Genomic DNA, 144,179 nt, shown 5'->3' on the forward strand with positions numbered 1-144,179 from the left:
CACTAGAAGGAAGGCTTCCAACCCCACCTGGTTAGAGGCATTCCCAATTTGCTTCCAAGCTGGCCGGACCACACCAGCATCTGTGATCCGGTACCCTGGACTGTGGCTGCCTTGAACCAAGTAAAGCGATAAAGAGACTGCAACCCTGTGTCCTCCGTTTCTTACTACACTACCTATCACCATCTTCATCTATTACACCGGGAGCCCTGGGGACCCAGTTTCCCCCGGGGGAAATCATACCATCCCTGCTGCCATAACATCACCCCAGAGGACCTCATTAAGTAGCGTCAGTCACCTCTGACCGAGTACCACAGGTGGCATCATGAACTTGTATTATTTCACAAACCCCTTTAAAAACCGTCCCTTTAACATGGGCACCCAGGGCCACGGACCGGGTTGCCGCCACCGTGATACATCCCTTTAAGTACCTGACCCAGTACCGAGTATCCCAGGGCCCTGGCGGTTGTTTCACATGCGCATCGAATGCATGCGTACGCATGACCTTGCGTACCAATGGGTTCTCATAGACAGTAATGTGTTGTTTACACGCACTCATCCACATGCGTATGTCTGCACATATTTGATGCCTCAAAAAATGCAACTTGTTGCGTTCGCCGGACACTGCGAAATGGCGCACGGGGACACATCCGCATATATCTGCATACAAACTGATGCTAACGCATGTCACTGCATACACAAGGTAAAAGATAGGAATGCAAGGCGCATGTGGACAGTACACAGGCCTATGCTGCGTAAAAAAACGCTAACGTGAAACCAGCCTTAGCTGCTCACAAGGTAGACACAGAAATCAGTTCTGGTAGTAGTTCACTTGCTGGTTTATTATGGACAGCATAAAACCTTAACAGGGTTCAGCAAAATAAATGGAGCCTTTCTGTCCGAATGGTAAAACAAAAGCAAAGATAAAGTCCAAAAGAGTATGCAGGGATCATCCACAGGTAACACATGAAGCGATGGCCAGGTGACCACCACGGTGCAAGAAGACTACTGTACACAAGATGTGGTGCAAACAACAAAGGGTTGATTTATTAGAAGGCAAGGAATGAAGGGAATGAGGAAGATGCAAACAAGGGTTTACAATGGCAAAAGACAATGTACATGTGTTATCTTTCCTGTAAAATAGCACGGTGCTAGAACTATTACAGACTCAGAATATGTCTCACAAGCAAGTTTAAACAATTAACAAATAACGATGCTACTCTATGTATAACCTCCCTGGCCTTTACTAAGCAGGCCACACGGCTCCCGTGCACTGACTACTGAAGCCTACACTAGGCTCTAACAGGTGCACCGAACAGGAACAGACTCACGGTGATGTTGGGGACTCAGGTCCAGTCCCAGGGGGCCCCCAGAAGTCCAAAATGGTGGTGCGCACGGCTTTCTGTCAGCTCTGGGAAACGTGGTCTTCTCCTTGCTTCTGGATCCTAGGGATGCTCCTGGGAACCGTAAGTCCCTTTCTCAGTATCTTCGTGGCTTCACAAACTAGCACAGGACAGCCACCTTTGCTGTACCCGGAAAAGTCTTGCAAATTTCACAAGTAAACTTCGCCCAAGCTGTGGGACCTTTCTTGTAGCAAACAGCACACAGTTCTCTCTCTAGACGCTTCAGCTCACACACACACAGTTCAGGCTCAACTCCTCCCCTCATCCTAGGGCAGTTTATCTTCACCGTCCATCGCAGGGGGAAACAGGATATTCCATTTCACCAGACAAGGGGGTGCTGTCTCTTAAATTGGCAGCATGTTACTGTTCATAACAGCACTACCCTCTTACACACACACAATGTCCTCAGCTCCTCGGGAGCCACGTGTGAGATCCTCCTCTCCCAAGGCACAACACAGCCTAACTTTCATGTCCAGGTATTTAACAATCCATGTGATGATTACATGGCCTTGACATCACACAGGTCAGGTCTCTGCAGGTGGAGATATGGTGGTCCTCCTCCCTCCCACTCTATGAAGGTCCACTAAAACCAGCCCATAACATAGATGTCCATTAACCAGCACTTAGTGTGTTGGAGGCAAAAATATTCTTGTTCTAAATCACTGACCACAGTATGCGCAGTGACACATATCTCCCTTCAAACACTGCTCTGTCACAATATATATGTATGCACACACAAACGAACGAACATAAGTAATTGATTCACTGCCGATTATGCAAGTTTCTTTACCTACAAAGAATGAAGTGGTCTAATTTTAATCATAAGAACACTTCAACTGTGAGAGACAGTAACTAAAAACTCCAGAAAATCACATTGCATGATTTTTACATAATTAGTTTGCTTTTTATTGCATGAAACAAATATTTGATACAATAGAAAAACAGAACTTAATATTTGGTACAGACTAGTGATGAGTGAGTATACTCGTTGCTCGGGGGGTTCCGAGTATTTGTGAGCGCTCGGAGATTTAGTTTTTGTTGACTGCAGCTGCATGATTTGCGGCTGCTAGACAGCTTGAATACATGTGGGGATTCCCTAACAACTAGGCAACCCCCACATGTCCACAGGCTGGCTATCAGCCGTAAATTATGCAGCTGCATCGACAAAAACTAAATCTCCGAGCATTCACAAATACTCGGAGACCACCCTTGCTCGGGAAAACCCGAGCAACGAGTATACTCACTCATCACTAGTACAAACCCTTTTGTTTGCAATTACAGAGGCGGGACATTTCCTGTAGTTCTTGATCAAGTCTGCATATACTGCAGCAGGGATTTTGGCCCACTCCTCCATACAGACCTTCTCCAGATATTTCAGGTTTCAGGGCTGTCGCTGGGCAACATTTAGTTTCAGCAAGCTTCAAAGGTTTTACATTGGGTTCAGGTCTGGAGACTGGCTAGGCCACTAAAGGACCTTGGAATGCTTCTTATGGAACCACTCCTTAGTTGCCCCGGCTTTGTGTTTTAGGTAACTATCATGCTGGAAGACCCAGTCACGACCCATCTTCAATGCTCTTACTTAGGGAATGAGGTTGTTGGCCAAAATCTTGCGATGCATTACCCCATCTATCCTCACTTCAATGCGGTGCAGTCATCTTATCCCCTTTGGGGAAAGCACCCCCACAGTATGATGTTTCTCACACCATGCTTCATGGTTGGGATGGTGGTCGTAGGGTTGTACTCATTCTACATCTTCCTCAAACATGGCGAGTGTAGTTAATATCAAAAAGTCCTATTTTGGTCTCATGTTACCACATGGCCTTTTCCCATGCCTACTCTGGATCATCCAGATGGTCTTTGGCGAACTTCAATGGGTCTGGACATATTCTGGCTACTTGATTTTAGTTTCAAAAGTTTTATTGCAGATATCATCAAAATAGCATGAATGACATGGAATATGAAGTACAAGGAACCCCTCGCAGGGGGAAGTATAACAATGTAAATAGTATTAATACAGTATCCTTGACTTATTGATTTTAGCTGGACAAAACAAATACACATCAGTATAAAATTAACTGCATTGTAATAGTTAAAGAAAAAAGAGAAGAAGAAAGGGGAGGAACAAAAGTAAGGAGGGGATGTAAAACCTTGGATGATAACTTTTGGGGATTATGTTGACGTAGTCTGTAATTCGTGTCTGGCTACGTGATTTTAATCCATGACAACATAGTGTGTTGCTAATGGTAATGCTTGAGACTGTAGTCCCAGCTCTCTTCAGGTCATTGACCAGGTCCTCCCATGTAGTTCTGGGGTGATTCCTGACAAGGCAAGATCTTGCATGGAGCCCCAGATTGAAGAAGATTGACTGTCATCTTGTGTTTCTTCCATTTGTGACCCTGAGTCACTTCTCACTGCCAAGCCATGAGACAGGATAGTCAAGGAGTTTGAGGTCAAATGCCATGAAGGTACGTCATAAACAGATAGAAGAGGCAAAGTCAGGTAACGCTCTAAGGTCAGAATGCCAGGAGGATAGTGGATCAGAGCAGAAGGGGTTCAACAGACGGATATCAGAACAAGGTCCAAGGTCAGGCAGCGAAAAAGCTACAAACAGAGCACACTTAGCTGAATGTACTGTATATCTGGCATAGGTATGAGAGTAACAGCCAAGTTAAGTAGCCTGGCAATCAATTGGGACAATGAACACCTGAACACACTGCCTCCCAGTCTTGTATTGGACTGCCGAGCTGTCAATCTACACACTGACAGCTCAGCACACCCCTGCACCAGACTTTATGACTGAGCTGTCAAGCATAGTACTGACAGCTTCAGCACACCCCTGTACTAGATTGAATGGCTGAGCTGTCACTAACTGCATCACAGACACACTCATGGATGGAACCGTAGCATTATCTCCTCTTCTAGGGTGGAGCCAACGGACCCCAGGTTTCCCAGGAAATTATAGATCGAAGGTTCTGACTAATGCCTTCACATCTCAAGCTGGTACCCAGGATCTGTCCAATGGTCTGTATCCCCTCCAATGGACAAGGTATTGGAGAGAATTTTGGACCCTATGAGAATCCAAATCTGAACTCTCTGAAATCTCATACTCCAAGCTACCGTTGACCGAATACGGAGGAGATGAGGATGAGGGAGAAAATGCTGAATGGACAAACTTCTTTAATAGAGATTTATGGAACACGTTAGGTATGCGAAGGGATGGAGGAAGCTTTTGTCTGAATGCCACCGGATTGGCCACCTCCAGGATCTCAAACTTTGAACCCAACTTCGCCGACGACACTTTAAGTTTAATGTTCCTAGTAGTGATGAGCGAACCTGCTCGCTACTGCTCGTTACTCGCCCGAGTATCACTATGCTCGGTGTACTTGGCGAGCACCGAGCATTTCCGGGATTATTCGGTGGTAACTGGTGTCTCTACCCAGCATTTTTGGGGGACTTTAGAGACACAATCACACTACAGGGATTGTCTGCCAGGCCATGAACGCTGCAGCTATCTTTGTTGTGGTTGTGCAGTGATTGACTTGGCCACACAGCATCATCTCAAGTATAAGAGACCGGGCCCCGCCCTGCTTGCCGCATTCTGCTCCGGATTCAGGGTGAGCTGATGCTGAGATAGGGTCAGAATCATGGTTTGTAGAGTTAGCGTAGGTCTGCAACTCCTAAATCCACAACTCCTGAGAAACCAACAGTCCTTTTTAGGGCTAATTCGTGGTTCCCAATATTGCAGCACTAGGTAGGCAGGGCACAGCATATCCACATCAGTGCAAGGTCTGCAGGCACTGTATGTGCGTCCATTGCTCCCACTGCATCCCTCCCAAAGCTCCATAACTGTCTGCTGCTGATGCTGTAGCTTCTTTACTATATACCAAGTAGCATTTTTTCCCCAAAAAATTCACCCCCCCAAAAAAAAATATACAGTGTGTTCTGTCAGACTGAGGCCTGTTTAAAAATCATAGTTTGTCAGGCATACATATTATAGTTCAATTCATTTCAAAAACCTGACTGGCACATCCAAACATAGACTCAGTGTGAACAGGTGCTGAACCTAGAGTCGCCAACTCGTATATAGTTAAGTAAATAAGGCAACACACTGCAGCGCTAAAACATACAAACTTGAAAAACGAAATTTGAACTGCATTGTTGCACTAGAAATATAAAAAATGAGAGCTTTTAGCGCATAAAAATGGCCAATTTTATGTGTACCTGGTAGCCCCGTTACGGCATCTCTCTTATACCAGGTCCTAAACTTGCCTTACCTCGCTGAGAATAAACGTCTCCATCTGAATGGGTACATGTGAAAACCTCTTACTAGACTAAAATTCTCTCTCTCTGTGGAGGGGTATTGGACCTGCTGTAATTAAAACACCTGAAGCTAGAAGGCGGAGTGCACGATCAGAAGGCTAAAGAATGCACTTCAAAAACCTGACCGGCACATCCAAACATAGACTCAGTGTGAACAGGTGCTGAACCTAGAGTCGCCAACTCGTATATAGTTAAGTAAATAAGGCAGCACACTGCAGCGCTAAAACATACAAACTTGAAAAACGAAATTTGAACTGCATTGTTGCACTAGAAGTATGAAAAATGAGAGCTTTTAGCGCATAAAAATGGCCAATTTTATGTGTACCTGGTAGCCCCGTTACGGCATCTCTCTTATACCAGGTCCTACGCTTGCCTTACCTCGCTGAGAATAAACGTCTCCATCTGAATGGGTACATGTGAAAACCTCTTACTAGACTAAAATTCTCTCTCTCTGTGGAGGGGTATTGGACCTGCTGTAATTAAAACACCTGAAGCTAGGAGGCGGAGTGCACGATCAGAAGGCTAAAGAATACATTTCAAAAACCTGACCGGCACATCCAAACATAGACTCAGTGTGAACAGGTGCTGAACCTAGAGTCGCCAACTCGTATATAGTTAAGTAAATAAGGTAGCACACTGCAGCGCTAAAACATACAAACTTGAAAAACGAAATTTGAACTGCATTGTTGCACTAGAAGTATGAAAAATGAGAGCTTGTAGCGCATTAAAATGGCCAATTTTATGTGTACCTGGTTGTTGTGAGTTCTGTTGTCGGGCTCCCTCCTGTGGTCATGAATGGTACTTCGGCTGGTTCTGTCCATGGACTTTCTCTGGTGGCTGTGGGTGTTTCTGAGTTTCCTTCCTCAGGTGACGAGGTTAATTCGTTAGCTGGCTGCTCTATTTAACTCCACTTAGATCTTTGCTCCAGGCCACCTGTCAATGTTCCAGTATTGGTCTAGTTCTCTCCTGGATCGTTCTTGTGACCAGTCTTCCCAGCAGAAGCTAAGTGACTGCTTGTTTTTCTCTGGTTTGCTATTTTTCTATCCAGCTTGCTATTTCGATTGTTCTTGCTTGCTGGAAGCTCTGGGACGCAGAGGGAGCGCCTCCGCACCGTGAGTCGGTGCGGAGGGTCTTTTTGTGCCCTCTGCATGGTCTTTTTGTAGGTTTTTGTGCTGACCGCAAAGTAACCTTTCCTATCCTCGTTCTGTTCAGTAAGTCGGGCCTCACTTTGCTAAATCTATTGCATCTCTGTGTTTGTATTTTCATCTTTACTCACAGTCATTATATGTGGGGGGCTGCTTTTTCCTTTGGGGAATTTCTCTGAGGCAAGGTAGGCTTTATTTTTCTATCTTCAGGGCTAGCTAGTTTCTTAGGCTGTGCCGAGTTGCATAGGGAGCGTTAGGCGCAATCCACGGCTATTTCTAGTGTGGTTGATAGGGTTTGGGATTGCGGTCAGCAGAGTTCCCACGTCCCAGAGCTCGTCCTATATTATCAGTAACTATCAGGTCATTCCGTGTGCTCTTATCCACCAGGTCCATTATTGTCCTGACCACCAGGTCATAACACCTGGTAGCCCCGTTACGGCATCTCTCTTATACCAGGTCCTAAACTTGCCTTACCTCACTGAGAATAAACGTCTCCATCCGAATGGGTACATGTGAAAACCTCTTACTAGACTAAAATTCTCTCTCTCTGTGGAGGGGTATTGGACCTGCTGTAATTAAAACATCTGAAGCTAGGAGGCGGAGTGCACGATCAGAAGGCTAAAGAATACATTTCAAAAACCTGACCGGCACATCCAAACATAGACTCAGTGTGAACAGGTGCTGAACCTAGAGTCGCCAACTCGTATATAGTTAAGTAAATAAGGCAACACACTGCAGCGCTAAAACATACAAACTTGAAAAATGAAATTTGAACTGCATTGTTGCACTAGAAATATGAAAAATGAGAGCTTTTAGCGCATAAAAATGGCCAATTTTATGTGTACCTGGTAGCCCCGTTACGGCATCTCTCTTATACCAGGTCCTAAACTTGCCTTACCTCGCTGAGAATAAACGTGTCCATCTGAATGGGTACATGTGAAAACCTCTTACTAGACTAAAATTCTCTCTCTCTGTGGAGGGGTATTGGACCTGCTGTAATTAAAACACCTGAAGCTAGGAGGCGGAGTGCACGATCAGATGGCTAAAGAATACATTTCAAAAACCTGACCAGCACATCCAAACATAGACTCAGTGTGAACAGGTGCTGAACCTAGAGTCGCCAACTCGTATATAGTTAAGTAAATAAGGCAGCACACTGCAGCACTAAAACATACAAACAGGAAAAACGAAATTTGAACTGCATTGTTGCACTAGAAATATGAAAATGAGAGCTTTTAGCGCATAAACATGGCCAATTTTATGTGTACCTGGTAGCCCCGTTACGGCATCTCTCTTATACCAGGTCCTAAACTTGCCTTACCTCACTGAGAATAAACGTCTCCATCTGAATGGGTACATGTGAAAACCTCTTACTAGACTAAAATTCTCTCTCTCTCTGTGGAGGGGTATTGGACCTGCTGTAATTAAAACACCTGAAGCTAGGAGGCGGAGTGCACGATCAGAAGGCTAAAGAATACATTTCAAAAACCTGACCGGCACATCCAAACATAGACTCAGTGTGAACAGGTGCTGAACCTAGAGTCGCCAACTCGTATATAGTTAAGTAAATAAGGCAGCACACTGCAGCGCTAAAACATACAAACTTGAAAAACGAAATTTGAACTGCATTGTTGCACTAGAAATATAAAAAATGAGAGCTTTTAGCGCATAAAAATGGCCAATTTTATGTGTACCTGGTAGCCCCGTTACGGCATCTCTCTTATACCAGGTCCTAAACTTGCCTTACCTCGCTGAGAATAAACGTCTCCATCTGAATGGGTACATGTGAAAACCTCTTACTAGACTAAAATTCTCTCTCTGTGGAGGGGTATTGGACCTGCTGTAATTAAAACACCTGAAGCTAGGAGGCGGAGTGCACGATCAGAAAGCTAAAGAATACATTTCAAAAACCTGACCGGCACATCCAAACATAGACTCAGTGTGAACAGGTGCTGAACCTAGAGTCGCCAACTCGTATATAGTTAAGTAAATAAGGCAGCACACTGCAGCGCTAAAACATACAAACTTGAAAAACGAAATTTGAACTGCATTGTTGCACTAGAAATATGAAAAATGAGAGCTTTTAGCGCATAAAAATGGCCAATTTTATGTGTACCTGGTAGCCCCGTTACGGCATCTCTCTTATACCAGGTCCTAAACTTGCCTTACCTCGCTGAGAATAAACGTGTCCATCTGAATGGGTACATGTGAAAACCTCTTACTAGACTAAAATTCTCTCTCTCTGTGGAGGGGTATTGGACCTGCTGTAATTAAAACACCTGAAGCTAGGAGGCGGAGTGCACGATCAGAAGGCTAAAGAATACATTTCAAAAACCTGACTGGCACATCCAAACATAGACTCAGTGTGAACAGGTGCTGAACCTAGAGTCGCCAACTCGTATATAGTTAAGTAAATAAGGCAGCACACTGCAGCGCTAAAACATACAAACTTGAAAAACGAAATTTGAACTGCATTGTTGCACTAGAAATATGAAAAATGAGAGCTTTTAGCGCATAAAAATGGCCAATTTTATGTGTACCTGGTAGCCCCGTTACGGCATCTCTCTTATACCAGGTCCTAAACTTGTCTTACCTCGCTGAGAATAAACGTCTCCATCTGAATGGGTACATGTGAAAACCTCTTACTAGACTAAAATTCTCTCTCTGTGGAGGGGTATTGGACCTGCTGTAATTAAAACACCTGAAGCTAGGAGGCGGAGTGCACGATCAGAAGGCTAAAGAATACATTTCAAAAACCTGACCGGCACATCCAAACATAGACTCAGTGTGAACAGGTGCTGAACCTAGAGTCGCCAACTCGTATATAGTTAAGTAAATAAGGCAGCACACTGCAGCGCTAAAACATACAAACTTGAAAAACGAAATTTGAACTGCATTGTTGCACTAGAAATATGAAAAATGAGAGCTTTTAGCGCATAAAAATGGCCAATTTTATGTGTACCTGGTAGCCCCGTTACGGCATCTCTCTTATACCAGGTCCTAAACTTGCCTTACCTCGCTGAGAATAAACGTCTCCATCTGAATGGGTACATGTGAAAACCTCTTACTAGACTAAAATTCTCTCTCTCTGTGGAGGGGTATTGGACCTGCTGTAATTAAAACACCTGAAGCTAGGAGGCGGAGTGCACGATCAGAAGGCTAAAGAATACATTTCAAAACACACAATACGTATTATAGTTGTGTGTGCTAGCCTTTTTTTTTTTGGTGCTTTAAATTCACTAGGGATAGATGCGGTATCCACCGCTATTAGCGATACCGCATCTATCCCTAGTGTCCCGGCGCACTGACGGCTCTTTTAAGCCTCATCGCCACCTATTATTCTGACTCACCGTCAGTTGACCAGCCTGGTTCTGTTTCCTCCCGGCTTGTTCCTTTTTTTCCAGCATGTCTGATTGATGCAAATCCGAGTATTCTATTGATTTGGGGCCATACAAGTATACAATTATACCTAGCACACTGATGAAGGTCCTGTATCGACTGAAACGTTTGTGATTTACTGTATGTAATAAATCCCCACTTTTTTGCATCACAACACCTTGGAGTGTGCTAGTCACTTTATATCTATAATATAATGCTGGGAGCGTCACTCTGTCCGAAGCCTTTATAGACTGCGCAAGCGCAAGCGCCGGCGCAGTCTGGGCCTCACAGAGTGACGCTCCCGGGAGATCGCGGTATGCGTTCACACTGAACGCACACCGCGATCTCCAACAGAGAAGCAGGGACCGCCAGGAGGGTGAGTATCGCCTATATTCACCTGTTCTCCATTCCACCGCTGAGCGCCGCCATCTTCCCGGTCCTTGGCCTGTGACCTTCAGTTCAGAGGGCGCGATGACGCGCTTAATGCACGCCGGCGCCGCCCTCTGACTGACCAGTCACAGCCAGAGAACCGGGAAGATGGCGGCGCCCAGCGGTGGAACGGAGGACAGGTGAATATAGTAAGTGCTGGGGGGCCTGAGCTGGCGGCGATACCGGCACCTGACCCCCACAGCGCGCCGGTGTCCCCGCCTGCTCAAGCACCCCAGCACTCGGCGCCGAGCGGGTCAGAGGCAGCGGGGCCGAGCGGGTCAGAGGCAGTATGGGGACGCAGGATGGAGCAGCACATAACAGGATGGGGACGCAGGATGGAGCAGCACATGACAGGATGGGGACGCAGGATGGGTGCAGCACATGACAGGATGGGGATGCAGGATGGAGCAGCACATGACAGGATGGGGACGCAGGATGGAGCAGGACATGACAGGATGGGGATGCAGGATGGAGCAGCACATGACAGGGCGGGGGCGCAGGATGGGAGCAGAACATCACAGGATGGGGACGCAGGATGGAGCAGCACATGACAGGATGGGGACGCAGGATGGGAGCAGCACATGACAGGATGGGAACGCAGGATGGGAGCAGCGCATGACAGGATGGGGACGCAGGATGGGAGCAGCACACGAGAGGATGGAGACGCAGGATGGGAACAGCGCATGACAGGATGGGGACGCAGGATGGAGCAGCACATGACAGGATGGGGACGCAGGATGGAGCAGCACATGACAGGATGGGGACGCAGGATGGGAGCAGCGCATGACAGGATGGGGGACGCAGGATGGGAGCAGCGCATGACAGGATGGGGACGCAGGATGGGAGCAGCACAAGACAGGATGGAGACGCAGGATGGGAGCAGCGCATGACAGGATGGGGACGCAGGATGGGTGCAGCGCATGACAGGATGGGGACGCAGGATGGGAGCAGCACATGACAGGATGAGGACGCAGGATGGAGCAGCACATGACAGGATGGGGACGCAGGATGGGAGCAGCACATGACAGGATGGGGACGCAGGATGGGAGCAGCACATGACAGGATGGGGACGCAGGATGGAGCAGCACATGTCAGGATGGGGACGCAGGATGGGAGCAGCACAAGACAGGATGGAGACGCAGGATAGGAGCAGCGCATGACAGGATGGGGACGCAGGATGGGTGCAGCGCATGACAGGATGGGGACGCAGGATGGGAGCAGCACATGACAGGATGAGGACGCAGGATGGAGCAGCACATGACAGGATGGCGACGCAGGATGGAGCAGCACATGTCAGGATGGGGGCGCAGGATGGGAGCAGCGCATGACAGGATGGGGACGCAGGATGGGAGCAGCGCATGACAGGATGGGGACGCAGGATGGGAGCAGCGCATGACAGGATGGGGACGCAGGATGGGTGCAGCGCATGACAGGATGGGGACACAGGATGGGAGCAGCGCATGACAGGATGGGGATGCAGGATGGGAGCAGCGCATAACAGGATGGGGACGCAGGATGGGTGCAGCGCATGACAGGATGGGGACGCAGGATGGGAGCAGCGTATGACAGGATGGGGACCAAGGATGGGTGCAGCGCATGACAGTATGGGGACGCAGGATGGGAGCAGCACAAGACAGTATGGAGACGCAGGATGGGAGCAGCGCATGACAGGATGGGGAAGCAGGATGGGTGCAGCGCATGACAGGATGGGGACGCAGGATGGGAGCAGCGCATGACAGGAGGGGGACGCAGGATGGGAGCAGCGCATGACAGGATGGGGACGCAGGATGGGAGCAGCACATGACAGGATGGGGACGCAGGATGGGAGCAGCACAAGACAGGATGGAGACGCAGGATAGGAGCAGCGCATGACAGGATGGGGACGCAGGATGGGTGCAGCGCATGACAGGATGGGGACGCAGGATGGAGCAGCACATGTCAGGATGGGGGCGCAGGATGGGAGCAGCGCATGACAGGATGGGGACGCAGGATGGGAGCAGCGCATGACAGGATGGGGACGCAGGATGGGAGCAGCGCATGACAGGATGGGGACGCAGGATGGGTGCAGCGCATGACAGGATGGGGACACAGGATGGGAGCAGCGCATGACAGGATGGGGACGCAGGATGGGAGCAGCGCATAACAGGATGGGGACGCAGGATGGGTGCAGCGCATGACAGGATGGGGACGCAGGATGGGAGCAGCGTATGACAGGATGGGGACCAAGGATGGGTGCAGCGCATGACAGTATGGGGACGCAGGATGGGAGCAGCACAAGACAGTATGGAGACGCAGGATGGGAGCAGCGCATGACAGGATGGGGATGCAGGATGGGTGCAGCGCATGACAGGATGGGGACGCAGGATGGGAGCAGCGCATGACAGGATGGGGACGCAGGATGGGAGCAGCGCATGACAGGATGGGGACGCAGGATGGGAGCAGCACATGACAAGATGGGGACGCAGGATGGGAGCAGCACATGACAGGATGGGGACGCAGGATGGAGCAGCACATGTCAGGATGGGGACGCAGGATGGGAGCAGCGCATGACAGGATGGGGACGCAGGATGGGAGCAGCGCATGACAGGATGGGGACGCAGGATAAGAGCAGCGCATGACAGGATGGGGACGCAGGATGGGTGCAGCGCATGACAGGATGGGGACGCAGGATGGGTGCAGCGCATGACAGGATGGGGACACAGGATGGGAGCAGCGCATGACAGGATGGGGACGCAGGATGGGTGCAGCGCATGACAGGATGGGGGACGCAGGATGGGAGCAGCACATGACAGGATGGGGACGCAGGATGAGAGCAGCGCATGACAGGATGGGGACGCAGGATGGGAGCAGCACACGAGAGGATGGAGACGCAGGATGGGAACAGCGCATGACAGGATGGGGACGCAGGATGGAGCAGCACATGACAGGATGGGGACACAGGATGGAAGCAGCGCATAACAGGATGGGGACGCAGGATGGGTGCAGCGCATGACAGGATGGGGACGCAGGATGGGAGCAGCGTATGACAGGATGGGGACGCAGGATGGGTGCAGCGCATGACAGTATGGGGACGCAGGATGGGAGCAGCACATGACAGTATGGGGACGCAGGATGGGAGCAGCACATGACAGGATGGGGACGCAGGATGGAGCAGCGCATGACAGGATGGGGATGCAGGATGGAGCAGCGCATGACAGGATGGGGACGCAGGATGGGAGCAGCGCATGACAGGATGGGGACGCAGGATGGAGCAGCGCATGACAGGATGGGGACGCAGGATGGGAGCAGCGCATGACAGGATGGGGACGCAGGATGGAGCAGCGCATGACAGGATGGGGACGCAGGATGGGAGCAGCGCATGACAGGATAGGGACGCAGGATGGGAGCAGCGCATGACAGGATGGGGACGCAGGATGGGAGCAGCGCATGACACGATGGGGATGCAGGATGGGAGCAGCGCATGACAGGATGGGGACCCAGGATGGGAGCAGCGCATGACAGGATGGGGACGCAGGATGGGAGCAGCGCATGACAGGATGGGGACCAGGATGGGAGCAGCGCAAGACAGGATGGGGATGCAGGATGGGAGCAGCGCATGACAGGATGGGGATGCAGGATGGGAGCAGCACATGACAAGATGGGGACGCAGGATGGGAGCAGCGCATCACAGGATGGGATGCAGGATAGGAGCAGCGCATCACAGGATGGGGACGCAGGATGGGAGCAGCGCATGACAGGATGGGGACGCAGGATGGGAGCAGCACATGACAGGATGGGGACACAGGATGGGAGCAGCACATGACAGGATGGGGACGCAGGATGGAGCAGTACATACCAGGATGGAGACCATATACCAATATAAATGCTCGCCACCCGGGCATAGAACGGGTTCAATAGCTAGTTGTATATGTTCAGGTTTGGGCTCCTATGACTGTGTACCTCCCCTATTTAGGCTGTGCTTAGCATCTTCTATATTACTCCTTCATTCTATCTCCTGTAATGTGTCCGTTAATTGCCACTAGATCACCAGGGTGAACGTGCTCTGTACGGTGCATTTTGGGCAAGGGGGCTGTGATGGCACTATTGTAATTTGTAAAAAAAAGGACCCCACATTGGGGAATTAGGCATGACATTACATTGGGCCTACTTCTTCATTCTGTCTCCTGCAATGTGTCCTTTAACTGCCACTAGATCACCAGGGTGAACGTTCTCTGTACGGTGCATTTTGGGCAAGGGGGCTGTGATGGCACTATTTTAATTTGTTAAAAAAGGACCTCACATTGGGGAATTGGGCATGACATTACATTGGGCCTACTTCTTCATTCTGTCTCCTGCAATGTGTCCTTTAACTGCCACTAGATCACCAGGGTGAACGTGCTCTGTACGGTGCATTTTGGGCAAAGGGGCTGTGATGGCACTATTTTAATTTGTAAAAAAAAAGGACCCCACATTGGGGAATTGGGCATGACATTACATTGGGCCTACTTCTTCATTCTGTCTCCTGCAATGATTCCTTTAACTGCCACTAGATCACCAGGGTGAACGTTCTCTGTGCGGTGCATTTTGGGCAAGGGGGCTGTGATGGCACTATTTCAATTTGTAAAAAAAGGACCCCACAATGGGGAATTGGGCATGACATTACATTGGGCCTACTTCTTCATTCTATAAACATAAGGATGAATGACCTCAGGGAGATCAAAACATCCAACACCGCAGAGACACCATCATGTGTTTCTCAATGCAGTGATCCAGAACACTGCTCCCATCCCTTATGGGAAATATGCAAATGCATGTAGAAAAGCCGCGGAGACACCATCACGTGTTTCTCAACGCAAGCAATAAATAGCCAGGTCTTTCACCAGGAAGGAACAACTACGGGAATGGCAGCATCCAAAAAGGAAAACCACCTATGCCAAAACCTAGTATCCATCCACGAAACAGGTGTCTGTGGATGGATACCATGTTTTGGCATAGGTGGTTTTCCTTTTTGGATGCTGCCCTTCCCGTGGTTGTTCCTTCCCGGTGAAAGACCTGGCTATTTATTGCTTGTGTTGAGAAACACGTGATGGGGTCTCCGCGGCTTTTCTACATGCATTTACTTCTTCATTCTGTCTCCTGCAATGTGTCCTTTAACTGCCACTAGATAACCAGGGTGAACGTGCTCTGTATGATGCATTTTGGGCAAGAGGCCTGTGATGGCACTATTTTAATTTGTAAAAAAAGGACCCCACATTGGGGAATTGGACATGAATTGGGAATTGGGCACACACCACATGGCCAGCTAGGGTTGTTAAATGTTACAATGACATTTCCCAGTGAACGCATTTGTAGTGCTTGAAAGCAAGGATAAAGTTGAAAAACGCTTCAAAAACGCTGCATCTGAACTAAGCCTAAGTGGGGGAGGACATTTTCTTTCTAGGGTTAATAATTTGGCCTTACAGGCAAGTCATTAACCTGCAAAGGATGTACCTTAACATATTTCCCAGCAAAATCCGTTTTGGTTTCGTTTTAGCATGTTTTTGGTGGCATCGGGAAAAATGGCATAAATTTTGCAAAAAATTGTTGAAAGCTATGAATTAGGAGTCAGGAACGCTTCCAGGGGTGATCCCCATGATGTTCCTGTGTCATTTGAGCAGTGTTTCCATCATTTTCAGACATTTTTAGACCTTTAAAGGACACTCGAGGGGGGGAGATCGTGGTAAAAATACTCGGGTCTCCCATAGACTTACATTGGGCTCGTTGCTCGAGTCGAGTACCCGAGTATTCCAATCTGCTAGACCCGAGCAACGAGCACCTGAGCATTTCAGTGCTTGCTCAAAGACTAAGCAGGCAGCTGTGTGCTGATATTAATAGGCTGAAAATATGTAGCAACTGGCCGATCCTCTCCAATGCCTATCCTAATGTTGCGGAATTCCAACACCCATTCCTTCCGTGTTTTTAAAAGAGCTCCAAGTCTACGAGATAATCTTGTTAAGGCTGACATTGGCACCAACACCATCATGAGACAAAGCTTTCTAGGTAAACCAAGGGAAGGTACATTCCCTTGCTTGCATTGTGTCCAATGTAATAATGTTCTTAAAGGAAACGTAGTCACACATCCATATTCTGGCAAAGAATTCAGAATCAGAGGGTACTTCACGTGCAGTTCCACATGTTATTTACGTCATCAAATGCCCATGTGGCCTTTTATATGTGGGGGAAACATCACAACCTATCAGGGATCGGGTGTCTAAACACAAATCTACCATCCGCTGCAATAACCTCTTGTTACCGCTACCTCACCATTTCCACACATCAGGACACAATATCGCACAGTTGAAATTTCAAGTCCTCGAACAAGTTCCCGTACAGCGTAGAGGGGGTAATAGAATCCTTATGCTTAAGAAACGTGAGGCATATTGGATACATACTTTGGACACATCATCACCAAAAGGACTAAATAGGGAATACGAGTTATCTGCATTTATTTAAGGTCACTGAGTGCTCTTTTTAGCTGTTGATGTACTCTTGCTTTGACTGTCTTATGTGACATAGGTTTTTTAAAAAAATGTGTACTAACGTATATCTTTGTCTTCTAGAGTAATCTGTATTAATGATTGGTTGGCACATCACGAACTACTGTCACCACCGGATCGATCACCTCTCTCCGTATATGGTTATTTGTATGATGCCACTATTCACTACAGACACGTCACTCCTTTTGATATATTAGTCATCTACGGCACTCTTACGACATGTGTCACATTTTGGATCCATCTGAACACATCACAGTAGCATGCACTCCACTTACACCTTTCATGCGCAGTGGAAATATAGGACCCCTATAGGATATCTCTTCTTACCATCTCCTCATACACTTAGTCCGCAGATTATATGCTCTTCATCCCATATCCCTCATCCTAGTCCGCATATCACACAGTCTCCATCCCTTGTCCCTATTCCCCTCCCACGTACTATTATACCCAGTCCCATAGATAGTACTTCTCCTCCAACCCCGCCTCCTTGTTCTTCCCATCCTCGGCTCCTGCACGGAGTTTCTACATTTCATTATAAAATTCGTTTATTCCCTTCCTCTCTACCCTGTAACCGCACAATATAGTCGGCCAGATGCACCGCATTAAGCTTCGTGCTTCTTTTACATCAGCGCTACCACCATGGAACGCATATCACCACCGTGACCCGCACGGCCATGCACTTCCGGTACGGCTGTATGCTATTGCGTCATATCCGGTCGCGGCAATTCACCACAGCACAGACCCTGGGGATATAAGCACGCCGCATGTACACTCTCTTCAGACTAGCGGTGGACTCCGTGTCTGAGAGGACATCACACACAGCACAGCGGCTTCCCTCCAGGTAACATACTAAACGTCTGCGAACCGGATAGATGAGCACTATGTTCTGTGCACTGACACACACTTTTACTTTCAATTTTCTGCAGCCCCTGTCCCATATCTGGCAGTCTGAGGTCACTACCTCGAGCCTAATATACATTTCTCTGAGGTATTTACAAATAAATAAGGTTTTTTTATTGATATAGGGGTTTATTGATATAGGAATCTACTGGCATATAAAAAAAAGGTTTTTTTTTATTGATATAGGGGTTTATTGATATAGGAATCTACTGGCATATGTCAATCTGTATTTAAATTTACCCCCACCCCCTTCTTCCCCTTCCCCCCCCCCTTTCTTACCATTACTCCACAGTTTACGTATACTCCTCTCACCTACTACCCCACTCCTATATCAGGTGGTTACTACCTGTAAGTACTACCTCTATCATACCAGACATATCATCAAATCCTTACGTGGTTAAAAATCCTTACTTCCTCCTTATGCCACCCTAGGCACCACGCGTTGTTTGCATCCGAATATAGGAACTGTCGCCACACACTAGTTGGCACAGCACGGTACGTGTGTTAACTTTACGCCTAGAATAACTATATTCCACATAACACACTAAGCGAGGTTATTATGTATGATTTCACTGCGGTATCACCATTAAGATGTAAAATCTACAACTTTGGCTCTATTTAGATTTTGTGATATTTTGTATATACTTTTGTTCTATTTATGTTTTGTTCTTTATATACCACATTGTTTTTTTTGTTTCTTTAATGATGTAGTGACTGATGAAAGTCCGGTTGGGCTGAAACATTTCCAGTGCTACCTCTAGTACCAATAAATCTACAAATATAAATACTTAAGTGAGTGCGAGACTTTTTCATATTTTACTATACGGTTTGGGTACCTAGTCTCTGCACCAGAATATAGCATTCCACACGGTGTTTGTTCTCATGTGTACTTACCCGTACGTGTTTGCATGCTATTGAGCCATGTTCACCCTTCCTACCTTTTCATATAACGCAGAGGAAACCGCAAATATCCTCGCCCAGTCAAAATTGTCCAGTGAGTTCCTATCAATCCCACCATATGATATCCGTGGGAGGGACCTAGAACGTGAACATAGATCCCAGACCAACCTCGAGCTCCATTGCGCTACTCTATCCGAGTATATACGGGTACAGCGCATCCCGAGAGGCTTACGGGTTCCTCTGCGCCCTACACTCTTTAAAGATTCACCTGACTTCTGCACTAAATTTGAGCATATCCTCAACAAGTGTTCTCTGGATTTAATTACCCTGACAGTAAAATATCTCCAACGTGCCATTGCTGACAACTCTGAGAAAATTAAGACTATTGAAGTGCAGTTATCTACAACAGGTACACCGGAGGAGTTATCTGCCCTCAAGACTGAGATCCAGGACCGTATTACCCGACACAAAAAGGACATCGAAGTCAGAAAATGAAACAAATTTGTAAGGGACGCAGAGGACTACAAGAATAATAGAGTCTATAGATGGCAGGGCAACTCTCGGCGTACCAACACACGTCCGAATCAACCTATGTCCTCAGATCTCTCAACCTCGGGATCAGATCACGAATCTGGACCATCTACTTCGGTGTCAACTATTCCTTTTTTAGGACAACGCAGATATCCCATAAGAAGACCAGACGGGGACAGAAACATAAGAAGGAACCAGGATACCAACAGGATCACCCGATCAAAGGTATGGACAACCTAGTGTTTAATATTTCATCTCGAACCCTGAACGTTGCCGAACATTCGCTCCTACAAAAAGAACTCTCATTTTGTCCGTCCTATCGCTGCCGTACATTTGATTTAGATATGGACCTTCAGAGATTTTTTCGCCTCATTAGATTAAAAGCGCATTTTTCTACTAATCCTTCAGCTATAGATACTGTTCCCATCAGTAACAACCCCAAGCTACTGTCTTCCTCCAGCTTAGGTCTACGGAACAAAAGCCACTTTAGACCCCCACACTGTTCTCATGCGGTCGAAACTTTTGTTAGTTTTATACAGGATTCATTTGCATCCCTCAGAGACAACATAGAAAGGGGTAACCTTTTCTATCCTCCCAATCTTACTGCTGAGGAGAGACACTCCCTAAAAAACCTTCAGGGGGACAAATCTATTATAATGAAACCGGCTGACAAGGGTGGGGCTCTGGTGATCATGGATAAAACAAAATATCTGGCTGAAATAACACGACAACTGAGTGATCACTCCATCTACCAGGCACTGGAAGGGATCCCTCACATGCTATTCGCCACAGTATTGAGACCATACTTCACAAATATACTGAGTTGGGCGTTTTAGATCAGAAAACATGTAGTTTCCTTTTGAACCCCAATCCCATCATACCGGTCTTCTACACATTGCCAAAGATCCACAAAAATCTAGAGAATCCACCAGGGAGGCCCATAGTGGCCTCCACTGATTCAATATTATCCCCTATAGCGAGATATATTGGGAGAATCCTTACTCCTCACATACAGAAGTCTAGATCATTTCTGTTAGACACAGGTTCTTTTCTAAAACTTATTAGTGAGATTAACATCATCCCGACAGATGCCCTTTTAGTGACCCTTGACGTGAGGGATCTTTATACCTCTATACCCCACGAGAAGGGTATTAACTCAGTACGACATCTACTTGAGAATACTGATATGGATGTAGACCAGATATCACTGTGTATTGACCTCTTAAGGGTCATACTCATGTCCAATTTCTTCCTATTTCAAGACACGTTCTACCTACAAACAAGGGGGACCGCAATGGGGTCACACGCAGCACCTCCATATGCAAATGCGTATATGGTTCATTTTGAGGAGAGTATCATATACACGAGCACTTTGTTCAAGGACAACATCATCATATGGAGAAGATACATTGATGATGTGTTCTGCATATGGCGGGGTTCGGTAGAAACCCTTCACGCCTTCCTGTCATTCCTGAACACCTCCTGGCCTGGCATTACCTTTACTATGAACTATGACCTCTGGAGCATGAATTTTCTCGATACGTTGGTAATTAAGGACCCTGGTGGTCTGTTGAGCACAGATCTTTACTCTAAAAGCACAGACCGCAACAGTCTCCTACATTTTCAGAGTCTCCACCCCCCATTAACCAAAAGGTCCATACCCAAGGCACAGTATCAGAGGGTATAACGCATAGTCTCCAACCTTGACACCAGGGAACAACGGACACATGAGATGACACAGAAGTTCCAAGCCAGAGGGTATCCTTTACCTCTATTGGAAGAATCTAGGGTCATGACCAACAGACCCAGGGCAGACACTACATCACGTATCCCGTTTGTACACTCGTTCCACCCCTTTATGTATAAACTCCATAGGGCTATACGTAGCAACTGGCCGATCCTCTCCAATGCCTATCCTAATGTTGCGGAATTCCAACACCCATTCCTTCCGTGTTTTTAAAAGAGCTCCAAGTCTACGAGATAATCTTGTTAAGGCTGACATTGGCACCAACACCATCATGAGACAAAGCTTTCTAGGTAAACCAAGGGAAGGTACATTCCCTTGCTTGCATTGTGTCCAATGTAATAATGTTCTTAAAGGAAACGTAGTCACACATCCATATTCTGGCAAAGAATTCAGAATCAGAGAGAACTTCACGTGCAGTTCCACATATGTTATTTACGTCATCAAATGCCCATGTGGCCTTTTATATGTGGGGGAAACATCACAACCTATCAGGGATCGGGTGTCTAAACACAAATCTACCATCCGCTGCAATAACCTCTTGTTACCGCTACCTCACCATTTCCACACATCAGGACACAATATCGCACAGTTGAAATTTCAAGTCCTCGAACAAGTTCCCGTACAGCGTAGAGGGGGTAATAGAATCCTTATGCTTAAGAAACGTGAGGCATATTGGATACATACTTTGGACACATTATCACCAAAAGGACTAAATAGGTAATACGAGTTATCTGCATTTATTTAAGGTCACTGAGTGCTCTTTTTAGCTGTTGATGTACTCTTGCTTTGGCTGTATTATGTGACATAGGTTTTTTAAAAAAATGTGTACTAACGTATATCTTTGACTTCTAGAGTAATCTGTATTAATGATTGGTTGGCACATCACGAACTACTGTCACCACCGGATCGATCACCTCTCTCCGTATATGGTTATTTGTATGATGCCACTATTCACTACAGACACGTCACTCCTTTTGATATATTAGTCATCTACGGCACTCTTACGACATGTGTCACATTTTGGATCCATCTGAACACATCACAGTAGCATGCACTCCACTTACACCTTTCATGCGCAGTGGATGTATAGGACCCCTATAGGATATCTCTTCTTACCATCTCCTCATACACTTAGTCCGCAGATTATATGCTCTTCATCCCATATCCCTCATCCTAGTCCGCATATCACACAGTCTCCATCCCTTGTCCCTATTCCCCTCCCACGTACTATTACACCCAGTCCCATAGATAGTACTTCTCTTCCAACCCCGCCTCCTTGTTCTTCCCATCCTCGGCTCCTGCACGAAGTTTCTACATTTCATTATAAAATTCGTTTATTCCCTTCCTCTCTACCCTGTAACCGCACAATATAGTCGGCCAGATGCACCGCATTAAGCTTCGTGCTTCTTTTACATCAGCGCTACCACCATGGAACGCATATCACCACCATGACCCGCACGGCCATGCACTTCCGGTACGGCTGTATGCTATTGCGTCATATCCGGTCGCGGCAATTCACCACAGCACAGACCCCGGGATATAAGCACGCCGCATGTACACTCTCTTCAGACTAGCGGTGGACTCCGTGTCTGAGAGGACATCACACACAGCACAGCGGCTTCCCTCCAGGTAACATACTAAACGTCTGCGAACCGGATAGATGAGCACTATGTTCTGTGCACTGACACACACTTTTACTTTCAATTTTCTGCAGCCCCTGTCCCATATCTGGCAGTCTGAGGTCACTACCTCGAGCCTAATATACATTTCTCTGAGGTATTTACAAATAAATAAGGTTTTTTTTTATTGATATAGGGGTTTATTGATATAGGAATCTACTGGCATATGTCAATCTGTATTTAAATTTACCCCCACCCCCTTCTTCCCCTCCCCCCCCCCTTTCTTACCATTACTCCACAGTTTACGTATACTCCTCTCATCTACTACCCCACTCCTATATCAGGTGGTTACTACCTGTAAGTACTACCTCTATCATACCAGACCTATCATCAAATCCTTACGTGGTTAAAAATCCTTACTTCCTCCTTATGCCACCCTAGGCACCATGCGTTGTTTGCATCCGAATATAGGAACTGTCGCCACACACTAGTTGGCACAGCACGGTACGTGTGTTAACTTGACGCCTAGAATAACTATATTCCACATAACACACTAAGCGAGGTTATTATGTATGATTTCACTGCGGTACCACCATTAAAATGTAAAATCTACAACTTTGGCTCTAATTAGATTTTGTGATATTTTGTATATACTTTTGTTCTATTTATGTTTTGTTCTTTATATACCACATTGTTTTTTTTTGTTTCTTTAATGATGTAGTGACTGATGAAAGTCCGGTTGGGCTGAAACGTTTCCAGTGCTACCTCTAGTACCAATAAAGCTACAAATATAAATACTTAAGTTGAGTGCGAGACTTTTTCATATTTTACTATACGGTTTGGGTACCTAGTCTCTGCACCAGAATATAGCAGTGCACACGGTGTTTGTTCTCATGTTGTAAGGAGAGGACATGGTCATTCTATGCCTGTGATATGCCCAAGTGAAACACCTTCTTCAGGTCAACGCAGGCGACAGGACATTTTGCATCTTTTCATAGGCCCGAGTAATGCTGGCAAAATGGTTAGGCCACAAGATGTTGAAAAGATGTTAGATTGGACAGTTGACAGTGGCTCCAGTACCTTGACATTGTCTTCCACATGTTCCCCTGCAGAAAGCGCAGAGTTGGCACCTGAGGACCATGGTTATCTTTCTTCCACCCAACCCCTTTGCAAAACATCCAAGCTCTCTGAGCTCTAAGTCATGCACCAGTTTTTTCTGCTTTTTGATGAGTCCACTTGCTGGGTGCCATGGCCTATTCACCTGGCCCCACCTCACATGTGGAAGAGCAGTCCCATAAACAATCAAAAATGTTCAAACCAGAGACATAATGTGCCCCAATATACAGTGACTTATGAATAGCATTCCCAAATACAGTTTCCTCAGCTTGGCAAAGCAGTTATAAGAAGTGAGCTGACTGTTCTTCTGATGTTTTCCGCTCTCTGAAGATGCTCTATACTTTATAATGAATGTTAATGGGATGGCTTAAAGAGCCCAGATGACCAAGGGTATCTTTTTGAGCAATTTGGCAGTGTTTTTGTTTGAAAAAACACTAGCGGTTTCTTTTACTGTTGAATGGAGTTTTAGAAAATGCCTGGAAAAAAGATGCCTGAAACATGCTGGAAAAACACTAAAAAAACAGTTACAGATCAGCCATGTCAAATAAGCGCTCAATAGGCAACAGCAAAAAAAGAAAAAAGGCAAAAAAAGACAATGGCGTTTCCTGAAACATCTTCCTATTGAAAAACTCAGTGGGTAAACCTGTCTGAAAAAGATGTTGTGTAAAAATTCCATTCCATTAGGTTTCCACTGTTGTTATGATGGCAGGAATAATCTAGTCTTCGTTATATTTGAAATGGATCATAATTGATAAATCCTATCTAACTTGAATCATAAAATCAGAAACCAAAACAGAAGTGTGAGCTTTGTACTTTTCATCAAATTGTAAAGACAATTCATAAAGCAGTATATACAAGAAGACTTTTAAGAATGTCAAGGTAGTAAATAGATATTCCTAGCTTTACATATCTATGGTATATCCACAGAATAAGGTACATTTACTCTGCATGATAATTGGGAACAAGTGTTCCTTGCAATGCTTGTTGTGCAGTCTAAACAGGCTGACAATCTCCCAAGAGATAAGCAAAATATTTCTTCATTTGGGGAAATGATCCTTTGGTTTGACGAAAAGATCATCGTTCTTGGCAGCTCATCGTCATTTGTAAACAGAGCCTGTGCTGCAGAGAACAATGGCAGCCTATGCTCACTGATTGGTCTATTACTGATTGTTCTGTACGCATCTGAAACATGGTGTGCCTGTGTAAACAGGGTACAAAATGACCAACGACTGGAAAACGTGTTACAATCAATGGTTGTTAAAAGGGATCCTGTCATGACAAAATGTTGATATGGAGTTGATCTGCAGGTTCATAGCATTTTAAAGCCATGCGGCCAACACATTCAAGTCATGGCTGCCGAGAGCAAATAAAGTTTATTCCTCTAAGCAGCCTCTAGCTTTCAGTCCTATAGGCATGCCTGGCACAGCTTCAGTCACTGCTCAACTCACAGTGAGCAGCAGCTGTAAGCCCACCCAAGCACTGACTGACAGCCAGTTCAGCACTGACGCACTGTTGAGCCTGCTGTCAGTCAGTGCCGGGTTGTGGTTACAGCCACTGCTCCCTATGTACTGAGCGGTAACTGAAGCCGTGCCGGCTGTGCCTCTGACTGAAAGCTGAAGGCTGCTGGGAGGAATAAAGTTAATTTCCTCTGGGTACTTGGGCTTTCAGTGCAATGGACACATGGCTTTAGAACGTTATAAAACTGCAGATCAACCCTATATCAGGAGATTAATAGCGGTTTTTAACATGACAGGATCCCTTTTATTGCCGAGCATTGTTTGGTGTAAATGCACATTAACCACTGTTCATTTCCTATGCAGGCAGCAGTCCAACAATAGAGTGGTGACTACTTCTGCACAAAGTCCTTCCCATTAAAGTATACTAGAAGAAGGGCTGAGCACTGCTTAATTGTTGAAAAAATGGTTCCAATATGGAAAATAAACATAATATTTTATTAATAATATTGTTAAATATACACAAAATAGACCATGTCACTGACAATGACAGCCATCAACCAATGGCAAGAGCTTAATTAAGATTTAACACAGACCAACACTGTGCCTAGATGATTCACAATTCAGAGTTCCCCACTTGGCATAAATGAATATGTTGTGTGCTAGTGTGTGATCTGATCTGTGTGGAGAGGGATGAAGATCATCTCTAACGAGGACTGGGATTCATCAGGATGCATGGACAAATTATTGTTGTTGTGAATGTTCTCCAAGGATCGTCCCTGCAGATTCTGCACCTTGTATTGCTTCAGTAGAGTCACCAGGATCACTTTCATCATCACCATTGCTATGTATTTTCCTGCACATGCCCGGGGACCAAATCCAAAGGGTTGAAAGTAGCGATGTGGGACCTGGAATCATCAGGATAGGCAGTTTAGAAGAGTTTACTGTAGGAGTATGCAGCACTCCCAGTATTTAATAACTAGTATACAAATTAATTTATTACTAAAAGAGACACCTCTTTAAGGCTGGTTTCACATTTGCGTTTTTTTTTGCGTTTTTGCGGTAAAAAACGCAAAAAACGCATGCGTTTTTTCCCTATGTTTAACATTAAAAACGCATGCGTTTTTTGCATGCGTTTTGACGCGTTTTTGCAACGCATGCGGTTGTAGTAATTTTTGCGGCGTTTTTTTTGCCGCAAAAAAAATGCATGCGTTTTTTCGCGGCAAAAAAACCTATTGATGTCTATGTAAATGCATGCATTTTTAAGCACATGCGTTTGTTTGCGTTAAAAATGCATGCGTTTTTATAAAAAAGAAAAACAGAAAACACACTGATATGCCACCCCCCACCATAAAGGTGATAAAGGGATCCTAACCCTACCCCTAACCCTAACCCTAAAGGGATCCTAACCCTAACCCTACCCCTAACCCTAACCCTAAACCTAAAGGGATCCTAACCCTAACCCTACCCCTAACCCTAACCCCTTTAGGGTTAGGGTTAGGGTTAGGATCCCTTTAGGCTTAGGGTTAGGGTTAGGGTTAGGATCCCTTTAGGGTTAGGGTTATGATCCCTACCCCTAACCCTACCCCTAACCCTAGCCCTAACCCTAACTATTTCTGTTTATAGTGGGTTTTTTACTTTATTTTGATGATTGGCAGCTGTCACACATTTCTCAGCATGCGTTTAAAAACGCAAACGCATGAAAAAACGCATGTAAACGCGTCAAAACGCCGCGTTTTTTTCACCACATGCAAAAACGCATGCGTCAAAAAAATGCAGCGTTTGCACGCGTTTACATGCGTTTTTTCACCAGGCATTTTTTTTCTTTAAAACGCAAGTGTGAAACCAGCCTAATCCAGTATCGTATAATCCTTAATAACCCAGACAAATGCCATATGTTACTAACATCTGTACATTATTTGTATATTTCCTTAGTTATACACCATATATTTTCTTACAGTATTTGTTACATGTAGTTTATGAGCTTCATATGCTTTCCTATAAATCACGGGGCTTCAGGGTCTAATAGTTTTCTGCTTCAAAAACAGCTATCCATTAAATCAATGTTTGGTGGGTTGAGGTGGCAAGAGGGGCTTATACAAAACCTGTAGGTTTCTGGTGTCTATTCATTTCAGTGACAGTTGACTTCTCTAGGAACATAAATTGTCCACATAGCATCTTATGGGGCTTGGAACAATTGTATTGCATCTGGCAGCATTCAGAGTCCACTAGCTGGACTCAGTTCTTCTCAGCTCTTATCCACATGCACGTCACTTGACAAATGGTAAAGTTTTTAATATTAGAGTTAGGACTGTCCCGATTAGGGTCACCGTGAAGTGGCGGGATGGTTTTTGCATTTTTTGGATCAAAAAACATGCTAAGTAAATATGTCATTTTCATGCACTATTGTTTGTTTATTTACTGCAGGGTATTCAATCATGTTTCTGTCTTTATTTTTTTAGCATTCAGAGTATGTGGTGTCTAAACGTGCTGAAATCCGTGCAGAATTGGTATTGAGACATAGTATAGTCATGTGCGAGAGATGGTTGTGTGCCATAGTTTAATTTAGCACTTGTTTTGTGGTTCAGGTCTATAAACTATCATCATATCTGACTAGTGAAAAATTGAGAATCTGAAATCTGATAGAAACCATCTGATTAAATGGAACCTACTCTTTGTACTTTGGCTTTAAATCTGCTTTTTTGACTAAATAAGATAATTCAACACTATATTTAACATAGTACTAAATCTTTTAATAAATCATCAGAATTTTGGTGAAATAATAAAATAACATTTTATTTTACACCTCTTTATGCCATGCTTCATTTACTAACCACTTTAATTTAAACTTTTGCAACTAGAAATGCTATTTTTGTTTTCTTTTTGAACGTGCCAGAAGAGAATTTGTATGGATATGTATATGTAAACGTATACACAGCGGGGTAACTATAACGGGAGCACAGAGTTCCAGTTCCACTTGGGCACTGGAACCTGGGTGGGTCCCAAAAGTGTCCTTTGGCCCAAATAAGAAGTTCAATACCAGTAAAGCCCGTTGATATTTGGGATAAATGGGAGACTTGGAGATTTTGGATTGGTGCCACTACATATACAGATATGGCAATAAATAGACCACCACATCAAAACCCTGTCATGGGCAGCCCAATCTCCAGACCTGAACCCCATTGAAAACCTCTGGAATGTAATCAAGAGGATGATGGATAGTCACAAGCCATCAAGCAAAGAAGAACTGCTTACATTTTTGCACCAGAAGCAGTGTGAAAGACTGGTGGAAAGCATGCCAAGACACATGAAAGCTGTGATTAAAAATCATGGTTATTCCACAAAATATTGATTTCTGAACTCTTCCTGAGTTAAAACAGTAGTATTGTTGTTTCTAAATGATTATGAACTTGTTTTCTTTGCATTATTTGAGGTATGAAAGCACTGGGTTTTTTTTTTTAATTTTTATCATTTCTCCTTTTCAGAAAAAAAATTCAAAATTTATCACTTGGAAATTCAGAGACATGTTGTCAGAGGTTTATACAGGGTGTGCAATGTATATGGATACACCTAAATAAAATGGAAATGGTTGGTAATTTAAACTTCCTGTCTGTGGCACATTAGTATATGGGAGGAGGAAAACTCTTCAAGATGGGTGGTGACCATGGTGGCCATTTTGAAGTTGGCCATTTTGGATCCAACTTTATTTTATCAATGGGAAGAGGGTCATGTGACACATCAAACTTATTGAGAATTTCACAAGAAAAACAATGGTATGCTTGGTTTTAGCATAACTTTATCCTTTCCTGAAAAGTGGGTTGGTCGTCGTGGGCCAGTTGAATGGCCACCGAGGTCTCCCGATCTGACCCCATTAGACTTTAAAGGGACACTGTCACCTGAATTTGGAGGGAACAATCTTCAGCCATGGAGGCGGGGTTTTGGGGTTTTTGATTCACCCTTTCCTTACCCGCTGGCTGCATGCTGGCCGCAATATTGGATTGAAGTTCATTCTCTGTCCTCCGTAGTACACGCCTGCACAAGGCAATCTTGCCTTGCGCAGGTGTGTACTATGGAGGACAGAGAATGAACTTCAATCCAATATTGCAGCCAGCATGCAGCCAGCGGGTAAGGAAAGGGTGAATCAAAAAACCCCAAACCCCGCCTCCATGGCTGAAGATTGTTCCCTCCAAATTCAGGTGACAGTGTCCCTTTAATCTTTGGGGTCATCTGAAGGCAATTGTCTATGCTGTGAAGATACGAGATGTGCAGCATCTGAAACAATGGATGCTGGAAGCCTGTGCTAGTATTTCTTCTGCGGTGTTGCTGTCAGTGTTGTCAAGAGTGGGAGAAGAGGGTTGTATTGACAATCCAACACAATGGGGAGCACTTTGAACACATTTTATAAGTGGTCATAAACTTGTAATTAACTCATGAAAGAATAAAGTTACGTTAAAACCAAGGACACCATTGTTTGTTTTGTGAAATTCTCAATAAGTTTGATGTGCTCAGAACAGCATGCAATTATCACTGGGGTTACAGTATTTAATAAGATATTGTAACAATGGAAACTAGCCACAGCATATGCGTCCCTTTTGAGTATTTCCAACTAAAAATGTCACTGTTATGACACACATGCACTTTAAAAAAAAGGCATCTATGAGATTGTCCTACAGGATTTATTTCCACTATATTGCTCCCAAAACTAAAATGTGCTTGTCCTTAATTTTACTGCATGACAGTAATCACTATACCTAAAATTAAATCAGAAAATGGAATCAGGTTAAAACAGTGTTCAGAGCTCTTTTTAAGATGAATTGTTAGGTTTTGGAGTTTGCATTATACTTTAAAAGGAAACTACTGACATTTTTTCACTTAAAGGGAACCTGTCAAATCAAATTACCGTAGGCTATTTACCTGCAGATATGGGATAATCTGTGCAGGTTATTAACGTTCTGAAGCGATGGGCCCTCCAGACTGAAAGCTCGGCTGCTGGGAGGAAACTAACTTTATTCTTGCTGGCAGTCTCCAGCTTTCAGTCATAGAGGTGAACTTCTGTCACCACTGCGTACATAGTAGGTGGTGGATGTAACCACACCCCAGTGCCGGGGTGTTGTTATAGTTACTGTTCTCTATGTAGTAGGCAGTGACTGAAGCCGTTGGCTGTGCCTCTATGACTGAAAGCCAAAGGCTTCTGGGAAGAATAAAGTTCATTTCCCCATAGCAGTGGGTCTCTCAGTGCAGCAGTCGCACGACTTCGGTGCGCTATTAACCTGCAGATAAACTCTGTATCTGTAGGTTAATGTCCGTTTTTGACATGACAGCTTCCATTCATAAGTCAGGTTGAGTTACAGGGAAACATTTCAAATTGTGGTGATGAATATCACATGATGATGCATTAAGTACATTCAGATGAAATTTGTGGGTAGATCACTTTTAAAGGGAGCCTATCATGTCAAAAAATATTAATTACCTTCAGATATGAGGTCAATCTGAAAATAAATAGCCATCTATATGGGCATGAAGGTCATAATATGCATAATAAAATGATACCTTGTAGGAAAATGAGCTATTCCAGGCTATGGGACACAGATCTGTATGAGACTCCAGAGTTATGGTAATTTTAAATGAAAGGGGGAGATACCAGTGTGAGACATGTAATGACCAACAGTCTACTCTCATGCTCTTCTGTTGTATTAACACATTTGCAGCTGCAGTGGTGTGTGTTTGTATGAAGGGTGGACTACAGGAGAGCTGACATGACTGCTAATGTGTTTGCAAAAGGACAAAGTTCAACTCTGCTGTATTGAGTTGATTATAATAAGGCACAGCTATGCATAGCAGAGCTACCAGCACTATGAGATAGCAAGTGCTGCTGCTGTTTGCAATGAAGCAAACTGCACTTCTGATGTACAGTGTAAGCCCTGATCTTACTGTACAGCTGTGTATAATTCTGAAAGCAAAATGTTAGTCAATGCATATCTCACACTGGCAACGCCCCATGGAGACAGATTCTCATTTAGATCGGTGTCTGAACCATAGTTTTTAACAGCTCATTTACATATTAAAAAAAAACAGGAACGAGACATTAAGATGGCAGATATCAATATATCATTTTATTCAGCTTCCTATGGCCTACATGTCCATGTAGATGGTATTAGGAGGGTTGATCCTACTGACAGATCCCCTTTAAAATCCTGCCTGGCTACTTTCCTGGAGCTGACGCTATAGGAAAAAAAATGAACTTACAGTACAGACCAAAAGTTTGGACACAATGTATTTTCATGACTATGAAAATTGTAAATTCACACTGAAGGCATCAAAACTATGAATTAACACATGTGGAATTCTATACTTAACAAAAAAGTGTGAAACAACTGAAATTCTGTTTTATATTCTAGGTTCTTCAAAGTAGCCACCTTTTGCTTTGATGACTGCTTTGCACACTCTTGGCATTCTCTTGATGTATATATGTAAACGCTTGCTTCCAGTCATAGGGGCAGAGCAGGACGTGATCACAGTCAATGCTCACTATATAAAGATGAATTACTCACGCTTCGCACTTTCATTGACAACCGGCTGTGCACTCTCACACTGATGAGCAGGCTGTCAGTCAAAGTGTCAGGGATAGATCACATTTTAATAGAAATGTGACATTAGAATAAAATGCTCATACCTCATCTCATCTATGCTACTATTATAATTATTCATAAATTGTGCATGCATTATGCATAAATTCATATATGTATAAATACATTTTTATTGGTGTGTCTCATAGATGTAACCCAACTCTATCGTTGTAATCTGATATATAATAGCACCCAAAAAAAGTAAAAAAAATCCACCAGCATCCATGTGACTTCTTATATTGGTATCACTTAGACACCGTGACTCCGATTCACCATTTGCGATTTTCTTGAAGTCACTTTTCTTTTATTTGTATTGTTTTTTTTTCACATTTTTTCGAAATGGCACATATACGTCATGAATTTGGTGCAAAATAATAAACACTCTAATTTGGTAAAAATTGCATTTCATGAATCTGTCTAAAACATCGGCATGAGCAAAGTTATCGGGGATAAATTAAAGACTCAAAAAAGAAAGACTTAAAGCCTGACGCAAAATTTATAGAGGATAAAGGCACAAATACAAAAGTCACTAAAGAGGAGCAAATTACTCCAGAAAAGTGAAGAAACCGCAATGATGAATTGGGGCCTGTATATGTATCCATGCAGGGGACTTTATAAAGTATATCTTTATTATTTCACTAGGATGCGGGTAGATTGTTTTATTTTTTGTAATTATTCACTTCTATTGGAGTGAGAGAATGGCTATCTTTATAACTCCTACATGAATGAACAGTGTGGTAGTCACAGATGCCCACTATTGCACAATTTACACGGAGGACTTTAAGACCACCTTTCCTGTGAATGGTGGAGGTCCCAGTGGTAAGACCCATAACAATGGTACATAGATCACCTATCCTGAGAGTAGGTGTAAAATGTATTTAGTGGAAAAATTCATTTAATGGCATTTTCTTACATAGAAAAGCTACTGTTTTCTAGAGTAGCAATATATACTGTATGAATTTAACATTAAATATGTCCAAGGTGATGAGCAGAAACACTTCACGTGAATATATCAGTTAATTTAGATGTGTTTTTTCAATTTATCATCATCATGAGGACATACCGTTTTCTCAAAATTGTCCAGGCAGAACTCATTAGGCTTTGGAAAAAATTCAACTTTGTGCATACGTCCAAGATTCAAGATGATATTGGTGCCTTTCTTAACATAATACCCATCTATGATATCATCCTCCAGAGCTTTGCGCATGACCAGGTCTACCACAGGCTGGTATCTCATGCTCTCATAGATGAAATTCTCTGTAACTTTCAGTTTTTGCAAATCACTACTCAGTACTTCCCGATCACCTGCAATAATAAGGAAGATATTTAGTAAAGTAATGTACCATGTTCTGTCCAGTGGTCTCTGTGAGTCCGTTTATAATCTGATCTGTATCCTAGCTCCATAAAAATCCAAAAAGTCCAAGCCAATGAGCTTTGTTACTATTAAGCCATCCTTTGTACCTAAATACAGGTGCTTCTCACAAAATTAGAATATCATCAAACAGTGAATTTATTTCAGTTCTTCAATGCAAAAAGTGGAACTCATATATTATGTAGAGTCATTACAAACAGACTGATCTATTTCAAGTGTTTATTTCTGTTAATGTTGATGAATATGGCTTACAGCCAATGAAAACCCAAAAAGTCATTATCTCAGTAAATTAGAATAATTAACAAAAAACACCTGCAAAGGCTTCATACGTGTGTTGACAGATGTCCAGAAGGCAGTCATTGACACACTCCACAAGGAGGGTAAACCACAAAAGGTCATTGCTAAAGAATCTCGCTGTTCACAGAGTGCTGTATCCAAGTATATTAATGGAAAGTTGTGTTGAAGAAAAAAGTGTAGTAGAAAAAGGTGCACAAGCAACCAGGATTACAGCAGCCTTGAAAGAATTGTTAAGAATAGGCCATTCAAAAATTTGGAGGAGATTCACAAGGAGTGGACTGCTGCTGGAGTCATTGCTTCAAGAGCCACCACACACAGACGTATCCAGGACATGGGCTACAAGTGTCACATTCCTTATGTCAAGTCACTCATGAGTCATGACCAATAGACAACTCCAGAAGTGTCTTACCTGGGCCAAAGAGAAAAAGAACAGGACTGTTGCTCAGTGGTTCAAGGTGTTGTTTTCAGATTAAAGTAAATTTTGCATTTCATTTGGAAATCAAGCTCCCAGAGTCTGAAGGAAGAGTGGAGAAGCACACAATCCAAGCTGCTTGAGGACTAGTGTGAAGTTTCCACAATCAGTGTTGGTGCCATGTCATCTGCTAGTGTAGGTCCACTGTGTTTTATCAAGACCAAAGTTAGTAAAGCCATCTACCAGGAAATTTTAGAGAACTTTATGCTTCCCTCTGCCGACAAGCTTTTTGGAGATGGAAATTTCATTCTCCAGCAGGACTTGGCACCTGTCCACATTGCCAAAAGTACCAATACCTGGTTTAAATACAACAGTATCACTGTGCTCGATTGGTCAGCAAACATGCCTGATCTTAACCCCATAGAGAATCTTTGGGGTATTGTCAAGAGGAAGATAAGAGACACCAGATCCAAAAACGCAGACAAGCTGAAGGCTGTCAGCAAAGCTACTTGAGCTTCCATTACACCTCAGCAGTGCCACAGGCTGATCCCCTCCATGCCATGCAGCATTAATGCAGTAATTGATGCAAAAGGAGCCCCCCTATCAAGTATTGAGTGCCTTTACTAAACATACATTTCGGATTTTAAAATGATTTTGCAAGTTGGTGTTATAAAGTATTCTAACTTACCGAGATAATGATTTGGGGGTTTTCATTGGCTGTAAGCCATAATCATCAACATTAACAGAAATAAACACTTGAAATAGATCACTATAATGACTCTATATAATATATGAGTTTCACATTTTGTATTGAGGAACTGAAATAAATTAACTTTTTGATGATATTCTAATTTTGTGACCAAAAGTCTTCATGTTTGCAAATACAATATACTTTTTAGCTCTCCAAGGCATATATTCTAAGATTTATATTTCATATATGGTATATATTATAAGTGCTCCTTTATAATTGCAGTTTTCCACATATATATATATATATATATATATATATATATACTATATAATTGTCTAAGGGTCACTTCCGTCTTTCTGTCCTTCTGTCTGTCTTTCTGTCTGTCACGGATATTCATTGGTCGTGGCCTCTGTCTGTCATGGAATCCAAGTCGCTGATTGGTCTCGCCAGCTACCTGTCATGGCTGCCGCGACCAATTAGCGATGGCCACAGTCCGATTAGTCCCTCCCTACTCCCCTGCAGTCGGCGCCCGCTCCATACTCCCCGCAGTCACCGCTCACACAGAGATAATGCCAGCGGTAACGGACCACGTTATGCCGTGGTTAACTCACTCCGTTACCACTGCGATTAACCCTGTGTGACCAAGTTTTTACTAATGATGCTGCCTATGCAGTGTCAATAGCAAAAACATCTAATGTTAAAAATAATAAAAAAAAAAACCAAATCATTATATACTCAACTTTCGCGACGTTCCGGTGACCTCCGGCAGGTTCCGGTGCCAAGGATGGTATGGGAGAAGGACCTGCCATGACGTCATGGTCATGTGACCGTGACATCACCACGGCCTGCGCGCCTGCGCGAGAATGACCTGCCATGACGTCACGGTCATGTGACCGAACTATAAGGGGCCCTCGGAAGGTGAGTATATGTTTATTTTTTATTTTTTAACCTGTGACATACATGGCTGGGCAATATGCTACGTAGCTGGGCAATATACTACATGACTGGCCAATATACTACGTGGCTGGGCAATATACTACGTGGCTCTGTGCTATATACTACGTCACTGTGCAATATACTACGTAACTGGGCAATATACTACGTGGCTGGGCAGTATACTACGTCACTGGGCAATATACTACGTAACTGGGCAATATACTACATGGCTGGGCAATATACTACGTGACTGGGCAATATACTATGTGGCTGGCCAATATGCTACGTGGCTGGCCAATATACTACGTGGCTGGGCAATATACTATGTGGCTGGGCAATATACTACGTCACTGGGCAATATACTACGTAGCTGGGCAATATACTACGTGGCTGGGCAATATACTACGTGGCTGGGCAATATACTACATGGCTGGGCAATATACTACGTGGCTGGGCAATATACTACGTGGCTAGGCAATATACTACCTGACTGGGTAATATACTACATGACTGGGCAATATACGACGTGGCTGGGCAATATACTACGTGGACATGCATATTCTAGAATACCCGATGCATTAGAATCAGGCCACCGTCTAGTATATATATATTTATACAGCATATAGATGGCAATGATTACATTCCACTGTGAGACTGAAGGTGGCTTTAGCTTTACAATGTCATTTAAAGACCTTTATTTCACAAACTAATCATTATTATTTATGTAACATGTTGCCAGAAGCACAGGGAGAATCAGGACAGCCTTTTGACATTGACGAGTTGTGGAACTAGAATCATCCATTGTCTATTGGGTAAAACATTAGACAGATGTAATGTGACATATTTACCATCTCCGGGCTCTTTAGTCATCAGAGTGGACAAAGTCACAGACATATATATTTATGTATCAGGGGTGCATAATCTGTAGCCAAGAGTCCCCATACGTCATTATGTGATATTTTTTGGGAACTCCAACCTTCTGTATGCAGTAGTTGAAGAGGAGTAGCACACTTCCCAAGAATGAAAAGTGCACTGTGTACCTATTTCTGAGTCCTCCATACATTCAAGAGATTGATGTTCCTTGACTTCTGTTTAACATTCGAGTTAAGGTACCTTCACATTGAACAACTTAACAACGATATCGCTAGCGATCCGTGACGTTGCAGCGTCCTGGATAGCGATATCGTTGTGTTTGACACGCAGCAGCGATCTGCATCCTGCTGTGACATCGTTGGTTGGAGCTGAAAGTCCAGAACTTTATTTCGTTGCTGGATCTCCCGCAGACATCGCTGAATCGCCCGATATTTACCCTGGTTACCAGTGTAAATGTAAAAAAAAAACCAAACACTACATACTTACATTCCGGTGTCTGTCGCGTCCCCCGGCGTTCTGCTTCCCTGCACTGTCATCACCGGCCGGCCGTAAAGCAGAGCACAGCGGTGACGTCACCGCTCTGCTTTACGGCTGGCGCTTAGACAGTGCAGGGAAGGTGACGGCGGGTGACGCGAAAGACACCGGAATGTAAGTATGTAGTGTTTGTTTTTTTTTTACATTTACACTGGTAACCAGGGTAAACATCGGGTTACTAAGCGCGCCCCTGCACTTAGTAACCCGATGTTTACCCTGGTTACCAGGGGACTTCGGCATCGTTGGTCGCTGGAGAGCTGTCTGTGTGACAGCTCTCCAGCGACCACACAACGATGAAACAGCGACGCTGCAGCGATCGGCATCGTTGCCTATATCGCTGCAGCGTCGCTTAATGTGACGGTACCTTAAGGCATATGTGTCACAATACAACCATTAGGTGTATACACCCCTATAGGGATGACAAATACAAGTTCCAAATTACCAAGAGGATAAATAGACGCTAAATAAGGGATGCAATGAAAACATGACTTTTATTTCTATCTATTAAAAGTGTTAAGTAAATGTAAAAACACAATAGTGTGCCAGTGTTATCTCTCTACTATTGATAATCTCTAGGATCTCCTTACTTCACAGAGCAACCTTTCATTTTCAATATTGTAATGACTGCAGTTTAGGGATTAAAGATAGCTCAATTCTCTCACTGTTTAGGATATACACTGCTCTCTCTATAGTTAGCTAAAACACAATCACATAGCCGCCCCAACAAGTTTCGCCACAAGGGCTTCTTCAGGGTGCTGGGACTATAATGAATTAGGAAAAAAAATTAAAGGGGTGGTAAATTTATAGTGATATGACCAGGTATGTATATACCATGGAATATGATTGACTTATTCAGATGTAGTGCCTTAATGGATATTGATTGGTAGTCATTCTATTTGCCTCCAATGGACCTATGGCGCCTAAAAAAGGCTTTAACCCCTTCCCGACCTTTGACGCATACGCTGCGTCATGAAAGTCGGTGCCATTACGACCCATGACGCAGCATATCCGTCATGGAAAGATCGCGTCCCTGCAGATCGGGTGAAAGGGTTAACTCCCATTTCGCCCGATCTGCAGGGACAGGGGGAGTGGTAGTTTAGCCCAGGGGGGGTGGCTTCACCCCCCCGTGGCTACGATCGCTCTGATTGGCTGTTGAAAGTGAAACTGCCAATCAGAGCGATTTGTAATATTTCGCCTAAAAAAATGGTGAAATATTACAATCCAGCCATGGCCGATGCTGCAATATCATCGGCCATGGCTGGAAACACTAATGTGCACCCACCCCACCCCACCTATGGCCCCCCTCAGCCCCCCGATCTGTGGTCCGCTCCCCTCCGTCCTGTGCTCCGCTCCCCCGTCCTCCTGTCCGCTCCCCCGTGCTCCAATCAAACCCCCCCGCACTCCGATCACCCCCCCGCACAGCGATCCCCCTCCCCCGCACAGCGATCCCCCCCGTGCGACGATCCACCCGCCCGCACAGCGATCCCCCACTCCGTGCTCCAATCCACCCCCCCGTGTTCCGATCCACCCCCCCATGCTCCGATCCACTCCCGTGCTCCGACGCCCCCCCGTGCCCTGATCTCCCCCCCTTATACTTACCTGGCCTCCCGGGGTCCGTCCGTCTTCTTTCCTGGGCGCCGCCATCTTCCAAAATGGCGGGCGCATGTGCAGTGCGCCCGCCGAATCTGCCGGCCGGCAGATTCGTTCCAGAGTGAATTTTGATCACTGAGATATAACCTATCTCAGTGATCAAAATAAAAAAAAAAGTAAATGACCCCCCCCCCCTTTGTCACCCCCATAGGCAGGGACAATAAAAAAAAAAAATATATTTTTTTTTCCACTAAGGTTGGGGTAAGAACTAGGGTTAGGGTTAGGGGTAGGGTTAGGGCTAGGGTTAGGGGTAGGGGTAGGGGTAGGGTTAGGGTTAGGGGTAGGGTTAGGGGTAGGGTTAGGGTTAGGGGTAGGGGTAGGGTTAGGGGTAGGGTTAGGGGTAGGGTTAGGGTTCGGGATGTGCACACGTATTCTGGTCCTCTGCGGATTTTTCGGCAGAGGATTTGATAAATCCGCAGTGCTAAACCGCTGCGGATTTATGGCGGATTTACCGCGGTTTTTCTGCGCATTTCGCTGCGGTTTTACAACTGCGATTTTCTATTGGAGAAGTTGTAAAACCGCTGCGGAATCCGCAGAAAGAAGTGACATGCTGCGGAATGTAAACCGCTGCGTTTCCGTGCAGTTTTTCCGCAGCATGTGTACAGCGATTTTTGTTTCCCATAGGTTTACATTGAACTGTAAGCTCATGGGAAACTGCTGCGGATCCGCAGCGTTTTCCACAGCGTGTGCACATACCTTTAGAATTAGGCTATGTGCACACGGTGCGGATTTTGCTGCGGATCCGCAGCGGATTGGCCGCTGCGGATTCGCAGCAGTGTTCCATCAGGTTTACAGTACCATGTAAACATATGGAAAGCCAAATCCGCTGTGCCCATGGTGTGGAAAATACCGCGCGGAAACGCTGCGTTGTATTTTCCGCAGCATGTCAATTCTTTGTGCGGATTCCGCAGCGTTTTACACCTGTTCCTCAATAGGAATCCGCAGGTGAAATCCGCACAAAAAACACTGGCAATCCGCGGTAAATCCGCAGGTAAAACGCAGTGCCTTTTACCCGTGGATTTTTCGAAAATGGTGCTGAAAAATCTCATACGAATCCGCAACGTTGGCACATAGCCTTAGGGTTAGGGGTGTGTTAGGGTTAGGGGTGTGTTGGGGTTACGGGTGTGTTGGGGTTAGGGTTGTGATTAGGGTTACGGCTACAGTTGGGATAAGGGTTAGGGGTGTGTTGGAGTTAGAATTGAGGGGTTTCCACTGTTTAGGCACATCAGGGGGTCTCCAAACGCAACATGGCGCCACCATTGATTCCAGCCAATCTTGTATTCAAAAAGTCAAATGGTGCTCCCTCACTTCCGAGCCCAGACGTGTGCCCAAACAGTGGTTTACCCCCACATATGGGGTACCAGCATACTCAGGACAAACTGCGCAACAATTACTGGGGTCCAATTTCTCCTGTTACCCTTGAGAAAATAAAAAATTGCTTGCTAAAACATCATTTTTGAGGAAAGAAAAATGATTTTTTATTTTCACGGCTCTGCGTTGTAAACGTCTGTGAAGCACTTGGGGGTTCAAAGTGCTCACCACATATCTAGATAAGTTCCTTGGGGGGTCTAGTTTCCAAAATGGGGTCACTTGTGGGGGGTTTCTACTGTTTAGGCACACCAGGGGCTCTGCAAACGCAACATGACGTCCGCAGACCATTCCATCAAAGTCTGCATTTCAAAAGTCACTACTTCCCTTCTGAGCCCCCACGTGTGCCCAAACAGTGGTTTACCCCCACACATGAGGTATCAGCGTACTCAGGAGAAACTGGACAACAACATTTGTGGTCCAATTTCTCCTGTAACCCTTGGGAAAATAAAAAATTTTGGGCTAAAAATTATTTTTGAGGAAAGAAAACGTATTTATTATTTTCACTGCTCTGTGTTATGAACTTCTGTGAAGCACTTGGGGGTTCAACGTGCTCACCTCACCTCTAGATAAGTTCCTTTCGGGGTCTAGTTTCCAAAATAGGGTCACTTGTGGGGGGTTTCTACTGTTTAGCCCCATCAGGGGCTCTGCAAACGCAACGTGACGCCCGCCGAGCATTCCATCAAAGTCTGCATTTCAAAACGTCACTACTTCACTTCCGAGCCCCAGCATGTGCCTAAACAGTGGTTTACCCCCACATATTGGGTATCAGCGTACTCAGGAGAAACTGGTCAACAACTTTTGGGGTCAACTTTCTCCTGTTACCCTTGGGAAAATAAAAAATTGCGGGCTAAAAAATCATTTTTGAGAAAAGAATTTTTTGTTTTTTTTTCATGGCTCTGCGTTATAAACTTCTGTGAAGCACTTGAGGGTTCAAAGTGCTAACCACACATCTAGATTAGTTCCTTTGGGGGTCTAGTTTCCAAAATGGGGTCATTTGTGGGGGATCTCCAATGTTTAGGCACACAGGGGCTCTCCAAACGCGACATGGTGTCCGCTAATGATTGGAGCTAATTTTCCATTTAAAAAGCCAAATGGCGTGCCTTCCCTTCTGAGCCCTGCCGTGCGCCCAAACAGTGGTTTACCCCCACATATGGGGTATCTGCGTACTCAGGACAAACTGGACAACAACATTTGTGGTCCAATTTCTCCTATTACCATTGGCAAAATAGGAAATTCCAGGCTAAAAAATCATTTTTGAGAAAAGAAAAATTATTTTTTATTTTCATGGCCCTGCATTATAAACTTCTGTGAAGCACCTGGGGGTTTAAAGTGCTCAGTATGCATCTAGATAAGTTCCTTGGGGGGTCTAGTTTCCAAAATTGGGTCACTTGTGGGGGAGCTCCATTGCATAGGCACACAGGGGCTCTCCAAATGCGACATGGTGTCCGCTAACAATTGGAGCTAATTTTCCATTCAAAAAGTCAAAAGGCGCGCCTTCCCTTCCGAGCCCTGCCGTGTGCCCAAACAGTGGTTTACCCCCACATATGAGGTATCGGCGTACTCGGAAGAAATTGCTCAACAAATTTTAGGATCCATTTTATCCTATTGCCCATGTGAAAATGAAAAAATTGAGGCAAAAATAAATTTTTTGTGAAAAAAAAGTACTTTTTCATTTTTACGGATCAATTTGTGAAGCACTTGAGGGTTTAAAGTGCTCACTAGGCATCTAGATAAGTTCCTTGGGGGGTCCAGTTTCCAAAATGGGGTCACTTGTGGGGGAGCTCCAATGTTTAAGCACACAGGGTCTCTCCAAACGTGACATGGTGTCCGCTAAAGAGTGCAGCCAATTTTTCATTCAAAAAGTCAAATGGCGCTCCTTCCCTTCCAAGCCCTGCCGTGCGCCCAAACAGTGGTTTACCCCCACATATGAGGTATCAGCGTACTCAGGACAAATTGGACAACAACTTTCGTTGTTCAGTTTCTCCTTTTACCATTGGGAAAATACAAAAATTGTTGCTGAAAAATCATTTTTGTGACTAAAAAGTTAAATGTTCATTTTTTCCTTCCATGTTGCTTCTGCTGCTGTGAAGCACCTGAAGGGTTAATAAACTTCTGGAATGTGGTTTTGTGCACCTTGAGGAGTGCAGTTTTTAGAATGGTGACACTTTTGGGTATTTTCAGCCATATAGACCCCTCAAACTGACTTCAAATGTAAGGTGGTCCCTAAAAAAAATGGTTTTGTAAATTTCGTTGTAAAAATGAGAAATCGCTGGTCAAATTTGAACCCTTATAACTTCCTAGCAAAAAAAAATTTTGTTTCCAAAATTGTGCTGATGTAAAGTAGACGTGTGGGAAATGTTATTTATTAACTATTTTGTGTCACATACCTCTCTGGTTTAACAGAATAAAAATTCAAAATGTGAAAATTGCGAAATTTTCAAAATTTTTGCCAAATTTCCGTTTTTATCACAAATAAACACAGAATTTATTGACCTAAATTTACCACTAACATGAAGCCCAATATGTCACAAAAAACAATCTCAGAACCGCTAGGATCCATTGAAGCGTTCCTGAGTTATTACCTCATAAAGGGACACTGGTCAGAATTGCAAAAAACGGCAAGGTCTTTAAGGTCAAAATAGGCTGGGTCATGAAGGGGTTAATATTCAGTACCACATTTTTCCTTATTAATTATAGATTATCAATAGTAGAGAGATAACACTGTCACACTAGTGTGTTTTTAAATTTACTTACCACTTTTAATAGATAGAAATAAAAGTAATGTTTTAAATGTATCCCTTAATTAGAGTCTGCTAACTCTCTGGATAATTTGGTATTTGTATTTATCACAATAGCACTGAATGTGGAAGCCTGACGACTGTTCATAATGCTTCAAAGGACAGGCTTAGCACAAGCCACTCTGTATACCAGATCCCAATGGTTTCCGCAGCCTTCATCCTTTAACCTTTGTCCGGGGATCTGGAATTACAGATTTCGATTGTAGCTCTGGAAGTATGTTTAGGGTCATTGTCCTGCTGGAAGGTGAACCCACACCCCAATATCAAGTTTTTTTAAGTATTTAACAGGTTTTCCCCATAGCATGATGCTGCTACCACCATGTTTAACCCCTTCATGACCTTGGGATTTTCCATTTTTCCGTTTTCGTTTTTCACTCCCCTCCTTCCCAGAGCCATACCTTTTATATTTTCCTGTCAATATGGTCATATGAGGGCTTATTATTTGCGGGACGAGTTGTAATTTTGAATGACATAATTGGTTTTACCATGACATGTACTGGAAAATGGGAAAGAAATTCCAAGTGCGGCGAAATTGCAAAAAAAGTGCAATCCCATGCGTGTTTTTTGTTTGGCTTTTCTGCTAGGTTCACTAAATGCTAAAAATGACCTACCGCAATGATTCTCCAGGTCATTACGAGTTCATAGACACCAAACATGTCTAGGTTATTTTTTATCTAAGTCGTGAAAAAAATTCCAAACGTTGCTAAAAAAACCCCGAACTGCGCCATTTTCCGATACCCGTAGCGTCTCCATTTTTCGTGATTTGGGGTCGGTTGAGGACTCATTTTTTGCGTGCCATGCTGACATTTTTAGTGATACCATTTTAATGCAGAAACGTTCTTTTGATCAGCCGTTATTGCATTTTAATGCAACATCGCAGCGACTAAAAAAACATAATTTTGGCGTTTCAAATTTTTTTCTCGCTACGCCGTTTAGCGGTTCAAAACAGCTGACATGTCGCAGCTTTTAATGTGGGCTCACCGCCGCAGCCCACATCAAAGCAGGGGATCTGACCTCGGACGTACTATCCCATCTGAGGTCAGAAAGGGGTTAATGGTGAGGATGGTGTTTTCAGGGTGATGTGCAGGGTTAGTTTTCTGCCACATATAGCATTTTGCATTTAGCCCAAAAAGGTTCTACTTTGGTATAATCTGACCAGAGCACCTTCTTTCATATAATAACTGTGTCCTCCTAAATGAAATTTTACAAACCGCAAACAGGACTTCTCATGGGTTGCTTTCAAAAATGTATTTTTTCTTGTTACTCTTTCATAAAAGCCAGATTTGTGGAGTATACAACTAATAGTTGTCCTGTGGACAGACTTTTTCACTTGAGCTGTGGATCTCTGAGGCTCCTTCAGAGTGACCATATACATCTTAGCTTCTCTCTAATTAGTGTTGTCCTTGCTTGGGATATCAGTTAGAAGGATAGCTGTGTCTTGGTAGGTTTGCAGTCATGCCATACACCTTCTATTTTTGTATCATGGATTGAATAGTGCGTCGTGAGATGTTCAGAGCTTAGGCTATTTTTTTTATAGCCAAACCCTGCTTTACTTTTCTCTACAACTTTATCCCTGATCTGTCTGCTGTGTTCCTTGTTTTTCATGATCCCCTAATGTTCTCAAACAAACCTCTCAGGCCTTCACATAAAATCTGAGTTATACACAGGTGGACTCAATTTACTAATTGTGTGACTAATTGGTCAGTGACAATTTTACTTAGGGGTATCAGTCAGACTACAGGGGGCTGAACACAAATGCATGTCACATTCAGATATTCAGGGCCGGCATTAGGGGCATTCAGACCAGGCAGCTGCCATGGGCTCCTGCTCCCCCAGGGGCCCCCAGCCAGTAGTGTGCCACTAAGGGGCCTGTGAGTAAAAGGGGCCTGGCACAGCCCTCCCTCCGCATCGCACATTCAACTTATCGGCATCATAGATACCAACATCATTGAAAGCAATGATGGCGGAGACAGCATCAGGTGACACTCTGTCTCCGATCACTTCCCCTCTGTGCCATGCTGTGCCAGCAGTGGAGCTGATGAGATGAGCTGCAGAAGCCAGAGCAGCTGGGCAACAGGGAGAGGTAAGTATTGTGTGTGTATGTGTGTGTGTAATACTGCTGGACTGATGGGCTGCATTATAGTGTGCATGTATATGCATTATACAGTGTGTATGGCTGAATTGTACTATATGTGTAGGTATGCATGCATTATATTGTGTTTTTGTGTGTTGGTGACTGCATTATACTGTGTCGGGGGCTGCATTATGCTTTGTGTATGTGTATGCATTATACTGTGTGTGTAATAGTGTGGGGCTGCATTATACTGTGTGTGTAGGTAGGTTTACATGCATTATACTGTGTCTGTGGAACTTCATTATACTGTGTGTGTTAGGAGGCTGCATTAAACTGTGTGTGAGGGGGCTGCATTATACTGTTTGTGTGTGGGGGGTTGCATTATACTGTGTGTTGCGGATGCATTATACTCTGTGAGAGGGGCTACATTATACTTTGAGGGGAGCTGCATTATACTCTGAAGGGGCTGCATTATACTCTATGGGGTGGCTGCAATGTACTCTGTGGAGTGACCGCATTGCACTCTGTGGGGTGTACACTATGGGGGCTGTATTATACTCTATGAGGGAGGCTGTATTATACTTTATGAGTTATGCCGCATTATATTCTATGAAGACAGAGCAGGGGAGAACAGGGAGAGGTAAGTATTGTATGTACAGTATGTGTATGTGTAATACTGCTGGACGGTGGGGCTGCATTATAGTGTATATGTATATGCATTATACAGTGTGTGGGGCTGCATTATACTGTGTGTGTAGGTATGCATGCATTATATTGTGTCTTTGTGTGTGGGTGACTGCATTATACTGTGTCGGGGGCTGCATTATACTGTGTGTATGTGTATACATTATACTGTGTGTGGAATATCATCTCCCGCCTCAACTACTGTAACCTCCTACTCTGTGGCCTCCCCTTGAACACTCTCGCACCCCTCCAATCTATTCTATTCTATTCTGCCCGACTAATCCACCTGTCCCCCCGCTATTCCCCGGCCTCTCCCCTCTGTCAATCCCTTCACTGGCTCCCCATTACCCAGAGACTCCAGTACAAAAGCCTAACCATGACATACAAAGCCATCCACAACCTGTCTCCTCCATACATCTGTGACCTCGTCTCCCGGTACTTTCCTGCACGCAACCTCCGATCCTCACAAGATCTCCTTCTCTACTCCCCTCTTATCTCCTCTTCCCACAATCGCATACAAGATTTCTCTCGCGCATCACCCCTACTCTGGAACTCTCTACCACAACATATCAGACTCTCACCTACCATCGAAACCTTCACTGATTGACCAAACCACTGCACGACCAGCTCTATTCTTACCTACTGTATCCTCATCCATCCCTAGTAGATTGTGAGCCCTCGTGGGCAGGGCCCTCTCTCCTCCTGTACCAGTTGTGACTTGTATTGTTCAAGATTATTGTACCTGTTTTTATGATGTATACACCTCCTCACATGTAAAGCGCCAAGGAATAAATGGTGCTATAATAATAATAAATAATAATAATACGGTGGGGCTGCATCATACTGTGTGTGTAGGTAGGTATACATACATTATACTGTGTCTGTGGAACTTCATTATACTGTTTGTGTTAGGAGGCTGCATTATACTGTGTGTGAGGGGGCTGCATTATAATGTTTGTGTGTGGGGGTTTGCATTATACTGTGTGTGAGGGGGCTGCATTATACTGTTTGTGTGTGGGGGTTGCATTATACTGTGTGTGTTGGGGATGCACTATACTCTGTGAGAGGGGCTACATTATACTCTGAGGGGAGCTGCATTATTCTCTGAGGGGGGCTGCATGTACTGTATGGGGTGGCTGCATTGCACTCTGTGGGGTGGCCACATTGTACTCTATGGGGGCTGCATTATACTCTATGAGGGAGGCTGCATTATACTTTATGAGTTATGTCACTTTATACTCTATGAAGACAGAGCAGGGGGGAACAGGGAGAGGTAAGTATTGTGTGTAAGTGTGTGTGTAATACTGCTGGACTGTGGGGCTGCATTATAGTGTGTATGTATATGTATTTTACAGTGTGTGTAGCTGCATTATGCTATGTGTGTTTGTGTGTTTATATTTGCATTATACTGTGTGTGTATGCATGCATTATAATGTGTGTGGGGGATGCATTATACTTTCTGTGTGGCGGAGGCTGCATAGTACTGTGTGTGTACGTATGCATTATGAAAATGATGTGTAGTTCCAGCTCCTTAAAAATAATCTTCTTTATTGAATCATATTAGAAATACACGTGGTAACATGCTCTCCCTCAACCAATGCCATGACATGGACAGAGGCGACATGGACCGAGGCGACACGGACAGAGGCAACGCGTTTCGATCAGAACGATCTTTGTCAAAGCCATGCGTATTTTTAACCCCTTCATGACCCAGCCTATTTTGACCTTAATGACCTGGTCATTTTTTGCAATTCTGACCAGCGTCCCTTTATGAGGTAATAACTCAGGAACGCTTCAACAGATCCTAGCGGTTCTGAGAATGTTTTTTCATGACATATTGGGCTTCATGTTAGTGGTAAATTTAGGTGAATAATTTTTGCGTTTATTTGTGAAAAAATATAAAAATTTGGCAAAAATTTTGAAAATTTCTCAATTTTCAAATTTTGAATTTTTATTCTGTTAAACGAGAGTTATGTGACACAAAATAGTTAATAAATAACATTACCCACATGTCTACTTTACATCAGCACAATTTTGGAAACAAAATTTTTTTTGCTAGGAACTTATAAGGGTTAAAATTTGACCAGCGATTTCTAATTTTTACAATGAAATTTACAAAACCATTTTTTTAGGCAGCACCTCACATTTGAAGTCAGTTTGAGGGGTCTATAAGGCTGAAAATACCCAAAAGTGACATCATTCTAAAAACTGCACCCCTCAAGGTGCTCAAAACCACATTCAAGAAGTTTATTAACCCTTCAGGTGCTTCACAGAAGCCACATGGAAGGAAAAAAATGAACATTTAACTTTTTAGTCACAAAAATGATTTTTAGCAACAATTTTTTTATTTTCCCAAGGGTAAAAACGGAAACTGGACTCCAAAAGTTATTGTACAATTTGTCCTTAGTACGCTGATACCGCATATGTGGGGGGGAACCACTGTTTGGGCGCACGACAGGGCTCGGAAAGGAAGGAGCGCCATTTGACTTTTGAATGAAAAATTAGCTCCAATCGTTAGCGGACACCATGTCGCGTTTGGAGAGCCCCTGTGTGCCTAAAAATTGGAGCTCCCCCACAAGTGACCCCATTTTAGAAACTAGACCCCCCAAGGAACTTATCTAGATGCATAGTGAGCACTTTGAACCCCAAGGTGCTTCACAAATTGATCCGTAAAACTGAAAAAGCACTTTTTTTCACAAAAAATTTCTTTTAGCCACAATTTGTTCATTTCCACATGGGCAGCATTATAAAATGGATCCTAAAATTTATTGGGCAATTTCTCCTGAGTACACTGATACCTCACATGTGGGGGTAAACCACTGTTTGGGCACACGACAGGGCTCAGAAGGGAACGAGCGCCATTTGACTTTTTGAATGAAAAATTAGCTCCAATCGTTAGCGGACACCATGTCGCGTTTGGAGAGCCCCTGTGTGCCTAAACATTTGAGCTCCCCCACATGTGACCCCATTTTGGAAACTAGACCTACCGTGGAACAAACCTAGATGTGCGGTGACCACTTTAAACCCACAAGTGCTTCACAGAAGTTTATAACGCTGAGCCGGGAAAATAAAAAATCATTTTTCTTTCCTCAAAAATTATTTTTTAGCCTGCAATTTTTTATGTTCACAAGAGTAACAGGAGAAATTGGACCCCAAAAGTTGTTGTCCAGTTTGTCCTGAGTACACTGATACCCCATATGTGGAGTGGAACTACTGTTTGGGCACATGTCGGGGCTCAGAAGGGAAGTAGTCATGTTTTCAAATGCAGACTTTGATGGAATGGTCTGCGGGCGTCATGTTGCATTTACAGAGCTCCTGATGTGCCTAAACAGTAGAAACCCCCCACAAGTGACCCCATTTTGGAAACGAGACCCCCCAAGGAACTTATCTAGATATGTGGTGAGCACTTTGAACCCCAAAGTGCTACACAGAAGTTTACAACGCAGAGCCGTGAAAATAAAAAATAATTTTTCTTTCCTAAAAAATTATGTTTTAGCAAGCAGTTTTTTATTTTCACAGGGGTAACAGGAGAAGTGGACCCCAATGTTTGTTTCCCAGTTTGTCCTGAGTACGCTGATACCCCATATGTGGGGGTAAACCACTGTTTGGGCACATGTTGGGGCTCAGAAGGGAAGTAGTGACGTTTTGAATTGCAGACTTTGATGGAATGGTCTGTGGGCATTACGTTGCATTTGCAGAGCCCCTGATGTGCCTAAACAGTAGAAACCCCCCACAAGTGACCCTATTTTGGATACTAGATCCCCCAAGGAACTTATCTAGATATGTGGTGAGCACTTTGAACCCCCAAGTGCTTCACAGAAGTTTATAATGCAGAGCCGTGAAAATAAAAAATATTTTTTCTTTCCTCAAAAATTATGTTTTAGCAAGCAATTTTTTATTTTTGCAATGGTAACAGGAGAAATTGGACCCCAATAGTTGTTGCCCAGTTTGTCCTGAGTATGCTGGTACCCCATATGTGGGGATAAACCACTGATTGGGCGCATGTCATGGCTCGGAAGGAAGGGCGCACATTTGACTTTTTGAACGCAAGATTGGCTAGAATCAATGGTGGCGCCATGTTGCATTTTGAGACCACTGATGTGCCTAAACAGTGGAAACCCCTCAATTCTAACTCCACCACTAACCCCAACACACCCCTAATCCTAATCCCAACTGTAGCCATAACCCTAATCACAACCCTAACCCCAACACACCCCTAACCACAACCCTAACCCCAACACACCGGTAACCCTAATCCCAACCCTAACCCTAATCCTAACCTTAATCCCAACCCTAACCCTAATCCCAACCCTAACCACAAGCCTAATCTTAAACCTATTTCCAAACCTAGCCCTAATTCCAACCCTAACTAATTCCAACCCTAACCCTAAGGCTATGTGCCCACGTTGCAGATTCATGTGAGATTTTTCGCACCATTTAAAAAAAATCGCAGTGCCTTTTACCTGCGGATTTACCTCGGATTTCCAGTGTTTTTGTGCGGATTTCACCTGCAGATTCCTATTGAGGAACAGGTGTAAAACGCTGCAGAATACGCCCAGAGAATTGACATGCTGCGGAAAATACAACGCAGCGTTTCCACGCGGTATTTTCTGCACCATGGGCACAGCGGATTTGGTTTTCCATAGGTTTACATGGTACTGTAAACCTGATGGAAAACTGCTACGAATCCGCAGCGGCCAATCCACTGCGGATCCACGGCCAATCCGCTGCGGATCCACAGCCAAATCCGCACTGTGTGCACATAGCCTAATTCTAACCCTAATCCTAGTTCTAACCCTAACCCTAACCCTAGCCCTAACCCTAACCCTACTTCTAACCCTACTTCTAACCCTAACCCTAGCTCTAACCCTAATCCTAGTGGAAAAAAAAAAATCTTTATTTTATTATTGTCCCTACCTATGGGGGTGATAAAGGGGGGGGGGGTTCAATTACTATTTTTTTTATTTTGATCACTGTGATAGGTTTTATCACAGTGATCAAAATGTACCTGGAACGAATCTGCTGGCCGGCAGATTCGGCGGGCGCACTGCGCATGTGCCCGCCATTTTGGAAGATGACGGCGCCCATGGAGACGACAGATGGACACCGGGAGGCTTGGTAAGTATAAGGGGTATCGGAGCATGGGGGGAGAGGACAGGAGGATGGGGGAGCAGACAGGACGACGGAGGGTAGCGGAGCACAGGACGGAGGACTGGGGAGGAGATCGGTGATGGTGGGGGGGGGGGGCAGATCAGGGTTTCCAGCCATGGCCGATGATATTGCAGCATCGGCCATGGCTGGATTGTAATATTTCACCAGTTTTCATAGGTGAAATATTACAAATCGCTCTGATTGGCTGTTTCACTTTCAACAGCCAATCAGAGCGATCGTAGCCATGGGGGGTGGGGAGGGTGAAGCCCCCTGGGCTGAAGTAGCACTCCCCCTGTCCCTGCAAATCGGGTGAAATTGGAGTTAACCCTTTCACCCAATCTGCTGAGATGCGATCCCTCCATGACGCCACATGGGCGTCACAGGTCGGATTGGCACCGACTTTCATGACGCCTACGTGGCGTCACAAGTCTGGAAGGGGTTAATATGATTCAATAAAGAATATTATTTTTAAGGAGCTGGAACTACACATCATTTTCAAGGACTCTACTTTTATCTGCACAGAGTTCCGAGCACCTGCGGTGGTTGCTGGTGAGCTGGCTTAAGCCCCTTTCTGTTACATGTATGCATTATAATTTGTGTGAAATACTGTGGGGCTGCATTATACTGTACGTGTGTGTGAGTTTGTAGGACAAGCTATATTACTCATTACTTACACACTACTTTACTATGTTGCTTTACCTCTTGTTGCTGCTTTCTTCAAAGGCCTCATTAGTTATCTCATTATGTCGTCAAAGTCCAACCACATGGCTGCACAAAATTTTGTGCTGATTTCTTAGTGCCACTGCCATGCCGAATACTAGCAATTTATAGGGATTACTGTGGTTAGATCACTGGCACTGCCAATTGCCGATTGCTGGCATATCATAGTAATATGCTTACAGTGTCTTACTGAGGCAACCTATTTAAAATGTATTTTTATCACTTCACACCTAAAGTAAAATGAAAGTTCAGATTTCCAAGCTGTCCATCTGGAGATATCCCAGAAATGTCCGTGTTCTTGTCATGTGTTACTTACCAATCACCATGTTGATCTCATTTCTGATCATCTCTTCAGCTTTTGGATGTTGAGCGATGAGGATAAACATGAAGTACAAAGAGACAGACATGGTGTCAGGAGCAGCTATCAGCATCTCCAAGATACTTTGGTTCACGTTCTCAGCAGTGAGATCTCCTTGGTTCTTGGATGAAAGAAAATATTCATTAAAATTACATTACATTTGTTTTTTGGACTGTTATTTTTTCAATAAATGCTCGTTTTCATCTTTCTAATTTAATACTATAAGAGGGCAGCATTTTTTAAATATTTGCTGCATTGATGGGGCAGGTGACGTCCCCCTCTGCCATGCACCCTTATTCCTTATCCACCCATCTTTCCCAAACAGATTTGAATTAAAGCTAAGCTGGATACTATTTCTCAGTTCACTTGACGTCTGCAACTTGAACTCTGTTGCTAGAGAGCACTTATACATTTCTAATAAAAAAATGTTAACTACGTATCTCACGTTTTCTGCATTTGTAGCAACAGTGGAATATTTGTATTCATTAACCGCTTCCCGACATAGCTATTTTCCGTTATTGTATTTTTTTTTCTCTTTTTCTTCTGAAAGCCGTCATTTTTTCTTTTTTTCTTTCGACATAGCCATATGAGGGCTTGTTTTTTGTGGAATGAATACTTTTAAGTGACACCATTCATTTTCTCATGTCATGTACTGGAAAGTGGGAAAAAATATTCAAAGTGTGGAAAATTGCAAAAAAAGTGCAATTCTAGCATTGTTTTTATTTACCATGTGCACTGTTTGGTAAAAGTGACTAGTGTTTTTTTTGTTTGTTTTTTCATTTAAGCAGGGAAAAAAAATTGAAATGTGTAAAATAAAATAAATTATTTATATATATCTACTATATAATTGTCCAAGGGGTACTTCCGTCTTTCTGTCTGCAACTTCTGTCACGGAAATCCAGCGTCGCTGATTGGTCTCGCCAGCTGCCTGTCATGGCTGCCGCGACCAATCAGCGACAGGCACAGTCCGGCCGATAATTAGTCCCTCCCTACTCCCGTCTAGTCAGTGCCCGGCGCCTGCTCCATACTCCCCTCCAGTCAGCGCTGACACAGGGTTAATGGTAGCGTTAACGGACCGCGTTATGCCGCGCAACGTACTCCGTTAACGCTATTAACCCTGTGTGACCAACTTTTTACTATTGATGCTGCCTATGCAGAATCAATAGTAAAAAGATCTAATGTTAAAAATAATAAAAAACAAAAAACCTGCTATTCTCACCATCCGTCGTCCTCCGAGGCGCACGCGCCTGCCGCCAGCTTCCGTTCCCAGAGATGCATTGCGAAATTACCCAGAAGACTTAGTGGTCTCATGAGACCGCTACATTATCTGGGTAATTTCACAATGCCTCCTTGGAACGGAAGCTGATCGCAGCCGCGCCCGCATCGACAGAGTTTTGCTGGACGACGGAGGGTGAGTATAGAACTATTTTTTATTTTAATTATTTTTTTAACAGGGATATGGTGCCCACACTGCTAAATACTACGTGGGCTGTGTTATATACTGCGTGGCCTGTGTTATATACTACATGACTGCTATATACTACATGGGCAGTGTTATATACTATGTGGGCTGCGTTATATACTACATGGCTGCTATATACTACGTGGGCAGTGTTGTATACTATGTGGGCTGTGTTATATAATGCGTGGGCTGTGTTATATACTACATGGCTGCTATATACTACGTGGGCAATGTTATATACTACTTGGGCAGTGTTATATACTATGTGGGTAGTGTTATATACTACGTGGGAAATGTTATATACTGTTTGGGCTGTGTTATATACTGTGTGGCCAAAGTTATATACTGCGTGGCCTGTAATAACGCATCGGGTATTCTACAATATGTCGTGGCCTGTGCTATATACTATGTGGCTGCTATATACATACATACATATTTTAGAATACCTGATGCGTTAGAAACAGGCCACCATCTAGTATACAGTATATATATTTATATATATATATATATATGGTACAGATCAAAAGTTTGGACACACCTTCTCATTTAAAGATTTTTCTGTATTTTCATGACTATGAAAATTGTACATTCACACTGAAGGCATCAAAACTATGAATTAACACGTGGAATTATATATTTAACAAAAAAGTTTTAAAAAAAATGAATTGTGTCTTATATTCTAGGTTCTTCAAAGTAGCCACCTTTTGCTTTGATGACTGCTTTGCTCACTCTTAACATTCTCTTGATGAGCTTCAAGAGATAGTCACTGGGAATGGTTTTCACTTCACAGGTGTGCCCTGTCAGGTTTAATAAGTGGGATTTCTTGCCTTATAAATGGGGTTGGGACCATCAGTTGTGTTGTGCAGAAGTCTGGTGGATAAACAGCTGATAGTCCTACTGAATAGACTGTTAGAATTTGCATTATGGCAAGAAAAAAGCAGCTAAGTATAGCAAAACGAGTGACCATCATTACTTTAAGAAATGAAGGTCAGTCAGTCTGAAAAATTATGCAGACTTTGAAAGTATCCCCAAGTGCAGTGGCAAAAACCATCGAGAGCTACAAAGAAACTGGCTCGCTTGAGGACCGCCCCAGGAAAGGAAGACCAAGAGTCACCTCTGCTTCTGAGGATAAGTTTATCTGAGTCATGAGCCTCAGAAATCGCAGGTTAACACCGTCTCAGATTAGAGACCAGGTCAATGCCACACAGAGTTCTAGCAGCAGACACATCTCTACAACAACTGTTAAGAGGAGACTTTGTGCAGCAGGCCTTCATGGTAAAATAGCTGCTAGGAAACCACTGCTAAGGACAGGCAACAAGCAGAAGAGACTTGTTTGGGCTAAAGAACACAAGGAATGGACATTAGACCAGTGGAAATCTGTGCTTTGGTCTGATGAGTCCAAATTTGAGATCTTTGGTTCCAACCACCATATCTTTGTGCAACGCAGAAAAGGTGAACGGATGGACTCAACATGCCTGGTTCCCACCGTGAAGCATGGAGGAGGAGGTGGGATGGGGTGGGGGTGCTTTGCTGGTGACACTGTTGGGGATTTATTCAAAATTGAAGGAATACTGAACCAACATGGCTACCACAGCATCTTGCAGCGGCATGCGATTCCATCCGGTTTGCGTTTAGTTGGACCATCATTTATTTTTCAACAGGACAATGACCCCAAACACACTTCCAGGCTGTGTAAAGGCTATTTGGCCAAGAAGGAGAGTGATGGGGTGCTATGCCAGATGACCTGGCCTCCACAGTCACCAGACCTGAACCCAATCGAGATGATTTGGGGTGAGCTGGAGCACAGAGTGAAGGCAAAAGGGCCAACAAGTGCTAAGCATCTTTGGGAACTCCTTCAAGATTGTTGGAAGACCATTCCCGGTGACTACCTCTTGAAGCTCATCAAGAGAATGCCAAGAGTGTGCAAAGCAGTCATCAAAGCAAAAGGTGGCTACTTTGAAGAACCTAGACTATAAGACATAATTTCAGTTGTTTCACACTTTTTTGTTAAGTATATAATTCCTCATGTGTTAATTCATAGTTTTGATGCCTTCAGTGTGAATGTACAATTTTCATAGTCATGAAAATACAGAAAAATCTATAAATGAGAAGGTGTGTCCAAACTTTTGGTCTGTACTGTATATATATATGTATATATATATCAGTACAAAAAGCAGGCAGCACCCAACTGATTTTTACACTGCTATTATCATTACAAATGGATGTTTGATTTGGGGGCCTTGCACTTATGATTTATCTATACGTTACTGTTCCAATTTGTTTTGCTATATATATATATACATTTTTGATATATGTATATATTTTCCTTGTGTTGCCATTTTCCAAGACCCATAACACTTTCAATTTGTAGCCTACGTGGCTCTGAGCAGTCTACACCCCAAGCTGATGTTTTTATGGATACCATTTTGTGGAAGAAATTTTGTTGTTTTTTTTTCATTGTTGTGGCAGCTGAAAAATCATAATATATAATTTACCAATCAAGTTAATTCATTTTATATTTTGATAGACTGGACTTTTATGGATGTAACAATACCACATATGTGTATTTTTAATTTATTTTATTTATTTTTACTGGGGTAAAAGTGTAGTGATTTGAAATTTTTATATATTTTTTATATTTTAAAATACATTTTTCAGCATTACCCCGGCTGCTATGGCAACTCAGTGGCGCTATGCGATCACGTCACGGGGGCGCTCGGGAGCACATGGAATGATGCACCCCCTACTAGCACACTATAAATGCCACCATCAGAGATTGACAGCATCATTTCACAGGTTAAGGGTATGTGCACAGGTTGCAGATTTGCCTGTGGAATTTTCTGTGCAGATTCTTCCCTCTCTTGCCAGAAAACACAGATGCAGATTTGCTGCGTTTTTTGATGCGTTTTTTAATGTGTTTTTTTAATGCAGATTTGCTGCATTTTTTGATGCGTTTTTTAATGTGTTTTTTTAATGCAGATTTGTATGCGTTTTTGAAAGCTAAATAAAGATCTATTATTGAAAAAAAAAAGATTTGTGATGTAATTTCTGGTCCAACCTCCTCTTTAATATTTGTCCAACCCACACTCCATTAGATAGATAGATAGATAGATAGATAGATAGATAGATAGATATGGGATAGATAGATAGATAGATAGATTAGATAGAAAGAATGAGATAGATAGATATCTATAGATACACCCACGAGTACTAAGAGAACTAAGTAATGTAATAGATAAACCATTATTTCTTATTTTTAGGGACTCTATAGCGACAGGGTCTGTTCCGCAGGATTGGCGCATAGCAAATGTGGTGCCAATATTCAAAAAGGGCTCTAAAAGTGAACCTGGAAATTATAGGCCAGTAAGTCTAACCTCTATTGTTGGTAAAATATTTGAAGGGTTTCTGAGGGATGTTATTCTGGATTATCTCAATGAGAATAACTGTTTAACTCCATATCAGCATGGGTTTATGAGAAATCGCTCCTGTCAAACCAATCTAATCAGTTTTTATGAAGAGGTAAGCTATAGGCTGGACCACGGTGAGTCATTGGACGTGGTATATCTCGATTTTTCCAAAGCGTTTGATACCGTGCCGCACAAGAGGTTGGTACACAAAATGAGAATGCTTGGTCTGGGGGAAAATGTGTGTAAATGGGTTAGTAACTGGCTTAGTGATAGAAAGCAGAGGGTGGTTATAAATGGTATAGTCTCTAACTGGGTCGCTGTGACCAGTGGGGTACCGCAGGGGTCAGTATTGGGACCTGTTCTCTTCAACATATTCATTAATGATCTGGTAGAAGGTTTACACAGTAAAATATCGATATTTGCAGATGATACAAAACTATGTAAAGCAGTTAATACAAGAGAAGATAGTATTCTGCTACAGATGGATCTGGATAAGTTGGAAACTTGGGCTGAAAGGTGGCAGATGAGGTTTACCAATGATAAATGTAAGGTTATACACATGGGAAGAAGGAATCAATGTCACCATTACACACTGAATGGGAAACCACTGGGTAAATCTGACAGGGAGAAGGACTTGGGGATCCTAGTTAATGATAAACTTACCTGGAGCAGCCAGTGCCAGGCAGCAGCTGCCAAGGCAAACAGGATCATGGGGTGCATTAAAAGAGGTCTGGATACACATGATGAGAGCATTATACTGCCTCTGTACAAATCCCTAGTTAGACCGCACATGGAGTACTGTGTCCAGTTTTGGGCACCGGTGCTCAGGAAGGATATAATGGAACTAGAGAGAGTACAAAGGAGGGCAACAAAATTAATAAAGGGGATGGGAGAACTACAATACCCAGATAGATTAGCGAAATTAGGATTATTTAGTCTAGAAAAAAGACGACTGAGGGGCGATCTAATAACCATGTATAAGTATATAAGGGGACAATACAAATATCTCGCTGAGGATCTGTTTATACCAAGGAAGGTGACGGGCACAAGGGGGCATTCTTTGCGTCTGGAGGAGAGAAGGTTTTTCCACCAACATAGAAGAGGATTCTTTACTGTTAGGGCAGTGAGAATCTGGAATTGCTTGCCTGAGGAGGTGGTGATGGCGAACTCAGTCGAGGGGTTCAAGAGAGGCCTGGATGTCTTCCTGGAGCAGAACAATATTGTATCATGCAATTAGGTTCTGTAGAAGGACGTAGATCTGGGAATTTATTATGATGGAATATAGGCTGAACTGGATGGACAAATGTCTTTTTTCGGCCTTACTAACTATGTTACTATATAGATAGATATATAAATCTATAGATCTATCTATTCATCTATAGATCCATCTATCTATCGATCTATCTATCTGTAAATATATCGATATCAATAGATAGATAGAGCTATAGATAGATAGATAGATCTATAGATTGAAAAAAAATCTGCGTTAGGCCGGTGTCACACTTTACGAGAAACTCGCACGAGTCTCACACCTCAATACCCGGGCACTGCTGCTGGCACTTGGACCCGAGCGTTCAGCTGCATAGAAATACATGCAGCCGCACACTCCGGTCCCAGTGTCAGCGGCAGTGATGGGTATTGAGGTGCGAGACTCGTGCAAGTTTCTCGCAAGTGTGACCCCGGCCTTAAAGGCAATATCTGTCGCAATTTTCAAGTCATTCAAGACTTACAACTTGTGTCCTTTACTCATTTACCGGCAACCGTCATCACCGCCATACACCTTAGGACCCCTGGGGACACCACTTCACCTGTGGGAAGTGTACCTTCAGTACTGCAATAACACCCCCCAGAGGACCCCTTTAACGCAGCGTCGGTCCCACTATTGACCGAACACCACAGGTGGCATCATGACAGACTTATGAACACTTTTCCCTTAAAAGACCATTCCCTTTTACAGTGAGTCCCAGGGCCATGGACTGGGTCGCAGGCACCGTGACATCCCCTTTAATAGCCGACCGGACCCGGTACCGAGTACCTTGCTCTGGTGGGCGACTCACAAGTAACCTACATTAGCGAATTGGTGCCGAAAATCTGCAGCATTAAAAATGCACTAAGTACTCAAAGTGGGAATGTAGCCCCGGAGGCGCTGCCTGTAGGCGAGTACATCCTGCCTCCGGGACGCACCATCCTGCAGTGCCTGGAAAGCAACAAGGCTGTACAATCTGAACTATGGATTGCAGTGTGCTCCATGTATATTTGTGTGCATGAGATGTTTCAGATGTCAGATCCTTCTTAGCATTCAGCTCTTAGATTTGTAAGCAAGGTATCATCTGTTTCTCTGCACACTTACTTATACAGGTCTTTACTTACACACCTGTGCGAAAATCAGCTCCGTTGCAAAATCGATAGTCTCATCCAGCTTGTCTGAAGTGGAAAGCTCCCGTCGCTTTTGCTCAATGAGAATTTCAACAGCCTCTTTCAAATCATTGCTGAAATACCAAGAGAAGACACTTACTCACAATCTGCTAAATTTTGGGGGGTTCGTACACAATTACACTCACAGTGGGGAAAGAATTGTTTAGTCAGAGGGAACTCACGCTGATTTCTCATACTTCTTGTAGAGCCAGGAAATTTTAAAGAATATGTCTGGTTTCAGCAGAAGAGCCTGCCACGCGTCAAAATATTTCTGAATCTTCACAACAATGTCATTCTCTGGAAACAACAATGATAAAATGGTGAGAGCATGACACAACACCCAACGCTTAGGTCTATAGAAAGCAAGGCTTGTATCCCACAATTATGTATGTAACCCAGATGTACATGAAATCTAGAACTATTCATAGATTAAAGGGAACCTGTCACCCCGAAAATCGCGGGTGAGGTAAGCCCACCGGCATCAGGGGCTTATCTACAGCATTCTGTAATGCTGTAGATAAGCCCCCGATGTTACCTGAAAGAGGAGAAAAAGACGTTATATTATACTCACCCAGGGGCGGTCCCACTGCTGGTCAGGTCAAACGGGCGTCTCCGGTCCGCTGCGGCGCCTCCCATCTTCATTACAAGACGTCCTCTTCTGATCTTCAGCCCCGTCTCTGGCGCAGGCGTACTTTGCTCTGCCCTGTTGAGGGCAGACAAAGTACTGCAGTGCGCAGGCGCCGGGCCTCTGACCTTTCCGGCGCCTCCGCACTGCAGTACTATCCTCTGCCCTCAACAGGGCAGAGCAAAGTACGCCTGCGCCGGAGCCGTGGCTGAAGATCAGAAGAGGATGTCTTGTAATGAAGATGGGAGGCGCCGCAGCGGACCGGAGACGCCCGTTTGACCTGACCAGCAGCGGGACCGCCCCTGGGTGAGTATAATATAACGTCTTTTTCTCCTCTTTCAGGTAACATCGGGGGCTTATCTACAGCATTACAGAATGCTGTAGATAAGCCCCTGATGCCGGTGGGCTTACCTCACCCGCGAATTTCGGGGTGGCAGGTTCCCTTTAAGGAACATTTGTCACCAAAACACTGTATGCTTTTACACCTATGCCTTTAAATATAATAGGACCAAGCATTGGTCTATTGCTTGGTCTATGATTTAAATGTATTAATACTGTGATTTTCCTTAATTTCATCATAGTTTCATAGTTTTTACAGTTGAAGGTAGACTTAAGTACATTGAGTTCAACCTATGGCCTAACATGTTGATCCAAAAAGAAGGCAAAAACCCCATGGGGCAAACACTAATAGCTCCATATTAGGGGAAATATTCCTTAACAACTCCACAGACGATAACACCGGTCTACAAAAAAAAAAAAATTCTGGCATGGACTTTAAGGGTACTGTCTCACAGTGGCACTTTTGTCGCTACGACGGTACGATCCGTGACGTTCCAGCGATATCCATACGATATCGCTGTGTCTGACACGCAGCAGCGATCAGGGACCCTGCTGAGAATCGTACGTCATAGCAGATCGTTTGGAACTTTCTTTCGTCGCTGGATCTCCCGCTGTCATCGCTGGATTGGTGTGTGTGACACCGATCCAGCGATGCGTTCGCTTGTAACCAGGGTAAACATCGGGTTACTAAGCGCAGGGCCGCGCTTAGCAACCCGATGTTTATCCTGGTTACCATCGTAAATGTAAAAAAAAACAAACAGTACATACTCACATTCCGGTGTCCGTCAGGTCCCTTGCCGTCTGCTTCCCGCACTGACTGACTGCCGGCCGTAAAGTGAAAGCAGAGCACAGCGCGCTGTGCTCTGCTTTCACTTTACGGCCGGCAGTCAGTCAGTGCAGGAAGCAGACGGCAAGGGACAGACACCGGAATGTAAGTATGTAATGTTTGTTTTTTCTACGCTGGTAACCAGGGTAAACATCGGGTTACTAAGCGCGGCCCTGCGCTTAGTAACCCGATGTTTACCCTGGTTACCCGGGGACTTCGGCATCGTTGGTCGCTGGAGAGCTGTCTGTGTGACAGCTCTCCAGCGACCACACAACGACTTACCAACGATCACGGCCAGGTCGTATCACTGGTCGTGATCGTTGGTAAATCGTATAGTGTGACGGTACCCTAAGAACAGTTTTAGACTAATTTGAGGGTGCTGAATTCAAATCTGATCTTATAATTTCTCTATCACATCACATTTTTGCGCTATAGCTATTTAGCCCATTTTCATGAATTCCATGATAAATATAAGTAGTGTATGAAAAGTGCTGGTTTATACGGTTCACTAAGGTAAATTTAGCTTTCATTTAGTCTCCCAATAAATGTGAGAATATCTTTGTTTTCTTTGAACATGCATAATTCCCATTTATTATAACATCCTTGTTTTCTGTGCTACTGGGACAGAAGAGCTACAGCAGAGCATTGGGTGAAAACTGAATGGCCTCAGCGACAGAGTTTGGCGATGAGAATGTCATCCATGATCCTCTAGTGGATAGAAAGGACATTGTCTTTCCTCTCTTAGGCTGCCGTCACACTAGCAGTATTTGGTCAGTATTTTCCATCAGTATTTCTCAGCCAAAACCAGGAGTGGGTGATAAATGCAGAAGTGGTTCATATGTTTCTCTTATACTTTTCCTCTAATTGTTCCACTCCTGGTTTTGGCTTACAAATACTGAGGTAAAATACTGACCAAATACTGGTAGTGTGACGGCAGCCTTACACATAAAACTTGGATTGATGAAGCAGTTCGTCAAAGCTCTCAATCACAGTGGAGAATGCTTTAACTATATAATGCTTTAACTATATATGTTCAACTTTTCCTGGTCTTAGTGAAGAGAAGAAAAAGGCTGGAATATTGATGGACCTCAAATAAGAACACTTATGAGAGACCCAAATTTTATCACATCAATGAATGAGACGAGCTTGGAATGCATTTTGTAATGTGGTGCAGAATTTTCTAGGGAATAAGAAAGCAGACAACTATGAAGAGATTGTGGAAGAGCTACTAATGAGGCCGGTGTCACACTAGCGAGTTTTACGGACGTATGAGCGCATAAAATACGTCCATAAAACACGCATTACACACGGCCCAATTATTCTCTATGCCCCAGCTCCTATCTGCCGTATTTTACTGATCCGTATTATACGGCTTTCTATGGCCGTTGAAAATCGCAGCATGCTGCGTTTGTCACCGTATTGCGCAAAAAAATCGCCAATGAAAGTCTATGGAAGCCAGAAAAATACGGATTACACACGGACCAGCAGTGTGACTTGCGAGAAATACGCAGCAGTGTTAGAGAGAAAAGCCGGCAATTCAGTGCGGTGTACAATAAAATCACACTGACGGCTTACAATAGAATAGGTAGAATAAATGTGTACACATAGAATAGGTATATATATATATATATATATATATATATATATATATATATGTCAGTGAGACACATATATGTATATATATTAATATTTCATACAGCGCTAGATAGCTTAAAAGCCGGTAATTCAATTGCCGGTTTTTGCTATCTCCTTCCAAAACCCGACATGATTTGAGACATGGTTTACATACAGTAAACCATGTCATATTCCCATTTTTTTTGCATATTCCACACTACTAATGTTAGTAGTGTGTATGTGCAAAATTTGGGCATTCTAGCTATTAAATTAAAGGGTTAAAAGGCGGAAAAAATTGGCGTGGGCTCCCGCGCAATTTTCTCCGCCAGAGTAGTAAAGCCAGTGACTGAGGGCAGATATTAATAGCCTAGAAAGGGCCCACGGTTATTGCCCCCCCCCCCTGGCTAAAAACATCTGCAACCAGCCACCCCAGAAAAGGCACATCTGGAAGATGCGCCTATTCTGGCACTTGACCACTCTCTTCCCATTCACGTGTAGCGGTGGGATATGGGGTAATGAAGGGTTAATGCCACCTTGCTATTGTAAGGTGACATTAAGCGAGATTAATAATGGAGAGGCGTCAATTATGACACCTATCCATTATTAATCCAATTGTATTAAAGAGTTAAAAAAAACACACACACATTATTAAAAAGTATTTTAATGAAATAAACACACCGTTTGTTGTAATATTTTATTGTACGCTCAATCCATCTGAAGACCCTCGCTCTGTGACAAAGAAAAAATAATAAACCAACAATATACATACCTTCCGAGGATCTGTAACGTCCCACGTTGTAAATCCATCTGAAGGGGTTAATTTTTTTTACATCCACGAGCTCTGCTATAATGCAGCTATGCTCCTGACTGTAAAACCCCAGCGAATGAATGGAAACTAGGTCAATGACCTGTAGTTACCTTCATTCGCGGTGAGGCGCCCTCTGCTGGATGTCCTTCGAGCGTGGGAAAAAATCTGAAAAGTTCCCAGGCTCGAGTTCAAATGAGGACAACCAGCAGAGGGCTATAACTTTTTTATTTTTTTGCTGATGGCACTTTGTGGTGGCTCTTTTTTTGCGGGACAACATGTCATTTTCGGCGGTACCATGTTTATTTATATCCATCTTTTTGATCGCGTGTTATTCCACTTTTTGCTCGGCGGTATGATGATAAAGCATTGTTTTTTGCCTCGTTTTTTTTTTTTTTTTACGGTGTTCACTGAAGGGGTTAACTAGTGGGACAGTTTTATAGGTTGGGTCGTACTTTTATTGTTTTTTTTACTTACATAAAGAAATGTATTTATTGGAGCAATATATATGGTATTTTTTTTATTATTTAGGATTTTTTTTTTTTTTTTACACATGTAAAAAAAATTTTATTACTTTTTTACTTTGTCCCAGGGGGGGACATCATGGTATAGTGTCAGATCGGTGATCTGACACTTTGCACAGCATGGCCATCTTGGATCCTGGGCCTGCAGAGAGGAGGATGGAGGAGACGCTCGGAACAATGCGATCACATCGCGTTCTCCTGAGGGTCTCAGGGAAGCACGCAGGGAGCCCCCTCCCTGCACGATGCTTCCCTATGCCACTGGAATGCTGCGATCATGTTTGATTGCAGTGTTCCGGGGGTTAATGTGCCAGGAGCGGTCCATGCCGGATGTCAGCTGTAATAATCAGCTGACACCCGGCCGCGATCGACCGCGCTCCCCTTGTGAGTGCGGCTGATCGCCTATGACGTACTGTCCCGTTCCTAGGAATTAAGTTCCAGGTCACCACGACGGGATAAGGCTATGTGCACACGTTGCGGATTAGGCTTAGGAATTTCTGGTGCGGATTCTGCCTCTCCTGGCAGAAAACGCACCTGCGGATTTGTTGCGTTTTATGTGCGTTTTTGCTGCGGTTTTCTTGCGGATTTGCTGCGTTTTTTTACCCCTGCGGTTTTCTATAATGGAATGGGTACAAAAACGCTGCAGATTTACAAAAAAGAAGTGACATGCTACTTCTTTTAATCCGCAGCGTTTCCGCAGTGGATTTTCCGCAAAGTGTGCACAGCATTTTTTTTCTCATTGATTTACATTGTACTGTAAATCAATTGCGGATCTGCAGCATTTCTGCACTGCAAAAAATGCTGCGGCTCCGCAGAGAATCCGCAACGTGTGCACATACCCTTATATGTCTAATGGCAGAAAGGGGTTAATGCATCCTATTATTTTATTTGACTTGGCAGCAGCTGACTGACACTAGTCAAAGTTGAGTTTTCTCTCCTCCCATACGCCAAAGTCTTTATCAGTGAGTTTTACCCAGTGTTTTACCACTTAGTATATAATAATACAATTTATTTAATCTTCCCAAATGCATAACCTCACGTTTATCTACATTAAATTTCAATGTCTCTGCCCAAATAAAAATTCCTCTTCTCCAGCTACAGATGGTTTAAAAAAAAACAAAAAACAACCAAAAACTGCATTTTATTCTCCTTCCCGGGTCCAGCGCTGAATCTCCACTGCTGCTCCTGGGGTTCATTATTGGCTGCAGAGCTGATGTCTTGCTGATAGGCTCTGCAGAGATCAACTGAGCTCAGCGGCACTGCACAAGTCGATGGCACAAATAGCTCAGAGCAGCTAAACGCACTCATTGGCTGCAGCGCTGCAGAAAAAAACAGACACCGGGAGCAGCGGCAGAGACTCAGTGCTGGACCTGGGGTAGCTTGGTTGAGAACAGTTTATTTTTTTTAAAACAAACTGCAGCCTAACAAAGAAACCGGAAAGACCCTTCAAAGTTTCAGAAGCTTCCTATCTGTACTAAATTTCATATGATCTTTAACCCCTTAACGACCAGAGGTATTTTTATTTTTGCATTTTCATTTTTTGCTCCTCTTTTTCTCAGAGCCTTAACTTTTTTAATTATTGGACAAAATGGCCTTTTGAGGGCTTGTTTTTTTGCGGAACAAGTTGTACTTTTGAACAACACCATTGGTTTTAGCATATCATGTACTGGAGAATGGGAAAAAAAATCCAAGTGCGGTGAAATTGCAAAAAAAGCGCAATCCCACACTGTTTTTTTTGTTTTTTTTACCATATTCATTAAATGATAAAACTGACCTGCCATTATGATTCCCCAGGTCATTACGAGTTCACAGACACCAAATATGTCTAGGTTCTTTTTTGTTAAGTGGTGAAAAAAAATTCCAAAGTTTACTGAAAACAAATAATTGCGCAATTTTCCGATACCCGTAGCGCCTCCATTTTTCGTGATCTCAGGTTAGGTGATGGCTTATATTTTGCGCGCCGAGCTGATGTTTTTAATGATATCATATTGGTGCAGATACGATCTTTAGATTGCCTGTTATTGCATTTTAATGAGATGCTGCGGCAACCAAAAAGACGTAATTCAGGAGTTTTGACTTTTTATCTCATTACGTCGTTTAACGATCGAGTTAATTCTTTTTTTTATATTGATAGATCGGGCGATTCTGAACATAGCGATACCAAATATGTGTATGGTTGATTTTTTTTTAATTGTTTCATTTTGAATGGGGCGAAAGGGGGATGATTTGAACTTTTATATTTTTTATATGTTTTTAATATTTTTAAAAACATTTTTTTTTACTTTTTGCATGCTCCAATAGTCTCCATGGGAGACTAAAAACTGCAGTACTTTGATCGGATCTGCTACACACAGGTGATGATCAAATTGCCTGTATGTAGCAGAAATTCTCACTCAGTGCTGGAGCCCATATCAAAGGGAGGGATTCCGACATCGGCATACTATTACGCCTGATGTCGGAAAGGGGTTAAATGGGTTGTGTGGTATGAAATTATCATTTAAGGCCAGTTTCACATGTCAGTGGCTCCGGTACGTGAGGTGACAGTTTCCTCACGTACCGGAGCCACTGACACACGTTGACACATTAAAATCAATGCATCTGTGCAGATGTCATTGATATTTTGCGGACCGTGTCTCCGTGTGCCAAACACGGAGACATGTCAGTGTTCGTGGGAGCGCACGGATTACACGGACCCATTAAAGTCAATGGGTCCGTGTAAAACACGTACCGCACACAGACGTTGTTCGTGTGCAGTCCGTGTGCCGTGCAGGAGACAGCGCTACATTAAGCGCTGTCCCCCCCACTGGTGCTGAAGCCGCAATTCATATCTTCTCTGCAGCAGCGTTTGCTGTAGAGAAGATATGAATAATCGTGTTTAAAATAAAGATCTATGTGCCCACCCCCCTCCCACCCCCTGTGCGCCCGCCCGCTGTTATTAAAATACTCCCCCGGCTCGCTCCCTCGCCGGCGCTGCTTCCTGTCCTGGCCGCATCTTCTACTGTATGAGCGGTCACGTGGGGCCGCCGATTACAGTCATGAATATGCGGCTCCACCTCCCATAAGTGTGATGCCGCATATTCATTACTGTAAATGAGCGGCCCCACGTGACCGCATACAGTAGAAGGTGTGGCCAGGACAGGAAGCAGCGCCGACGAGGGAGCGAGCCGGGTGAGTATTTTAAAAACAGTGGGGGGGGGGGGGGCGCACAGGGGGTGGGAGTGCGGTGGGGACATGGAGCTTCATTTTAAACACGATTATTCATATCTTCTCTACAGCAAACGCTGCTGCAGGGAAGATATGAATGGGGCTTCAGCACCAGATGCTGGTGCGTGTGGTACCCAGCACGGTGCGTGTGGTACCCAGTGGGCACATGGGCGGCACACGTGTGCTGCACGTGTGCCACACTGATGTGCCACAGAAACGCACGGGCACACGGACACGGATAATTCCGGTACCGATTTTTCCGGCACCGGAATTATCTGGACGTGTGAGACTGCCCTAAAGCAATGTTTCTCAACTCCATTCCTCAAGACTCACCGACAGGTCAGGTTTTCGCAGTAAGACCAATGATATTGAATGACGTAGTGCAGATCTGTGTATTTTTTCTCACCTGTATTCAGTGTGAGAAAATAATCACTGCATTCCGTGATTTCTTTCCGAAATCAGATGGGTGCAGGAAAATAACTGGATGTCATATGAAGCTACAGTATAGCATTGGCACTTTTATTTATATATTGCTTTCCTGTAAGATGGGAGACTGTAAATGCTCCTGTAAAAGGTTAATGGCTGCTGAGTAAAAAATGGATTGTATACTGATGAACAGTGAGAAAAAATCATCCCACCATCCAGGATGAGAATGGGATCAATTTATCTAATATATAAAGCTGAATGTATGTGTGTGTATGTATGTATGTATGTCCGGGATTGGCATCTGTACCGTCGCAGCTACAGCCACAAAATTTTGCACAGTCACATGACTGGACCCCGAGAGCGTCATAGGCTATGTTGTGAGGTGACATTTTAACCCCGCGCGTTCCAATTCACCAAACAATTTTGCCCCTATCTACATAATGGGGAAAAAAGTGAAAGGAAAAGTGTTGGAGGCGTCGCAGCTACAGCCACAAAATTTTGCACAGTCACATGTCTGGACCCTGAGAGCATCATAGGCTATGTTGTGAGGTGAAATTTTAACCCCGCGCTTTCCAATTCACCAAACAATTTTGCCCCTATCTACATAATGGGGAAAAAGTGAAAGGAAAAGTGTTGGAGGCGTCGCAGCTACAGCCACAAAATTTTGCACAGTCACACGTCTGGACCCCGAGAGCGTCATAGGCTGTGTTGTGAGGTGAAATTTTAACCCCGCACTTTCCAATTCACCAAACAATTTTGCCCCTATCTAGATAATGGGGAAAAGTGAAAGGAAAAGTGTTGGAGGCAAATTGACAGCTGCCAGATGTGAACAAGGGGGACTTAAAGAATGAGAGCGATGGCACCAAAGAGTATATACCGTACAGTTGCTAAGGTGGGGCCCCGACCTGGGATACTCATCACACACGGGGATATGAACACACACACAAAATGCGCCACACACTACCACTTGCTTGAACACATATTACCCTCAGCACACATTTCACCATACATACACCAACCTCGCCACATAAAAGTCGAAACACAAAAGTCGCCGCTCAAAACTCGCCACGCGCAAAACTCGCCACATGCAAAAACTAGGCTCATGCAAAACTCGCCCCAAGTGCAAAACTCACCTCATGGAAAACTCGCCACACGCAAAACTTGCACACGTGGAAAAATTGCCACATGCACAAAAGTTGCAACATATGCAAAAGTTGCCTCACACAAAACTTGCACATACTCAAAAGGCACCACACATAAAACTCGCCACGCGCAAAACTCGCCATGCGCAAAACTTGCTGCACACAACTTGCTACACTAACCGGTCACATGCAACTCGACACACAAAAAGTTGCTACACGCATGTCACCAAACAAAAATCATCTCAGAAAAGTCGCTACATGCATGTCGCCACCCGCAACTCAACACACACAACTTGACAAACGAAACTCGCCCTAAAACACACACAAGTCTAGTATTATCCTTCAAAAATAAAAATCTGATTAATAAGCAGACAAACTACAAGAGCAACAAATGTACCATATAGGAAATATGGCAGCTGTCAGTCACATGACCTGTCTATTATGTGTATGTGTGAGCTAATATATACTGCCAGGGGGGAGGGCTTCCTGTTGGCTGGGGATTTATCAGGCTGCCAATTTAGCTTACAAATACTGAGGTAAAAATACTGAGCAAATAACGTGTGAACGCGGTCTAATACAGGAGGAGATGACATACAGATATATACTATATACAGGAGGAGATGACACACAGGTATATACTATATACAGGAGGAGATGACACACAGGTATATACTATATACAGGAAGATTGGTAGAGCAGCTTAGTATACATTTTTTGCAAAAAACGTATCAACCAAATACCCTGTTATTTACATCTTTTACTAGCAATTGCGGATTACTGCAAACATTTTTTCAAACTGAGTGTTTTTGGTTTTACCATTCTCTTTTGTGTCTTCAGGTTTCTTGGTGGTGTGTGAACATGTTCTTACAGACTTGTTCACTGTGCAAGTAGCCCATGTGTTCCTGTTTCCATGATTGTTCTCTTGTGTCTACAAGACTGGGGAGTTCCACCACTCCTCTTGGGCTAGCTGCACAAAAGCTGTTCTGCCCTGTATGCACACATGGATTTTTCCTCTCTGAACCCTGTTCACACAGGTAATATACAGATGATCAGGTTTTTAAATACATCAGATAGGGATTGCATACATTAGTTAGGACTGCTCTGATATGGGTATACCGTGAAGATTGGTAGAGCAGCTTAGTATACATTTTTTGCAAAAAACGTATCAACCAAATACCCTGTTATTTACATCTTTTACTAGCACTTGCGGATTACTGCAAACATTTTTTCAAACTGAGTGTTTTTGGTTTTACCATTCTCTTTTGTGTCTTCAGGTTTCTTGGTGGTGTGTGAACATGTTCTTACAGACTTGTTCACTGTGCAAGTAGCCCATGTGTTCCTGTTTCTATATACAGGAGCAGATGACACACAGGTATATACTATATACAGGAGGAGATGACACACAGGTATATACTATATACAGGAGCAGATGACACACAGGTATATACTATATACAGGAGCAGATGACACACAGGTATATACTATATACAGGGGAGATGACACACAGGTATATACTATATACAGGAGGAGATGACACACAGGTATGTACTATATACAGGGGAGATGGCACACACATATATACTATACACAGGGGAGATGACACACAGGTATATACTATATACAGGGGAGATGACACACAGATATATACTATATACAGGAGAGATGACACACAGGTATATACTATATAGAGGAGGAGATAACACACAGGTATATACTATATACAGGGGAGATGACATACAGGTATATACTATATACAGGAGGAGATGACACACAGGTATATACTATATACAGGAGCAGATGACCTAGAGGTATATACTGTATACAGGAGGAGATGACATACGGGTATATGCTATATATAGAAGATGACATACAGGTATATACTAAATACAGGAGGAGATGACACAGATATATACTATATACAGGGGAGATGACACACAGGTATATACTATATACAGGAGGAGATGACATACAGGTATATACTAGATATAGAAGGAGATAACGTACAGGTATATACTATATATAGGAGGAGATGACATACAGGTATATACTATATACAGGGGAGATGACACACAGCAGGTATATATTATATACAGGGGAGATGACATACAGGTATATACTATATACAGGAGATGACATACAGGTGTATACTATATATAAGGGAGATGACAAACATGTATATACTGAGGTGAAAATGAGAGGTGTGAGGTGAAAATGAAAAGGTGTGAGTGCAAAATGAGAGGAGTGAGGGAAAATAGTGGAGTGATCAGAAAATGACAGATGTGAGGTCGAAATGACAAGTGTTAGGGGGAATGAGAGGAGTGAGGGTGAAAATAAGAGGTGTGAGGGGGAAAATGAAAGATGTGATTGGGAAAATGAGAGGTGTGATGGGAAAATAAGAGAAGTGACGTGCTATAACTAACCACAGATATTTACTATGCCCAGGCAACACCAGGCTCTTCAGCTAGTATATATATATATATATATATATATATATATATATATATATATATATATACAGTTAGGTCCATATATATTTGGACAGAGACAACATTTTTCCAATTTTGGTTATAGACATTACCACAATGAATTTTAAACAAAACAATTCAGATGCAGTTGAAGTTCAGACTTTCAGCTTTCACTTGAGGGTATCCACATTAACATTGGATGAAGGGTTTAGGAGTTTCAGCTCCTTAATATGTGCCACCCTGTTTTTAAAGGGACCAAAAGTAATTGGAAAGATTCAATAGTTTTAAATAAAATGTTCATTTTTAGTACTTGGTTAAAAACACTTTGTTGGCAATGACTGCCTGAAGTCTTGAACTCATGGACATCACCAGAGGCTGTGTTTCCTCCTTTTTGATGCTCTGCCAGGCCTTCACTGCTGTGGTTTTCAGTTGCTGTTTGTTTGTGGGCCTTTCTATCTGAAGTTTAGTTTTTAACAAGTGAAATGCATGCTCAATTGGGTTGAGATCAGGTGACTGACTTGGCCATTCAAGAATATTCCACTTCTTTGCTTTAATAAACTCCAGGGTTGCTTTGACTTTATGTTTTGGGTCGTTGTCCATCTGTAGTATGAAACGACGACCAATCAGTTTGGCTGCATTTGGCTGGATCTGAGCACACAGTATGGCTCTGAATACCTCAGAATTGATTCGGCTGCTTCTGTCCTGTGTCACATCTTCAATAAACACTAGTGACCCAGTGCCACTGGCAGCCATGCATGCCCAAGCCATCACACTGCCTCCACAGTGTTTTACACATGATGTGGTATGCTTTGGATCATGAGCTGTACCGCGCCATACTTTTCTCTTTCCATCATTCTGGTAGAGGTTTATCTTGGTTTCATCTGTCCAAAGAATGTTCTTCCAGAACTGTGCTGGCTTTTTTAGATGTTTTTACAAAGTCCAGTCTAGCCTTTTTATTCTTGATGCTTATGAGTGGCTTGCACCGTGCAGTGAACCCTCTGTATTTACTTTCATGCAGTCTTCTCTTTTGGTAGATTTGGATATTGATACGCCGACCTCCTGGAGAGTGTTGTTCACTTGGTTGGCTGTTGTGAAGGGGTTTCTCTTCACCATGGAGATTATTCTGCGATCATCCACCACTGTTGTCTTCCGTGGGCGCCCAAGTCTTTTTGCATTGATGAGTTCACCAGTGCTTTCTTTCTTTCTCAGGATGTACCAAACTGTAGATTTGCCACTCCTAATATTGTAGCAATTTCTCAGAACGTTTTTTTCTGATTTCACAGCTTAAGGATGGCTTGTTTCACCTGCATGGAGAGCTCCTTTGACTGCATGTTTACTTCACAGCAAAACCTTCCAAATGCAAGCACCACACCTCAAATCAACTCCAGGCCTTTTATCTGCTTATTTGAGAATGACATAACAAAGGGATTGCCTACACCTGTCCATAAAATAGCCTTGGAGTCAATTGTCCAATTACTTTTGGTCCCTTTAAAAACAGGGTGGCGCATGTTAAGGAGCTGAAACTCCTAAACCCTTCATCCAATTTTAATGATGATACCCTCAAATGAAAGCTGAAAGTCTGAACTTCAACTGCATCTAAATTGTTTTGCTTAAAATTCATTGTGGTAATGTCTATAACCAAAATTAGAAAAATGTTGTCTCTGTCCAAATATATATGGACCTAACTGTATATATACAGATACTCGTGTGACCCTAGCTTTAATGATGGACCCCAGTCCGACACAGAATGCAGTAGTGGTTGTGCAGAATTATATAAAGACTCTTTACAAGCTCAATTTTTTTATATGAATCCTCCACCAGTCGCATTCTGACACAATGCCAGCCATTACTGAGGGCATCAGACTGCTTTTTCCACAAGACGATCACAGCAGATAGAGTTTCTGGAAAGGCACCATTTTTAGCATCTCAGATTAGTTTCAGTTACTATGGCAGCTATATTCATGAACAGAAACAATGGCTATGGGTCATTTACATCCAGTTTTATTTTTAGATCCAGCCGGAATTAATTGGATTCTATACACAATGATTGCACATTCCCAATCTGAGTGCTCCCCTCCATCCAACTAGGAATTGTAAGTGTCACTTCCTATGGACTCACTCAGTAAAGCTGACATAAAATCGTTTCGAGCTCACCATAATGTCACTGCTTCGTATTCCCAGTCGGTGGTAGATACCGTACAATACTGAATGGTTCCCAGGAGAAGGTCAAAAGGAAACCATAATCAGAAGACAGGTTTGGAAATCTTCCCTATTTCTACTCTCCGGGGTTTCCATCGCTTTTATGGTTGTAAACCTTTCAATGTTTTCTTATGTAAGTGCAGTATGCGGTCATTACAGAAAGGGAAGTATTTATTTTCTTGTTTTGTGCTATAAAATGATCACTCGCTCACTAGTTATGTGAAACAAGTAATGCTGCCTACATGTGGAACCTGACCACATACTGGGATTTTTTATAAACACCATCTCGCCGGACTTGATGATGGTTGTGTAGGAGATAAACGCTCCTGACTCATTAAGAGGTACATGTTTCTTAATGAATCAGGAGCATTTAACCAGTGGCATGCACCTAAGTGCGCCATGCCAGAAATCTTACTCCTTTCAAAAAACTGACCGCCACATCCAAACAGACTAAGTGTGAACAGGTGCTGAACCTAGAGTCACCAACTCATATACAGTCAAATACATAAGGCAGCACACTGCAGCGCTTAAACATGCAAACATGAAACATGAAAATTGAACTGCATTACTGCACTAGAAATTAAATGAAAAGTTAGAGTGTTTAGGGCAGAAATTCGCCATTTCATGTGTACCTGGTAGCCACATTAAGGCATCTCTCGTATACCAGGTCCTACACTTTCCTTTCCTCGCTGAGAATAAACGTCTTCATCTGAATGGGTACCTACTGTGAAACCTCTTGTTAGACTAAATTTTTCTCTCTCTGTGGAGGGGTAATGGACCTGCTGCGATTAAAACACCTGTGGCTAAGAGGACTCCGCTCAGTCAAAAGGTTAATGAATACAAATTTCAAAAAAACTGACCGTCACATCCAAGAAATCTTACTCCTGTCAGAGACTGGAGTAATATTCCTGCCATAAAATACACATAAAATACACACCATAGCTCGTTAGGAATTATATGAACTGTGGTGTTAGGCCCCTGCTTTGCCCTGTCCCACCCCTGATCCTCCCATTTTGTTAGATGTGGGAGAAATTGCTAAAAAAAAATGCCATAAGTCGTAACATTTTTGCATAACTCCAAGGTGCCCCCAAATTTGGCAACTTTTCAAAGCGATTTACGCAAGAATTCTAGCGAAAATGCTTTGATGAATCGGCGACCATTGTGTTCTTTTCGATAATTTTATATAGAGATGCAAGCATGGGAGAGATACCAGGGGGTAAGAGGGCATTCCAGCTAAAGTGGAAACATAAATGCAAAATAAATGACTATAGGGTAAGGACAGGAGGGAAAAACATAAGATATAAGGTAGACGCAAAGATTATCCTAAGACTTCCATGTGATGGTGGAGTGCGACCCATTCCACGTTATGCTATGGTGATTCATGGTTACTACAATGGAATTTAGTTACGGTACTACTAAAACTTAAGCTTTTTGTTTTATTGGGAATTATGATGAATTAATGAAATTCAGAAAATGATGATTTCATATACAGTTGTCCATTTTGTTTTGCACTAAACTAAAATATACAGAATTTAATGGTGTCTAAATTCTAATAAGTATTTAGTGGTGTTAAGAGAACGTGCTCTACTAAGGTGTTATCCAAGCATGCCCGAGTGCTAACAAGTGACTTCGGCATGCTCGGAAAATATGTTCAAGTCCCCGCACCAGCCACAGAACATGCAGGGATTGTCTAACAAACAGGTAATCCCTGCATGAGTTGCGGTTGTCAAGCAGTCACGAGACATGCAGCAGCAGGGACTCAAACATATTTTTCGAGCACGCCGAAGTCACTTAGTTAGCACCCAAGCATACTCAGATAACACCTTATTTGAGCATGTTTGCTCATCACCAGTATTTACAGAAAATTCAGGTGTGAGTCTTTTCTACAATGCAGAGCGTACACAAGCACAGTGCGAGATGGCTTGGATAGAACCCATGTATAAAGAGGAAATGTAGGCTATTTCATTGCATGAGCCCACTAAGTGTATTACTTGACAAATACAGATTGCTGTTGGTTCACTACTTGGGTATTAATAGTCACAAGTTGTTCTTCAAAGATGAATACTAATTAGGGTTGACCGAATAGCTTCAGATAAGAGCTTATCCGACTAGCTGCCTCAGGAACCCAGATACCTGGAGCGCTCCTGATAATCAGCTGTTCAGTGCTGCAGCTGCATGTGCAGCGCCCCAGGGTCCTGGTCGTTACCGTAATGTCATTCACCTCTAGGGGGGAGTGATGTTACGTTTGGAGCCAATAAAGGAGATCTCACTACCAGGTAACACCAACACACATCAAACTTCATACTCCAGTCCACCAGGGGGAGCTATGCTCCTATATATTAGGGCACTCTTCACAATTAGGTAAAACTGGTGGTCTGGATAGAAAGTTAGGCAGACGCTGACTGAGCTTTGCTCAGGACAGATACTAGCTGGGCTTTGGCTCAGGTAGTTGGTCCCTGACAGGGGCGGAATCCTGTCAGAGGCCTAGACAGAAGGCCATGGAGCTGCACCTGCCCCACGTGCGGCAGCTTCCAGAAAGAGACACGAACAGAGAACTGTGTTGTAAAGCATGAGGAGAAGTCATAGTAAAAGGAGAGGAAACCAGAATGAGTTCTGCCCTGCAAAAACTGCCTCCTTCTGAGGCGCAGAAATCCGGTAGCCGGAACACTGAGGGAGCAACAGTTCTTTATGCCTTGCTCCAGCGACCGGCAGGTCAGCTAATTCCATGTTACCTGCCCGCCCTATACCCAGGAGGCAAGGTGGCACCCACGAGAGGCTGGGGCGTAATAGAATCCTTGAAAAAAGCCTCACGCCACCGGTCATACGGGTTTGTCATATCCTATCCAGGGGACAGAGAGAGACACAACATCTAGAACATCTACAACAGTTGTGAGGACCTTATGAGAAGCTCAGCAGTAAGGTACTACAACACCTAGGCACTAGAGGAAGGCTACTGATTTCCAACTGGTTAAGGGGACTCTGGATTTGCCTCCAAACGGGCCAAACTCTGCCTGCCCTGTGATCTGGTGCTCTGGACTGTGGATGCTGAAGCCTTCAGTAAAAAGGTAAAGAGACTGCAACCTTGTGTCCTCGTTCTTCACTGCGCCTCTCACCATCCACCATCTAAACACTGGGAAGCCATGGGGATACACTTCACCTGTGGGAAGGTATACCATCTAGCTGCCATAACATCACCCCAGCGGACCCCTTAAAGCAGCGTCGGTCACCCTGACCGAATACCACAGGTGGCGTCACGAACACTTTCCCTTTAAAGACCTTTCCCCCATTTACAACGGACCTCCCGAGGGCCACGGACCGGGCCAGTCAATGTGACATCCCCCCTGAGAACCGAAGGACCCGGTACCGAGTACCCCACAGCCCTATGGGGGCGATCCACATGTGTCGCAGTTGTGTGACAGTCAGAGCACATGTATTCCCCATACATGTGCTCTGACTGTCACACAACTGAGTGTTGTGACTCTCACACAGCCGCGACACATGCAGCTGCGGCCCAAACAGCTAATTATCGGGAGCGCTCCAGGTATCTGGGTTCCCCATGCAGCTATTCGGGAAGCACTATAGCTATTCGGATAAGCACTTATCTGTACCTGTTCGATCAACCCTAATACTAATGCTTGAAATCCCCCAAAATCTTCTTAAATAAGACAGCTTTCTGAGCCTCACGAGAAGAACACTAAAGGGACGATTCCTACAGGATAAGAATATACTCTCTGACAGGATCAGATACATTGCATTTATTGCAGTGACATTTATTTTACTCAGATTGTAGGTCCGTGTCAGGTGATTAGTTACCTTCCACCTCTACCATCAGTTCTCATGAATAACCCCACAGACTTACAATGTACAGATTTGCTGATTTACCTACCATCTAATGGAATTCTGAGGAAAAGGTTGTTTGAGATGTCTAACATAATCAGCCTCATTAGCTTGAGAACATTTACTTTGCCCAGATCATCAGTGACATCACTCAGCTTTGCCAGGAAATGTTTGGTGGAGTTAATGCAGTTCTCTGTGGTCTGTAATAGTCCAGGTCCAGACAAAGCTAAAAACAAAATCAACAAGTATGAGTTAAATAACCTTTTACACCCTTATGACAAAAGAAAAAATCACAATACACCGTGTACCCAGATAATTCATCCAAAGGAGCCACTATCTGTGACTGGTTCCTGGTTATATACTGTAAGGCTCTATTCATATGGAAAGGATAGGAATGTTTTACTGTATCTTGGGATCCACTTACTGTACATTTTTAAGAGCCGGTATTCAACTGATAGCAGAGTCTTTCATTAGATATTTTATTGCTCAGATGAAGCCCTAAAGGGAGTCTGTCACCACATTTGACCTATGTAAACTATTAATATGAGTATACAGGCTTTAGAATGCTGAGAACAGTCCTCCATGTGTTTCTAATATTAGCTGTGTTGTTGCTGAAAATCATCTTTTATCACTTTATATAAGTGACCTCTTCCAGGCTCCTTGGAGAAGGGGGCCTGGAAATAACTCTGCCCCCAGAGCTTATTTTAAATATAAGAGGGAGTTACCAGTGTCATATGCCTTGCATACCTCCCAACTTTTAAGGAACAGAGAGAGGGACAAATCATGTGACATGCTACCTGTGTCACAGCAAATTTTCGTCAGGCCCCTGGCCACACCTATTCAATTGTTTCATTATTTTTAAGCGACTTTATGGGATGAAAAAATCTTTTATTCTTAAATAAATACATTGTACACAGCAGTGTATTTCTATCAATATAATCTGCCTGTAGTCAGAGCCTGCAATACAGATCAAGTACACAAAATCCTACCGTCTTCAGAGTCAGAGCTTGTTGGTCAGCAACTTAAAGCCAACCTGTCTACGGGATTTTGCTAAGTAAAAAAAAAGAAAGAACTCCGCCTTGTAGTTCTTGTGTAATCAGTTTTCAGTTAATGAGATGCTCGTACCTGTAGGCATGACTTTTCTTGGTTTCTCTGGCATAGAGCACCAAGATAAGACTCTGCCTACAGTCCCTCCCCGAAGCACAAGCATCTCATTAACTGAAAACTTCTAACACTGATTACACAAGGACTACAGGACGGATTTCTTCAACCCAGGTAACATTTGAATCAGTATAACGACGTCAATATGACAATGCCTGCATATTACTTAGCAAAATCCTGCTGATGCTGACAGGCTCCCTTTAAGTGTCTATCTGTAATGTTAAGGTTGTGGGTTTGAGACTGGGGGGACTCACACACACAAAAAAAAATAACATTTTTGCAATTGCTTATTATTTTTACTACTTTTACAGAAAATAAAATTCTTCACCTCAGCATACAAGCACCATAAAAATAAATTGTTACACAATGTGGTAGAGCAGCAGCCTAAGAACACGGAGAGGTGAGTTTGAGTCCAGTGTGAAACTTGATCCCTGGAAGGAGCAGAAGACAAGATCTGTGTTGGTTACTTGTCTTACACTGATAACTCCCTTTCATGTAAAAATAATCTCTGGGGACAGAGTTATCATCCAGACACAATCTGCCCCTGAGGTCATTATAAAAAGTGATAAAAGATGATTTCTCAGCCACAAGGTATGCTGAGAAATAGATGAGACACACAGGTGGTACTTTTTTCAGCGTTAGATAGCCTGTATGCTCATATTAATAGTTTGGATGGGTCAAATGTGGTGACAGATTCCCTTTAATGCCGAAACATGCATTGGATGTGGTGTATGTTTGGTCACTTTACTGTTCTCGATCTGGGCACCTGTATTATATTTTTTGTTGCAATTGTATCAAGCACCAATCGCTTTTGAATTTCTAAAGTAGCCCTGAAGGAAATGGTCACATAACATGCTACAACAAAGGGGTGTAGCTTAGGTATTAAAATTAGTAATTAGCCAGCCTTTTTGCATCCAGCTCCGGCCATGTGCCAACACAGGAACCAGAGCTTAAAGCTAACCTGTCAGCAGGATTTTGCTAATTAAACTATAGACATTGTCATGTTGGCACTGTTATACTGATTAAAATGACACTTGGGGTGAAAAAATCCATCTTGTAGCCTTTGTGTAATCAATGTTAGAAGTTTGCAGCTAATGAGATGCTCAATCTCCAGGGCGGGAGTGTAGGAAGAATCCTATCTTCCTGCTGTAAGCCAGAGAAACCAATGAAAGACCTGCCCACAGGCCGTCCCGAAGCACAAACATGTTCCTCATCAGAGAGAGAGAGACAGACTGTCTGTGCTTAGGGGCAACCTGTGGGCAGGTCTCATCTTGGTCTCTCTGGCCTAGAGCAGGAAGATAAGACTTTACCTACAGTCCCGTCCTGGAGAACGAGCATCTCATTAACTGTAAACTTCTAACACTGATTACACAAGAACCACAAGACAGATTTCTCCACCCCAGGTATCATTTTAATCAGTGTAACAGTGTCAACATGACAATGCCTGTAGTATACTTAGCAAAATTCTGCTGACAGGTTCACTTTAAGGTGAAGATCAGTGTACCTTTTAGATATGGACTCTATTATAAAGCTGTAAATGTTACTAATTTAAGTAAATTTAGCTTCATTTTTTTGGCTGGAAAACCAATCCAAATAAGGAAACAAATTAACCTAACTAGCTATGAAAATGTGACTGACTGCTCAGTTGTCCACTAAATTTATTAAACATTTCACATTTAAAGAAAAAAAGCAATCCGCATATATAGTCATCAGAGAATGTTCTGAAAAGACGTTTTTCAATTTTATGAATGCAAATAACCAACTAGAGGTAAAACTCAGCTTGTGTCAGTTTGGTGCTTTATACAACTGCTATGCTGATTGCATTATGCTCCTTCTCTCCCGGATGATTTGTGCTTCATTGTCAAATGGTAAATTCTAGAAAAGTGAAAAATCTACTGAAAGTCTGAATGAGCAAACAGGGTTTTATAAACATATTCATGTGGACTTCAGAAACACACAGAATCGCAGGGTACACAAATTCCCTGTGACAAAGTGTGTTGAAGAAAATGAACCCTTTGTCAGCTCTATGAATTGGATTAACAAACATCACATAAGTGCAGTGCTCTCTGTCTGTAGAGGTTTGGTTAGATAAGACCTGCTGGCCTAGCCATCAGCTAATCCCCATGAATCAGGTGGCTGAATGCCTCCCAGTGATCAGTTTTTATGGCCAGGGGCTGGATCTCTGCACAGGCTAATGGTGGTGAATCACAAGCATGAAAATTGCTTCTATGAAAGCAGATTTCATAACAGAAGTTATCCTGCTGTTGATAGCTACAATACATAGGGATGAGCGGAGCCCTTGAAGTTCTGGTTCTGGTACGCAACTGAACTTTAGTCCAAAGTTCGGTTTGGGGATCAGAACTGTACCCAAACCCCATTGAAATCAATGGGGAACTGAAATTTGGAGCTGGAAAATCTCTCACTCTCACTCAGTGTCTGGTATGAACACCAAACTTTATACTTAGGGTTCGCTCATCTCTAACAATACTTTGTCAATAGCAGAAAACACCAAGTAAATCTGATTTCATGACACTATTAAAAATACTGAATAAGACTGTAAATATTTTTCATGGTTCCCTGCTTAATGACAAGCACTTTTCATAGTTACAGTCTATTTTTCTAGATTTTAATATGATATATTGCGCTGACTTGAATGTGCTGCAGTGTCAACCATTGCCAGCAGGTGGCATTGTCATACCCCTTTACTTCTTTCCATCCATCAAGTCGTCTGTATCGCTATGTATTCCTAACGTACATTTTGTCCTAAATTTTTACTTTGAAAGTTATGTTTTGCATAGTCCTATCTTGGAGGGTGCTTTTGGAAATCAGTAAAATGTTCTTTGGCTTTACTCTTTCCAAAATATTTTCTTTTGTTCCTTTTTCATAGCAGATTGAAACAAAATGTATTTGAAATGTATTATTATTGTTATACAGTTGTTTCCAAATATTTACCTTTGTTAAAGAAAGGCCGTATGACTTTCCATAAAGTTGGGTTACTGTTGAATATAATCCCATTTTCATTCATGCCAATACACTGTAATCCCAATTTACTGCCAAACCTTGACACATAATGATTGTGCTTCATCACATGGCATGTTGCTGAAGATCTGTGGGGAAATAAGTATCATATTCAGCAATACATAACATATGTGTGAATGAAGAAGCGAAAACTGCTGTCACAGATTTGAGTAGTAAACCATTTAATAAATCTCAATGTGGTAAAACCTTGTGTTTCAGGTATCAAAGGTGTCCTTTGTGTTATTATTTGTATAGTTCTGCTTCTGTACTTCAGCTTGCACAAAAGCTTATAAACATGGTCACATAGGCGGATTATAATGAGGGCAACTTGGGCTACCGCCCGGGGCTCGAATCTTTCCCGAAGCTCCACTGATGGCAATACAGAATGGCAGCACAGCTCTAGTGGATAGCCTGTCGCCTTTCCTGTGACATGCCGGCGCGATTACATCAGCCTGCGCAAATATCTTCGCACATAAAGTGCCATGGAAAAAATGACGCTATAGATAATATTAATAAATAATAATACCTCAGCTAGGTCTGGCGCAATGACTTTATCGCACCAGCATGTTTGCACTAGCCTCAAGAAGAAGGTAGCTGCAGGAGATCATATGGAGAGGTGAGTATTAAAAACATTTTTTTTTCCAATAGAATAAATTAAATGGGGTTGGGAGAGAGAGAGGTATAATGAATAGAGGGTATGGGGTGAGGAGAGGAAAGTATAGTGAATTAAAGGGAACCTGTGACAGAAAAAAGGCTGGGGCAGAAATGGGGTTAATCTGCAGGTTAATTAGAGCAGTAACTGAGAGCCGGCTCTTATGATAGCTCTACTGCTGCTCTGGCTGTCAGTCAGTGCCAGGGGCGTGGCTACAGATGCCACTCACTGCCATGCACTGAGCGGTGACTGAAGCCATGCTGGCCACATCTCTATATCTGAAAGCCTAAGCCAGACAAGAGGAATAAATTAATTTCCTCCCGCAGTGAGGCGCTAAGTGTGGCAGCTGTATGGCTTCAGAATGCTATTATCCTGCAGATTAACCCCATATCTGTAGGGTAATAGCATTTTTTTTACATGATAGGATCCCTTTAAGGGAGGGGGTTGGGAGAGAGGAAATTTTAAGGAATTGAGGGTGGGGGATGGGAGAAAGCACATGACTTCATGAATTGGAGGGGATGTAATAATGAATTGAGGGAGCAGGAGGTGCAAAGTGGTGGGGCATTGAGGACATAGGAGAGTGACTGGTAATGAATTTGGGGAAAGTACATGGGCTAATTAATTTATATATTTATTGGGTAAATGTAGCTAATTATAATTATTGAGGACTCGAGAGCAGAGGGGTAGATTATCAGTTTACATTTGGAATGGCGTGTCGCATAATAACTAATTATACATTAAGTGCGGTGCATGTTTGTATTCAGTGGTGAAGTGTGGGGGGATTTCTTACTCAAGAAACAAATGTGTACATATATGTGAGTTTTTTCATTTTCAGTGCGGCAGTCAATGCAGTGACCGAGTTACGGCATTAGGACGATGACATGAAGGATTGACAAGATGATGAAGATGTAATTGGCAAAATATCAGAGGTAAGTTACTGGATGTAAATATTTATGCTATATAGAGGCGATGTGCCCACGTTCCGGATGGAGCAGCGCTTTGGAAGCAGCTTTCTCTGCGTCCAAAACGCTGCAGTCTGTTGAACGCAGGTAAATCCGTATTTGTTCACTGAAGCGTGCAGATTTATCACGTTCAATACACTCTATTGAAGTAATTTCTGTTGCGGGGACTAGCGTCTCCACAAGAGAAATTGACATGCTGCGGTCCTGAAAGATGCGCCCCATGTCAGTTTCCGCGGGTGATCCACAGGTGCACATTTCTAGAAATCCCATTCACTATGCTTTAAACACGCAGCGTCAAAACCGCAGCAACTCCTGAACGTGGGAACGTTCCCTAGGGGTATGTGCATGCAATATTTTTATTCCACTGACAGAGCTGCTGAGGTTTTCTTAGAAAAAGCCGCATCAGGAAATAGCTGTCGATTTGCTTTCTTCCGCATCTTTTCCCTATACTTTTCTAACTATGTAGAGCGAACGACTTCCAAACAAAGTAGTCAAAAAAATGACCATGTTACTTCATTTAAACGCTTGATGGATTCCAATCACTAATGTGGTTAAAGGAAGTAACAAAAAACTGGAAATAGGCACAGCAATATTATTTTTCCACTTCTGTGCATGATGTAGATTTTCTGCAGCAGTTTTACTGCACTTTATTAAGTGGATTCCTCTCAGAATTTGCCTTACAAAGACATTGTGCACACATACTGTAACTAGTGATGCGAGAACCTGAACAGTAAAGTTCGGGTACGGTCTCCGAACACAGGCTTCTCTAGGAAGTCCATGTTACTGTTCGGGTGTTTCCCACACTGTCATGTGCATGACAGCGTAAGATAGACTGATGGCTCTGGCTGGGCGGTAAGAGATCATTATCGCCGGTCAGAGCGCCAGCAGCTGCGACCGGAGGTAAAAAGTCCGGTCACAGAGGGGTTTGCTGATGAGAGATTACTACTCCCATCAGTCTAAGCCTGCTGCCGCTAATAACAGAGAGAGCATGAGTGTATGATGAGAGTATTCATAAGCTGGCATTATAAATAAATATAAAAAAACATGTGAGTTCCACTCTGCTTTTGATAACCAACATGCCGCGACCAAACAGCGACGGGCACAGTTCGGAAGAAAGTGCCTGTCGCCCGCATACTCCCCTCCGGTCACCGCTAACACAGGGTTAATGCCGGCAGTGCCGGACCGCGTTATGCCGCGGGTAACGCACTCCGTTACCGCTGCTATTAACCCTGTGTGTCCCCAACTTTTTACTATTGATGCTGCCTATGCGGCATCAATAGTAAAAAATGTAATGTTAAAAATAATTTTAAAAAAAACCTGCTATAATCACCCTCCGTAGTTGCTCGCGCTGGCCGTCATCTTCCGTTGCAGGTTCCGGTGGCAAAGATGTTATGGCAGAAGGACCTGCCATGATGTCACCGTCATGTGACCGCGACGTCATCACAGGCCCTGCGCGCCTGCGCGAGAAGGACCTGCCATGACATCACGATCATGTGACCGCGACGTCATCACAGGCCCTGCGCGCCTGCGCTAGAAAGACCTGCCATGACATCACGGTCATGTGACCGTGACGCCATCACAGGTCCTGCGCTCATACCAACCCTGGGACCGGAAGCTGCCGTGGACTACAAGGGGCCCTCGGAAAGGTGAGTATATGTTTATTTTTTAAACTGTGACAAACCTGGCTGGGCAATAAACTATGTAGCTGGGTAATATACTACGTGACTGGCCAATATACTACGTGGCTGGCCAATATGCTACGTGGCTCTGTGCTGTATACTACGTCACTGGGCAATATACTACATAACTTGGAAATATACTACGTGGCTGGCCAATATACTACGTGGCTCTGTGCTGTATACTACGTCGCTGTGCAATATACTACGTGGCTCTGTGCTGTATACTTCGTCACCGGGCAATATACTACGTAACTGGGCAATATACTACGTGGCTCTGTGCTGTATACTACGTCACTGGGCAATATACTACGTCACTGGGCAATATACTACGTGGCTGGGCAATATACTACATCACTAGGCAATATAATACGTAACTGGGCAATATACTATGTGGCTGCGCAATATACTACGTCACTAGGCAATATACTACGTAACTGGGCAATATACTACGTGGCTGCACAATATACTAAGTCACTAGGCAATATACTACGTACTGTAACTGGCCAATATACTACGTGGCTGGGCAATATACTACGTCACTGGGCAATATACTACGTGGCTGGGCAATATACTACGTGGCTGGGCAATATACTACGTCACTAGGCAATATAATACGTAACTGGGCAATATACTATGTGGCTGCGCAATATACTACGTCACTAGGCAATATACTACGTAACTGGGCAATATACTACGTGGCTGCACAATATACTAAGTCACTAGGCAATATACTACGTACTGTAACTGGCCAATATACTACGTGGCTGGGCAATATACTACGTCACTGGGCAATATACTACGTGACTGGGCAATATACTACGTGGCTGGGCAATATACTACGTGACTGGGCAATATACTACGTGGCTGGGCAATATACTACGTTGCTGGGCAATATACTATGTAGCTGGGCAATATACTACGTGACTGGGCAATATACTACGTGACTGTGCAATATACTACATGGCTGGGCAATATACTACGTGACTGGGCAATATACTACGTGACTGTGCAATATACTACATGGCTGGGCAATATACTACGTGGCTGGGCAATATACTACGTGGCTGGGCAATATACTACGTGGCTGGGCAATATACTGCATGGCTGGGCAATATACTATGTGGACATGCATATTCTAGAATACCCGATGCGTTAGAATCGGGCCACCATCTAGTATATATATAATACACACATAGCTGGACTAAGTAAAAAAGTTAAAAAAGGTAAAAAAATGGGAAAATATTTTTTTTAAATAGCAATGATAAAAAAATATATAATTTTGTGACTCTTATTTTTTTTTTATATATTTTCACAAATTTGTTTAACTTTTTTTACTTAGTCCCACTATGGGACTTTCATTTTTTGCAGTGTGGTCACTTTATAAAGCATTGCAATGCACGAGCATTCCAATGCTTTAGTCAGTGATGCACTGACACAAGCTATTTAAACCATGCTCTGTGCATGATCGAACTAGCTTGCTAGCCCTAGTGACCTCGATGTTGTCATGGCAACATCGGGTCACCAAGGCAGTTCGGCCCCTCGGGATTACCTCGCTGGGGCGCCGATCGGAGAGGAGAAGGAGCCCCCTCTCTCTCCCTACCTTCTAAATGCTGCGAACGATACTGATCGCAGTACTTAGGAGGTTAAACTGCTGGGAGCAGTCTGAGCACCACTCCTGGTAGTGAGAGCGGGATGTCAGATTGCTGAATACTGATCATGCACACGCACGGCTCCTATTCACACAAAATCGCCAGGACGTATCCATACGTCCAAGGTCGGGAAGTTCTTCCCAACCAAGATATATGGATATGTCTGAAGTCATAAAAGGGTTAAAGCAGCACAATATTAAGGAAGTCCTGAAAACATGATGTATTGGGGGTCAATGAGGATGGGGTTTGAGAAGCACTGTTCTGGACCACAACAGTAACTGGACTGTAAAAATGTAAGCTTTCATAAAGCCTTTAGGCTCCCATACACCTTATACATATTATTACTCATCCAGGTGAGATAATCCACTGTCACTCGTATATCCAACAGAATCCATTCAGGCTGTCCTCAGTCTTGTGCATGGATGGGCATCTGACTCCTTCTTTGTGGTTGACACGTCCTTGAACCTCTCTATCCAATCATACACACTTCTTCACGACAAAACACTTCTCCATAATGTACACAAAGTCTTCGATAAATATTGGCAGCGGACACACCGTCAGAGGACAACAAACGAATTACTGCACGCTGCTCCTCTTTCATGCAAATCACAAGTGTGGCAATCATTGTTTCTCTCACCACAGTCACTGATGAACTGACATAACACGTCCGACTGTACACAGCAGTGACTGGGAAGACGGCGACCTCGTATGGAAAAGGCTGAAAAGATAGCATGACCAGCATATGTTTTAACCGAAGTGTAGATGTGAATACTTTTCTTCCCAATGATGACAAAATTATTCTAGGAGTGATACCTTTGTTGGCTAACGAGAAAATAATATGTTTGCAAGCTTTCAGAGCACAGTGGCTCCTTCTTCAGGCAGGATTACAAATACATTTTGTAAATAAGCCTGAAGAAGGAGCCACTGTGCTCTGAAAGCTTGCAAACATATTATTTTCTGGTTAGCCAATAAAAGTATCACTCCTAGAATACTTCTGTCATCATTGGGCAGAAAAGTATTCACATCGATTTTTCTGGCTAACACGGTACCAAAATACAATTTATGTACAACCGAAGTGTAGAAAATGTTTGACTCCTCTTGTATTTGAATATACACATGTGTTAATGTTTCCCCAGAAGTTGACACCATTTCTCCACCTGCTTTGTTTTTGCCTGCACTACATTACTGTTGCACATATATACATGCATTTTATTGTGGCTTTCTCGACATTGTAGTCGCCGTTTTAAATATAAAAAAACTTTAAAAATGCCAATGTACTTGCTAAAAAAAACTTTGGCAAAGAGTACATGGAAATAAGATGATTTTTTGATGTAGCAGTGGCGCAGATGCCCTATCAGTACTGCATGTGTATGAAAAATGGTGAATATTGAAATAAAAAAGGCTTGTTCTTTGTTTCCACCTATATATATCAGTGGGTGAGGAGCTCTGGAGAGGGGCAGAAGTGCACACAAAATAGGGCAGCACCGTCTGGCAAAGGATAAGTAGAAGCCATGATAGCACTCACCTGATGGTGTTGTGTGCAGGCATAACATCTATAAAAGCGTGGAAAGCCACTGCTGCCCTGCGGCCAGTTCTTCCAGATGTATAATGGCAAAAATGAAACCTGTGACAGCTGCTTTGCGAGAATGAAAAACCTTGGGATTCCAAATTGGTTTTCCTTAATATCAACTAGTTTCCGTGCTTGACCAGCACCTTTCTCAAGTGCATTTTTTATACCTTGAGAAAAGCGCCAGTTTGGCAAACGCATTGGTATTAATTAAAACTGATTTGGAATCCCAAGGCTCTTTATTCTTGTAAATGTGAAAGTTTTCATTTCTGCCATTGGGCAGACTCTTGTACACAGATTAACCCTGCTGTTCTGTTGGTCAAAAATGACCGACTTTGAACTTCAATATTCTTTAAAATATTCAAGATGCGGCTCTGAAACCCGTGGCCGACCGACCCATCCTCATTTAAGTCAATCAACCACAAGTTTCAGAACCGCATCTTGAACACCCCAAAAAATACCAAAGTTCAAAATAGGTCTCCCCAGACCGAACAGAACAGCAGGGTTAAATAGTTGTCCAATAGAGGTAAAATCAGTGGATTTGGCCAACTGTTCCTCTAATGTTCGTGGCCAACTATGGCCTCTCTCCCAAACTGACAGAATCCATGAATGGATCCACTATAATGTACGGAACACAGAGACGGACGGGAGGAAATTTGTGTCTAAAATGAAATTGTGTTTGTTGCTCATAACCAATTGCAGTATAGCTTTAATTTCATATTCTGCTGTTGAAAAATGAAAGCTGCACTGAGATTGGTTACTATGGGCAACAAACAGAGTTTCTTAAATCTACTCCTATCTATAGGGATCAGGATTTCTAATTTGTAATCACCTGGTGCAGCCCCACCTTTACTGGGGTAATAGATGTCTGTCATTTGGGAATCAGACAGGGCATTACCCTATGGCTGTTCTCATATAGCTACAGTGTATCAGTGCTCTGTGAGGTAATGCAGGATTTGCACTTATCTTTCTATGGTCATGGACTCACCTACTCTGAAACACTATGACAAACTGAAGCTGTGCGAGCAGGACGGTATATAAACCATGAATATCTCCATTCACTGGCAGCGAACAGTTATAGAGAAATATTCAAAGGGATAGTCTGCTGAAAACAAATTATCACCCATCCTTAGGATGGACAATAACTTACTCATCGGTGGAGGTCCGACCACTGGTGATCGATTGTCCGAATGGAGCCATAGCCCGCATGTGCCACTTGTGCTCCATTTATTGTCTATGGGGCTGCTGAGCTCTGTGCTATGTACGGTCCAACAGCGCCATAGAGAATGAATGGAGCGGCTGTTGGGCGTCTGACATGCCACAACATCTTGTAATGGGAATAATTTTCCCTGATCTACCAAGCAATGAGAATCCCAGCAGTGGGACACCCACCGATCAGCTAGTTATCATCTATCCTGCAGAAACAGTAGGTGATAACTTGCTTTAACTGTACAATCCCTTTAAAATGTCAAGCTCAGGGTGATATTTAGAACAATATGATTAGTTAGGACAATACCAATCTCCTAAATAATCTCTTTGGTCTACAATATTAAGTAAGCATCAATAAAAAGATGAAACTGTTGGCTTTCATATATGGCTGAATACATGTTGATATTTCTGGTTTAGGTGGCTGCTGAACATCTAGATATGTGTTGTCATTCAGTACAGTATATGCATGTCTATAGTATATTGAGCAATAGCTACAAAATTATAACTAGCGCACATTTACCGGCTGATGATGAGGGTTTCCTCGCCATTAATCCACACCCTGACAAATTCTCCATACATGTCATTGTAATAGTTTGATGCTGTCCCAATTCCTGTCAACAGAAATCTTCCATAGGATATGAGTGGCCCAAGTCCCAGGTAATAGGCAGGACCTATAGAAAATGTAATGTTACAGTAAATCGGGAATATGGTTTGGGCAGCAAACAGAAAGGTGCAATGGTAACAGGATAGATACATATTAAGATGGATTTAGCTTTATCACTGATGGCGATGGGACTTTTTTACAAAGAGTGGCTCTGGTTTTGCTTCTCCCATGCTGGGCTGCTATTTCTTTATTCAGGGAATGACAATCCCTACAACTATTATAGATTTTGAGTGGATGTGAATGGGTTGTTAAAAATTATCTTTCTATAGAGTAACTGACCCAGAGAGCAGCAAAGTGCCACATCTCTACTTTCTCTGAGACATTTTCCCTGCACCAACCACTGCAGTGGGCATGTAGCATTACTATTATGTAATTTACAGATGGGCAAGAGCTGCCTTTTGAGACTCATATATGGATGTCCATACATTGTACCATGTATAAGCCCAAACAAGCTATATAATGATACAGTAGGTCTACCTACAGTGCAAAGTAGACCCATGACTGCCAACTATAACATCTGATTAATTTACCATTGCTGCAGCTATATCCATTTTGTTAATGTATGAAAGAAGGGATAATTTCACAATCGGTGGGAGTTCAACAGTTTGGATTCCCACCGATCCCAAGAACCAGCGCTCAGGAGAGCCTCATGTGAATGGAACGGTGGTCAATGATGTACACATTCTTATCATTTATTTTTATAAGTATGCTGAACACCAGTTGAGCACAGCACTCAACTATCTCCGGCGGCCCCATTATGGATGTGCACGTCATTGACCACTGCTCAACTCACACGAGGCTCTTCAGAGCCCAAGTCTCAAGATCGGTGACAGGTCCCATCGACTAGGAAGTTATCACCTATCTGATTGATAAGAGATAACTTCCAAACATGAAACAACCCATTTATCACAGCGCTGGTAGTAATGCAATTTGACACCTTTTTACGTAAAGTCCCAATTCTCTTACCTGGTATTGATGACGTTTCTTCATAACTCCAAATAAGTATAAGCAGAAATATGAAAACCACCATGGAAGCAGCTGTCGCTGGAGCCACACTGGGCATAACCTCAGTGATGTTGTACTGCATTGGGTTCAGAACCTCTGTAATCATGTCTTTCCAGGGCAGTATTCTCTCCTATGTATAGGTGTAGAGAGCATTAACTTCTAATCACCTTGGACTTTTAAAAACCCCAAGTGACAACAAACAGATGATACAACATTAGATCCAAGCCCTATAGTGTTGGAATTTAACCTTTTGATGTTTTGGGAATCTGCTTGATAGCAAAAAAATTTAGCCAAAACAGAAAGATAACATTCCTTCATCAACTTTGTACTACACATTTCACTTTGATTATACATGTGCCATCTGTGAAAGAGGATGATGCCCTTGACAAATCATTTACAGCGATGCAACTGAAGGCATTGTGAATTTTGCATATAAGATTTTCAAGTTCAAACCAATTAAGGTGGAACTTCTAGGACAGTTTTCCTCAATACTTGGTACATTATTGATTTTTTTTTTACATCTTTTTAATGAATAAACAATATATCACACTTCTTTATTGTCAATGTTTAACATTTAAAAAGCATGTCAATCTGCTTTCATTTAGAAAATTCTGAATACACACCACTATTAATCCTGCAGATGAACAACCTGTCAAAACAAATTGACTACAGATCCAGAAGAAAGACACTTTAAAACTTAACATTTAATAGTCCCTTCATAAAACACACTAGTCAGTGAAAATGTCATAAAATTAGTATAGAGCTTTATAGCTACCATTCCGTGGTTAGTCATAGATATCAAATTCATCAAAGGACAAGGCCAACACAAGATTACGGACTATCAATAATCAAGAGTATAAGCAGTGCATTGATTCAATCCATGTTCAAAGGAAATTAATTGGTTTGGTCTCCCCAAAATCCTTCAATGAGAAACTGATCTATCAGGTGGAGCCCCAAGAACAGCATTCAGGAGCAGTACCACAGTCTCTAATCGGCCCAGTATTAAAACTCATCCCTGCTCACCCTAATCGCTGCCGCTCTGAGGGACTCCCATACCCGGCTGCCCTTCGACTACCGTCAGCGTACAGTGTCCTTACTATGCTTCCAACATGTTTCATCTAATACTCTTCAGGGGAGAATCCTTATTGCAGATGGGACTAGATCTGATGAATAGATGACAACATTGATCTAGGGTTGCCAACTTGATTTTTTATTTCTTCTGGACAGCTATTAAAAAAATCATGGACAGACAATATTTTACGGACACATTGGAAAACGTTAACAAATCATTATAATTAAAAGTGATGCATGTCTACAGCCCGTAATTCTGATATAAATACATTATCTGCATTCACTATGAATGTAAAATTACAATAAAAATAATCTTTATACATTTCTTGAGCTTCAAAAAAATCAAGGACTCCTTAAACATTTTTTACAGAGAGGTCAAAAAAGTGTCCTATTTTTTTTGGACTATCCTGTAATCTCTAGATGGCTGGCAAGCCAGTACCTGTCACTTATTCGGTTATCGTTCATATGCACGTAACCACCACTAATGAGATCAAACTGTATACTTAGTTATTATTAAAGCTTTAGTCCTGCTTTGCTGTTTTCCACATACAAATAGAAGTGGGACATTAGAATGGGACAGGTGCACAATAACTGCCAATTGTGCATGCCTCTCGGTAGGTCGAGAAGATGTGATGTCACCAGCCCCGCTCATCTCTTGAACAGAGTAGTGCAGGACCAACGCTTTAGATTCAATTTACAAAAGGTAGGCAATAATCTCTTAGGATTCATCTATTGGTATTAGAAGTTTAAGCCCTAAGACTGACCTTATTAGAGATCTCTGCCAGAAAATACTGTCGGTTAAATAAAAACATACTACAAATTATCTGACCTCTTTGGATTAAGAAAAAATCGAATGGTGCTAAGGTTGAACGAAGGATGTAAAACTTCTCAACGTAGAAAGTCTTGACTGCAGTCAACAAATATCACCAATTCCTTACAGGGTTGAGGAAGTTGAGAAAGCTATGCAATGGAGAACTTGCAACTTAAGTTGCAAATTGCAAAAAAACATAAAGAAGGACTGGTAAGTGGTGATGAAACAAAATTGGTTCGTGGAGAACTATACTTTATACAGTATGTTTAGCTGTAAGAATTCTGAATCATCGATCTTTATGAATCACGCTGCCATCATTATTGTAAGAACAATCAGGAAATTCTAATTCAATTTTTATTGACATTTATATTAACAATAGGCATTACTGCCTCATTCATGGCTTTCTGGAGAGCCATCTCAAGACAACAATGAGCTTCCGGTGACAGTTAGATATTTCCTTCTTGCTGATTGCAAAATAAATATTTTACAGCCACTTCCTGCTGGGAGAAGGCTATCAATAAGCATGGATGCCCAGTTGACAGAGAAGACTGGAAGAGAAGGTGCTGCTCACTTGATGAGAGGTGAAATGAAATAAAGGAATTTCTAGATGAGTCATGGGCAGGGTTGTCACTATCTTTGCTTTAATTATTGTATTATCTTTTTACGTTGTTGCTTATGATGGTTGTATATGAACTGCTGAATTGTAAAGCGCTAGATGGGAAAAAATAGCAGATATTTGATGCCTACATGAATAATAAATACAAATGGAATATCATTTTTCTTTAAATCTATTCAGCTGACCTCTTGATGGCAAGAGAGAATTTTAATGGAAGATCCACCAATAGATCTGGAATAGATCTGGAATAGTACCAACCTGCAGCATCAATTAATGATACCAAAAAGATGAATTTAAGAATAAGTAGCATAGAATAACGCTAAGCATTTTTCAGTGTTTTTTTCTGCAGCAAAACCTACATTCTTGGCAGAAAACATAGCATCAAAGTGGCGTCAAAAATCCAGGATTTGGTGCATTTTTTGCAAATGTAACAGCTGGGGGAGGTAAATTGGTCTGGAATAATTTACCTAAGGGTAGTTTCACACTTGCGTTTTTGTCTGCAGCGTTTTTTGCACAAAAAACGCATGCAGTTTTTTTCCCTATATTTAACATTGAAAACGCATGCGTTTTTTGTTGTACGGGTTTGGTTGCGTTTTGAAACGCATGCGTTTTTTTGCTGCATGCGTTCTTTTTCAGAAATGCAACTTGTAGTATTTTTGAGAGGCTTTTTTTGACACATAAAAACGCATGCGTTTTCATGCGTTTTTTTTGTGTCAAAAAATACATTGGAGTCAATGGAAACGCATGCATTTTTAAGCACATGCGTTTGTTTGCTTTAAAAACGCATGTGTTTTTATTAAAAAAACAGAAAACACACTGATATGCCACCCCCCACCATAAAGGTGATAAAGGGATCCTAACCCTAACCCTAAAGGGATCCTAACCCTAACTCTAACCCTAACCCTAAAGGGATCCTAACCCTAACCCTAACCCTAAAGGGATCCTAACCCTATCCCTAACCCTATCCCTACCCCTAACCCTACCCCTAACCCTAAAGGGATCCTAACCCTAACCCTACCCCTAACCCTAAAGGGATCCTAACCCTAACACTACCCCTAACCCTAACCCTACCCCTAACCCTAACCCTAAAGGGATCCTAACCCTAACCCTAACCCTAAAGGGATCCTAACCTAACCCTACCCCTAACCCTAACCCCCTCAGGGTTAGGGTTAGGATCCCTTTAGGCTTAGGGTTAGGGGTAGGGTTAGGATCCCTTTAGGGTTAGGGTTATGATCCCTACCCCTAACCCTACCCCTAACCCTAACTATTTCTGTTTATAGTGGGTTTTTTTACTTTATTTTGATGATTGGCAGCTGTCACACATTTCTCAGCATGCGTTTAAAAAATGCAAACGCATGAAAAAACGCATGTAAACGCGTCAAAACGCTGCTTTTTTTCACCACATGCAAAAACGCATGCGTCATAAAAACGCAGCGTTTGCACGCGTTTACATGCGTTTTTTCACCATGCGTTTTTTTTTTTAAAACACATGCGTTTTGAAACGCAAGTGTGAAACCAGCCTTAGATACTGCCAGTTCATTGAGTTTGTAGGACATTCCTTACTTTCACATTTTGGTCTGCCATTTAAAATGCTCAAGAATTGTTTAATTTCACACCTAGGTGGACCACATCCATTGTTCAATCTGAGCTGTAAATTTGCATTAAAAAAGCATTTAAAAAACGCTGAAAAACACCTAGTGTGAACACAGCTTTAGAGAGATTTGTATTTGTGACTTTTCTCTGGAAGTATGGAAAAACAAAGGTCCCCCTAACCCTTTGTTTATGTCCCCCTATTGTTTCCTACCACTTGAATAATTACTCATCTTAAAATGAGCTGTAAAGAATTTTACTCAAAAAATATTGGTTGTTAGTGTACAAAATGGAAATTGTAATACAATGTCAAACACATTGATTACTTCATCAAAATGTTTGTAAAATTTCCACATGTCAATAAAAACATGTTTATATATAACACAACCTAATTATTTATTGAAATACACTTTTTATTTATAATTTTTTTTTACGTTTGCATTTTTAATTTAATTTATTTTTCTTTGCTAGCCAGTTTGGTAGAAAACTGAACAGCAACTCCATATTTGACAAATATAAGCTGCACTATTGATTATGAATCATCCAGCAACTATAGGGGTTAAAATGATTATAGCAGACAGGAAGTGGTTAGCTCAGGCCTAGGGGATACTGGGCAAGTTGTTATTGTGTCCTGGTCATCCAAGAGTAAGTTGTGTGCTAGAGAGTTTCCTGTCAGAATGAAATCAGACCAGCTGTGTAAACCAGTTCTTCATGGGAAGCAATTGCTGTAATCATAGAAGCAGTCAGGACAGTCAGGAGCATGTTTATTACCTCAAGATAGAAGTGAGAGAGCTACAGCACTGGACTCATCCTCTTCTCCACACCTCACTGCATGAGGAAGGTACAGTTCTGCTTAGGGTAAGACACTGTGTTTGAAGAGAAGTTATCTGTGAAGAGACTTTCATATATTGATAAAGCATTGCATGAAGAGAAGTAATTCTGTGTGATGGAAAGAAGCTTGAATAAAACCACCGTGATCAACTTCAGCTCAGAACTGTGTCATAGCTGTATGCCTGTAAACCATTCCCTCACCTCTACTGCAAAAAAATATAATTAATGATCAACCTGAGTAAGATTTCCCCAGGATTCTGAAAAGAAGGTAAGCTCTGACCCATCTTCAACGTTCTCTGCACAAGCGCAAAGTGTTATGCATAAAATAGCAACATAGTGTATGTATTCCAGGCGCAAAAACTAAAATGTGGAAATGTCCCATAAAAAACTACACCCCCTACCCTGAAATCTCAATAACAGTTACCAACTCACAGTCCTGAAATCTCAAAAAGTATGTCTATAGTAAAAAACTGAGTTATATAATATGATGTTTTTCTTATTATGCATACATCAAACGTTTCCACAATATATTCTCATTTATAGCTTTTTCAATAGCAGAAATGTATTAATTCCTCAAACTTTATTACAAATATTGATCAAGAAATTCACCTAGAACATTAAAATAAAATCCACATTTAATTTGATAAAAAGTCTCTATTCTGCCTATATCCTTCATATAATATTACATGGGGAAATATGTTGGATTCAGGAAGGTTTAGGAGCAGAACTAAGACGCAGAAGAATAATGATGCATGTCTTACATTATAATGATGATATAAGATGTTTCCCCTTTCCGGATAGCATTTCCATCAAAAGTTGAGATCATAGTAACATAGTAACATAGTAACATAGTTAGTAAGGCCGAAAAAAGACATTTGTCCATCCAGTTCAGCCTATATTCCATCATAATAAATCCCCATATCTACGTCCTTCTACAGAACCTAATTGTATGATACAATATTGTTCTGCTCCAGGAAGACATCCAGGCCTCTCTTGAACCCCTCGACTGAGTTCGCCATCACCACCTCCTCAGGCAAGCAATTCCAGATTCTCACTGCCCTAACAGTAAAGAATCCTCTTCTATGTTGGTGGAAAAACCTTCTCTCCTCCAGACGCAAAGAATGCCCCCTTGTGCCCGTCACCTTCCTTGGTATAAACAGATCCTCAGCGAGATATTTGTATTGTCCCCTTATATACTTATACATGGTTATTAGATCGCCCCTCAGTCGTCTTTTTTCTAGACTAAATAATCCTAATTTCGCTAATCTATCTGGGTATTGTAGTTCTCCCATCCCCTTTATTAATTTTGTTGCCCTCCTTTGTACTCTCTCTAGTTCCATTATATCCTTCCTGAGCACCGGTGCCCAAAACTGGACACAGTACTCCATGTGCGGTCTAACTAGGGATTTGTACAGAGGCAGTATAATGCTCTCATCATGTGTATCCAGACCTCTTTTAATGCGCCCCATGATCCTGTTTGCCTTGGCAGCTGCTGCCTGGCACTGGCTGCTCCAGGTAAGTTTATCATTAACTAGGATCCCCAAGTCCTTCTCCCTGTCAGATTTACCCAGTGGTTTCCCATTCAGTGTGTAATGGTGACATTGATTCCTTCTTCCCATGTGTATAACCTTACATTTATCATTGTTAAACCTCATCTGCCACCTTTCAGCCCAAGTTTCCAACTTATCCAGATCCATCTGTAGCAGAATACTATCTTCTCTTGTATTAACTGCTTTACATAGTTTTGTATCATCTGCAAATATCGATATTTTACTGTGTAAACCTTCTACCAGATCATTAATGAATATGTTGAAGAGAACAGGTCCCAATACTGACCCCTGCGGTACCCCACTGGTCACAGCGACCCAGTTAGAGACTATACCATTTATAACCACCCTCTGCTTTCTATCACTAAGCCAGTTACTAACCCATTTACACACAATTTCCCCCAGACCAAGCATTCTCATTTTGTGTACCAACCTCTTGTGCGGCACGGTATCAAACGCTTTGGAAAAATCGAGATATACCACGTCCAATGACTCACCGTGGTCCAGCCTATAGCTTACCTCTTCATAAAAACTGATTAGATTGGTTTGACAGGAGCGATTTCTCATAAGCCCATGCTGATATGGAGTTAAACAGTTATTCTCATTGAGATAATCCAGAATAACATCCCTCAGAAACCCTTCAAATATTTTACCAACAATAGAGGTTAGACTTACTGGCCTATAATTTCCAGGTTCACTTTTAGAGCCCTTTTTGAATATTGGCACCACATTTGCTATGCGCCAATCCTGCGGAACAGACCCTGTCGCTATAGAGTCCCTAAAAATAAGAAATAATGGTTTATCTATTACATTACTTAGTTCTCTTAGTACTCGTGGGTGTATGCCATCCGGACCCGGAGATTTATCTATTTTAATCTTATTTAGATCAAAGTCTCAAACCAGTCCAACAAATAAAGAGATGGACGGCTAGGCATCATCTTGGGGCAGAAGATTGAGTTTTTATCTAGCACTTTAGATAAATGCTGGAGAAAATGGAGAAAAGCTACCAGTGAGAGATATAGGTGCAGGGGTCCAAATTTCACTTTCTAGCCTGAAGGATGTGAGAGTCAAGTTTGTGATGTCAATAAACTTAAATTGCTGGATTATGGATTCATTTCTTGAATGTAATTTTTGTATAACTAAATCCATTCAGCTGACCTGTTGGTACCAAGATCTGAAATAGTTACTAACCCCTCTCTTCCATTTTTTCTCTTTACTTGCGGCACATTGGGAAGCCTGCAGCGTCAATTAATGCTATCATAAAGATGAAGGTAGGAATAATAAGTAGAATAGAATAACAGAGATTTGTAATTTTGAAGGGGATTTTTTTACCCAAACTATAATTTTGATTCAAGTATTCTAGTGCCACCTATTGGAAGGCAGCAATCCTACAAGTCATTGTCGACCCTTTAATGAGCCTTGTCACATGACTTAGGATAATAGCCAAACCAGAATCTCAATTTTCAGACACTGTGTTTCGGGGTACTGCCCCTCATCAGTGCAAAGCGGAGATCTGGTTTGGCTGTGTGAGAGGCGTCCGATTGATATCCAAGAAGTATCATTTCTCCTTGTGGAGATTGACATGCTAAGCATGCCAAGATGAGGAGACTTAAAGCCGCAATGCTCCTCTGGGAAATATGCTAATTATGTAAATTGTCTCTTCAGAGAGGAAGAGAACTAGAACTAACTAGAACTCTAGTGCTACCTATTAGAAGGCAGCAATCCTACAAGTCAGTGTCTGAAGAGACAATTTGCATAATTAGCATTTTTCACAGAGGATCATTGCGGCTTTAAGTCTCCTCATTCTGGCATGCTTAGCATGTCATTCTCCGCAAGGAGAAATGATACTTCTTGGATATCGGTCGGACATCTCTCAAACACCCAAACCAGATCTCCACTTTGCACTGATGAGGGGCAGTACCCAGAAACACAGTGTCTGCAAATTGAGATTCTGGTTTGGATATTATTTAAAGTCATGTGACAAGGCTCGTTAAAGGGTCGACATTGACTTGTAGGATTGCTGCCTTCCAATAGGTGGCACTAGAGTTCTAGTTCTCGTCCTCTCTGAGGAGACAATTTGCATAATTAGCATATTTCCCAGAGGAGCATTGAGGCTTTAAGTCTTCTCATCTCGGCATGGTTACCATGTCACTCTCCGCAAGGAGAAACGATACTTCTTGGATATTGATTCAAGTATCAGAAGTCCTTTTAAATATATACTGAACCAGATAAGAAAAAAGGTCTGAAGTGTAAGGATGCTCCAAACTGGTCGATATTTCAGCTTCTTGGAACCTTTCCCAGTAGAACATTGATGAGACTTGGGTTTTTTGTTTTCAGGTCAAGTTAGAAAGATTATATAAGAAAACTCAGACAATGTGATAATGAGATGTTAATAGTTCTATTCTGTATCACAAACTAAGTAAAATGACTTCTATTGCACTAAATGCATAAAAGATTATTGTAAATTGGCATCACTTTGTGAAGATCAATACAAAAATGTCAGGATCAATTTTATTGTAGCTACTAAAACTAAAACATAAAAGCCAGCTCACCAGTCTTCACCACAGGTGCTCGGAACTCCGCTGCCGACAAGCGTAGTATTCCATAGGAAAAAAAAAAAAGGGTTGAGTTCCAGCTCCTTAAAATAATTCTTTTATTGATGCCTTTCAAAACATATGTAACATGGTGTACATTCTCCCTCCAGTATGTGCCGATGGACAGCAGAGACACGGCAACGCGTTTCGATCAAACAATCTTTGTCAAAGCCATACTATGATCTAACTGATCACCTTAGTTATAGGAAACATTATCCAATCAGATCCCATCTACTAGTCACATGACCTTTAGACAGGTCCTTCAATAAAATCAGTGCAAACATATAAACAATGCATAAGAATTCATCTCATAATTAACAATAATGCAGCATTACTTCATTGCGCTTATTTAATCCTGTGGGGAAACGTGTATTTAAATGAAAAATCCAAAATGCTTCTCTTGTTAGGAGACGCCGCCTGATGTCTCCACCTCGCGGTGATGCATTAACATGTTCAATCCCCTGGACCTGGAGGTACATAGTACTACGGGCATGATGTATAATAAAGTGCTTTGCTGCTGCTGATATATTTCTATTTGTATTTTGATTATTTTTTATATCATACAAGTGTTCTCTTATTCGTGTTTTTAGCTTTCTGGCCGTGCATCCCACGTATGATAGATTACATTTTTTGCAGTCAATTTTGTATACAATGTTGGTGGAATTACAATTAATATATTGTTTTATGTCAAATTTTACTGTTCCATCCGCATTGTAAAAACTTTTTGAGACACCAGCATATTGACAAGTCATACAATTATTTGTTCCACATCTAAAAAAAACCAAATAATTTAACCAGGTTCTAGTACATTTGTTCCCTTCAGTGGAAAACATGCTAGGGGCTATTTTGTTTCCAATTGTTGGTGCTCTTCTTGAGACTACGTTTATCCCTGTATCCAGTATGTCACAGAGTTGTTGGTCCTCATATAGAATGGGCAGGTATTTATGTATAATATTTCTGAGTTTGATAAATTGTGGACTATATTGAAACATATATATGTTTTTTTTTTCCATTTCTGAGTTACTATTATTTTTCTTGTTAGACATTACTAGTTATTTTCTATTTTTTCTGTCCACAATTCCCCTGGCCCGATTTATTGTCCATTGAGGATATTTTCTATCCCTTAATTTGTTGGTTACTCGCCCAAATTCACCATTTAGATCTGTTTCTAGACTACAATTTCGTTTAATTCTTGTGAGCTCACCTACTGGGATAGATTTGATAGTGTGTTTACAATGACTGCATTGAGCATGCAAGATGGTGTTACCTATAAAAGGTTTATGATATGTCTTGGTTATTATATTTTTGCCCACCTGTCCCATAATTTCTCAGAGCTTTATTACCAAGAATCCCTATTTTTATCCCATTCAGTCTATGATAGAGTGCAATGACCGCTTCCAAGAAAATGTGGAGAGGGAATTGAGACAGCTCTATAATGATGTGAAATTAAAGAAATATAAGAGTCACAGAAATTTGTCTATACAACAGCAAAAGGCAATAAATGAACTTAGAGAAATGTCAGATCTAACAATTAAAATATCAGATAAAGGGGGGGTGGTAGTAGTGTTAAATACAGCAGATTACCATGAAAAAATGTTGGAATTATTGTCTGATCAGAAGACATATAAGAAATTAAAACAAAACCCCTCACATGAAATTATTAAGGAAAGGGATCTGATTATAAGGGAGGGACAAAATTTGGGGGGTTTAACTAAAAAACAAACAGAATACCTCTCAGTTGAAAATCCTATTCTCCCGATTATATATGGAGTACCCAAAGTTCATAAAAAGGATGGCATCCCCCCTATGTGGCCTATAGTGTCGGGAATTGGGTCATGTAATGAAAGGTTGTGCCAGTGGGTAGACTCTTTACTTCAGCCTTTAGTAAAACGAACTCCAGGCTATATCAAAGATTCTAAAGAGATCCTGCAGATTTTTTGTGACAGAACTTGGCAAGCCAACCATTCCTGGCTATGCTGTGACGTTATATCGTTATATACATGCATACCTCATGATCTGGCAATACGAGCTGTAAATTTCCATCTAGCCAAATTCAGTGACTACTCTGAGGATTTAATACAGTACCTTTTGTTGGTAATACATTTTTTGCTAACCAATAATTTTTTTCTATTCAATAAGGAATATTATTTACAAAGGGCAGGGGTAGCTATGGATGCTAAGTTCTCACCCTCCCTCGCAAATTTGGTAATGGCCTATTGGGAGATGGAATTTATTTTTTCTGTGGCCAACCCATTTTTAGAGGATGTGGTGTGGGATGGCAGATACATAGACGACACCCTCATTATATGGGGGGGCTGTGTGTCTGCCATACCACACTTCATCAATTATCTTAATTCCAATGAATACAATATTAGATTCACTTACAAGCATAGTTTGACTAGTGTTTCTTTTTTGGATCTAGAAATTATGGGACAGGTGGGCAAAAATATAATAACCAAGACATATCATAAACCTTTAATAGGTAACACCATCTTGCATGCTCAAAGCAGTCATTGTAAACACACTATCAAATCTATCCCAGTAGGTGAGCTCACAAGAATTAAACAAAATTGTAGTCTAGAAACAGATCTAAAGGGTGAATTTGGACGAGTAACCAACAAATTAAGAGATAGAAAATATCCTCAATGGACAATAATTTTGGCCAGGGGAATTGTGGACAGAAAAAATAGAAAAGAACTAGTAATGTCTAACAAGAAAAATAATAGTAACTCAGAAATGGAAAAAAAAACATATATATGTTTTCAATATAGTCCACAATTTATCAAACGCAGAAATTTTATACATAAATACCTGCCCATTCTATATGAGGACCAACAACTCTGTGACATACTGGATACAGGGATAAACGTAGTCTCAAGAAGAGCACCAACAATTGGAAACAAAATAGCCCCTAGCATGTTTTCCACTGAAGGGAACAAATGTACTAGAACCTGGTTAAATTATTTGGGTTTTTTCAGATGTGGAACAAATAATTGTATGACTTGTCAACATGCTGGTGTCTCAAAAAGTTTTTACAATGCGGATGGAACAGTAAAATTTGACATAAAACAATATATTAATTGTAATTCCACCAACATTGTATACAAAATTGACTGCAAAAAATGTAATCTATCATACGTGGGATGCACGGCCAGAAAGCTAAAAACACGAATAAGAGAACACTTGTATGATATAAAAAATAATCAAAATACAAATAGAAATATATCAGCAGCAGCGAAGCACTTTATTATACATCATGCCCGTAGTACTACTATGTACCTCCAGGTCCAGGGGATTGAACATGTTAATGCATCACCGCGGGGTGGAGACATCAGGCGGCGTCTCCTAACAAGAGAAGCATTTTGGATTTTTCATTTAAATACACGTTTCACCACAGGATTAAATAAGCGCAATGAAGTAATGCTGCATTATTGTTAATTATGAGATGAATTCTTATGCATTATTTATATGTTTGCACTGATTTTATTGAAGGACCTGTCTAAAGGTCATGTGACTAGTAGATGGGATCTGATTGGATAATGTTTCCTATAACTAAGGTGATCAGTTAGATCATAGTATGGCTTTGACAAAGATCGTTTGATCGAAACGCGTTGCCGTGTCTCTGCTGTCCATCGGCACATACTGGAGGGAGAATGTAAACCATGTACAATATGTTTTTAAAGGCATCAATAAAAGAATTATTTTAAGGAGCTGGAACTCAACCCTTTTTTTTTTCCTATGAGCTACTAAAACTACAAAGTTGGTCAGTGAGTGATATTTTTCGATCATATTTGTAATAACTTTTATTTTGGTATAAATGTAAATGAGTGTATGTATGCATTACATATTCACAATATTAACACTACTTATAATAACTATGAGATTTCTAATATTAGACCCATTCTTTATCCAAAAATATAATTGAATATTCTGCAATAAATTGATTTAATCATTGTAGACTGTGCTGTCTACTTTTCAGCAGCTCCATAATAATTAAGAAATAGTTTTGGCGCATATTGCTGAAATTTGCACTACAATAACCAATTTCTAATGTATTATTTCATTTTGCGCACACAATATTTCATATTTTCATGTCTATAATATATGCCTTCTATTACAAAGCATAATGTGATCAGATCACACCAACATTCTGCTAAAAAGAAAATTCTACATATCTAGTTTTAACCAAATGTATGTAAAAAAAATTTGAAATAATTACCGTACAACTCAGAAAAAGAACTGCAACCATTTATCTATATATGTGCTGTAGTGATTTCAGAGATTAAACTATAGAAAGAAAAATACAGAAAAAAATAAAGAGGAATAAAAAAAACATATTCAGTTGTCTACGGAGCTACACATCCTTACCTCTATAATAAGTCAATAATACACTTTGTTCTTAAATGGAAAAAAAAATGATAAAATGGTTTCTCAGTCGATATAAAATATTAGTATTGAATGGATTATAAACGTTCATACCAATTTCAATGGGAAGCAGTAGAATAGGCAGCAGTAAAGAGAGTGAGCTCTACCTGTGTGCAAAGGGCAGGTCTTCATTCTCTGAAAAGCCTCTGAAGTTCTTACCCCTTTAATATACTGACTGTGGAAAAAAATATGACCAGCCCTATTTGTAGGAAAGGTGCTTCAAGTTGCTATGAGATTAGTTGCTTAGATACAGGTGACTTATTTCATAAGTGTCATTACTACAAAAAAGGAGAAGTTTGTAACTTGACCTGACATCCGAAGCTGTTTTTGTTCAATTAAGGACCTAAATTGAAAAATTCCTACAAGAACTTGAGCTCAATATTAACCCTATATTTCTTAATTCACAAACTAACTTCATGTCATTTTACAGGGGATAGTAGAGACTATTTATAATATGAATGCATTAATGATGCTATCAACTACTCTACGCAGACCGAAAGCAAGCCTGCCAATGGGTCGGATTGTTAGGTAGTCTTTTATGGCACTATGCATTGAGATGTTGAAAACAATAAGGTATTGATACAGAAAATATAGTTAAACCATTTTGAAACAACCATCTAAAATTGCACTGAAAAATGGTCTTCAAAAGCGCTAGTCGTCTTCATAAGGATGGGTAGAATGCAATATATATCGTGAAACTGAAAATAGGTCATAGGAAATCGAGTCTGGATCAGGGTGTCTCTCGGAGAGTGGTCCCTGTATATTGGATAATTATACAGTGTACACATTGTTTTAACTTTATATACACTCCTCAACATTGAAATTGTAGTCATTAACCCCTTCCCGACCTTTGACGCATACGCTGCGTCATGAAAGTCGGTGTCATTCCGACCCATGACGCAGCATATGCGTCATGGAAAGATCGCGTCCCTGCAGATCGGGTGAAAGGGTTAACTCCCATTTCACCCAGCCTGCAGGGACAGGGGGAGTGGTAGTTTAGCCCAGGGGGGGTGGCTTCACCCCCTCGTGGCTACGATCGCTCTGATTGACTGTTGAAAGTGAAACTGCCAATCAGAGCGATTTGTAATATTTCACCTAAAAAAATGGTGAAATATTACAATCCAGCCATGGCCGATGCTGCAATATCATCGGCCATGGCTAGACACACTAATGTGCACCCACTCCACTCCTCCGATCGCCCCCCCAGCCCCCCGATCTGCGGTCTGCTCCCCTCGGTCCTGTGCTCCGCTCCCCTGTCCTCCTGCCCGCTCCCCCCGTGCTCCAATCACACCCCCCGTGCTCCAAACAAACCCCCCCGCACTCCGATCCCACCCCCGCACAGCGATCCACCCCCCCGCACAGCGATCCCCCCCCGCACAGCGATTCCCCCCCCCGTGCTCCGATCCACCCGCCCGCACAGCGATCCCCCACTCCGTGCTCCAATCCACCCCCCCGTGTTCCGGTCCACCCCCCCGTGCTCCGATGCCCCCCCGTGCCCTGATCTCCCCCCCCTTATACTTACCTGGTCTCCCGGGGACCGTCCGTCTTCTTTCCTGGGCGCCGCCATCTTCCAAAATGGCGGGCGCATGTGCAGTGCGCCCGCCGAATCTGCCGGCCGGCAGATTCGTTCCAGAGTGAATTTTGATCACTGAGATAGGTTATATCTCAGTGATCAAAATAAAAAAAAAAGTAAATTACCCCCCCCCTTTGTCACCCCCATAGGCAGGGACAATAAAAAAAATATTTTATTTTTTCCACTAAGGTTGGGGTAAGAACTAGGGTTAGGGTTAGGGTTAGGGGTAGGGTTAGGGGTAGGGTTAGGGGTAGGGTTAGGGTTAGGGGTAGGGTTAGGGGTAGGGGTAGGGTTAGGGGTAGGGGTAGGGTTAGGGGTAGGGTTAGGGTTTCGGTATGTGCACACGTATTCTGTTCCTCTGCGGATTTTTCCGCTGCGGATTTGATAAATCCGCAGTGCTAAACCGCTGCGGATTTATGGCGGATTTACCATGTTTTTTCTGCGCATTTCAATGCGGTTTTACAACAGAGATTTTCTATTTGAGCAGTTGTAAAACCGCTGCGGAATCCGCAGAAAGAAATGACATGCTGCGGAATGTAAACCGCTGCGTTTCCGTGCAGTTTTTCCGCAGCATGTGTACAGCGATTTTTGTTTCCCATAGGTTTGCATTGAACTGTAAACTCATGGGAAACTGCTGCGGATCCGCAGCGTTTTCCGCAGCGTGTGCACATACCTTTAGAATTAGGCTATGTGCACACGGTGCGGATTGGCCGCTGCGGATCCGCAGCAGAGTTCCATCAGGTTTACAGTACCATGTAAACATATGGAAAGCTAAATCCGCTGTGCCCATGGTGCGGAAAATACCGCGCGGGAACGCTGCGTTGTATTTTCCGCAGCATGTCAATTCTTTGTGCGGATTCCGCAGCGTTTTACACCTGTTCCTCAATAGGAATCCGCAGGTGAAATCTGGACAAAAAACACTGGAAATCCGCGGTAAATCCGCAGGTAAAACGCAGTGCCTTTTACCCGCGGATTTTTCAAAAATGGTGCTGAAAAATCTCATACGAATCCGCAACGCTGGCACATAGCCTTAGGGCTAGGGTTGGGTTGGAATTAGGGTTGTGGTTAGGGTTGGGGTGTGTTGGGGTTACGGGTGTGTTGGGGTTAGGGTTGTGATTAGGGTTACGGCTACAGTTGGGATAAGGGTTAGGGGTGTGTTGGAGTTAGAATTGAGGGGTTTCCACTGTTTAGGCACATCAGGGGGTCTCCAAACGCAGCATGGCGCCACCATTAATTCCAGCCAATCTTGTATTCAAAAAGTCAAATGGTGCTCCCTCACTTCCGAGCCCCGACGTGCACCCAAACAGTGGTTTACCCCCACATATGGGGTACCAGCATACTCAGGACAAACTGCGCAACAATTACTGGGGTCCAATTTCTCCTGTTACCCTTGTGAAAATAAAGAAATGCTTGCTAAAACATCATTTTTGAGGAAAGAAAAATGATTTTTTATTTTCACGGCTCTGCGTTGTAAACGTCTGTGAAGCACTTGGGGGTTCAAAGTGCTCACCACATATCTAGATAAGTTCCTTGGGGGGGTCTAGTTTCTAAAATGGGGTCACTTGTGGGGGGTTTCTACTGTTTAGGCACACCAGGGGCTCTGCAAACGCAATGTGACGCCCGCAGACCATTCCATCAAAGTCTGCATTTCAAAAGTCACTACTTCCCTTCTGAGCCCCGACGTGTGCCCAAACAGTGGTTTACCCCCACACATGGGGTATCAGCGTACTCAGGAGAAACTGGACAACAACTTTTGGGGTCCAATTTCTCCTGTAACCCTTGGGAAAATAAAAAATTCTGGGCTAAATAATTATTTTTGAGGAAAGAAAACGTATTTATTATTTTCACGGCTCTGCATTATAAACTTCTATGAAGCACTTGGGGGTTCAAAGTGCTCACCACACATCTAGATAAGTTCCTTTCGGGGTCTAGTTTCCAAAATGGGGTCACTTGTGGGGGGTTTCTACTGTTTAGGCACATCAGGGGCTCTGCAAACGCAACGTGACGCCCGCAGAGCATTCCATCAAAGTCTGCATTTCAAAACGTCACTACTTCAATTCCGAGCCCCGGCATGTGCCCAAACAGTAGTTTACCCCCACATATGGGGTATCACCGTACTCAGGAGAAACTGGACAACAAATATTGGGGTCAAATTTCTCCTGTTACCCTTGGGAAAATTAAAAAATTCTGGGCTAAATAATTATTTTTGAGGAAAGAAAACGTATTTATTATTTTCACGGCTCTGCATTATAAACTTCTATGAAGCACTTGGGGGTTCAAAGTGCTCACCACACATCTAGATAAGTTCCTTTCGGGGTCTAGTTTCCAAAATGGGGTCACTTGTGGGGGGTTTCTACTGTTAAGCCACATCAGGGGCTCTGCAAACGCAACGTGACGCCCACAGAGAATTCCATCAAAGTCTGCATTTCAAAATGTCACTACTTCAATTCCGAGCCCCGGCATGTGCCCAAACAGTGGTTTACCCCCACATATGGGGTATCAGCGTACTCAGGAGAAACTGGACAACAACTTTTGGGGTCAAATTTCTCCTGTTACCCTTTGTAAAATAAAAAATTGCAGGCTAAAAGATCATTTTTGAGAAAATAATTTTTTATTTTTATTTTCATGGCTCTGCGTTATAAACGTCTGTGAAGCACTTGGGGGTTCAAAGTCCTCACCACACATCTAGATTAGTTCCTTTGGGGGTCTAGTTTCCAAAATGGGGTCATTTCTGGGGGATCTCCAATGTTTAGGCACACAGGGGCTCTCCAAACGTGACATGGTGTCCGCTAATGATTGGAGCTAATTTTCCATTTAAAAAGCCAAATGGCGTGCCATCCCTTCCGAGCCCTGCCGTGCGCCCAAACAGTGGTTTACCCCCACATATGGGGTATCAGCGTACTCAGGACAAACTGGACAACAATATATGGGGTCCAATTTCTCCTATTATCCTTGGCAAAATAGGAAATTCCAGGCTAAAAAATCATTTTTGAGGAAAGAAAAATTATTTTTTATTTTCATGGCTCTGCGTTATAAACTTCTGTGAAGCACCTGGGGGTTTAAAGTGCTCAATATGCATCTAGATAAGTTCCTTGGGGGGTCTAGTTTCCAAAATGGGGTCACTTGTGGGGGAGCTCCAATGCATAGGCACACAGGGGCTCTCCAAACGCGACATGGTGTCCGCTAACAATTGGAGCTAATTTTCCATTCAAAAAGTCAAATGGCGCGCCTTCCCTTCCGAGCCCTGCCGTGTGCCCAAACAGTGGTTTACCCCCACATATGAGGTATCGGCATACTCGGAAGAAATTGCCCAACAAATTTTATGATCCATTTTATCCTACTGCCCATGTGAAAATGAAAAAATTAAGGCGAAAAAAATTTTTTGTGAAAAAAAAGTACTTTTTCATTTTTACAGATCAATTTGTGAAGCACCTGAGGGTTTAAAGTGCTCACTAGGCATCTAAATAAGTTCCTTGGGGGGTCTAGTTTCCAAAATGGGGTCACTTGTGGGGGAGCGCCAATGTTTAGGCACACAGGAGCTCTCCAAACGCGACATGGTGTCCGCTAACGATGGAAATAATTTTTCATTCAAAAAGTCAAATGGCGCTCCTTCCCTTCCGAGCCTTACCATGTGCCCAAACAGTGGTTTACCCCCACATATGAGGTATCAGCGTACTCAGGAGAAATTGCCCAACACATTTTAGGATCCATTTTATCCTGTTGCCCATGTGAAAATGAAAAAATTGAGGCTAAAAGAATTTTTTTGTGAAAAAAAAGTACTTTTTCATTTTTACGGATCAATTTGTGAAGCACCTGGGGGTTTAAAGTGCTCACTATGCATCTAGATAAGTTCCTTGGGGCGTCTAGTTTCCAAAATGGGGTCACTTGTGGGGGAGCTCCAATTTTTACGCACACGGGGGCTCTCCAAACGTGACATGGTGTCCGCTAAAGAGTGGAGCCAATTTTTGATTCAAAAAGTCAAATGGCGCTCCTTCCCTTCCAAGCCCTGCCGTGCGCCCAAACAGTGGTTTACCCCCACATATGAGGTATCAGCGTACTCAGGACAAATTGCACAACAACTTTAGTGGTTCAGTTTCTCCTTTTACCATTGGAAAAATAAAAAAATTGTTGCTAAAAGATAATTTTTGTGACTAAAAAGTTAAATATTCATTTTTTCCTTCCATGTTGCTTCTGCTGCTGTGAAGCACCTGAAGGGTTAATAAACTTCTTGAATGTGGTTTTGAGTACCTTGAGGGGTGCAGTTTTTAGAATGGTGTCACTTTTGGGTATTTTCTGCCATATAGACCCCTCAAACTGACTTCAAATGTGAGGTGGTCCCTAAAAAAAATGGTTTTGTAAATTTCGTTGTAAAAATGACAAATCGCTGGTCAAATTTTAACCCTCATAACTTCCTAACAAAAAAAAATTTTGTTTCCAAAATTGTGCTGATGTAAAGTAAACATGTGGGAAATGTTATTTATTAACTATTTTGTGTCACATATCTCTCTGGTTTAACAGAATAAAAATTCAAAATGTGAAAATTGCGAAATTTTCAAAATTTTCGCCAAATTTCCATTTTTATCACAAATAAACGCAGAATTTATTGACCTAAATTTACCACTAACATGAAGCCCAATATGTCACGAAAAAACAGTCTCAGAACCGCTAGGATCCGTTGAAGCGTTCCTGAGTTATTACCTCATAAAGGGACACTGGTCAGAATTGCAAAAAACGGCAAGGTCTTTAAGGTCAAAATAGGCTGGGTCATGAAGGGGTTAATAAGTTTATTGATGACATGCCAAGGCTTGTATATGCAGGTATTTCTGCATTTGGTGCTCATACTTGATACTGATTAAATCAAGATATTTTGAAAAAAATGTGCTTTAATTTTTTTCTCATGTGCATATCATTATCATGTATATTGATTCAGTGATTTTCATTATTTCATGACTTTTCTTAATTGGTGTTACAATTTCAATGTTGAGAAATTCTGCTCTTGACTTAGTATGTATTTTTTATTCCTTAATCTAATAATAAATGTATATTTTTAGGTACAGGAAAGATATATATCTTGGTACCGTGTTAGCCAGTAGATAGAAATGAATTCTCACCGCTACACAATAAGAGAAAAAAGAATGGATCTACCTGTGACAATACATTTTTTGTCTCCCAAATCATAACATTATGGACATGAAATTACTTGTGTTAAAAGGTAGCTTCAAATCTTAAGAGAGACAGAAGAGTATGGGAATATAAACTGATGACGACCTTTGACAGTCTTACTGCAGGAATGAATATGTCGCATGCAGGGGCGTAATTACCACGGTCGCAGCGGTCGCCACTGCGACTAAGCCCGGCTGGTCAGGGGCCCGGAAGGTTCGAGGCACCTGACACCATGTTGCAGTGCAAGATATTTCTCCTTCAAGGCAACAGTCAGAGGTGTATCTAGGGGGAGGGGGCAGCCAGGGCATGTGAGAGATAGGAAGCAGCTCCAGTCAGCACGGTGAGACAGCGTCTCCTGCTCTGCAGCCCTGGGACAGAAGGCGAGAGCACGGGAGGTGCGGGACAGGACAGAGCTGCTGTAAGCAGGAGAAGCTGAGGAGCTGCATGTTTATATCAACCTCCCCTTTACCAGAGAGGAGAGTGTGAGATGTGTATATGAGCTGGTGTGTGTTTGTGTGTGATATCTATAGTGTGTGTGTGATATCTGTAGTATGTGTGTGATATCTGTAGTGTGTGTGTGATATCTGTAGTGTGTGATATCTGTAGTGTGTGTGTGATCTGTAGTATGTGTGTGTGTGATCTGTAGTGTGTGATCTGTAGTGTGTGTGTGTGTGTGTGATCAGTAGTATGTGTGTGTGTGTGTGTGAGGCAGGGGCGTAACTACCATGGTCGCAGTGGTCGCCACTGCGACTGGGCCTGGCAGGTCAGGGGCCCAGCATGTCAAAGGCACCCAACTCCCCCCGCCGCCGCATTGAACTGTACTGGCGTCTATGATGCCAGTACAGTTCAAAGTAATGATAGAGGAGAGAGCGTCAGCTGACGCTCCCTCTCCCATCATTCCCCTCTGCCTCTGACACTGCGGTTGCGTAATGACATCACTTCATCACGCACCTGCTCTCTGCAGGACCACGGCAGTGCTGCATCTGCACAGGTGATGGTGGTTACCATATTGGCAGAGCCTGTGGTGGCTGCTGGGTCCGAGGAACATTCGGCTCCGGATCTGGAGGTGGACCGATCCACCTAGGAGGGGCATGCCTCAGCCGCTCAGCCATGTGGAGAATCCAGGGATGAACATGGAGGTGTACGGGACCAGCGGCAGTGAGGTGTGTCTGCTGCCCATGTGTCGCCGTCTTCGGCCCCCGGCATCCCCGGTCCCCTGTGACACCAGCCCTGTTTCCTCCCTGCTCTCCCGTGCCCCATGTCCTTGTAGGTCCCCAGGTTCAGGTCATTGTGCTCCTCCAGGCCCCCGTATGCACCTTGTCACTCCTCCGCTGGTTCCCCAATGCTCCCCATCTCCCTTGCCCTGAGTCCTCCTTCTCCCCTCATGCATTTCCAGCCCCTTGTCCCCATGTGACCCGTCTGCCCTGCTCTCAAGTCTCCCCTGTCCCCTTTCTCACCGTGTGTTCCCCATCTACCCTGTCTTCATAATCCCTGTGCCCCCTTCTTCCCTGCTCCCAAGTCTCCCTGTCTTCCCCAGTCCCCTTGCAACTCCGTCTACTTGCGTCCCTATCTACTCTGCCCTCGGAGTCCCCTTGTGTCCTCTTGTGCTTTTCTCCCTAGTCCCCGTGTGTTCCCTTGTGCCCTTCTCCTCTTCTTCCTGGTCCCCATGAGTCCCCATGTGCTAGTGTCCCTTGTTCAAATGTGTAGCCTTATGTCAGTCTCCCTTCCCCACTAGTCCCTGTGTGTCCCCTTGTGCCTGTCTCCTTTGTCCCCTTGTGCTTGTGTCCCTTGTTCCCGTGTGTCCCCTTTTGTCAGTCTCCCTTGCCCACTAGTCCCCTTGTGCCCTTCTTCCCTGCCTCCTAGCCCGCATGTGTCCCCTTGTGCCTGTCTTCCTTGCTCCCTAGCCCCCCTGTGTCACCATTGTGCCTGTCTCCCCTAGCCCCCTTGTGTCCTTCTCCCCTGCCCCATAGTCACCATTTTCCCGTGTTTTTCTCACTGCACCTGTATGGAGGGGCTGCATTATACTATAAGGGGGCTGCATTATATTCTATGGGGGTTACATTATATTGTATGGTGGGCCTGCATTATACTTTTGTGGGGTGGCTGCATTATACTATATGTGGGCTGCGTTATACTGTATCGAGAACTATGGGGAATACATTATACTATATGAAGAACTATAGGGTGCATTATACTATGAGAAGTGAATTGTACGACATGGATGATGATGGCGGTGCATTATACTATATGGAGCACTATGAGGAGTGTATTATACTATATGGAGGACTGAGCAGTGAATTTTAATATATGTAGGACTATGAGGAGTTTATAATACTATATGGAGGACTGAGGAGTGTATTATACTATGTGGAGGACTATGAGGGGTGCATTATACTATATGGAGCACTCTGAGCAGTATATTATGCTATATGGAGGACTGAGGAGTGTAGTATACTATATGGAGGACTGAGCAGTCTATTACACTATATGGAGCACTATGAGGAGTGTATTTTAATATATGGAGGACTATGAGGAGTGTATTATACTATATGGAGGACTGATGTTGTGAATTCTGTGGCTGAATTCACTCCTGTGGTCACAAGTGGTACTGCAGCTTCTGAGCTTCCTCCCTCAGGTGTTCTGGTGAGCTCGTTAACTGCTTCATTACTTAACTCCGCCTGATGCTGCTATCCTTGCTCCTTGTCAATGTTTCAGTGTTGGATCTGAGCTTCTCCTGATTGTTCCTGTGACCTGCTGCTCTGTATAGCTAAGTGCTTTTTGCTTTTTTGTTGCTTTTTTTCTGTCCAGCTTGTCTTTTGTTTTGCTGGAAGCTCTGAGACGCAAAGGGTGTACCGCCGTGCCGTTAGTTCGGCACGGTGGGTTTTTTTTGCCCCCTTTGCGTGGTTTTGCTTTAGGGTTTTTTGTAGACTGCAAAGTTCGCTTTACTATCCTCGCTCTGTCCTAGAATATCGGGCCCCACTTTGCTGAATCTATTTCATCCCTACGTTTTGTCTTTTCATCTTACTCACAGTCATTATATGTGGGGGGCTGCCTTTTCCTTTGGGGAATTTCTCTGGGGCAAGTCAGGCCTATTTTTCTATCTTCAGGCTAGCTAGTTTCTTAGGCTGTGCCGAGTTGCCTAGGTAGTTGTTAGGCGCAATCCACAGCCGCTTTTAGTTGTGTTTAGGATAGGATCAGGTGTGCAGTCTACAGAGTTTCCACGTCTCAGAGCTCGTTCTTGTATTTTTGGGTATTTGTCAGATCACTGTGTGCGCTCTGATCGCTAAGCACACTGTGTTTCTGGATTGCCTTCATAACACCTGTCATTAGCAAACATAACAGTACAAGGAGCCAAACTAATGATTCTCAATAGAGGGAAAGAAAAAGTTCTGACATCATTTTTTTTTTTTTTTTTTTTTCTGCTCTGTGTTCACTTTTTTTTTTCCCCTAGACATTTGGGTATTCTGGACACAGGTGTGGACATGGATATTCAGGGTCTGTGCTCTTCAATGGATAATCTCGTTATAAATGTACAAAAAATTCAAGATACTATTGATCAGAAATCTATGTTAGAACCAAGAATTCCTATTCCTGATTTGTTTTTTGGAGATAGAACTAAGTTTCTAAGTTTCAAAAATAATTGTAAGCTATTTCTGGCCTTGAAACCTCATTCTTCTGGTAATCCTATTCAACAGGTTTTGATTATTATTTCTTTTTTGCGCGGCGACCCTCAAGACTGGGCATTTTCTCTTGCGCCAGGAGACCCTGCATTGAGTAGTGTCGATGCGTTTTTCCTGGCGCTCGGATTGCTGTACGATGAGCCTAATTCAGTGGATCAGGCTGAGAAAAATTTGCTGGCTTTGTGCCAGGGTCAGGATGATATAGAAGTATATTGTCAGAAATGTAGGAAATGGTCAGTACTCACTCAGTGGAATGAATCTGCGCTGGCAGCTTTGTTCAGAAAGGGTCTCTCTGAGGCTCTTAAGGATGTCATGGTGGGATTTCCTATGCCTGCTGGTTTGAATGAGTCTTTGTCTTTGGCCATTCAGATCGGTCGACGCTTGCGCGAGCGTAAATCTGTGCACCATTTGGCGGTACTGCCTGAGGTTAAACCTGAGCCTATGCAGTGCGATAGGACTATGACTAGAGTTGAACGGCAGGAATACAGACGTCTGAATGGTCTGTGTTTCTACTGTGGTGATTCCACTCATGCTATTTCTGATTGTCCTAAGCGCACTAAGCGGTCCGCTAGGTCTGCCGTCATTGGTACTGTACAGTCCAAATTCCTTCTGTCCATTACCTTGATATGCTCTTTTTCGTCATTTTCTGTCATGGCGTTTGTGGATTCGGGCGCTGCCCTGAATCTGATGGATTTGGATTATGCTAAACGTTGTGGGTTTTTCTTGGAGCCTTTGCGGTGTCCTATTCCATTGAGAGGAATTGATGCTACACCTTTGGCCAAGAATAAACCTCAATACTGGGCCCAGCTGACCATGTGCATGGCTCCTGCACATCAGGAAGTTATTCGCTTTCTGGTGTTGCATAATCTGCATGATGTGGTCGTGTTGGGGTTGCCATGGCTACAAACCCATAATCCAGTATTGGATTGGAATTCCATGTCGGTATCCAGCTGGGGTTGTCAGGGGGTACATGGTGATGTTCCATTTTTGTCGATTTCGTCATCCACCCCTTCTGAGGTCCCAGAGTTCTTGTCTGATTATCAGGATGTATTTGAAGAGCCCAAGTCCGATGCTCTACCTCCGCATAGGGATTGTGATTGTGCTATCAATTTGATTCCTGGTAGTAAATTCCCTAAAGGTCGATTATTTAATTTATCCGTGCCCGAACACGCCGCTATGCGCAGTTATGTGAAGGAATCCCTGGAGAAGGGACATATTCGCCCATCGTCATCACCACTGGGGGCAGGGTTCTTCTTTGTAGCCAAGAAGGATGGTTCGCTGAGACCGTGTATTGATTACCGCCTTCTTAATAAGATCACTGTTAAATTTCAGTATCCCTTGCCATTGTTATCTGACTTGTTTGCTCGGATTAAGGGGGCTAGTTGGTTCACTAAGATAGATCTTCGTGGTGCGTATAATCTGGTGAGAATCAGGCAAGGAGATGAATGGAAAACTGCATTCACTACGCCCGAGGGTCATTTTGAGTATCTAGTGATGCCGTTCGGACTTGCCAATGCTCCATCTGTGTTTCAGTCTTTTATGCATGACATCTTCCGTGAGTATCTGGATAAATTCCTGATTGCTTACTTGGATGACATTTTGATCTTCTCAGATGATTGGGAGTTTCATGTGAAGCAGGTCAGAATGGTTTTTCAGGTCCTGCGTGCTAACTCTTTGTTTGTGAAGGGATCAAAGTGTCTCTTCGGTGTGCAGAAAGTTTCATTTTTGGGGTTCATCTTTACCCCTTCTACTATCGAGATGGATCCAGTTAAGGTCCAAGCCATCCAGGATTGGATTCAGCCGACATCTCTGAAAAGTCTGCAAAAGTTCCTGGGCTTTGCTAATTTTTATCGTCGCTTCATCTGTAATTTTTCTAGCATTGCCAAACCATTGACCGATTTGACCAAGAAGGGTGCTGATTTGGTTAATTGGTCTTCTGCTGCTGTGGAAGCTTTTCAGGAGTTGAAGCGTCGTTTTTGTTCTGCCCCTGTGTTGTGTCAGCCAGATGTTTCTCTTCCGTTCCAGGTCGAGGTTGATGCTTCTGAGATTGGAGCAGGGGCGGTTTTGTCACAGAGAGGTTCTGATTGCTCAGTGATGAAACCATGTGCTTTCTTTTCCAGGAAGTTTTCGCCCGCTGAGCGTAATTATGATGTGGGCAATCGAGAGTTGCTGGCCATGAAGTGGGCATTCGAGGAGTGGCGTCATTGGCTTGAAGGAGCTAAGCATCGCGTGGTGGTATTGACTGATCATAAGAACTTGACTTATCTCGAGTCTGCCAAGCGCTTGAATCCTAGACAGGCCCGTTGGTCGTTATTTTTTGCCCGCTTCGACTTTGTGATTTCGTACCTTCCGGGCTCTAAAAATGTGAAGGCGGATGCTCTGTCTAGGAGTTTTGTGCCCGACTCTCCGGGTTTATCTGAGCCAGCGGGTATCCTCAAGGAAGGAGTCATTGTGTCTGCCATCTCCCCTGATTTGCGGCGGGTGCTGCAAAAATTTCAGGCGAATAAACCTGATCGTTGTCCAGCAGAGAAACTGTTCGTCCCTGATAGGTGGACTAATAAACTTATCTCTGAACTTCATTGTTCGGTGTTGGCTGGTCATCCTGGAATCTTTGGTACCAGAGAGTTAGTGGCTAGATCCTTCTGGTGGCCATCTCTGTCACGGGATGTACGTACTTTTGTGCAGTCCTGTGGGATTTGTGCTAGGGCTAAGCCCTGCTGTTCTCGTGCCAGTGGGTTGCTTTTGCCCTTGCCGGTCCCAAAGAGGCCTTGGACACATATTTCGATGGATTTCATTTCTGACCTTCCCGTTTCTCAAAAGATGTCAGTCATTTGGGTGGTCTGTGATCGCTTTTCTAAAATGGTCCATCTGGTGCCCTTGGCTAAATTGCCTTCCTCCTCTGATTTGGTACCTTTGTTCTTTCAGCATGTGGTTCGGTTGCATGGCATTCCTGAGAATATTGTTTCTGACAGAGGTTCCCAGTTTGTTTCAAGGTTCTGGCGAGCCTTTTGTGGTAGGATGGGCATTGACCTATCCTTTTCCTCAGCTTTCCATCCTCAGACTAATGGCCAGACCGAACGAACCAATCAGACCTTGGAAACATATCTGAGATGTTTTGTTTCTGCAGACCAGGATGATTGGGTGTCCTTTTTGCCGTTGGCTGAGTTCGCCCTTAATAATCGGGCCAGCTCGGCTACCTTGGTTTCTCCATTTTTTTGCAATTCTGGGTTCCATCCTCGTTTCTCTTCAGGACAGGTTGAGTCTTCGGACTGTCCTGGTGTGGATTCTGTGGTGGATAGGTTGCAGCAGATCTGGACTCAGGTAGTGGACAATTTGATCTTGTCCCAGGAGAAAGCTCAACTTTTCGCTAATCGCAGACGCCGTGTGGGGCCCCGACTTCGTGTTGGGGATCTGGTTTGGTTATCTTCTCGTCATATTCCTATGAAGGTTTCCTCTCCTAAATTTAAACCTCGTTTTATTGGTCCATATAGGATTTCTGAGGTTCTCAATCCTGTGTCTTTTCGTTTGACCCTCCCAGACTCCTTTTCCATACATAATGTATTCCATAGGTCGTTGTTGCGGAGATACGTGGCACCTATGGTTCCATCTGTTGAGCCTCCTGCCCCGGTTTTGGTGGAGGGGGAATTGGAGTATATTGTGGAGAAGATTTTGGATTCTCGTGTTTCTAGACGGAAACTCCAGTATCTGGTTAAATGGAAGGGTTATGCTCAGGAAGATAATTCCTGGGTTTTTGCCTCTGATGTTCATGCTTCCGATCTTGTTCGTGCCTTTCATGCGGCTCATCCTGGTCGGCCTGGGGGCTCTGGTGAGGGTTCGGTGACCCCTCCTCAAGGGGGGGTACTGTTGTGAATTCTGTGGCTGAATTCACTCCTGTGGTCACAAGTGGTACTGCAGCTTCTGAGCTTCCTCCCTCAGGTGTTCTGGTGAGCTCGTTAACTGCTTCATTACTTAACTCCGCCTGATGCTGCTATCCTTGCTCCTTGTCAATGTTTCAGTGTTGGATCTGAGCTTCTCCTGATTGTTCCTGTGACCTGCTGCTCTGTATAGCTAAGTGCTTTTTGCTTTTTTGTTGCTTTTTTTCTGTCCAGCTTGTCTTTTGTTTTGCTGGAAGCTCTGAGACGCAAAGGGTGTACCGCCGTGCCGTTAGTTCGGCACGGTGGTTTTTTTTGCCCCTTTGCGTGGTTTTGCTTTAGGGTTTTTTGTAGACTGCAAAGTTCGCTTTACTATCCTCGCTCTGTCCTAGAATATCGGGCCCCACTTTGCTGAATCTATTTCATCCCTACGTTTTGTCTTTTCATCTTACTCACAGTCATTATATGTGGGGGGCTGCCTTTTCCTTTGGGGAATTTCTCTGGGGCAAGTCAGGCCTATTTTTCTATCTTCAGGCTAGCTAGTTTCTTAGGCTGTGCCGAGTTGCCTAGGTAGTTGTTAGGCGCAATCCACAGCCGCTTTTAGTTGTGTTTAGGATAGGATCAGGTGTGCAGTCTACAGAGTTTCCACGTCTCAGAGCTCGTTCTTGTATTTTTGGGTATTTGTCAGATCACTGTGTGCGCTCTGATCGCTAAGCACACTGTGTTTCTGGATTGCCTTCATAACACCTGTCATTAGCAAACATAACAGACTGAGGAGTGTATAATACTATATGGAGGACTATGGGGAGTGTATTATACTAGAGATAAATGGAAACTCCAGCTCCAATAAAAGGTGAAAGTCTTTATTAATCCAAATTTAAAAATGGTAATCCAACGCACATAGTGAACAAGTGGATGAAAGCGATAGTCTCGGCTACGCGTTTCGATCCATAAGGATCTTACTCATGCCTTAGGAAAAACCGGATAGAAAGGTCTAGATATACTTATCATTAGCCAATAGCACAATTCTAATTGAACACGTGATAAATCCGGAAAGGTCCTAAACATATATAACAGAGACATATAACAATATAACTAAATAATACACAAATTGAATAAAAAACAATTAAAACATTAACAATAATGATATAATATTTCATTTCTTTTGTTCAGACCTGCGGGAAAACGGGTGTTTAAATTATATATCCAAAAAGCCTCTCTAGTTAAAAGGCGTCTTTTCATATCCCCGCCACGATTATGTTGATATACTATTTCAATACCATGTACTCTAAGATTAGATACATCCCCACCATGCACAGTGCCAAAATGCTTAGACACCATAGAGATGTTTCTATTAGGGACATTTAATTTATTAACATCTCTCAAATGTTCGGTGACCCGTGTTTTTAATTTTCTCAAAGTACAGCCTACATAAGAAATTCCACAGACTAAACAGTCTATCTTATAAACCACATTTCTAGAATGGCAATTAATGAAACTTTTGATGTTATATTTATTTGTATTCTCGGAGTTCTGAAACGTATTTCCCAAATGTGCGTGTGCACAAGTGCTACACGCAACAGTGCCGCATCTAAAAAACCCCTTATAATCAAGCCAAGTACCAGATTTATGGATCGCAGGTGGAGCATTAGGAGCGATGGAGTCTCCTATAGTTTGGGCTCTTCTGGACACCACGCTAACGCCATCCTTAAGAATATGCATCAGCGTGGAATCCTCATATAAGATAGGTAATCTTTTGTTAATGATGTTTCTAATAGAGTTAAATTGGTGACTGAATTTTAAGGAAACATATGGCTTATTCTCATATTTATTGGCATGCGTATTGTTGATCCTGTCAGAGACCAGCAAATTTTCTCTCGTTTTTCTATCAACTATAGCATTAGCTCTATCTAGTGACCACTGTGGATATTTCCGAGCTCTCAATCTATTTCTTAGGCTCTCAAACTCATAATTCCTATCAGTTTCTCTGCTGCAGTTACGTTTTAATCTTGTAAATTCACCAGTTGGTATCGCTTTAATAGTGTGGGCTGGGTGGCTGCTAGTAGCGTGGAGAATAGCATTACCACTAATTGGTTTGGCATATGTCTTGCTGGCAATATTCTCATTCACATGTCCAGATAGCTCAAGATCCAAAAAAGAAATTTTGTGTGGATCAGAAACAAAAGTGAATTTAATTCCAAAATCATTGGCATTAATATAATCCACAAATCCCGGTATGGCAGACACATCGCCCCCCCAAATTATGAGGGTGTCATCGATGTATCTGCCATACCAGGAGATGTGGTCCATGAAAGGGTTATTAACCGAATAAATGAATTTTTGTTCCCAATATGCCATGGTTAGGTTAGCTAAGGAGGGGGAATATTTCGCACCCATCGGAACTCCCGACTTTTGTACATAAATTTGTTTATCAAATGAAAAGATATTATTCTTCATAAGAAAAAAAGAAACTTGCAACGTAAAATTAATAAGATCTTGGGAAAATTGCCCGGACTCAGTAAGATGGAAATGTAGTGCTTCCATAGCTACATTGTGTGGAATACTAGTGTATAAAGACACCACGTCGCAGCTCAGCCAAGTGTAAGAACCTCTTTTGAATCTTTTATATAGCCTGGTAACTTGCTGACTAAAGGTTTAAGTAATGAATCCACCCATTCACATAAATGTTCTGTCATGGATCCAATGCCTGACACTATGGGACGCATAGCTGGTATGCCATCACTTTTATGTACTTTAGGTAGCCCATACATAATGGGTAATTTGGGACATTGTACATATATATAGTCAGCCTGTTTCTTATCAATGACTGATAAACTAAGACCCTCTTCTATGATTTTAGCAATTTTAGCATTAATGTTACTAGTTGGATTATTTGGAAGTTTCTCATAAGTTGAAGTATCAGACAAGAGATCAAACATTTTGTCTTTATAATCTTGTTCATTAAGAATAACGATGAGACCTCCTTTGTCACTTTTTTTTATGATAATATTTTTCATATTTTTAAGTTCATTAAGTGCTCTCCGTTGTTTTCGGGATAAATTGTTACAATTAGTCTTGTTCCAGCCATCTTTGAGGTTCTTTAGATCTTTTTCAATTAGTTCCTGGAATTTGTCCATACATTCCACTCGAGATTGCAGAGGATAGAAGTAAGGATTTTTCGTTGTAAAATTTTCAGAAGAGTTGTATTTATTGGTGATAGGTTCTTCTTGTTGATCTTTAGATAATCTTAATAAACAATTTAATGCTACTTGTTCCTTAAATTCCAAACCTTCAAACTCATTCACTCATTTCCTTAAAATTCAGTCCCCAATTTAACTCTATTAGAAACATCATTAACAAAAGATTACCTATCTTATATGAGGATTCCACGCTGATGCATATTCTTAAGGATGGCGTTAGCGTGGTGTCCAGAAGAGCCCAAACTATAGGAGACTCTATCGCTCCTAATGCTCCACCTGCGATCCATAAATCTGGTACTTGGCTTGATTATAAGGGGTTTTTTAGATGCGGCACTGCTGCGTGTAGCACTTGTGCACACGCACATTTGGGAAATACGTTTCAGAACTCCGAGAATACAAATAAATATAACATCAAAAGTTTCATTAATTGCCATTCTAGAAATGTGGTTTATAAGATAGACTGTTTAGTCTGTGGAATTTCTTATGTAGGCTGTACTTTGAGAAAATTAAAAACACGGGTCACCGAACATTTGAGAGATGTTAATAAATTAAATGTCCCTAATAGAAACATCTCTATGGTGTCTAAGCATTTTGGCACTGTGCATGGTGGGGATGTATCTAATCTTAGAGTACATGGTATTGAAATAGTATATCAACATAATCGTGGCGGGGATATGAAAAGACGCCTTTTAACTAGAGAGGCTTTTTGGATATATAATTTAAACACCCGTTTTCCCGCAGGTCTGAACAAAAGAAATGAAATATTATATCATTATTGTTAATGTTTTAATTGTTTTTTATTCAATTTGTGTATTATTTAGTTATATTGTTATATGTCTCTGTTATATATGTTTAGGACCTTTCCGGATTTATCACGTGTTCAATTAGAATTGTGCTATTGGCTAATGATAAGTATATCTAGACCTTTCTATCCGGTTTTTCCTAAGGCATGAGTAAGATCCTTATGGATCGAAACGCGTAGCCGAGACTATCGCTTTCATCCACTTGTTCACTATGTGCGTTGGATTACCATTTTTAAATTTTTAAATTTGGATTAATAAAGACTTTCACCTTTTATTGGAGCTGGAGTTTCCATTTATCTCTACTATTTGCATTCGCTTGGCGTTTCGGTCAGGACGGACTCTCGTGCTCTACATCTGGTGGTCTGGTCGGTGAGCTGGCTGCGGCTTTTAGCCGTTTCTTCTTTTCTGTTATATTTATAGTGTATTATACTGTATGGATGACTATGGAGCGTGTATTATACTATATGGATGACTATGAACTGTGCAGTATATTATATAGAGGACTATGGAGATGCATTACGGTATATTATAAGGAGTACTATGGGGGTGCATTATACTTCTTATATTGATCCCCATGACTTCTATGTAAGCCCCTGATGAGTATAATGGTTTATTTTCTTTTAGAAATTACATAACAATGGCAGTACGGGGGACAGATATATACCAGGATGGGGCACCGGATAGTTACGCCACTGAGGTCACACTATACAACTTTGCAATAAAGCTGTAGTCTGCGAAATGAATAGGGAACATCTGAATTTGGGTGGAAGATAGTTTTGCATGGTTGGGGGGGCCCCATTTGAATGTTCTCATCGGGGCCCATAACTTTCTAGTTACGCCACTGGTCACATGGATTTATGTCTTTTTACATCAACTAAGGAACTTGCCCCTCAGACTATGAGGGGTCATCACAACAGAACCAGACCCCAATCAGAGGACAATAAAACATTCCTTATCTATGAACTGGTCCAATATTTATGGACATAACTGTTTATCACTCATGGTAATTCTGCTTCATGTCACCTGTCTTATCCATGTTTTTTTTTTCTGTGCTATGTTGTGCATAAATATATCATTCTTCAGAATTTCTTTTAGTCTTTGCCTGATGAAGAGACCTGTGTAGTCTCGAAAGCTTGCAATTTGTTACCATCTTTTCAGTTAGCTATTAAAAGGTATCAGCCACTGACTACTCTCAATTCTAAATATTTTTTTATTTTTAGGTAATAAGAATGGGCATAATCCACATTTACAAGAGATGAGTGGATCCTATGAAATTAGACTTTGCTTGCTTTGTCGAATTTTGCAAAAAAAAAATTCAATTCATGGTTAATAATTTACGAAAATCTCACTACTGGAAAACTTGTAATTTCTCGGAGAATACATATGAGGGAGAGCATAGTGAGAACTGTGCTGAGCATAAGAGCTTACACTCTACAGGTGAAAGAGCGAGGACCCCGCTGACCATAAGCGCTTAGAATCGACAGGAGAGAAATCACGGACCCTGGTGACCAAAAGAGCTTACACTCTACAGAAGAGAGGGAGGACCCAGCTGACCATAAGAGCTTACACTCTACAGAAGAGAGGGAGGACCCAGCTGACCATAAGAGCTTACACTCTACAGAAGAGAGGGAGGACCCAGCTGACCATAAGAGCTTACACTCTACAGAAGAGAGGGAGGACCCAGCTGACCATAAGAGCTTACACTCTACAGAAGAGAGGGAGGACCCAGCTGACCATAAGAGCTTACACTCTACAGGTGAGATAGACTTACCCAGTGATTCTGGAGATCAAAAATGACTCTGCCATACAAACTGTGCTCTACATGATCTATGATGACCCAGGTACTGACCATTGCTATTCAAGGAATGATGATCCATTAGAAGTCATTGAAATGGTGATAGGGAAGATGTTTTTTGCGAACAGTGAATCGAATATCAAAATGTTTGAAATCACATGAAATTTTGAATGTCTGGAAATTCGACTCAAACTCAATCATCCATTAATCCACTCATCTAATATTTATCCACTCAATATAATATTTACATCTAAGTAAGCAAAACACAGCATGGAGTATTGACAGTAAAATCAGTGTATCTGAGTGTCCTTGTCAAAAGCTTTACTGATTTCCACTGTGTTGGGGCCATTATAGACTGACTGTGTTGGGGCCAATATACAGTGTGGAGTGTTGTGATGGGGCCATTATACAGTGTGGAGTGTTGTGTTGGGGCCATCATACTGTGTGAAGGGTTGTATGAAGGTCATTATACTGTGGGGACAGGCATGGGGGCCATTAAACTGTATGGAGGGTCATTATACTGTATTGAGGGCTGTGTGGGAGTCATCATATTATGTGGATGGCTGTGTTGGGGTAACAGTTTGGGGCATAATACTGTTTTGGGGTCACCACACTTTGCTGGGAAGTGGGCAGGGGGATGTACAGTAGAGTCATCATACTGTGCATGTGTAGGGTACTGTGAAGGAATTCACTGTGGGGCTATCAAACTGTGTTTAGGGGGCACTTTTGTTGATATCATACTTTATGGGGGAAATGAAAGGGGATTCTAGGGGCTTCAATAGGAAGAAAATTACTTTGAAAGGATTGTAAAGTTGTGAGTAGGGTTGAGCGAAACGGGTCGTTCATTTTCAAAAGTCGCCGACTTTTGGCAAAGTCGGGTTTCATGAAACCCGACCCGACCCCTGTGCGGGGTCGGCCATGCGGTACGCGACTTTCGTGCCAAAGTCGCGTTTCAATGACGCGAAAAGCGCCATTTCTCAGCCAATGAAGGTGAACGCAGAGTGTGGGCAGCGTGATGACATAGGTCCTGGTCCCCACCATCTTAGAGAAGGGCATTGCAGTGATTGGCTTGCTGTCTGCGGCGTCACAGGGGCTATAAAGGGGCGTTCCCGCCGACCGCCATGTTACTGCTGCTGATCTGAGCTTAGGGAGAGGTTGCTGCCGCTTCGTCAGAAGCAGGGATAGCGTTAGGCAGGGTCCATTAACCCCCAAACCGCTTGTGCTGTAGCGATTTCCACTGTCCAACACCACCTTTGGTGTGCAGGGATAGTGGAAGCTACATTTTTTTTTTCTCAGCGCTGTAGCTCATTGGGCTGCCCTAGAAGGCTCCCTGATAGCTGCATTGCTGTGTGTACGCCGCTGTGCAAACCAACTGCTTTTTTCAAAGCACAAATCCTTTTGTTCCTTCCTTTCTGCACAGCTAAATTTTTTGTTTGTCCACACTTTTTATTTAATTTGTGCATCAGTCCACTCCTTATTGCTGCCTGCCATACCTGGCTGAGATTACTGCAGGGAGATAGTAATTGTAGGACAGTCCCTGTTTTTTTTTTTTTTTGTGGGAGATTAAGATTGGCATTTCTGCTAGAGTGCCATCCTTGTGTGTGATATCTCTCACTCAGTGGGCCATAGAAAGCCTATTTATTTTTTTGGTTGATTTGGGTTCTAAATTCTACCTGAAAAAATCACTAAATCAATCAGTGGGAGATAAATATTGGCCTCTGGGCTTGTGTGCCACTCCTGACTCCTGTGTGTGCCATCTCTCACACAGTGGGCCATAGAAAGCCTATTTATTTTTTTGGTTGATTTGGGTTCTAAATTCTACCTGAAAAAATCAATAAATCAATCAGTGGGAGATAAATATTGGCCTCTGGGCTTGTGTGCCACTCCTGACTCCTGTGTGTGCCATCTCTCACTCAGTGGGCCATAGAAAGCCTATTTATTTTTTTGGTTGATTTGGGTTCTAAAATCTACCTGAAAAAATCACTAAATCAATCAGTGGGAGATAAATATTGGCCTCTGGGCTTGTGTGCCACTCCTGACTCCTGTGTGTGCCATCTCTCACTCAGTGGGCCATAGAAAGCCTATTTATGTTTTTGGTTGATTTGGGTTCTAAATTCTACCTGAAAAAATCAATAAATCAATCAGTGGGAGATAAATATTGGCCTCTGGGCTTGTGTGCCACTCCTGACTCCTGTGTGTGCCATCTCTCACTCAGTGGGCCATAGAAAGCCTATTTATTTTTTTGGTTGATTTGGGTTCTAAAATCTACCTGAAAAAATCACTAAATCAATCAGTGGGAGATAAATATTGGCCTCTGGGCTTGTGTGCCACTCCTGACTCCTGTGTGTGCCATCTCTCACTCAGTGGGCCATAGAAAGCCTATTTATTTTTTTGGTTGATTTGGGTTCTAAATTCTACCTGAAAAAATCACTAAATCAATCAGTGGGAGATAAATATTGGCCTCTGGGCTTGTGTGCCACTCCTGACTCCTGTGTGTGCCATCTCTCACACAGTGGGCCATAGAAAGCCTATTTATTTTTTTGGTTGATTTGGGTTCTAAATTCTACCTGAAAAAATCAATAAATCAATCAGTGGGAGATAAATATTGGCCTCTGGGCTTGTGTGCCACTCCTGACTCCTGTGTGTGCCATCTCTCACTCAGTGGGCCATAGAAAGCCTATTTATTTTTTTGGTTGATTTGGGTTCTAAAATCTACCTGAAAAAATCACTAAATCAATCAGTGGGAGATAAATATTGGCCTCTGGGCTTGTGTGCCACTCCTGACTCCTGTGTGTGCCATCTCTCACTCAGTGGGCCATAGAAAGCCTATTTATGTTTTTGGTTGATTTGGGTTCTAAATTCTACCTGAAAAAATCAATAAATCAATCAGTGGGAGATAAATATTGGCCTCTGGGCTTGTGTGCCACTCCTGACTCCTGTGTGTGCCATCTCTCACTCAGTGGGCCATAGAAAGCCTATTTATTTTTTTGGTTGATTTGGGTTCTAAAATCTACCTGAAAAAATCACTAAATCAATCAGTGGGAGATAAATATTGGCCTCTGGGCTTGTGTGCCACTCCTGACTCCTGTGTGTGCCATCTCTCACTCAGTGGGCCATAGAAAGCCTATTTATTTTTTTGGTTGATTTGGGTTCTAAATTCTACCTGAAAAAATCACTAAATCAATCAGTGGGAGATAAATATTGGCCTCTGGGCTTGTGTGCCACTCCTGACTCCTGAGTGTGCCATCTCTCACTCAGTGGGCCATAGAAAGCCTATTTATTTTTTTGGTTGATTTGGGTTCTAAATTCTACCTGAAAAAATCAATAAATCAATCAGTGGGAGATAAATATTGGCCTCTGGGCTTGTGTGCCACTCCTGACTCCTGTGTGTGCCATCTCTCACTCAGTGGGCCATAGAAAGCCTATTTATTTTTTTGGTTGATTTGGGTTCTAAATTCTACCTGAAAAAATCAATAAATCAATCAGTGGGAGATAAATATTGGCCTCTGGGCTTGTGTGCCACTCCTGACTCCTGTGTGTGCCATCTCTCACTCAGTGGGCCATAGAAAGCCTATTTATTTTTTTGGTTGATTTGGGTTCTAAATTCTACCTGAAAAAATCAATAAATCAATCAGTGGGAGATAAATATTGGCCTCTGGGCTTGTGTGCCACTCCTGACTCCTGTGTGTGCCATCTCTCACTCAGTGGGCCATAGAAAGCCTATTTTTTTTTTTATTTGGTTTCTAAATTCTCCCTGAAAAAATCATTTTATTTTATTTGGTTTCTAAATTCTTCCTGAAAAAAACATTTTATTTTATTTTGTTTCTAAAGTCTCCCTGAAAAAAAAAAAAAATCAGTGGGAGATTAATATTGCCCTTTCTGCTTGTGTGCCAGTCTTGACTCCTGGGTGTGCCATCTCTCTCTCTCAGATAGTGGGCCATAGAAAGCCTATTTATTTTTTTGGTTGATTTGGGTTCTAAATTCTACCTGAAAAAAATCAACAAATCAATCAGTGGGAGATAAATATTGGCCTCTGGGCTTGTGTGCCACTCCTGACTCCTGTGTGTGCCATCTCTCACTCAGTGGGCCATAGAAAGCCTATTTTTTTTAATTTGGTTTCTAAATTCTCCCTGAAAAAATCATTTTATTTTATTTGGTTTCTAAATTCTTCCTGAAAAAATCATTTTATTTTATTTTGTTTCTTAAGTCTCCCTGAAAAAAAAAAAAATCAGTGGGAGATTAATATTGCCCTTTCTGCTTGTGTGCCAGTCTTGACTCCTGGGTGTGCCATCTCTCTCTCTCAGATAGTGGGCCATAGAAAGCCTATTTATTTTTTTGGTTGATTTGGGTTCTAAACTCTACCTGAAAAAAATCAACAAATCAATCAGTGGGAGATAAATATTGGCCTCTGGGCTTGTGTGCCACTCCTGACTCCTGTGTGTGCCATCTCTCACTCAGTGGGCCATAGAAAGCCTATTTTTTTTTTATTTGGTTTCTAAATTCTCCCTGAAAAAATAATTTTATTTTATTTGGTTTCTAAATTCTTCCTGAAAAAAACATTTTATTTTATTTTGTTTCTAAAGTCTCCCTGAAAAAAAAAAAAAAATCAGTGGGAGATTAATATTGCCCTTTCTGCTTGTGTGCCAGTCTTGACTCCTGGGTGTGCCATCTCTCTCTCTCAGATAGTGGGCCATAGAAAGCCTATTTATTTTTTTGGTTGATTTGGGTTCTAAATTCTACCTGAAAAAAATCAACAAATCAATCAGTGGGAGATAAATATTGGCCTCTGGGCTTGTGTGCCACTCCTGACTCCTGTGTGTGCCATCTCTCACTCAGTGGGCCATAGAAAGCCTATTTTTTTTATTTGGTTTCTAAATTCTCCCTGAAAAAATAATTTTATTTTATTTGGTTTCTAAATTCTTCCTGAAAAAACATTTTATTTTATTTTGTTTCTAAAGTCTCCCTGAAAAAAAAAAAAAATCAGTGGGAGATTAATATTGCCCTTTCTGCTTGTGTGCCAGTCTTGACTCCTGGGTGTGCCATCTCTCTCTCTCAGATAGTGGGCCATAGAAAGCCTATTTATTTTTTTGGTTGATTTGGGTTCTAAATTCTACCTGAAAAAAATCAACAAATCAATCAGTGGGAGATAAATATTGGCCTCTGGGCTTGTGTGCCACTCCTAACTCCTGTGTGTGCCATCTCTCACTCAGTGGGCCATAGAAAGCCTATTTTTTTAATTTGGTTTCTAAATTCTCCCTGAAAAACCATTTTATTTTATTTGGTTTCTAAATTCTTCCTGAAAAAATCATTTTATTTTATTTTGTTTCTTAAGTCTCCCTGAAAAAAAAAAAAAATCAGTGGGAGATTAATATTGCCCTTTCTGCTTGTGTGCCAGTCTTGACTTCTGGGTGTGCCATCTCTCTCTCTCAGATAGTGGGCCATAGAAAGCCTATTTATTTTTTTGGTTGATTTGGGTTCTAAACTCTACCTGAAAAAAATCAACAAATCAATCAGTGGGAGATAAATATTGGCCTCTGGGCTTGTGTGCCACTCCTGACTCCTGTGTGTGCCATCTCTCACTCAGTGGGCCATAGAAAGCCTATTTTTTTAATTTGGTTTCTAAATTCTCCCTGAAAAAATCATTTTATTTTATTTGGTTTCTAAATTCTTCCTGAAAAAAACATTTTATTTTATTTTGTTTCTAAAGTCTCCCTGAAAAAAAAAAAATCAGTGGGAGATTAATATTGCCCTTTCTGCTTGTGTGCCAGTCTTGACTCCTGGGTGTGCCATCTCTCTCTCTCAGATAGTGGGCCATAGAAAGCCTATTTATTTTTTTGGTTGATTTGGGTTCTAAATTCTACCTGAAAAAAATCAACAAATCAATCAGTGGGAGATAAATATTGGCCTCTGGGCTTGTGTGCCACTCCTGACTCCTGTGTGTGCCATCTCTTACTCAGTGGGCCATAGAAAGCCTATTTTTTTTTTATTTGGTTTCTAAATTCTCCCTGAAAAAATAATTTTATTTTATTTGGTTTCTAAATTCTTCCTGAAAAAAACATTTTATTTTATTTTGTTTCTAAAGTCTCCCTGAAAAAAAAAAAATCAGTGGGAGATTAATATTGCCCTTTCTGCTTGTGTGCCAGTCTTGACTCCTGGGTGTACCATCTCTCTCTCTCAGATAGTGGGCCATAGAAAGCCTATTTATTTTTTTGGTTGATTTGGGTTCTAAATTCTACCTGAAAAAAATCAACAAATCAATCAGTGGGAGATAAATATTGGCCTCTGGGCTTGTGTGCCACTCCTGACTCCTGTGTGTGCCATCTCTCACTCAGTGGGCCATAGAAAGCCTATTTTTTTTATTTGGTTTCTAAATTCTCCCTGAAAAAATAATTTTATTTTATTTGGTTTCTAAATTCTTCCTGAAAAAAAACATTTTATTTTATTTTGTTTCTAAAGTCTCCCTGAAAAAAAAAAAATCAGTGGGAGATTAATATTGCCCTTTCTGCTTGTGTGCCAGTCTTGACTCCTGGGTGTGCCATCTCTCTCTCTCAGATAGTGGGCCATAGAAAGCCTATTTATTTTTTTGGTTGATTTGGGTTCTAAATTCTACCTGAAAAAAATCAACAAATCAATCAGTGGGAGATAAATATTGGCCTCTGGGCTTGTGTGCCACTCCTGACTCCTGTGTGTGCCATCTCTCACTCAGTGGGCCATAGAAAGCCTATTTTTTTTATTTGGTTTCTAAATTCTCCCTGAAAAAATAATTTTATTTTATTTGGTTTCTAAATTCTTCCTGAAAAAAAACATTTTATTTTATTTTGTTTCTAAAGTCTCCCTGAAAAAAAAAAAATCAGTGGGAGATTAATATTGCCCTTTCTGCTTGTGTGCCAGTCTTGACTCCTGGGTGTGCCATCTCTCTCTCTCAGATAGTGGGCCATAGAAAGCCTATTTATTTTTTTGGTTGATTTGGGTTCTAAATTCTACCTGAAAAAAATCAACAAATCAATCAGTGGGAGATAAATATTGGCCTCTGGGCTTGTGTGCCACTCCTGACTCCTGTGTGTGCCATCTCTCACTCAGTGGGCCATAGAAAGCCTATTTTTTTTATTTGGTTTCTAAATTCTCCCTGAAAAAATAATTTTATTTTATTTGGTTTCTAAATTCTTCCTGAAAAAAAACATTTTATTTTATTTTGTTTCTAAAGTCTCCCTGAAAAAAAAAAAATCAGTGGGAGATTAATATTGCCCTTTCTGCTTGTGTGCCAGTCTTGACTCCTGGGTGTGCCATCTCTCTCTCTCAGATAGTGGGCCATAGAAAGCCTATTTATTTTTTTGGTTGATTTGGGTTCTAAATTCTACCTGAAAAAATAATTTTATTTTATTTTGTTTCTAAAGTCTCCCTGGAAAAAAAAAATCAGTGGGAGATTAATATTGCCCTTTCTGCTTGTGTGCCAGTCTTGACTCCTGGGTGTGCCATCTCTCTCTCTCAAATAGTGGGCCATAGAAAGCCTATTTATTTTTTTGGTTGATTTGGGTTCTAAATTCTACCTGAAAAAATCACTAAATCAATCAGTGGGAGATAAATATTGGCCTCTGGGCTTGTGTGCCACTCCTGACTCCTGAGTGTGCCATCTCTCACTCAGTGGGCCATAGAAAGCGTATTTATTTTTTTGGTTGATTTGGGTTCTAAATTCTACCTGAAAAAATCAATAAATCAATCAGTGGGAGATAAATATTGGCCTCTGGGCTTGTGTGCCACTCCTGACTCCTGTGTGTGCCATCTCTCACTCAGTGGGCCATAGAAAGCCTATTTATTTTTTTAGTTGATTTGGGTTCTAAATTCTACCTGAAAAAATCAATAAATCAATCAGTGGGAGATAAATATTGGCCTCTGGGCTTGTGTGCCACTCCTGACTCCTGTGTGTGCCCTCTCTCACTCAGTGGGCCATAGAAAGCCTATTTATTTTTTTGGTTGATTTGGGTTCTAAATTCTACCTGAAAAAATCAATAAATCAATCAGTGGGAGATAAATATTGGCCTCTGGGCTTGTGTGCCACTCCTGACTCCTGTGTGTGCCATCTCTCACTCAGTGGGCCATAGAAAGCCTATTTTTTTTTTTATTTGGTTTCTAAATTCTCCCTGAAAAAATAATTTTATTTTATTTGGTTTCTAAATTCTTCCTGAAAAAAACATTTTATTTTATTTTGTTTCTAAAGTCTCCCTGAAAAAAAAAAAAAATCAGTGGGAGATTAATATTGCCCTTTCTGCTTGTGTGCCAGTCTTGACTCCTGGGTGTGCCATCTCTCTCTCTCAGATAGTGGGCCATAGAAAGCCTATTTATTTTTTTGGTTGATTTGGGTTCTAAATTCTACCTGAAAAAAATCAACAAATCAATCAGTGGGAGATAAATATTGGCCTCTGGGCTTGTGTGCCACTCCTGACTCCTGTGTGTGCCATCTCTCACTCAGTGGGCCATAGAAAGCCTATTTTTTTTAATTTGGTTTCTAAATTCTCCCTGAAAAATCATTTTATTTTATTTGGTTTCTAAATTCTTCCTGAAAAAATCATTTTATTTTATATTGTTTCTTAAGTCTCCCTGAAAAAAAAAAAAATCAGTGGGAGATTAATATTGCCCTTTCTGCTTGTGTGCCAGTCTTGACTCCTGGGTGTGCCATCTCTCTCTCTCAAATAGTGGGCCATAGAAAGCCTATTTATTTTTTTGGTTGATTTGGGTTCTAAACTCTACCTGAAAAAAATCAACAAATCAATCAGTGGGAGATAAATATTGGCCTCTGGGCTTGTGTGCCACTCCTGACTCCTGTGTGTGCCATCTCTCACTCAGTGGGCCATAGAAAGCCTATTTTTTTTAATTTGGTTTCTAAATTCTCCCTGAAAAAATAATTTTATTTTATTTGGTTTCTAAATTCTTCCTGAAAAAAAACATTTTATTTTATTTTGTTTCTAAAGTCTCCCTGAAAAAAAAAAAAAATCAGTGGGAGATTAATATTGCCCTTTCTGCTTGTGTGCCAGTCTTGACTCCTGGGTGTGCCATCTCTCTCTCTCAGATAGTGGGCCATAGAAAGCCTATTTATTTTTTTGGTTGATTTGGGTTCTAAATTCTACCTGAAAAAAATCAACAAATCAATCAGTGGGAGATAAATATTGGCCTCTGGGCTTGTGTGCCACTCCTGACTCCTGTGTGTGCCATCTCTCACTCAGTGGGCCATAGAAAGCCTATTTTTTTTTTATTTGGTTTCTAAATTCTCCCTGAAAAAATAATTTTATTTTATTTGGTTTCTAAATTCTTCCTGAAAAAAACATTTTATTTTATTTTGTTTCTAAAGTCTCCCTGAAAAAAAAAAAAATCAGTGGGAGATTAATATTGCCCTTTCTGCTTGTGTGCCAGTCTTGACTCCTGGGTGTGCCATCTCTCTCTCTCAGATAGTGGGCCATAGAAAGCCTATTTATTTTTTTGGTTGATTTGGGTTCTAAATTCTACCTGAAAAAAATCAACAAATCAATCAGTGGGAGATAAATATTGGCCTCTGGGCTTGTGTGCCACTCCTGACTCCTGTGTGTGCCATCTCTCACTCAGTGGGCCATAGAAAGCCTATTTTTTTTTATTTGGTTTCTAAATTCTCCCTGAAAAAATAATTTTATTTTATTTGGTTTCTAAATTCTTCCTGAAAAAAACATTTTATTTTATTTTGTTTCTAAAGTCTCCCTGAAAAAAAAAAAATCAGTGGGAGATTAATATTGCCCTTTCTGCTTGTGTGCCAGTCTTGACTCCTGGGTGTGCCATCTCTCTCTCTCAGATAGTGGGCCATAGAAAGCCTATTTATTTTTTTGGTTGATTTGGGTTCTAAATTCTACCTGAAAAAAATCAACAAATCAATCAGTGGGAGATAAATATTGGCCTCTGGGCTTGTGTGCCACTCCTGACTCCTGTGTGTGCCATCTCTCACTCAGTGGGCCATAGAAAGCCTATTTTTTTTAATTTGGTTTCTAAATTCTCCCTGAAAAATCATTTTATTTTATTTGGTTTCTAAATTCTTCCTGAAAAAATCATTTTATTTTATTTTGTTTCTTATGTCTCCCTGAAAAAAAAAAAAAAATCAGTGGGAGATTAATATTGCCCTTTCTGCTTGTGTGCCAGTCTTGACTCCTGGGTGTGCCATCTCTCTCTCTCTCTCAGATAGTGGGCCATAGAAAGCCTATTTATTTTTTTGGTTGATTTGGGTTCTAAACTCTACCTAAAAAAAATCAACAAATCAATCAGTGGGAGATAAATATTGGCCTCTGGGCTTGTGTGCCACTCCTGACTCCTGTGTGTGCCATCTCTCACTCAGTGGGCCATAGAAAGCCTATTTTTTTTAATTTGGTTTCTAAATTCTCCCTGAAAAAATAATTTTATTTTATTTGGTTTCTAAATTCTTCCTGAAAAAAAACATTTTATTTTATTTTGTTTCTAAAGTCTCCCTGAAAAAAAAAAATCAGTGGGAGATTAATATTGCCCTTTCTGCTTGTGTGCCAGTCTTGACTCCTGGGTGTGCCATCTCTCTCTCTCAGATAGTGGGCCATAGAAAGCCTATTTATTTTTTTGGTTGATTTGGGTTCTAAATTCTACCTGAAAAAAATCAACAAATCAATCAGTGGGAGATAAATATTGGCCTCTGGGCTTGTGTGCCACTCCTGACTCCTGTGTGTGCCATCTCTCACTCAGTGGGCCATAGAAAGCCTATTTTTTTTTATTTGGTTTCTAAATTCTCCCTGAAAAAATAATTTTATTTTATTTGGTTTCTAAATTCTTCCTGAAAAAAACATTTTATTTTATTTTGTTTCTAAAGTCTCCCTGAAAAAAAAAAAAATCAGTGGGAGATTAATATTGCCCTTTCTGCTTGTGTGCCAGTCTTGACTCCTGGGTGTGCCATCTCTCTCTCTCAGATAGTGGGCCATAGAAAGCCTATTTATTTTTTTGGTTGATTTGGGTTCTAAATTCTACCTGAAAAAATAATTTTATTTTATTTTGTTTCTAAAGTCTCCCTGGAAAAAAAAAATCAGTGGGAGATTAATATTGCCCTTTCTGCTTGTGTGCCAGTCTTGACTCCTGGGTGTGCCATCTCTCTCTCTCAAATAGTGGGCCATAGAAAGCCTATTTATTTTTTTGGTTGATTTGGGTTCTAAATTCTACCTGAAAAAATCAATAAATCAATCAGTGGGAGATAAATATTGGCCTCTGGGCTTGTGTGCCACTTCTGACTCCTGTGTGTGCCATCTCTCACTCAGTGGGCCATAGAAAGCCTATTAATTTTTTTGTTGATTTGGTTTCTAAATTCTACCTGAAAAAATCAATAAATCAATCAGTGGGAGATAAATATTGGCCTCTGGGCTTGTGTGCCACTCCTGACTCCTGTGTGTGCCATCTCTCACTCAGTGGGCCATAGAAAGCCTATTTTTTTTTTTATTTGGTTTCTAAATTCTCCCTGAAAAAATCATTTTATTTTATTTGGTTTCTAAATTCTTCCTGAAAAAATCATTTTATTTTATTTTGTTTCTAAAATCTCCCTGAAAAAAAAAAAAATGGGAGATTAATATTGACATTTGTGCTTGAGTGACAGTCCTGCGTGTGTGGCATCCCTGTGATTTGGTGCCACAGAAAACAGAGTGTGTAACATTGTGCCTGATTTTCCTTGCGGTCTCACCAACCTGTAAAGGGATATCGAAATCATACTGAAGTTATAGCTCACCATGTAAGTTGTTTGACAGCAACAAATAAAGTTACTTTGGTTAAGTTTTTAAAACAATGAGGAAGTCTGGTGCAAGAGGTCGTGGCCGTGGGCGTTCATTGTCAGCTGGTAATGATGGTAGTGGTAGTGGAGCATCAGGTGGTCGTGGGAAAAAAAATATTCCACCTAAGTCTGGAGCTGTGGAGCCAGGTTCGTCGTCTGGCTACACAAGGCCTCGAACGCTCTCTTTTCTGGGAGTAGGAAAACCGCTTTTAAAGCCGGAGCAGCAACAGCAAGTTTTGGCTTACCTTGCTGACTCAGCCTCTAGCTCTTTTGCCTCCTCTTCTGAAACTGGTAAATGTAAAAGCAGCGCGTCGTTTGTGGATGTTCACGGTCAGGGACAAGTCGCTTTCTTGTCCTCTTCAGCAAAAACAACAACAAGAGAGAAGGATGCAGCAGGCGACACAACGGGTTACTCCATGGAGCTCTTTACACATACCGTCCCTGGCTTAGAAAGTGAAACAGTTAACAGGCCATGCCCATTACAAGTAGATTCTGACATGGAGTGCACTGATGCACAGCCACAGCCAGACTACTATGCTGGTCCTTTGACTCAGACCACAACATTGCCCTCTCAGGGTACTGATCCACAATCAGACCCTGATGAGACTATGTTGCCCCGTCACGAACGCTATACCACCGACCGACACGGTGACACAGACGAAGTTGCACACGAGCTAGAAGAGGAGGTTATAGATGACCCAGTTGTTGACCCCGATTGGCAGCCATTGGGGGAACAGGGTGCAGGCGGCAGTACTTCTGAAGCGGAGGTGGAGGAGGGGATGCAGCAGGCATCAACATCGCAACAGGTTCCATCTACCGGGCCCGTATCTGGCCCAAAACGCGTGGCAAAGCCAAAACCTGTTGGAGGACAGCGTGACCATCCGGTTAAAGCTCAGTCTGCAATTCCTGAAAAGGGATCCAATGCTAGGAAGAGTGCAGTCTGGCATTTTTTTAAACAACATCCAATTGATCAGCGCAAAGTCATCTGTCAAAAATGTTCAACTAGCTTAAGCAGAGGTCAGAATCTGAAAAGTCTCAATACAAGTTGCATGCATAGACATTTAACCACCATGCATTTGCAAGCCTGGACTAACTACCAAACGTCCCTTAAGGTTGTAGCACCCTCGGCCAATGAACTAGTCAGCAACGCAACATCCCTTCCGTCACTGTAAGGCCACCATTTTCCGCACCACCGGCAGTATCTGTGCAGGTTTCTTTGCCAGCCCAAAGCAGTCAGGGTCAGGGAATCACCAGTTTTGTAGGAGATAATACTGCATCTAGGGCACCGGCGGAAACAATACCGTCTCCAACCGTCTCTCAGTCTGCCATGTCCACCGGCACACCCGCTAGTTCCACGATCTCCAGCTCTCCAGTCCAGCTCACCCTACATGAGACTCTGGTTAGAAAAAGGAAGTACTTATCCTCGCATCCGCGTACACAGGGTTTTAACGCCCACATAGCTAGACTAATCTCGTTAGAGATGATGCCCTACCGGTTAGTTGAAAGCGAAGCTTTCAAAGCCCTGATGGAGTACGCTGAACCACGCTACGAGCTACCCAGTCGACACTTTTTTTCCAGAAAAGCCATCCCAGCCCTGCACCAGCATGTTAAACTGCGCATCGTCCATGCACTCAGGCAATCTGTGAGTAGAAAGGTGCACCTGACTACAGATGCATGGACTAGTAGGCAAGGCCAGGGACGTTACGTGTCCATCACGGCACACTGGGTGAATGTGGTGGATGCAGGGTCCCCAGGGGACATCAATTTCGGGACAGTTGTGCCTAGCCCACGGTCTAGGAAACAGTTGGCTGTAGGCGTTCGCACCCCCTCCTCCTCCTCCTCGTCCTCCTGCAGAAGCGAGAGCTCTTCCACAGACCGCAGTCGCCCAACCACTCCATCGGCAGCTGACACTGTTGCACACCAGTTGTCCCATTATGGGTCAGCTACTGACAAGCGTCAGCAGGCTGTATTGGCTATGAAGTGTTTGGGTGACAACAGACACACCGTGGAAGTTCTCTCCGAGTTCTTGCAGCAAGAAACGCAGTCGTGGCTGGGCACAGTAGATCTTGAGGCAGGCAAGGTAGTGAGTGATAACGGAAGGAATTTCATGGCTGCCATCTCCCTTTCCCAACTGAAACACATTTCTTGCCTGGCTCACACCTTAAACCTGGTGGTGCAGTGCTTATTGAAAACTTATCCTGGGTTCTCGGACCTGCTCCTCAAAGTGCGTGGACTTTGCTCACATATCCGCCGTTCGCCTGTACACTCCAGCCGTATGAAGAACTATCAGCGGTCTTTGAACCTTCCCCAGCATCGCCTAATCATAGACGTTGCAACAAGGTGGAACTCAACACTGCACATGCTTCAGAGACTGTGCGAACAGAGGCGGGCTGTTATGTTTTTGTGGGAGGATACACATACACGGGCAGGCAGTAGGATGGCAGACATGGAGTTGTCAGGTGTGCAGTGGTCGAAGATACAAGACATGTGTCAAGTCCTTCAGTGTTTTGAGGAATGCACACGGCTGGTTAGTGCAGACAACGCCATAATAAGCATGAGCATCCCCCTAATGTGTCTGCTGATGCAAAGTTTGACGCACATAAAGGATCAGGCATCTGCACCAGAGGAAGAGGAAAGCCTTGATGACAGTCAGCCATTGTCTGGTCAGGGCAGTGTACAGGACGAGTTAGCGGGCGAAGAGGAGGTGGAGGACGAGGAGGATGATGGGGATGAGTATATTTTTAATGAGGAAGCTTTCCCGGGGGCACTGGAAATTGGTTGCGTGGCAAGGTCGGGTTCTGGTTCTTTGAGGGACACAAGTGACGTAGATTTGCCTGAAACTGCCCCTCAACCAATCACAACCGCAGATTTGACACATCAGAAGTGGCGTTGGACAGAGGGGTTTTCTGACCAGGTTGTGGAGTGATTTTGCTATGACCGCAGACAGGACAGGTACTGCTGCATCAATTGAAAGTGACAGGAGACAACATTTGTCCAGTATGGTTACAAACTATTTTTCATCCCTTATCGATGTTCTCCCTCAACCGTCATTCCCATTTGATTACTGGGCATCCAAATTAGACACCTGGCCAGAATTGGCAGAATATGCATTGCAGGAACTTGCTTGCCCGGCAGCTAGTGTCCTATCAGAAAGAGTATTCAGTGCTGCAGGTTCAATATTAACCGAAAAAAGGACTCATCTGGCTACCCAAAATGTTGATGATCTAACATTCATTAAAATGAACCACAACTGGATTTCGAATTCTTTTGCCCCACCTTGCCCGGCCGACACCTAGCTTTCCTATGAAAAGCTCTTGCCTGTGGACTACTGTGAATTACTTTTCTAATGTCTTAATTTGCTGCAGCTGATTGTCCAGCATACGACATGTTTACACCTCCCTAAATGGCCAAACTCCCCACACGGGGCCGTGGTATCGCGACTTGGCGCAAGCACCCGTGAGAGTGCTGTTTGTCTGAAGAGGTGGGTGTGCCCGCTTTTGGTCGACAGCACTGCCACTGGGTCCCTCATAGTACAATAAAGTGTCTCTGGCGGTGGTGGTGCGCACCCAACGTCAGACACACTGTTGTAACATGAGAGGCCCTGGGCCTGTACCGCCGGCCACAATAGAGTTCACCCACCCCCAGGTCAAACATTGCTCTACCACTTCCACAGTTATCTCTCACACTTCCACCAATGTTTAGTCTATGCTCTGACATCCTTCCATTCCTGCCACTGACAATACCATTGTGTTTACATGTATGATGGTACTTAACATAGTCAGGGGCAGTGTCCTCTATTTACCAAAGTAAATACTTTGCGCCAAATTAGTAGGTCTGAAACTACGCAGAGGATCCCACCCCTGTACCTAATGATTGCACCCTTTAGTGTTTTCATTTATTTATTGTTTTGGACTACTAACTGCCAGACACTCATTACAATCGGTCTCCTCTGACCAGACCACTGCTGCCCGTGTTCCCCTTGGAACCAATTTTAAATTGCCTACAGCCAGCCCAATTTTATTATGTTAGGCCTTCGAAGCCTGTCTGCGGTCCCTCCTTCCACTAGGCCTCCACTGACCAGACCACTGCTGCCCGTGTACCCCTGGAACTAATTTTAAATTGCCTACAGCCAGCCCAATTTATTATGTTAGGCCTTCGAAGCCTGTCTGCGGTCCCTCCTTCGACTAGGCCTCCACTGACCAGACCACTGCTGCCCGTGTACCCCTGGAACCAATTTTAAATTGCCTATAGCCAGCCCAATTTAGTATGTTAGGCCTTCGAAGCCTGTCTGCGGTCCCTCCTTCCACTAGGCCTCCACTGACCAGACCACTGCTGCCCGTGTACCCCTGGAACCAATTTTAAATTGCCTACAGCCAGCCCAATTTATTATGTTAGGCCTTCGAAGCCTGTCAGCGGTCCCTCCTTCCACTAGGCCTCCACTGACCTGTCTACTGCTGCCCGTGTACCCCTGGAACCAATTATAAAGTGCCTACAGCCTGTCCAATTTTATTATGTTAGGCCTTCGAAGCCTGTCTGCGGTCCCTTCTTCCACTAGGCCTCCACTGACCTGTCTACTGCTGCCCGTGTACCCCTGGAACCAATTATAAAGTGCCTACAGCCTGTCCGATTTTATTATGCTAGGCCTTCGAAGCCTGTCTGCGGTCCCTCCTTCCACTAGGCCTCCACTGACCAGACCACTGCTGCCCGTGTACCCCTGGAACCAATTTTAAATTGCCTACAGCCAGCCCAATTTATTATGTTAGGCCTTCGAAGCCTGTCTGCGGTCCCTCCTTCCACTAGGCCTCCACTGACCAGACCACTGCTGCCCGTGTACCCCTGGAACCAATTTTAAATTGCCTACAGCCAGCCCAATTTATTATGCTAGGCCTTCGAAGCCTGTCTGCGGTCTCTCCTTCCACTAGGCCTCCACTGACCAGACCACTGCTGCCCGTGTACCCCTGGAACCAATTTTAAATTGCCTACAGCCAGCCCAATTTATTATGTTAGGCCTTCGAAGCCTGTCTGCGGTCCCTCCTTCCACTAGGCCTCCACTGACCAGACCACTGCTGCCCGTGTACCCCTGGAACCAATTTTAAATTGCCTACAGCCAGCCCAATTTATTATGCTAGGCCTTCGAAGCCTGTCTGCGGTCTCTCCTTCCACTAGGCCTCCACTGACCTGTCTACTGCTGCCCGCGTACCCCTGGAACCAATTATAAAGTGCCTACAGCCTGTCCAATTTTATTATGTTAGGCCTTCGAAGCCTGTATGCGGTCCCTCCTTCCACTAGGCCTCCACTGACCTTTCTACTGCTGCCCGTGTACCCCTGGAACCAATTATAAAGTGCCTACAGCCTGTCCAATTTTATTATGTTAGGCCTTCGAAGCCTGTCTGCGGTCCCTCCTTCCACTAGGCCTCCACTGACCAGACCACTGCTGCCCGTGTACCCCTGGAACTAATTTTAAATTGCCTACAGCCAGCCCAATTTATTATGTTAGGCCTTCGAAGCCTGTCTGCGGTCCCTCCTTTGACTAGGCCTCCACTGACCAGACCACTGCTGCCCGTGTACCCCTGGAACCAATTTTAAATTGCCTACAGCCAGCCCAATTTATTATGTTAGGCCTTCGAAGCCTGTCTGCGGTCCCTCCTTCCACTAGGCCTCCACTGACCTGTCTACTGCTGCCCGTGTACCCCTGGATCCAATTATAAAGTGCCTACAGCCTGTCTAATTTTATTATGTTAGGCCTTCGAAGCCTGTCTGCGGTCCCTTCTTCCACTAGGCCTCCACTGACCTGTCTACTGCTGCCCGTGTACCCCTGGAACCAATTATAAAGTGCCTACAGCCTGCCAATTTTATTATGCTGGGCCTTCGAAGCCTGTCTGCGGTCCCTCCTTCCACTAGGCCTCCACTGACCAAACCACTGCTGCCCGTGTACCCCTGGAACCAATTTTAAATTGCCTACAGCCAGCCCAATTTATTATGTTAGGCCTTCGAAGCCTGTCTGCGGTCCCTCCCTCCACTAGGCCTCCACTGACCAGACCACTGCTGCCCGTGTACCCCTGGAACCAATTTTAAATTGCCTACAGCCAGCCCAATTTATTATGTTAGGCCTTCGAAGCCTGTCTGCGGTCCCTCCTTCCACTAGGCCTCCACTGACCAGACCACTGCTGCCCGTGTACTCCTGGAACTAATTTTAAATTGCCTACAGCCAGCCCAATTTATTATGTTAGGCCTTCGAAGCCTGTCTGCGGTCCCTCCTTCCACTAGGCCTCCACTGACCTGTCTACTGCTGCCCGTGTACCCCTGGAACCAATTATAAAGTGCCTACAGCCTGTCCAATTTTATTATGTTAGGCCTTCGAAGCATGTCTGCAGTCCCTCCTTCCACTAGGCCTCCACTGACCTGTCTCCTGCTGCCCGTGTACCCCTGGAACCAATTATAAAGTGCCTACAGCCTGTCCAATTTTATTATGTTAGGCCTTCGAAGCCTGTCTGCGGCCCGTTCTTTCTACTACTCCTACACTGACCAGACCACTGCTGCCTGTGTTCCCCTGGAACCTATTTAAAAGTGCCTACAGCCCAATATTTTTTTATGTTAGGCCTTCGAAGCCTGTCTGCGGCCCGTTCTTTCTACTACTACTATACTGACCAGTCTACTGCTGCCCGTGTACCCCTTGAACCAATGTTAAAGTGCCTACAGCCCAATATTTTTTTATGTTAGGCCTTCGAAGCCTGTCTGCGGCCCGTTCTTTCTACTACTACTACACTGACCAGACCACTGCTGCCCGTGTACCACTGGAACCTATTTAAAAGTGCCTACAGCCCAATATTTTTTTATGTTAGGCCTTCGAAGACTGTCTGCGGCCCGTTCTTTCTACTACTACTACACTGACCAGTCTACTGCTGCCCGTGTACCCCTGGAACCTATTTAAAAGTGCCTACAGCCCAATATTTTATTATGTTAGGCCTTCGAAGCCTGTCTGCGGCCCGTTCTTTCTACTACTCCTACACTGACCAGTCTACTGCTGCCCGTGTACCCCTGGAACCTATTTAAAAGTGCCTACATCCCAATATTTTTTTATGTTAGGCCTTCGAAGCCTGTCTGCGGCCCGTTCTTTCTACTACTACTACACTGACCAGTCTACTGCTGCCCGTGTACCCCTGGAACCTATTTAAAAATGCCTACAGCCCAATATTTTTTTATGTTAGGCCTTCGAAGCCTGTCTGCGGCCCGTTCTTTCTACTACTACTACACTGACCAGTCTACTGCTGCCCGTGTACCCCTGGAACCAATGTTAAAGTGCCTACAGCCCAATATTTTTTTATGTTAGGCCTTCGAAGCCTGTCTGCGGCCCGTTCTTTCTACTACTCCTACACTGACCAGACCACTGCTGCCTGTGTACCCCTGGAACCTATTTAAAAGTGCCTACAGCCCAATATTTTTTTATGTTAGGCCTTCGAAGCCTGTCTGCGGCCCGTTCTTTCTACTACTCCTACACTGACCAGACCACTGCTGCCTGTGTACCCCTGGAACCTATTTAAAAGTGCCTACAGCCCAATATTATTTTATGTTAGGCCTTCGAAGCCTGTCTGCGGCCCGTTCTTTCTACTACTACTACACTGACCAGTCTACTGCTGCCCGTGTACCCCTTGAACCAATGTTAACCCCTTCATGACCCAGCCTATTTTGACCTTAAAGACCTTGCCGTTTTTTGCAATTCTGACCAGTGTCCCTTTATGAGGTAATAACTCAGGAACGCTTCAACGGATCCCAGCGGTTCTGAGATTGTTTTTTCGTGACATATTGGGCTTCATGTTAGTGGTAAATTTAGGTCAATAAATTCTGCGTTTATTTGTGATAAAAACGGAAATTTGGCGAAAATTTTGAAAATTTCGCAATTTTCACATTTTGAATTTTTATTCTGTTAAACCAGAGAGATATGTGACACAAAATAGTTAATAAATAA

The 144,179-nt window shown here is 42.8% G+C and overlaps 1 protein-coding gene across 1 annotated transcript; it reads right to left on the reverse strand.

The window, feature by feature from the left end:
* Nucleotides 1-25,931: 25,931 nt before the first annotated feature.
* Nucleotides 25,932-104,476, reverse strand: CYP19A1 (cytochrome P450 family 19 subfamily A member 1). The gene is made up of 11 exons (XM_069762124.1): nucleotides 104,447-104,476; nucleotides 95,714-95,829; nucleotides 90,816-90,984; nucleotides 89,706-89,856; nucleotides 81,402-81,556; nucleotides 77,338-77,514; nucleotides 59,468-59,582; nucleotides 59,245-59,359; nucleotides 51,960-52,122; nucleotides 33,144-33,385; nucleotides 25,932-26,362 (listed from the first exon to the last, which is right to left on the reverse strand). Exons 3-11 carry the CDS (start codon nucleotides 90,958-90,960, stop codon nucleotides 26,117-26,119), a joined length of 1,509 nt encoding a protein of 502 aa, XP_069618225.1. The 5' UTR covers nucleotides 90,961-90,984; nucleotides 95,714-95,829; nucleotides 104,447-104,476; the 3' UTR covers nucleotides 25,932-26,116.
* Nucleotides 104,477-144,179: the final 39,703 nt, after the last annotated feature.

The sequence above is a fragment of the Ranitomeya imitator genome, chromosome 4 (genome assembly GCF_032444005.1).
Source record: "Ranitomeya imitator isolate aRanImi1 chromosome 4, aRanImi1.pri, whole genome shotgun sequence".
Taxonomy (NCBI): domain Eukaryota; kingdom Metazoa; phylum Chordata; class Amphibia; order Anura; family Dendrobatidae; genus Ranitomeya; species Ranitomeya imitator.

What these genes read in the sequence shown, in the direction of transcription:
- CYP19A1 (XM_069762124.1), bottom strand. Translation starts at nt 90,960, where the DNA reads ATGATTACAGAGGTTCTGAACCCAATGCAGTACAACATCACTGAGGTT. An exon ending in GAAACCCTCATCATCAGCCG is followed by an intron (nt 81,557 to 89,705) that starts GTAAATGTGCGC and finishes ATTTCCCCACAG; the next exon opens with ATCTTCAGCAACATGCCATG. An exon ending in AAGAAGTATGAGAAATCAGC is followed by an intron (nt 59,360 to 59,467) that starts GTGAGTTCCCTC and finishes TTGGTATTTCAG; the next exon opens with CAATGATTTGAAAGAGGCTG.